Genomic DNA, 144,179 nt, shown 5'->3' with positions numbered 1-144,179 from the left:
TGCACCCACAAAGCTAACAGCATTGTGAAGAACCCCACGCATGCCTCATACAAACTCTTCTCCCTCCTGCCATCTGGCAAAAGCATTCGGGCTCTCACGACCAGACTGTGCAACAGTTTCTTCCCCAAGCCATCAGACTCCTCAATACTCAGAGTCTAGATTGACATCTACATCATTTATAATTATATTGAAATTTGTCCTCTACAATGCCTATTGTCTTGTTTATTAATTATTTTAACTGCCCTGCACTGTTTTGTGCACTTCATGTAGTCCTGTGTAGGTCTGTAGTCTAATGTAGTTTTTGTGTTGTTTTACGTAGTCTAGTGTAGCCTTGAGTTGTCTCACATAGTCTAGTGTAGTTTTGTGTTGTTTCGTGTAGCACCAGGGTCGTGCAGGAACGTTGTTTTGTTTTTACTGTGTACTGTACCAGCAGTTTATGGTCAAAATGACAATAAAAAGCAACTTGATAGATAAGATGTATAGAGAGGTTGTTACACCCAAGGTGCAGGGCACAGGAAACTGGGTAACTGTCAGAAATAGGAAAGGTTTTAAACAACCAGTGCAGATTACCCCTGTAGATATCCGCTTCAACAGCAGGTGTAGCACTTTGGATACTGTTGGGGGTGGGGGGATGACCTAGCAGAGGAAGGTCACAGTGGTCAGTTCTCTGGCACTGAGTCTGGTTCTGTGACACAGAAGGGAAGCGGGGAGAAAAGCTGAACTGTGATGATATGGGATTCATTGGGTAGGGGAATGGAAAGGAGGTTCTGTGGACGAGAACAAGATTCCCGGATGGTATGTTGTATCCTGGGTGCCAGTGTCCTGGACATCTCACATTGAGACCTCAGCATTCTCAAGCGGGAGGGTGAACAGCCAGAGGTTGTGGTCCATGTAGGTAGCAATAGCGTAGGTAGGAAGAGTGAAGAGGTTCTGTCAAAGTGAGTTCAGGGAGTTGGGTGCTAAGTTCAAGAGCAGGACCTCCACTGTTGTGATCTCAGGATTGCTACCTGTGCCACATGCTAGTGAGGCCAGAACTAGGAAGATTATCTAGACTAACACATGGCTAAGGAGTTGCTGTAGGAGGGAGGGTGTCAGATTTTTGGATCTCTTCCAGGAAAGGTGGGACCTATACAGAAGAGACAGTTTGAATATTCTGAACTGTAGGAAGGTTTGGTGGTGGGCAGGGGTGGGGGGGTGGTAACTTAAACTGAAGTTGCAGGGGGGTGGAACCAGAGTGCCAGAGCAGTTAGTGGAGAGAGTTGTTGGTAAGATCTCAGACAAAATCAGGAATCAAAAGGATGAACATTGGGTGACTAGTGTCCTCTATTGTCCTGAGCTGCATATATTTCAATGCAAGAAGTATCTTAGGATAGGCAGATGAACTTAGGGATGGATCGACACATGATATTCTAGCCATTAGTGAGATGTAGTTGCAGGCAAGGCAGGACTGGCAGCTCAATATTCCAGGGTTCCATTGTTTTAGACGTGACAGAACGAGAGGGATCAGAGGAGGAGGGGTGGCATTACTAGTCATGGAAAATGTCATGGCAGTGTTCAGTCAGGATAGACGACAGAACTCGTCCAGTGAGGTATTATGGGTGGAACTAAAGAATAAGAAAGGTATGACCATGTTATAGGGCTAGATTACAGACCACCCAATAGGCCACAGGTTTTAGAGGAACAAATTTGTAGTGAGATCACAGATTGTTGCAAGAAACATAAGGATGTTATAGTAGATGATTCTCACTTTCCGCATATTGACTGGAACTCCAATAATGTCAAATGACTAGAGTTTGTCACATATGTTCAGGAAAGTTTCCTTAATAAGTATGTAGAAGTCCCAATGAGAGAGAGTGTGATACTTGATCTGCTATTAGGGAATGAGGCAGGGCAGGTGACAGTAGTTCGTGTAGGGGAACACATTGCAATTAGTCATCATAATGCCATTGGTTTTAAAACAAATATGGAAAAAGATATATCTGGTCTGGGAGTTGAGATTCTAACTTGGAGAAAGACCAATTTTAATGGTATCAGAAATGTTCTCGCATGTGTGGATCGGGACACGCTGTTCTTTGAAAAGGTGTACTTGGTAAGTGGCAGACCTTCAAAATGAAATTCCATGAGTACAAAGCTTGTCTGTGGCTGTCAGAATAAAAGGTAAAGATAGCAGGTTTAGGGAACCTTGGTTTTAAAGAGATATTGAGGCCCTGCCGTGGTTAATAAAAAAAACGTAGGTGCATAGTAGATATAGACAGGTAGGAACAAATGATGTTCTTATGGAGGATAAGAAATGCAAGAGAACATATCAGAAAGAAGTCAGGAAGGCTAAAAGGAGGCATGATGTTGCCCTAGTAGACAAGGTGAAGGAGAATCCTAAGGGATCCTAAGAGCCTAACAAGGCAAGTGCAGATATTATAGGGGCCCTAGCAGAGATATTTATATCAGTCTTAGCGACAGGAGAGGTACCAGAGGATTAGAGGACAGCCAATATTGTTCCACTGTTTAAGAAAGGCTCAAAAAATAACCAGGAAATTATAGGCTGGTGAGCTTGACAACAGTAGCAGGTAAATTATTGGAAGATATTCTAAGGGATGAGACATATGAGAATTTGGATAAACATGGCCTCATTAGGAATAGTCAGCATGGCTTTGAGCATGGTAGATTGTGTCTAACCAATGTTAGAGGTTTTCAAGGAAGTTACCAGGAAAGTGGATAAAGGCAAGTCTGTGGATGTTGTCTGCATGGACTTCAGCAAGGCATTTGACAAAGTCACACATGGGAGGCTGGTCAAGAAGATTCAGTCACTCGCATTCAGGATGAGGTGGTAAATTGGAATAAACATTGGCTTTGTAGAAGAAGCCAGAAAGTGATAGTAGAGGGTTGTCTCTCTGACTGGGGTCCTGTCCTGTGACTAGTGTTGTGTTGTAGGGTTCGGTGCTGGCTTCTTTGTTGTTTGTCATCTATAGCAATGATCTGGCTGATAATGTGATTACCTAGATCAGTAAATTTATAAAGGACACCAAGATTGGGGGTGCAGTGGACAGCGCAGAAGACTATCAGATTTTGCAGCAGGATCTGGACCTACTGGGAAAATGTACTGAGAAAAGGCGAATGGAATTTAAAGCAGCCAAGTGTGAGGCTTTGCACTTGGTAAGACCAACCAGGGTAGGCCTTACACTGTGAATGGTAGGGCACTGAGGAGTTCTGTAGAACAAAGGAACCTGGGAATACAGGCAAATAATTCATTGAAAGTAGTGTCGCAAGTAGATAGGTTTGTAAACAAAACATTTGTCACAAAATCTGTTGTAGAATTCTATGTTCTATGTTCAAATATTATTGGCCTTTCAAACCTATTGCTATTCTTTGAATCTGGCAGAGTGAAAGCAAAAAAAAGACCTTTACCTTATTTGAAGAAAATCAATCTTAAAGCATATCTGGTTGCATAAGGAGCAACACCTTATATTCCATCTGGGTAGCCTCTAACTTGATGGCATGATTATCAGTTTTTCATTCCAGTAAAAAGAAAATTCCCTGCACCTCCCCTCGTCTTCTATTCCCACTCTGGCTTCTCACCTCTTATCACTTGCCTATCATCTCCTCCTTCCCTTTCTCCTATGGGCCACTCTCCTATCCAGCACTATACTTTCCTACCCATCTGGCTTCACTTATCACCTTCCATTCTCCTCCCCCCCCACTTATTAATTCTAGCATCTTCCCCCTTCCTTTTCAGTTGTGAAGAAGGGTCTAAGCCCAAAATGTCAACCGTTTATTCATGTCTGACTTGCTGAGTTCCTCCAGCATTCTGTGCGTGTTCCATTTGGTTTCGATTTATTTTGACAGAATGGATAGCAATAGATTCCTTTTTTGTGTATTGTACTGTAAATTGAATCATTTGAATGATTTTGTTTTTGTTTCTCAAAACAACAGCAACTTGGTGCATTTTATGTCCTATTAGACATGCAAGAACAATAGGTAGTTAGATGTAAAAAAAAGTGCATTTGAAGAAAAATTCAACAGCTGAAGAGGCACTACCAACATCATAAATAATAAGGACTGTAATCTGGAAAATTAGTTGCAGACAAAATAGCATTTTGCAGTATACTGTACATCTAAATTTCATGTTGAATAATCATCCTTAGATAAAACACTATCACATAATTACTGCCCTAATGACTAAACTAAAATTATTTGGAAAAAACTAACATCTTAAATTTATGAAACAAAGTTGTTTTAGCTCCTGTGTCATACTAACATTGCTCTTGGCTCCTTCTAGATTAGATTGTTCCCCATAATTTCAAACATAATTTTATTACATTTGTATTGAAAGTGATGAGATTAAACAAGATTCAATTTGTCAGATTGGGTAGCAGTGATGTAGTATGTGAACAAATCAAAGTTAGTGTAATTAATCACAGCGCTTTTCTTTGTACTTCCAATAGACTACTCTCATAAGCTTTTTCTTCAGTTGTAATTTGCTAGCAGCATACTAGAAATAGGCTTGCATGAAATCAATGAATTTAGATGTAATTTTCTAAATTACATGCAAGATTTCAAAACAAAGTGATAAAAGCACTCTAACTTCAATGTTGTTCATGCTATCTTAATGTCCCAATGTAAAATTCATTCAAATGAGTTAGTTTCAGAGGAAGCTTAGGACAAAGCTTCGATGTGTCTTAACTCAAAGTTTCAAAGCTTCAAGATTTTTTTGTTAAAAACAATATTAATAAAATTGAACGGGGACAAAAGGACAGTTTGTACATGAAAAGCTGGAACATTATGTGAATTGTTTTTAGTACTTAACCTTTAGTTTTCAGAAGACGAACTTGTATCTTAGATTTCACTTGTGTTGCCTTCAGGTCAAATTTGTAAACATTAATAGAATCAGTTTCTTTGGCGAAGTGGAAGAAGCTGTCTCCTGGTGCATAAACAGCAATGTTGCTTTAGAGACATTCATTCCAAATCTTGCAAACACAAGTGCTGACTACCTCCCCCTCCCTCAATAAATTGTTCTCACCATAAAATCTCTCATTCTTTGTTGCAGAAGATAGAGATGTATCCAGCCAATTTGTGAGGTGGGGTGGGGATAACGTCTGTGGCAGGAAGTTCCAAAAATCACAAGTAAATACTATGATTGCAAAAATTCACGAGATGGTTATGATTAAGTTTGACTTTTTCTAAGCAGTGGTTCCCAACCTGGGGTCCATAGACCCCTTGGTTAATTGTAGAGGTCCATGGCATGACCCCTGATGTAAAGAGAATTTGATGTCATTTTGGTAAAATGAATAAACATGCAAATCTGACAACTTGATACTAGACTATATTTACAATTCTCAAATGCTCTGTCGCAAGTCAGATGATTGGTATACTTACAGGTTTTGGAGCAGATTTGAAAATAAATAACTAAATTCTCACAATTGTCAATTTGAAGTTGATAAGACTTCATCGATCTAATGTATTTCCTCCCCCGCCTCCCATTTGCACCTATGACAACCGATATTTCTATTATTGGTCACCTAGTTGAACTTTTTTTTTGGTCAGGTTCTAACATAACCAAATTATAATGCATTTATAGCCAGCAATTTATCAATTGGTCTTTGCAAGTTATTGCAATGGAGTTCATGCTCATTGAGACAGTTTAAATTACCTTGAAATTACATGACAGTATCCAAAACAGCCTAAGTGATTTGGGCTGCATGCAACCCACATCTCACCTTACATTATCTCTTACATTATCTCATCTAATTGACATTCCCACCCATTCCTTTGTCACTTGTGTACTTACCAAGTTCCTGCTTGTTCTATGCTGTTCATTGCAACTGATCCATGTGGTAGCAATTTCAAAGTAGCTAATCTATTCCTTGAGCAATATATTGTAGAATTTCTGTACTGCATTTAAGTCATTCTAGATTTGTGTCCCAATTGTTTAGATTCCAAGTGGAAACTTGTTGAATTTCAACCACCTTAATATTTGTAAACTCTAATGACGCACTGCAAACCTTTCCTTTTCTAGAGATGTGATCTAACTTAATTTCTCATTGGTTCTAAGACATTTATTCCTTTTGGTTTTGGAACAAGAACAATACTTGGTATGCAAAAGTGGTCAAAATAAAATTGGAGAAACAGACAAATTTGAAGATAATTAATAGATAGACCATAGCATGCAACATTTATTACTAAATGACTGGGTACATTGTAGTACCAAAACTTATATGCAAGTATGACCATAAGAAAATGAAAAAGGAACACCCATCCACTGCCTCCAAACTCATCGTTCCCTTACAACACACTGCTTGCTTCTACCTCCTACCCAAGATCCACAAATCTGACCATCCGTGTAGGCCTAATGTCTCTGCCTGCTCCTGTCCCCTCTGAACTCTATCCTCAGCCCTCGACTCCTTTTTGTCCCCCTTAGTTCAGTCGCTTTCTACCTCCTCCTGTGATGCTTCTCATGGTCCCAATCTCTTCAATAACTTTCAATTCCCTGGCCTCATTTTCACCATGGTTGCTCAGTCCCTATACACCTCCATCTCCCATAAATAAGATGTCAAAGCTCTCTGCTTCTTTCTCAATAAAAGAACTGACCTGTCCCCCTCCACTGCCACCTTCCTCCATCAAACAGAACTGGTCCTCACCCCCAAAGTTTTCTTTGTCTCCTCTCACTTTCTCCAGACTCAAGGGATAGCCGTGGACAGCTGCATGGGCCCTAGCTATGCCGGACTCTTTGTTAGCTATGTGAAATGGCCTGCATTCAATGCCTTCTCCAACAATGCTCCCCAACTCTTCCTCTGTTATGTTGATAATTGCCTTGATGCTGCTTCAGGCACCTATGCTGAGTTTATCAATTTCATCAACTTTGCCTCCAACTTCCATTATGCCCTTAAATTCACTTGGTCCATTTCTGACACCTCCCTCCTACCTCTGGAGACAAACTGTCAACCAACATCTTCTATACACCTACTGTTATCTTGACAACTGCTCTTTCCACCCTATTCCGTTTTCTCAGTTTCTTCACCTTCACTGCATGCTTCCAGGATGTGGCTTCCTTTTAGAGGACATCAGAAGTGTTTCCCTTCCCCAACTATTGATACCTTCACCCACATCACCTCCATTTCATGAGCATCTGTACTCACCCCATCTTCCTGCCACCTCAACTGTGGTAGAGTTCCTCTTGTCCTTGCCTACCACCGCCCTCCATGATTCTCTTGTTCATTTGTCCCTCCACGCTAACCTCCCTCCCTGCACTTTCTCATTCACCTCCTCCCTCACTTACAGTTGGGGCCCCAGGCAGTCCTCCCAGCTGAGGCAAATCTGCAGGGGTCAACTATTGTGTCCAGTGCTCCTGATGCGGTATCCTCTATATTGGTATGACCTGTTGTCATTTGGGGGAACCACTTTGCCAAGCACCTCTACTCCACCCACCAAAAGCAGAACTTCCCGCTGGGCAAACATTTTACTTCAGATTCACTTTCCCATTCTGACGTGTTGGTCTACAGCCCCCTCTTACACCAAGATGAGGTCATCCTCAAGCTGGAGGAGCAATACCTTATATTCTATCTTGATAGCCTCCAACCTGATGGCATGAATATCGATGTCTCCTTCCAAAATATTTTTTAAAATCCCTTTTTCTTCCCTCTTCCATTCTCCACACTGGCCTCTTACCTCTTTCCACATGCCCATCACCTCCTCCTGGGTCCCCTCCACCTTCTTATGACCCACTCTCCTGTCAGATTCGTTCTCCAGCCCATTATCTTTCCAATGCACCTGGCTCCACCCATCACCTTCTAGCTAACCTCTTCCCCCCCCCCCCCCATCTTGTTTTCCACACATCCTGAAACGTAGTGCTGAAGATGTTTCAAGCCGAGACACATTTCCATAGATGCTGCCTGACCTTCTGAGTTCCTCTAGCATTGTGTGCATGTTGTTTTGGAGTTCCAGCATTTCAAACCAATTCTGATATAGTCCAAAAATTAATCTCAATTAAGGCTGTACAAGCAAGCAGCTTGGTTGAATTTGTTCAGTTGCTGTGGGAGTTACAGCATTTTGCAGATCCAGTTATAAAATATTTCTAATTTACTAACAATACAATTTAGTGACATTTCTACCCTGTGCTGATAAAGTTGTTTCCCATTATTAACTGAAATTACAAAATTTATCTATGTGTCACAAATTCTCAAACATTCTCTTATTGATACACTTGCTCTCCGCTGTGGAAGTGTCCAAACAGCAGGTTTAAATTTGGAAAATGTTATGCACTGCAATTTGGACATTTATCACAATATAATGAGAATGCAAATTGACAATATTTCCAATGTCTGTTGTTATCTGATTGCAGTCAAAATAGAGTAGATCAAATTCATTTTATTGAAACAATAAATTGCTTGAAGTTTCCCAAAACTTATGCCAAATCTAATTTTTCCATGAAAAATACAGCTATAAAAAAGACATTGAAAAACAAGCCACCTCTTAATAGATAGTAGGTAGAATTAATAAACCAAATTTGGAAGGGCATTTGAGACTTACAACTACATTTCACAATTTACATGCTTCAAGATTAAGTAAATGAGGCAATAAAGTACCTATTTGCTAACATTACCAATACAATTTAAGTATAGATAAAAAAAATTAGATCATCAAGTTAAAAGCATTATTTCAATACAAATGCAATTATTCAGCATGCTGCATTGAAGTGGCCTTTCACAACACTGTTCATTACTGAGGGGAGATTACCCCTGGATGTGTATGTAATACATTGGATCAACTTGTACAACAATGCAGTTTTTAAAAGTAAAAAAAACTATTTACCTCAGTTGATAAAAGTGAGCATTAAGAATTGCTATTTAAGTCTGTTTGTGAAGATTACAAATCCTTTTCCAGCCTTCATGGGAAATTTCCCATATCGACATGAGTGATGATTGCAGATGATGTTACACAAACGGATAGTACTAAAGGATCTTTCAGTTATCTGGGACTAGTACTTAGCTAACAAGTTACCATAAAACACCTTTAGTTTTTATCATATGTTCAAGTAGAGAGCTTACTTCTATTATAGCAAACCTCTGTGAAACAAGCATTTCCATGCAAAATTTCTGTTAAAAATTATACTTCTATTTGGATATTCATCCAAATTATTATGTTAGAGCAATACTGAATTAAGAAGGTATGGTTGCATACAGATGGTTAGGAAACCCTGCAATTACAGATGAAACATTCCAAGCAAGGCAAAAAACATATATCATTATCTACTAGTTTTCATTATAGTTATTGGTGATACAGAAGAGAACTTTTTAAAAACTACTTAGAAGCAATTTGACATTGAATAAGCTTCAAAAAATAGTTTTCTCTCCACATTGTCTTCTTATGGCTTTGAAACTTGTCCAATGAAGAGGACAGTACCTGTGTAAGCAATTCAGAACGGAAAAGCAGTTAGAGCTCCACCATACCAAGTTATTAGAGCAATCAGCAAATCTCAAATGTGTAGCTTTAGGAGCTACTCAAATTTGAACATTTTTCCCATATAGAGTTAAGATCCATTTTGTAGACATTAACCTCTGAAAGTTACTAAATGAATGGTTCTTGTGTTGCTCAGTCATGACCCTCGTGCATGACCTTTGGTACAAAGCCCCGTTGTTCTGTATTTAAATGTACTAAACCAAAATAACCCAAACTAATAAAAATAATTGACAACAAAACCAGAGTTGGGACAAGGCAGTTAAAGTTTAAATTATAACATCCAAATTCATCCTGTCAAAATTCCAACTGTACACATTTTGGCCAATACATTCAGGGTTTTTTAAAAAAAAACTGACTAAAAATTTTAAAAAATGATCTTGTCAACTTCTATACACAAACTGGCATTTCAAATTGCAAGGATTCACCATTGTTCCATACTATACAAGGCCATATGCACAATACAAATTGTAGACCATCACTATCTGACTGCAGTTTGAGTACTTCATGATAATTTGGAAAGATCTATACAGATACAGCATAGATTTAGATCGTTTTCAGACATAGGTTAGCTATTCACATAAATTTGAATGTTTATATACTCTTCACCTTTTAAATCAAAAATAGATAGTTAATTAAAATAGAAGTCCCCAGAAGGAGAAAAGATAACAGCTTATATAATTATTTACAATGGTTATTGAGACACGAGGGGACAAATTTAGGATGGTTATCGGACTGGAAGGAGGTTAGCAAAATTTCAGAAAGTTCAACACCACAAATATCTGCTAACGATAATTGAAACAAAGTATATAAAGAGAAAGTATTAAGCAATTTCTTAGGGGACCGGAATTGGTTGGGAAGCAGACGATGACACAGGGGGAAAGAAAAACAGATAGTCATCCCAGTCTTAGTGATGCAACATTTCATAATTTCAAACTACATTATGACTCGAGTTTTGCAATCCCGATGAATTGTGCTTGAATTCAATTCCAGCTCATTCATCCACTTTTAATGATGTTGACTAAATTTTGTTTTAAAGAACTGAAGATATTCTTTATTCCACGGAATTTATGCAATGTCTCATTCTTGTCACTGGATGTCCTAGCTGGCCAATGTACTGAAGCAGTTCAAGGAAATTTGTATGGCAGAATTACAAATGGCACAGGATTTGTATGCACAGTACTTAAAATCTAATATGATCTTCATTCCATATTTAATTTGGGATAGCAGGCTCTGTAAAGAATTCCAGACACCTCCATTTCTATATTTATTGATTAAATGGTATTGATTGTAGTTACAGGCCAATAAAATAAATTCCAGCTGAAAGCACATCTCTTTAAAAAGTTCAGAAAGAAACCAAGGCAAGTGCTACATTTTTCTGGCTTGCCAGCAGTTAAGCAGTGAACAGCCAAGTTATGCTCATGTAAAATGGCACCATAAGTTCAGGACTTCTGTGCATGCCAATTATAGAAGCACAAACATGCCAACAAGGTTGTTGGCAGGAATCTATATTCTGCTACTGGATTCCCATTTGCAGGCCTGCTGCCAGATCATATTCTGTAGAGTATCTATGAACCATTCACTTGAACAGAGTTTTGCGTGCATGCAAAGATAAACAAATTAAAAATCACATTTTTAAATGGTAATTTGGTTCTTCAAACATTGTACTTAAAGATTCTTTAATATCTTGTTGAATGTGTAGTCAATTGATTTTTCAATGCAGATTTCTTAAAAAGAATGACACACCTTTGGGGTATGGCCTGGTCAACTGCTGAAAGCTTTCTTAAACTGTGGGGTAGGACTTTGGATCACACGGCCTAGTGCATGACCTTCTCCAATTGTTTCCAAGAGGCTTTCAGTCAGCAACACTTATTATGTGAAAATGTGGCAGAATTTAGTTATCCAAGCAGCAAGCATGGATGGTTATATGCCTTGGCAAAGCATGTGCCACTATTTACAGAAGGAGATCTAGACGGAATTGATTTGAGGATAAAAGTTGGAATAGTTTACATGCAAGGTGATTCAAAGGATGCAGTATTTTCATATAAAAACTTGAGGACTATTTTTTAAAAATACAAAAATGCCACCCACCCAAAACATAGACAAATTGCAAGTATCGAGTCACTTCCTTGATTAAAATGTGATCATCAACTCCAATACTTCATAAATGTACTACATGAACACTTAAAATTAGAATGAATACTGACCAATGGAATTCCCCAAGTATTGATCTGTACCAGGTTTGAACTAATTTGGTAGGGGAATGGGAACAAGAGCAATGGTGCTGAGGATGAGTTCGGTTATAACCAGAGGCAGTATGTATTGAGAGTGCTAGACAAGGAGGGGTTGTTGATAGAGCAAAGTTGCAGTCAATAGAATGATTTGCCATGTTAAAGGCAGATAAAAATCAAAAATGGACTGAAAGTTTTATATTTCACAGCATGCTCTACAGGGAACAAGGTAGATGAACTTGCAGTACAGTTACAGATTCGCATGTATGATGTTGTGAGCATCACTGAATTGTGCCTGAAAAATTATAGCTGGGAGCTTAACATCCAAGAAAACACATGGCATTGAAAAGACAAGCAAGTAAGCAGAGCGGGTGGCATGCCTCGGTTGGTAAAAAAAAAGATCAAATCAAATGATTAGAAAGAGGCAACATAGGATCAGAAGGTGTCAAATCATTGAGGGTAGAGCTGAGGAACTGAAAGGGCAAAGATCCTGATTACAATGGGAGATAGTAAATCATGTTAAAAGGGCAACTTTACAATAGACATGGTGTGCAGGTAGATTGGGGAAAAAAAAACAGGTTGGTGCTGGATGCCAAGAGGGGGAATTTATAGAATGTCTACAATATGGTTTTAAGAGCAGCTCGTGGTTGAGCTCACTAAGGGATCAGCTATTCTGGATTGGGTGTTTGGTAATGAACCAGAATTGATTAGTAAATGAACCCTTAGGAATCAGTGATCATAATATAATTAATTCACCCTGCAGTTTGAGGGGGGAAAACTAAAGTCAGGTTTAGCAGTGTTACTGTGGAGTAAACAGAATTAGAGGCATGAGAGAGGAGCTGGCCAAAATTGCTTGGAAAAGAACACTGGCAAGGATCACGGCAGAACGGCAATGGCTGGAACTTCTGGGGGCAATTCGAAGACACAAGATAGATACAACCCAAAGAGGAAGTAGTATTCTAAGGGCAGAATGATACAACCATTGCTGACAGGAGAAGTCAAAGCCAATGTAAAAGTCAAAGAGAGGGCAAACTGCATCATAGAGCAAACATTTGTGGGAAGTTAGAGGATTGGGAAGATTTTAAAAACTGAAAAGAAGCCAATTAAAAAAAGTCAAAGAAAAAAGATGGAATACAAGGATAGCCAATAATATTAAATAGCTTCTTTAGTTTATATAAAGTGTAAAAGAGAGGCAAAAGTAGATGGTGTATCACTGGAAAATTATACTGGAGAGGTATTAATGGGGGAGAAGGAAATGGCAGATTAATCAAATAAGTATTTTGCATCAGTCTTCACTGTGAAAGACAGTAGCAGTATTTCAGAAGTTTGAGCGTGTTGGGGGCAGAAGTGTGAGAAGTTGCCATTACTAGAGAGAAGAATTTGGGAAACTGAAAGCTCTTAAGGCAGACAAGTCACCTGAACCAGATAGACTACATCCAAGGTTCTGCAAGAGGCGGCTGAAGAGATTGTAAAGGCATTATTTATGATCTTTCAGAAACACTAGATTCCAAAATTGTTCTGGAAGTTTGAAAAATTGCAGATGTCACTCCACTGTTCAAGAAGAGAGGTAGAAGAAAGGAAATTATAGGCCAGTTAGCCTGACCTCAGTGGTTGGGAAGAGGTTAGAGTCAATTGTTAAGGAAGTGGTTTCGGAGTACTTGGAGGCAGATGATAAAATAAGCCATTTGTTTCCTCAAGGGAAATTCTTGCCTGACAAATATTTTTAAATTATTTGAAGAAATAACAAACAGGATAGACAAAGGAGAACTGGTGGATATTGTGTACTTGGATTTTCAAAAGGCCTTCGACAAGGTGCCACACATGAGGCTGCTTAACAAGATAAGAACCAATGGTATACAGTAAAGATACAATCATGGACAGAGCATAGTCTGATTGACAGGAGGCAAGCTGAGTAGAGGTGTTTCACAGGGATCTATATGGAGACCAGTTCTTTTTACATTTTATGCAAATTGATGACTTGTGGAAAAGCTTATGGATGTTACGAAGATAGGTGGAGGGGTTGGTAGTTTTGAGGAAGTACAGAAGCTACAGGAGGACTTGGATTAGGAAAATGGGCAAAGTAGCAGATGGAATACAGTGTCAGGAAGTTATGGTCATGCAATCTGATAGAAAATAGACTGTTCCCATTTATTCGAATTGGAGAGAAAATTCAAACACGAGGTGCAAAGGTACTTGGGAGTCCTCATGTAGGATCTCCTAATGGTTAATTTGCAGATTGTATCTCTGGTGAGGAAGGCAAATGTTACGTTAGCATTCATTTTGAGGACTAGCATATAAAAGCAAAGATGTAATGTTGAGGGTTTATAAAGCACTCGCGAAGCCTTAGTTGGAGTGTTGTTAGCAGTTTTGGGTTCCTTATCCAAGACAACTGAGCTGATATTAGAGAAGGCTCACGAAAATTATTCCAGAATTTTAATAGCTTGTCACGTTTGATGTCTCTGGGCCTCTACTCACTGGAATTCAGAAGAATAAGGGTTGACCCATTTGAAACCTATGGAATGTTGAAAAGTCTTGATAGAGTGGATGTGGAGAGGATGTTTTCTCTAGTGGGAGAGTCTAAGATCAGAGGACACAGCCTCAGAATAGGGAGGCATCCTTTTGGAAATTGAGATGAGAGGGAATTTCTTCAGCGAGAGTTTGGTGAATCTGTGGAATTTGTCACCACAGGTGGCCATGGAGGCCAAGTCATTGGGTATATTTAAGGCAGAGTTTATAGGCACTTGAATAGTCAGGGCAGGAAGGGGTATGGATGAAGGCAGGAGATTGGGGCTGAGAGGGAAAATGGATCAGCCATCATGAAATGGCACAGCAGTCTCGATGGGCCAAAGTTCCTAATTCTGCTCCCATGTCTTATAGTACCAGTATAAGAAAGACAATATATCTCTTCCCATGGAAGGTGTGGGTTTCCCCTGGGTCTCCAGGTGAACCCCCCCCCCTCCCCCCCCACAATCCAAAGATGCACTTGGCAAGTTAATTGCTCATTGTAAAATTGTCCTGTGTTTAGATTAGGGTTAACTAGGTTTGTCAGAGGTTTCTGGGGCAGCCTGGCTCAAGAAGCCAGAAGGATCTACACTGGACTGTGTCGCTAATATAGAAATGTTTTGTTGTTTTTTTTATATAAAAACTGTCTCTTCAACTCCACCTCCCTTCCCCCACCACTTGTATTGAAACTAGGAACATGTGATCAAAACCAGAATCATTGCTCTTATCAGATGCCCCTCTACCTGCCGAGAACTTCCAGCATTGTTTTCATCGCAGATTTCCAACATTTGCAACATCTTTTTTATCCTCCAGTTCAATAAACTTAAGCCTGATTAAAGATGTTAACAGCAACTCTTTCACTGCTGGTATTGCTGCTTCATGACATTGTTTTTAATTTCAGATACCACTTCCTACAGAGTTTTACATTTGCTCCGCAAACAAAGAATAAAATGTTCTAGCACATTAATCAAAATTACCTGTGGGATTGTGCCAGACTACATAGAGGAATGGTCTATTTACTGTAAATGGAGGGGTGATCCTGAATGACCTAAACATCAGGACAGCAACTGCAATGGAAGCAACATGATTAGTCGAGTCAAGGCATTCAAATAAGTCATCTGCAATATATTGCAAAACAGATCGCAGCTACAGATTACATTGTTAATTCAAAATGTTTTATTACCGCCAAAAAATGTCATCTTAAGTCAATGTTTCTAAAGAAACCACTCAACTTGTATATAGCTTAACTTTAATTACAGAGTTACTGTATTTTTACAAATGCGGGTTCAAGGTCACATGGACAATTTATTATTAGACAATGCATACAATGTACAACCTGTAATTCTTACCCTCCACGGTCAACCACTAAACAAACCCCACAGAATGATAGGAACATCAGTACCCCGAAGCCCCCTCTCCCTCCCATCACACAAGCAGCAGCAATCTTTAGGAATTCACCAACTACTGCACATTACAGGCAAAAGCTGTTGCCTTGACCATGGATCAAAACAAAACAAAAAAGAAACAAGGCTGAAAAGCCCATTTTTCTCCATGAGGGGTGGGGGGAAAGAGAAGAAATGAGCATATAGATACCCCGATGACCAAGAAATTTACTTCTGCATCATGGTACAAAATCCTGTTCTTACAGGGACATTTCTATGGATTATCTGTATTATTACCAACTTAGTCTAACAACTTTTAATAGCCCTGTTTTTACAAAAAAAGTTAAAAAAAATCGCTTGGGTATAAATTTGAGTCGGTTCAGAGCCAAGGATTAAGCATACTTTAGAATTCCAAATTCTTGTTTGCATGAAAGCAGGCAGGATGGGAATCTGGTATAACATCCCAGGGAACTAATCAATGTGTGCACTATCATACTGATGGTTAACAATCACCCTTGAACTTTTGCTACTGTGCCCTTGTACCATATGATACAAAAAGTTGTTCAGTTTATACACTTTCCTGCTTCTTTGTTATTTTCCATCACCATACCTTCCTCGCACTGGGGGGGGGGGGGGGGGGGAGATAGAAAAATCAACCCATGTGCCAATCTGTTCCATGTTGCCACTGATCTTTATTTTCCTGGCTTCAAATTCTTTTGACAAACCTATTGTGATGTATATCCTATAAGTCCATATAAAATAAAACTATAATTTGATAGGGTTGTTGCCCAAAATTCTCCGTTAATCATTACTTCTATCAGCAAGTACTTTTATTTCTAGCTGTCTGCCCATTGTCATTGATAAACCAAATTTATCATAATATCCATTTTTGAAGAATGTAAACACTTGTAATTTTCCAGTCACTATGTGAAACATTTTCACCAGCCCCCTCAAATTTTTATCATAGCTTCTGCAAGATAGGCTGAATCTTAACCACACATTAGTCAAAACAACCATAATTCAACAACAACTATAATAAGTGTTTGAAAAGCACTTTCGGCCAAGTTTAAAATGCTGATAGACTTGCCTGTTGCTGCAGAGGCCTTTGTTCCATCTTCATTTACTTCAATTTTAGCCTTTTGTTGGAAATGTGAAACATATAATTGACTAGACCCTGCAAGAAATAGTTGCAATTTACATTGGAGCCGAAAAAGTTTTTGCAAAGTTATTCAGACAAAAGATGCTACTTACTACTGAGTTTTCTAAAATTTGCTTTAGTTTGATCAAACATGTCAGTAATTCCAAAAGATGAAAGCAGTTTCTCCAGTCTAGTTTCTGTCTCAGCAGTGAATCTACAAATATAAAAGTCTATTAGCATCAAATTAATTTAGCATTTAGAGCATGCTACTTCTATAGGATGCAGAAAAGACAATTAGAATTATTTTGTCTGTGACTAATTCATACACAGGCTTTCATAGCACTCAAACTGGTTTACCAAAAATTCAGGGGTGGCAAACCTATGGCACTTGTGCCACAGGAGGTGCAAGCAAAAAGTTACTTGCACATGGCATGCAACGTTTCTCTTTGATCCTTTAAACCCCACTCCTAAGTTACATAACGATTCCCTATACAGCCAAATGAAACAGTGAATGGATTTTTACAACCCAAGAGCATTTTCACAGGAAATGTAGTAATATTTCAAAAGTTTTCTAAAATGCTTATTTCCGTTACCACTAAAAAAAAATTGAATAAAATTGGAATACATTTAATAATGAACAGGAGTCATCCTTTTTCAAGTCTATAATTATTATTACTAATTTACATAGAAACATAGAAAATAGGTGCAGGAGTAGGCCATTCAGCCCTTCGAGCCTGCACCGCCATTCAGTATGATCATGGCTGATCATCCAACTCAAAACCCTGTACCTGCTTTCTCTCCATACCCCCGATCCCTTTAGCCACAAGGGCCATATCTAACTTCCTCTTAAATATAGCCAATGAACTGGCCTCAACTGTTTCCTATGGCAGAGAATTCCACAGATTCACCACTCTGTTTGAAGAAGTTTTTCGTCATCTCGGTCCTAAAAGGCTTCCCCTTTATCCTTAAACTCTGACCCCTTGTTCTGGACTCCCCCAACATCGAAATCAATCTTCCTGCATCTAGCCTGTCCAATCCCTTTAGAATTTTATACGTTTCAATAAGATCCCCCCTCAATCTTCTAAATTCCAGTGAGTACAAGCCTAGTCGATCCAGCCTTTCTTCATATGAAAGTCCTGCCATTCCAGGAATCAATCTGGTGAACCTTCTCTGTACTCTCTCTAATGCAAGAATGTCTTTCCTCAGATTAGGGGACCAAAACTGCAAACAATATTCTAGGTGCTGTCTCACCAAGGCCTTGTACAACTGCAGTAGAACCTCCCTGCTCCTGTACTCAAATCCTTTTGCTATGAATGCCAAAATACCATTTGCCTTTTTCACCGCCTGCTGTACCTGCATGCTCACCTTCAATAACTGGTGTACAATGACACCCAGGTCTTGTTGCATCTCCCCTTTTCCTAATCGGCCACCATTCAGATAATAATCTGTTTTCCTGTTCTTACAACCAAAGTGGATAAACTCACATCTATCCACATTAAATTGCATCTGCCATGAATTTGCCCAGTCACCTAACCTTTTTCTTTTCACGTATCTATGAAAGCTTTTACAGTCAGTTTTTATGTTCCCTGCCACATTTCTCTCATAATCTTTTTTCCCTTTCCTAATTAAGCCCTTTGTTCTACTCTGCTGGTCTCTGAATTTCTCCCAGTCCTCAGGTGTGCCGCTTTTTTTTTGCTACTTTATATGTTTCTTCTTTAGACTTGATACTATCCCTAATTTCCCTTGTCAGCCACGGGTGCACTACCTTCCCTGGTTTATTTTTTTGTCAAACTGGGATGAACAATTGTTGAAGTTCATCCATGCAATCTTTAAATGCTTGCCATTGCATATCCACCGTCAACCCTTGAAGTATCATTTGCCAGTCTATCTTAGCTAATTCACATCTCATACCTTCAAAGTTACCCTTCTTTAAGTTCTACACAAGTGCTACACCTGCCCTTACACTTCCTCCCTTACCACCATTCAGGGCCCCAGACAGTCCTTCCAGGTGAGGCAACACTTCACCTGTGAGTCTGCTGGTGTGGTATACTGTGTCTGGTGCTCCCGGTGTGGCCTTTTATATATTGGCGAGACCCGATGCAGACTGGGAGACCGTTTCGTGGAACACCTACGCTCGGTCCGCCAGAAAAAACAGGATCTCCCAGTGGCCACACATTTTAATTCCACGTCCCATTCCCATTCTGATATGTCTATCCATGGGCTCCTCTATTGTCAAAATTAATCCAAACTTAGGTTGGAGGAACATCACCTTATATACCAGCTGGGTAGCCTCCAACCTGATGGCATGAACATTGACTTCTTGAACTTCCATTAATGTCCCTCCTTCCCTTCTTACCCCATCCCTGACATATTTAGTTGTTTGCCTGTTCTCCATCTCCCCCTGGTGCTCCCCCCTTCCCCCCTCCTTTCTTTCTCCTGAGGCCTCCCATCTCATGATCCTTTCCCTTCTTCAGCTCTGTATCATTTTCGCCAATCACCTTTCCAGCTCTTCAGCTTCATCCCACCCCCTCCGGTCTGCTCCTATCATTTCGCATTTCTCCCTACCCCCACTACTTTCAAATCTCTTACCATCTTTCCTTTCGGTTAGTCCTGACGAAGGGTCTCGGCCTGAAACGTTGACAGCACTTCTCCCTATAGATGCTGCCTAGCCTGCTGTGTTCTACCAGCATTTTGTGTGTGTTGTTGTTTGAATTTCCAGCATCTGCAGATTTCCTCGTGTTTGCTTCTTTAAGTTCAGAATCTTTGTTTCTGAATTAACTATGTCACTCTCCATTGTAATGAAGAATTCCACCATATTATGGTCACTCTTACCCAAGGGGCCTCGCACGACAAGATTGCTAACTAACCCTTCCTCTTTGCTCAATACCCAATCTAGAATGGCCTGCTCTCATGTTGATTCAGAAAACCATCCCACATACATTCCAAGAAATCCTCTTCCTCAGCACCCTTACCAATTTGGTTCACCCAATCTATATATAGATTGAAGTCACCCATTATAACTACTGGTCCTTTATTGCACGCATTTCTAATTTCCTGTTTAATGCCATCCCCAAACTCACTACTACTGTTAGGTGGCCTATACACAACTCCCACCAGCGTTTTCTGCCCCTTAGTGTTATGCAGATCTACCCATATCGATTCCACATCCTCCAGGCTAATGTCCTTCCTTTCTATTGCGTTAATCTCCTCTCTAACCATCAATGCTACCCCACCTCCTTTTCTTTCCTGTCTATCCCTCCTGAATATTGAATATCCCTGGATGTTGAGCTCCCATCCTTGGTCACCCTGGAGGCATGTCTCTGTGATCCCAGCTATATCATATTCATTAATAACTATCTGCACATTCAATTCATCCACCTTGTTACGAATGCTCCTCACATTGACACACAAAGCCTTCAGGCTTGTTTTTACAACACTCTTCGCCCTTATACAATTATGTTGAAAGGTGGCTCTTTTTGCTTTTTGCCCTGGATTTGCCTGCCTGCCGCATTTACTTTTCACCTTACTACTTTTTGCTTCTACCCTCAATTTACACCCCTCTGACTCTCTGCACTTGTTCCCATCCCCCTGCCACATTAGTTTAAATCCTCCTGACCAGCAGTAGCAAACGCTCCCCCTAGGACATTGGTTCCACTCCAGCCCAGGTGCAGACCATCCTGTTTATACCGGTCCCACCTCCCCCGGAACTGGTTCCAATGCCCCAGAAATTTGAATCCCTCCCCCTTGCACCATTTTTCAAGCCACATATTCATCTGAAATATCCTCCTATTTCTACTCTGACTAGCACGTGGCACTGGTAGTAATCCAGAGATTACCACCTTTGTGGTGCTACTTTTTAGTTTATCTCCTAACTCCCTAAATTCACCTTGTAGGACCTCATCCTGTTTTTTACCTATATCGTTGGTACCTATGTGCACCACGACCACTGGCTGTTCACCCTCTCATTCCAGAATGTCTTGCAGCCACTCAGAGACATCCTTGACCCTTGCACCAGGGAGGCAACATACCATCCTGGAATCTCGTTTGCGGCCACAGAAACACCTATCTATTCCATTGGAGCTCAACATCCAGGGATATTCAATATTCAGGAGGGATAGACAGGAAAGGAGGTGGGGTAGCATTGCTGGTTAGAGGAGATCAACGCAATAGAAAGGAGGGACATTAGCCTGGAGGATGTGGAATCGAATAATTAATTTATTAATTAATGATAATCTCTGCTCAAAATACCCAGCACACAAAAGAATTTAAGATAATCACCAATTTGGCACACACTCTAGAAGGATTGCCTTCCCTACCTGAGTTCATACCTCAATATATGGGAAATTACAAATAGATTTGAATGCTTCATGCTTACCTGGGTATAGAAAGTTCAAGTTTCTTTCCTGTCATAATTTTCTTCCAGCTATTTATAGTTTGTGTATTAATGTGAGGAGATATTTCAGAGAGTGGGATACCAATATTCTCTGGAAGAACAATAAACATGCTAATGGTCTCGCCATGGTACGGCATCTCAAGGATATAATATTTCACATTTGCAGGTGTGTTGGCAATACCTATAAAATAAAATCAAATAATCAAAATTATCACAATATAAGCACAAGATATTCTGTAGATGCTTAAAATCCAGAGCAATACAAACAAAGTGCTGGAAGAACTCAGCAGGTCAGGCAGCATCAATGAAAATAAATATACAGTCATCATTTTGGGCTGAGACCCTTCAGCAGGACAGAAAATGAAGGGGGAAGGAATGCAGCATAAAGTGGAGGAGAGGTAGAGGAAGGAGCACAAGCTAGAAGTTGACAGTTGAAGCTAGGTGGATGAGGGTGGGGGAAGAGGAGATGAGGTAAGATACAGTAAAGTGATAGGTGGAAAAGGTAAAGGGTGAAGAAGGAGGGATCTGATAGGAGAGGAGAGTGGATCATGACAGAAAGGGAAGGAGAAAGACCAATAGTGGGTGGAGATAGGCAGGTGAGGAGAACAGGTAAGAGGAGAGCCAGAGTAAGGAATTGAATGAGAGGTAAGTGAAAAAGGAGGAGGGTACTGAGAAAGGAATTACTAGAAGTTAGAGAAATTGATGCTCTACCCTCCTCTTTAAAACTATCCAGATGGAATACAAGATGATGCTTCTCCCATCTGACAGTGCCACATTGTGTCAGTAGAGGAAGCCACGGACCAACACAATGGGAATGATGATTGGAATTAAAATGGTTGGCCGCTGGGAAATCATACTTTGTGCAAGTATTGTGAAGGTGCTCAACAAAGTGGTCCTGCAATCTACATTGGTCTCCCTGGTGTAGAGAAGCCACATTGGGAGCACCAGATACAGTATATGACCCGAGACAGTTTTACAGGTGATGCGTTGCCTCATCTGGAAGGACAGTGTGTCACTTGCCATCTTTCACATTACAGAAGCAGAAGTCAAATATCAGTGCCCAGTGACCTCAGTAAAATACATCCCATGGCCTTAAGTTTACCAAAGCAAAGCAAAACTCAAGACAAGCTGTTGAGTTCTTTAAGAACAATTGATACTGGAAATTTAGTACATTACAAATTACCCCTGAACCCAGATACCCATCATTGCCCTTCTTGTCAAAGTGTGTAGTCAATTAGACCAATCAGAGATGCAAATAAGATGCAGGGTCCATTTACTCGACTAGTTAAAGCACTTAATCACTAAAGGACACAGTTAAAGAAGAATCCCAGGTTTAATTGGTAACCTGTACCGATACAACAAATGTGTTCACAACAGCCAACAGCAACTTGGGCATTTGTTGACATGAAAAACTATATCAATGCTAATATCTATGATTTCACAGAATAAAATTATTGAAAAATTCAAGATGCAGAAGAAAACAATGCATGCAATTCAGAATTGGAAAAAATTCATGAGTATACATTTTAATTGGCCTGCTTTAACAAGCGTGCAGTCAGTCACGTCAATTGACAAATTGCATTTTAGTGATTATTTTTTGTTATACAATACATTTTAGATGAGGAATATAGCAGCATTTCAAGGATAAGTCTATGTCCTATTTGTGGTACTCCAAGATCTATTGGCTAGCACACTGCATAATCAGCTGGCTATACATCTCAAAAATATTAAACTTACCAAAATTGAATGCTGATCTTTGGAACATCAAAGGAACTTGATACACAGTCCCATCAGCTGCATAGAAATTCCCACTCTGAGTATTTTCTGGTAGAAATCTAGACTTCCACAAACCCTTAAAAAATATAGCATTGACTACTACAAGTTTTGTCGCAGGATTGAGAATTGTTGGAGAAATCATATCTGTGATCATACCTAAGGAAACAAAGCATATTGTGATATGTACTTCAACAGAACAGGGAGTTATATCTTTTTTCATCAATGAAATCACATCACAACACCAACTACAAATGTGTTTAAAATGTTTACAAAAGATACAAATCCAGCACAGATGAATGCATGCAAATTAGGAAAAAATGTTTCTTTTATTTTAAACCGTACAATTGTTAAAGCAAAATAGAAGGATACCCAACTTTAACTTGCCTACAAGGCCGAAGTTTTAAAAACATCATGCAACCTTTATGAGAAGTATCTATATTAAAAAAGCAAATCTCAGTTCACATATCTGTGGTATATAAAGCGGCCTTTGCTACAAAAAAAAAAACGGATTTAGGGAAGACGCACCTTTAGTTTGATTTGAGGTCCATTCATTGATTATGGATGCAGCTTTCAAAGGATCATTAAAATTTACATTTCTCAGTAAAGCTTGATAAACCTCATGAGTTTTCTGAATAAAGGATGGCTCCATTTCAAATTCACGTGGTACAAATAATCCATTAGCAATAGTAACTATATCCTGATTTCTGTTCTCAGTTAACAACTTCTCTACCCTTTTGAGCTTTCTGTAAGTACCTGAAAAGAAAATCAATATTGAAAGGCTATTACCTTGGAGAAACTTCAGTTTTATACCCTCTAAATCATGTACTATTCAAATCAGAGATACCTGGCTACAAAATAAAAGTGAACATTAAATATTTAGTCTAAACATCCATTAATTAATTAAAATTAATTAACCCATTAATCAATTAATTAAAGGATGAAGAGATCATTACTCCCCAACGCCATTCGGCTCTACAATGCAACCACCAGGGGCAAGACATGTTAAAGTGCCGGGGTTAGGACTGAGCTTAAGATGCATATCATATTTATATTGAGTTAAATACTTATGTAATTAGTTTTGCTACAATAAGTGTATGGAACACTGGAAAAATGTTGAATTTCCCCTTGGGGATGAATAAAGTATCTATCTATCTATCTAATTTTGTATTAGTTACATTCGATAAATGTCTCTATAATGCAGGGGTTCCAAATCTGGGTCTATGGCATATAAAACGGCTGAGAACTCCTACTACAGTGAATCAAATACTGTATCTGTTATACTTGACATTAATACAATGCAAGCAATAAATTGTGATAGCAGACAAAAGTTTCCAGACATGCAAATGACATCACTCAACACCAAATATGCAAAGCATTTGAATAAGTGTTTTGACAACAGTTAGTACTAATTAAAATTCAATATTATGCATGATCTAATTTATTATGTCTGATTAAGACTGAAGTTACATGAAAACAGCCATTATTTAAAAAAGCCAAATGCTAGAAACAAAGACATTGAAAGAATATGTCCATGAGCCTAAAAGAATAGCAGCAAAATGGTTTGGAAATGAAGCCAAGCGCCCCATTGCTTTCTTACTGAATAACCATTGCCATATTTATTACAATTGCATTGCAATATGTACACAAAATAAAACCATTTAATCATTTGGGATGCCATTTACTTTAGGAAGGATGAAAGAACCTTCTCCAGTTTCACTAAAAGTGCAGTACCAAATGAATATTGTGTTCCTTGCGGATGGTTTGTAAAAACAAGTATCTGTTACTTCAAATGGCTACGAGGGCAAAACATCAATGCCAAATTGAAAAGTTTGGGGAAACTCTGCCCCCCCCCCAAGTTACAATCCAAATTGTAAAGTCTAATTAATATATTCAGATAGGAAGAAAGAAGTTTACCGTTGGTATAAAGCACCGTTTAGTTAAACAAACCTTGTGAGTTGTACTTCAGAGCTTTGCTTAACTGCTGTTTTGTTCTTCCATCAGCTCCCATATGTAACGTCCAAAGTAATGATGCAATTCCATGTGGGGACAAGATAATGTTTTCTGTTGGATTAGCGCTAACAACCTGATTGAAAACCTCAATTCCTAAATCCGACCCAAGTTCCAATATTTTAGCACTTTTCTTTCGGCTGTGTACAGAGCTCATGGCCATATAGAGGAGGATAAGAATGTTTATTTTCCTCATTGCAAATCCAATTCTGAACCACAAAGGTACCTGCAAAAAGTTATCCACATAATTACACAGAAAATGGCAAAGCAATAATTTCAATTATTCAAAAATTCCTCCAATACTTCACCTAATAACAAACTTTTATCCTATACACATCTGCTATCTTATTTTTTTAAATGGAGTATATAAAAATATATCCAATTTTCTCTCAAATATTAACACTCAAGACCTTTATTTTCCCCAAAGTGTTGCTCCTTTATTCAAAATTTTATTCAGCACATCTACAATCAAGCTGGATTCATATTGGGATAGATGAGCTTAGACTGAAAGCACAACCACAATATTCTTGAGCACAATTACTTATTCCTTCGAATGCACTGATGGGATATTTTTAAAAGTCTAAAATGTTAAAGTACAGAACTACATTAGCAATGTAATTTGTAAGACAAAGGATCAGTAAAAAAAATCATTTTCAACATTATTTTTTGCAGTTTTTCAACAATATGATATCAAATGCACAATACGATTACTATCACCTTGGTTTACACCGACTTTTATCAATGCAGTCCCAAAGTGTGCCCTAGGCTTCAGATCACAATTTTGTACAAAAACAGCAGGAACACACATATGAGATTTTCCATATCCCATTTTTTTCTCCCAATTTCATACGGTTGTCTTTTGCTCAGCATCATTTGATATTACATATTGACTTTTATTAAGTGTTAATTTTCCAGTGAAAATGTCAAATAAACATAGTGAAACACCAAGGTAAAATAAAAGTAGTGACAGTCTAAAAAGCAGATGTCTTAGCAAACTGGCTAGTGGCTTAAATACAACTATGGCTCAGTGACTGTTTAGAATGAACATGTCAAACTTTAGTTGATTCAAGACTAAGTGAAAAATGTATGCCTTTAAGTGATCCAAAAATACAAAATGGGACATGCCAAGTGACCAAGGTGAAAAAGGAGATGGTCTTAAGCATCTGGAACATGAAACAAAAAGTGCTCCTCTTGAACGGTTATCAGGTCAAGCCAAGGTTGTGCTCAAGTACAAGACATCAGGTGAGGGAAATGCCTTCAGCAATGAAAAATTTACAGCTGGCAGAGGATGGCTCAATAATTTCAAGAACCCTTTTTAGTTGTAGATTGTGATCTTGTGCAGGGAGATAGCAGCAGCATTGTGCAAAGCTAGCAAATGCTAGCCAATGGATTATGTAAATTTATTCTGGGGGGGGTCAGGGTGATTGCTAAAGTGCATAGACACCTTTAGAATAAAATTTGGCATGGCACATAGTTGGACAGGTGGGATGGGGTGGGGGTGGGGGAAAGAGAGTTCTTCTTGCAATGCAACAGCTTATTTTGAATGCATCAGTGTGTTTTGCAAGATATGATGAAGTGTTTAGGTGCCAAGTTTCAGTTCAGGAGTAAATGTCAAGCAGAATTATAACTGGATGATCAGTGGGATAACAATATAATCCAGTTCAGCACCCAGTTCCCAAAGTGTCTGACATCCTTTAGACACATCTTGGCATAATCTATAGATTCACATGGATATTCTAAGCATAGGATTAACACATAACAGTTGTTGAAAATGTATTTTCTAATTAAAATTAGACTGGATGAAGGCTTGGAAATGCAGACAAGTGATGAACAACTAAGGTCCAGTTCCCAAGATCTAGGTATTTTTGTGGAGAAAAAAAAAACAAGACTTATTTTTCTAGTAGTTTCCTTCGGTCTTACTTCCTTCAGCTAAATAATTTTAAATGTCCTCCTTAATTTGCATACTTTTTCTCTCTTCATCTTCCTCCCCCCACCCCTCTCCATGAGAATAGACCCATGATCATTGTATAAGTTATGGCCTTCACTGGACAATTGCAATAGCTTCAGATTTTATCATTACAAAGGAAAAAGGCATTATGACTGGCACCACTTGAAAATTGCTGTTCTCAACCTCAAGCCCAAATGCTTCCCTACTACCACAGAGAGGGAAAACATTACTGCTTAGACTCTGTACAAGGCCAGAACTGGTGCCATTTGAGAGAGCTCATTGAGTTCAATGACATTTGTCTCGGCTAATTAGAAGCAATCATTCATCATTTTGCATCAGTTCCCCCCCCCCCCCCCCAAGTGTTTCTGAAATGTCAAAATGTCAGAAACTCAAATTCAACTACAGCTTTGCCAAAAGCAAATGTCTCCAAGTTTTGCCTTTTGAGGGCTGAGGCCTCCATACAGCCCACAGTCTGTACCCTTCATTGTCTAGAGGCTAATAGGGTAGGGATATGCATAAATGTGCAGAAAGTATGAATAGCATTGAGCCCTAATACATTTATTCTACACCTGTAAGGGTTTAAGAATATCAATTCCCTCAAATTTCAGTCATTGAGTTATGCTATTTTATTGAAGTCTGCAGCAGTCATTCTTGCTCTTGTCATATGAGATAAATTCTAACCAGTTAGCTGCTAAAGTCTTGCCGTTGCATGTACATTTGTACATGAAATCCTCGTGACCATGTGGGTTTCCGCCTGATACTCTGGTTTCCTCCCACAGTCCAAGGACATACCGATTGGTAGGTTATTTGGTCATTGTAACTTGTACCATGATTAGGTTAGGATTAGATCAGGAGGTTGCTGAACAGTGTGGTTTCAAGGAGCTGGAAAGACTGTTCTGCACTACATTTCAAAACAAAAATAAATTAGCAAAATGAAAACAAATGTGAAAGGTTTAAAAACATGGCCAGTATAAAAAGAAACTTACTCTATTAGTTATGCATAACATTCATACCAAGTAAATCTTTTAATAGTAGTTCCTACATCTGCCAATTAACCATCAAGTACATGATCACATTTACCTTTAAGAAACTGATATTCATATTATTCCATCTTTAAATTTAGTTTTCAATTTATATTTTTGCCCTTTAGATGGATAGTCTAAACTAGGATTTATGTTGGGAATTATCCATGCTTCAGCCTAGTTAATGCCAACATATTTTTCTGCAGTACTGCACATTAACAAAAATGATTACTCCCATTTTTCTACCTACTGTGAAAAGATGTGTCAAGTATCATGTTACCAAAAACACCAAAGTGAATGAAATTAACAAACTGTGGAGTAAGCCATATATCCTAACATCTGTAGTATTTGATTTTCATGGAACACTTCCTACCTAATTCTACATTTGTCAGTGACATCACAATGCAGTATTTTCCCCCGGCTTCACTATTCTACTCAATAGACAATAGACAATAGGTGCAGAAGTAGACCATTCGGCCCCTTGAGACTGCACCGCCATTCTGAGATCATGGCTGATCATTCACTATCAATACCCAGTCCCTGCCTTGACCCCATATCCCTTGATTCAGTCTTCACAAGACTCAATTCTCTTACAGTGAAAATATGATTAATGACTCCTTACCCATAACTAAACTAGCTTATTTGAGCAGCAAGGTAACAAATGGTTAGCACAATATTTTATGCTACCAGTGACCCAGGTTCAAATTCCACCACTGCCTGTAAGGAGTTTGTACATCTCCCTGTGACAGCATGCGGTTCCTCTGGGCGCTCCAGCTTCCTCCCTCAGTTCAAAGGTGTACCAGTGGTAGGTTAATCGGTCGCATGATTAGGCAGGTGTTTGTCAGGGGATGCTGCTGGTGGTGCTTGAAGGGCCCCGAGAAGCCTATTCCACATGGTATCTCAATAAAAAAAAATCCAAAAATGCAGCCCACCAATATTTCAAACAGCCTTCAGTTTTATGGAAAGTTACATTCTGCTGGATTAGAGGAAAATTCATATTTTGGTGCAGACAATCAATTAGAAAATTCTTTCATCGTCGTACTTGAGACACTTAAAATTGCATTTCTTTGCTTTGGAGTAAGTCTCAGCTTATTGTTAACAGTTTATTTCTCACACCTAGATTCTACTGCAAATTAAATACATAGGGGTATTGTTGAACTTTGAATTTGATGTGAAGATGAAGTGTAGGACAAAGTAATGGCTGCAAAGTGGGAGAGGGAAAAGACCCCCCAATAACTAAATACAACAGTAAGCAAATGTAGTTTCCTCATTAAGGAGTTATTCACTAAAATCTACAGTGATGGATTTCCCAAAGCTCAAGTTCATAATACTCTAACTTTATCTATTGCTTTTCTCCAGTTCAAGCAGATGCATTACCATTATAAAATAGCGAGGCTGGCAAATCAGGTCCAAGCTCAATTTGTTGGCTCATTTATTGTTTTGAACGTTTTCTTCACCCTGGAAAGGGAGTGTCCTCATCTAAAGTGAGGGCCAGCTTGTGTGACTCCTCGTCTTAAAAGGTGACATGTCACCATTCTCTAACATAATGGAATATTAGCCTGAATTTTCCAGACAGCAATAAGACGGGGTATTCAATGAAAAATCTCCATAAAGGTTTGGCAGATTCTTATTTTCCCCCCTTTCCAACACAATTCGTAAAAGCGTTTTGGAGATCTGCGGCTACTCATCACACGGTAATGCCAAGCAAACCGGAAAGTAAAAAGTTCCAAAGGTCATTTAAACATTTTACAGGTTTAAACCAAAAGACGTAATCAGGTACATGGGATCGCGGAAAAACATCTTGTACCGAGTGTCTCTATTTATTGCCGTCATTATTATTATTATTATTATACGCCGCGTAGTATGACGTAGGCGATCATGGTCCCATGATTGGAATTTTTCCTCTACAGAAGCGGTTTGCCATTCCTTTTCTGCTGGGCAGCGTCTTTACAAGATAGGTGACTCCAGCCATTATCAATACTCTTCAGAGACTGTATGCTTGGCGTCAGTGGTCGCATAACCAGGACTTGTGATTTGCACCAGCTGCTCATACGACCACCCACCCCTTGCGCCAATGGCTTCACATGACCCTAACTGGGGTACACCTTGACCAAGGGTGACCTGCAGGCCGGCGGAGGGAAGGAGAGCCTTACACCTCCTTTGGTGGAGACGTAACTCCACAAGTAGTTTTGTATACTGTATACTCTTTATTTTTAATGCATCAACTGCCTGATATCGGGCTTTCATATATTATAACAACCCCCCCCCCCCCAGCATTGTTTATGCAGACATAGATCCCGCTCCCGTGCGTGGAGTTCGTGATCTCTTATTCCTTGCTTCACTTGCTTGGATCTTCCCGCTGCTGCAAATGGATCCATGAGCTGTCTGAGGTTCAGCTTTAAGATGTTGTGATAAAAACAATGGGCCACGCCATTGCCCATCTTTTTATATATTGCAGCAGACTTACTTTCATATTTTCAAAGTTCGAAGCAAATTTACTACCAATGTACATATCGTATTTCATCACAGTTCCAGGCACTTGTAATTTCAACGCTCCAGTGCCTGCACTGTATTTCGGGTGCAATTTTTAAGGAAAATCTGCCCCCCTCTGATAGAAAAACACATAAAACAGCTCCTGTTCAGGTTAACAAACTGTTTACTGTTTTCAAAAAACTGCAGCCCTTCACTCTGATAGTGGCCGGGTGGACTTGATCCAGAGAACAAACAGCGAATAATAATGTCTGTCCATAGTCAAATGTTAAATTAGTCCAATGTTAAATTAGTCAAAAACAAACAACTTGTGTTTGCACATCAGATAAACGTCAACGCATTCCACACAAGTACAATGAAGTCGTGTATGTTACTGAATCAGTGAATTGCAACATTTGTAAATTGATACATTCGAGACCAAATGCCGTTTCATTATCTAGATGTTGTCTAACATACTCGCTACATCTCAATTTACTTCACATTGCAAAATTCCAATACACGTTAAAAAGACATTAATTCTTAAATTTAAACCTAGGTTACCACTGCTTTCAGGAGTTCCGCTTCGCTGAGTACACGGGCGAAGTAAAGGCTGTACTAGGGAGATTGTACCGATACGTTGAGTTAGGAAAAAAGCATACATTAACACTGAGAGAACAAGTAGATGGTAAATACTACGCATACCTTCTAGACTATTTAACGCCTGTGAATAGTTACACCCGCAAGCAGGAAGGGGCTAAGTTTCCCATGGATTTTGCTTGCACAGAGCAAACTATATTCTAATCAGTCAATTTCTTTCTAACCCTCCACAGATTAAGCAACCTCTAAATTGGAATTCGAAAGGAAAACTAATACAAGAAATAATCCAATCATTAACTACCCAGCAGTCCATCCTTGTACCCCATATTTATAAGAAAATACGTACTTATTATGTTATGCTAGTACTGTAACATAATTCATTAAAACATATTAACCTACTTAATAATTGGAACCCCTCGGTAATATTCAGTCGTCAGTAACGCTGAAAGCGAAGCACTCTTACTTAAGCACAGTTACCTTTCCAACTGGCTGAATGTCCCGCCTAAACTCACTTTAATAGGCTTGCTCCCTTCCTCCTCCCTGCTGCTGGTGATTGCCAGAGGAAGGTGGTTCCCTAAAACACGGAGCTATTTGGCACTCCAAAACCCAGCGGCAAAACTCTGACCGCAATCCGAATCCTTTGTTACTCCGCTCCGGATATTAATCTACCGCCAACTAAAAGCTTCGAAAAGCTGGTCAGCGTTGGTTGGACTGACATATCTAAGAAAATGTACAGTGCAGAGTAGAAAGTAGAGGGGGAAAGTCGCCGAGGAATATACACACAGCGGAGGCAATATGTTTTATACGCCCTTTGTTGTGTTGTGACACACGTAAGGAGTGTTTATGGAAAGTCACCAATACAAACAAGACTCATCTACCTCTTCCGTTAAAACATCCTACGCTTGGACCGCAAACTTAACCCGGCGTCACATCCGACCGCTGATTTCTCCAGCGCCTCTAATTCTAGCCATTCCAGTTACGACGTTGGTGGGGAAAGAATCGGGAAATTAAATAATTACGTCTTTTCAAGAACCATTCAGGGTCATTGAGTCAACGTGCTAACCAAAAAGTGGACTTCGCTGTGTTCAACATTGGACTGTCAATCTGTAATATTATTTTAGCTGCATGTACATTAAACATTCCATCAAATCGTATTCTACAGGTTAGATTACTAATATTACAGCTTCACAAAATACACTATGGCAGGTCACTTTGCTGATAAAACGCTGAATAAAATGGAACACGTAGACGACGGATACAGAATCAGAATCAGGTTTATTATCGTGAAATTTGTTAACTTAGCAGCAGCAGTTCAATGCAATACGTATTTTAGCAAAGAGAGAAAAATAATAATAAAAAAAGTAAAACATAATAATAAATAAACAAGTAAATCAATTACGTTTAATGAACAGTGCATAAAAAGAAGTACTGCATATTAAAAAAGTGAGGTACTGTCCAAGGGTTCAATTTTCATTTAGGGATCAGATGGCAGAGGGGAAGAAGCTGTTCAGTCACTAAGTGTGTGCCTTCAGGCTTCTGTACCTCCTACCTGATGGTAACAGTGAGAAAAGTGCATGTCCTGGATGCTGGGGGTCCTTAATAATGGACACTGCCTTTCTGAGACAGTGCTCCCTAAAGACGTCCTGGGTACTTTGTTGGCTAGTACCCAAGATGGAGCTGACTAGATTTACAACCGTCTGCAGCTTCTTTCCGTTCTGTGCCGTAGCCCCTCCTTATCAGACAGCGGTGCAGCCTGTCAGAATGCTCTCCACGGTTCAACTATAGAAGATGGTGTTTATGTACATGTTCTTGACACATTACTGATTACGGATCTTAATTTGATTTTTTTTTTCATTTTCTAGTTTCACAGGTTTTCCCATAGCCTTGCAATACAGAATATAAATTGTTGAGATGTGGAAGATAATCAATAAAAATAACGGATTGTAATTTTGTTAGATACTTCTTACTGGGTTCTTGGGTCCTGCGGAAAGAAAGCATGGTGAAATACAATTGCATTGCTTATTTAGTGGACTGCACTAAACTGGAAGGCTGCAGTTAGTGCCGATGGGATCATGAAGAAAATGAAAAGCAGAATAACATATAAGTGGTGAAAAACTGGAAAGATATGGAATATAAAACACATACATTATAAAGATTCAACTGTTTCTTTGGGCCCACAGACATCACGTAACATTTATATTATTCTGAGATTCTATGACTGTAAATAACTGTATGATCAGCATTATCCTTGCAGCACCCATAAGATAAAACATTCCAATGGTCCATCTGCCTAAAGCAGAATCTCCCAGTGGCCAGCCATTTCAATTCCTATCCGCATTCCCATTCCCATTCTGACATGTTGATCTATGGCCTCCTTCTTTGCCACGATGAGGACACACTCAGTCTGGAGAACAATACCTCATATTCCATCTGGATAGTCGTCAACCTGATAGAATGAACATCGATTTCTTCCGGTAAAAAAAATAACTTTCCTTTCCTCTTCTTTGACTCCCCACTCTAGCCTGTTACCTCTTCTCCTTACCTGTCTATCACATTCCCCTGATGCCCCTCCTTCTTCCCTTTTTCTCATGGTCTATTCTCCTTGACTATCATTTTCCTTCCTCTCCAGCTCTTTACCTTTTCCACCCACCAGGCTTCATCTATCATCTTCTAGCTAATCCTGTTTTAATTTGGTGTCTTCCCCCTCATTATCAGTCCTGAAGAAGGGTCTTGGCCCAAAGGATCAATTGTTTTTTCATTTCTATAGATGCTGCCTGACCTGCTGAATTCCTCCACCATTATGTGTGTGTTGCTTTAGACTTCAGTATCTGCATAATCTTTTGTGTTGTAAATTACATGTTCATTTTATTTTCTATATTTTATCAAAATCTACATCCATATCTTTATTCTCTTATCCACAGCCCTTATCTTATAACTTAATTTTGTGTATAGTATGTTATAAATTATTTTTTAGAATCCTGATATGCAACATTCATTGGAACCACCTTCTCCACTTCGAAAATTACTTCTTCAAAAAACTCTAATACACAAGATTAGGCCTCTTAGGCTGGAAGAGCAAGCACTTCATATTCTGTCTGGGTAGCCTGACAGCATGAACATTGATTTTTCTAACCAGTAATTTTGATACGCTTCCCTTTCTTTCTGCTTCCATTCATCATTCTGGCTCCCCGCTCTCTTTTCCTCCTGACCTACCTATCACCTCCCTCCAGTGTCCCTCCTCCTTACCTTTCTGCCCAGTCCACTCTCCTCTCTTATCAGATTAATTCTCCTCCAGCCCATTATATTTTCCCCTTCTCACCTCCCCAGCTTCTCACTTTATCCCCCTCACCCACCCACCTACTTTCCCCCTCACATGCTTCACCTATCATCTTTTTTTTGTAATTTATTTTTTATTGAAGTTCATCAACCATAAGATGTATTTCAGACATTGTACATATATATCATATATTCATATTTGTCACAAATCTCCACATAATATTTATCTGAGGTATACACTTAAAGAAAAGAGAGGAGAGAAAGAAAAAGCAAAAGGAGAAAACTATATACAAGTAGGGATTGAATCCTTCCCCTCCCCACCTTCTTATTCTGACTTCTTCTCCATTTCTTTACGGATAAGGGTCTCAATCCAATATGTTGACTGCTTTTCCTTTGCATAGATCCTGCCTGACCTTCTGTGTTCCTCTAGCATTTTGCATGTGTTACTCTAATCCACAAATTTCTTTTCATAAAACTATGAAACCATGTCTAACTACATTCTGACTTCTAATGACTCCAGTTACCCTATTCTTGGTTATTGATTAAAGCATGTTCTTGAAAACCAGCCAAGTTATGTACTAAGTAGTCTTTATTTCCCTATTTTTTTCTTTTGTGTCCTTCATGAAGTGGAGCTACATTGGTACTCTCCAGTTCATTAAATTAGTTCCAGATTCCTAGGATTTTGAAATACCCTATTAATATATCCACCATCTTTGCTGGGATCCTTCTTTTAGGATTTGACCTCTGGAGGTGATTTGTCACATTGTAATACCCGTAATCCTTCAGTTTTTTAAACTAATGTTATTCTTTTAAATTCCTTAAACAGTAATTTAGAAATGAGCAGGAACAGGTCATCATGCCCTTTGCATTATGCAACAATTTTATGGCTATTCATCTATTTCTGCACCATGTCATCATCTTCGCTGCCTATCCTTTGATTTGAAAACCAACAGAAGGCAGCTAAAAAATATGGAGAGAAAAGATGAAATATGGAGAAAAGATGAAATATGAAGGTAAGTTAGCCAATAATATTAAAGAGAATACTGAAGGTTTTTCTCAGATACATACAGAGGAAAAGGAGGCGAGTGTGGATCCAGGGCCACTAGAAAAAGATGATGGAGAGGTAATAATCAGGGACAAAGAAATGGCGGACAAGCTTAGTAGGTGTTTAGCGTCAGTCTTCTTTACGGAGGACATTAGCAGTATGCCAGAAATTTGAGAGTGTCAGGGGCCAGAAGTGACTATAGTTGCTGTCACTAAGGAGAAGGTTCTTGAAAGACTGAAGGTAGATAAGTCACTTGGACCAGATAGACTACATCCCAGGGTTCTGAAAGAGGTAGATGAAGAAATCATGGAGGCATTAGTAATGATCTGTCAAGAATCACTAGATACTGGAATGGTTCCAGAGCAATGGAAAATTACCAATGTCTCTCCAGTCTTTAAGAAACGAGGGAGGCAGAAGAAAGACATTTATAGGCCACACACACAAAATGCTGGTGGAACGCAGCAGGCCAGGCAGCATCTGTAGGAAGAGGTATAGTCGATGTTTCGTGATGAGACCCTGTACCTCTTCCTATAGATGCTGCCTGGCCTGCTGCATTCCATCAGCATTTTGTGTGTGTTGCTTGAATTTCCAACATCTGCAGATTCCCTCGTGTTTGCATTTATAGGCCAGTTAGTCTGCCTTCAGTATTTAGGAAGATGTTGGAGTCCATTATTAAGGATGATGTTTCAGGGTACTTGGAAGCACATGATAAGTATGTCAAATTCAGCATGGTTTGCTTAAGGGGAAATCTTGCCTGACAAATCTGATGGAATTCTTTGAGGAAATTACAGGCAGGATAGACAGTCAGTGGATGTTGCTTACTTGGATTTTCAGTAAGTCACAAGGTGCCATACATGAGATTGCTTAAGAAGATAAGAGCCCATGATACTACATGCACTACATGAAAGATACCAGCATGGATAGAAGTATGGTTAACTGGTAGGAAGCAAAATGTAGGATAAAGGGTTTCTACTCTGATTGGCTGCTGGCGACTAGTGGTGTTCTGTAGGGGCTATTGTTGGGACACCTCTTTTCATGTATCTACAATGTATCAACAATTTGGATGAAGGAATTGATGGTTTTATGGCCAAGTTTGCAGGTGATATGAAGATAGGCAGAAGGGCAGGTAGTGTAGAGGAACCAGGGAGTCTGCAGAAGTATTGAGACAGATTGGGAGAATGGGCAAAGAAGTGGCAGATGGAATATAGTGCAGGGAAGTGTATGACCATACACCTTAATGGAAGGAATAAAGGCATAGACGATTCTCTAAATGAGGGGAAATTTCAAAAATCAGATGTGCAAAAGGACTTGGGAGTCCTTGTGCAGGATTCCAAAAAGGTTAAGTTGCAGGATGAGTCAATGGTAAGGAAGGCAAATGCAATTCTAGCATTCATTTCAAGAGGACTAGAATAGAAGAGCAAGGATGTGATGGCTGAGGTTTTGTAAGGCATTGGTCAGACCACACTTGGAGTATTCTGAGCACTTTTGGGCTGGTTATCTAAAAAAAGTGCTAGCATTGGGGAAAATCATTTCAGGAATGCAAGGGTTAATGTATTAAGAGTATTTGATGGCTCTATGCCTGAACTTGCTGCAGTTCAAAAGTAAGGGGGAGGATCGTATTGAATATTGATAGGCCTAGATAGAGTGGATGTGGAGAGGATGTTTCCTACAGTAGGTGAGTCTGGGACCAAAGGGTATGGCCTCAGAATAAAGGAACATCCATTTAAAACAGAGATGATGGTGATGAATCTGTGGAATTCATTGACATCCTTAGTTGTGGAGTCCAAGTCACTGAGCATACTTAAAGCAGAAGCTGAAGGTTCTTGATTAGTCAGGGTGTCAAGGTTACAGGGTAAAGGTAAAAGTTATAAGAAAAAATTGTCAGAGTGTGTGTATATATATATATCACCACCTACAACCCTGAAAATCTTTTTCTGCAGGCATTCTTAGCAAATCTATAGAACAGTAACTGCAAGCAGAATCAATGCAAGTAAGATAACAAGATAAATAGTCCTTAAAGTGAGAACATCAGTTGTGGGAACATCAGAAATAGAATGAGTGTAGTTATCACCTTTTGTTCAAGAGCCTGGTGGTTGAGGGGTAGTAACTGTAGATGTGCTGAAATAGTTGGAAGGGTCTCACCCTTAATGTATTGGGTCGAATCCATTACCCTTTGTGGAATTTTCCATTCAAAGGCATTGGTGTTCCCATACCAGGCCATAATGCAGCCAGTCAGCACACCTTTCACCACACATCAATAGAAGTTTGCCAAGGTTTTTGATGACATGCCAGATCTCCGCAGGCTCCTGAGGAAGTAGAGGCTTTGTTGTGCTTTCAGCCATGTTGGAATGTCAGAGCAGACTCCATGCACTGAGTGGATTAAGTCTGCTGCTATGTCTTATGGTCTCATGGAGTTTTAATTTTCCATTAAATACACATCTACCACTTTCTTAAGTATACTTAATAACCTTGTCTTTGCTGTCTTCTTTGTAACAGAATTTTAGAGGCTCACCACCCTCTGAATGAAGAGACTTCTCTGTTTCACTATCTGTACTGTTATGATGTTAGTAAGATACTTGGAGGGTGAACTTTAAAATGTAAACATCACAAGCAGATCTTCAAGACAATCTGTTTTCCCTCATCTACAGTGATGCTTTGTACTTTTTTAAACAGAAAGATAATAAATGATTAACTACAGTTTAAGTGCTTATAAATATCTACTTAGCTTTAATACTTTGAGTGTAGACAGGCAACTTTGCAGAATTATACATTTATAATGGGAGTACACCACAAAAGCAGAACGTGTTGGAATATTCAGAAACTGGTCCAAGGGGTTCTGAGCACAGAACACCAGAGACCCAAAATGTATCTCCCTTATTACAGTGTTGAGAAATGGCTCCAGGTACAGTATGCACAGAAAGGTAGAATATTAATTGGCAAAACTGATGTGCATAGCAGGTACATATCTTTAGCAATGTGTTAATAAAAGGGACGGCCACTTAATTCCTTCTCTGATCTCATCATAGGTGTTTCCATAGAGTCATAGAGAAGTATAGCACAGAAACAGGCCTTTCAGCCCATCTAGTCCATGCTGAAACCATTTAAACTGCCTAGTCCCATTGACCTGCACTGAGACCAAAGCCCTCCATACCCCTACTATACATGTACCTATCCAAACCTCTCTTAAATATTGAAATCTAGCTCACATGCACACACACACACACTCTCACGACCCTCTGAGTCAAGAAGGTTCCCCTCAACTTCCCCTTAAACCTCTCACCTTTTATCCTTAAGCCATGACCTCTGGTTGTTGTTCTACCCAACCACAGTGGAAAAAGCCTACTTGCATTTACCCTGTCTATACTTCTCATAATTTTGTATACCTCTGTCAAATATCCAAACCTGCACACAATACTCCAAACTAGGCCTTACCAATGTCTTATACAACTTCAACATAATATCCCATCTCCTATACTCAATACATTGATGTACGAAGGACAATATATCAAAAGCTTTCTTTATGACCTTATCAATGACTCCACTTTCAATGGATTATGGACCTGTATTCCCAGATCCCTATGTTCTACTACCACACACCTCAGTTCACTGAGTAAGACATACCCTGGTTGGTCCTACTGAAGTGCAAAAAAATTGTATTTATCTGCATTAAATTCCATATGCCATTTTAGCCCATTTTTAGCCGATGTAGATCCATTACCAAGCCATGATAGCCTTCCTTGCAGTCCACTAAATTCCCAATCTTGGTGTCATCCACAAATTTGCTGATCCAGTCAACCACATTATCATCCAGATCATTGATATAGTTGACAAACAACAAAGGACCCAACACCGAACCCTGCAACACACCACTAGTCACAAGACTCCAGTCAGAGAGGCAACCCTCTACTACTACTCTCTGGCTTCCCTCACCAAGCCGATGTCTAATCTAATTTACTACCTCATCCTGAGTGCCAAGCTACTGAACCTTCTTGACCAGCCTTGCCTTCATCCACTTTCTTGGTAACTTCCTTGAAAAAGTCTATGAGATTGGTTAGACATGACCTACCATGCATGAGGCCATGCTTAATTAGTCCATGTCCATCCAGTACATTTACTCTATTTATTGTTTTCTCCTGTGATCGTGCACAATTAGACTGCCCCATATCCAAGGACTAGTTTCAGTGACTTTAATGTATCAGTGGATGTTACACTGTGACCTGATACTTTCTGTGGACTGGTTCTCATTTGAATTCATTAGCAGGTTCCCCTAATTCCATAACTTCTGAAAGACGTCCTATACTTAATAATCCCTGACATTTATTGCCATATATTCATTTGTTTTATCTTTCAAATTCTGTTCATGGTGGCACTTAACATGGAAATAAACCTGAGACTACCACTTTGAATTTGTATTTTTTATTCTCTCTCTAACTCCTTAAAACTTACTTTTAGGACTACATCCCTCTTTCTATCTATACCTTGTGTTTGGTACCAACTTCTGATTCGAATCTTTCCCTTTTGGGACCCTGCAGTCATTTAGTGCATTTAGTGACATCTCTGACCCTTGCAACAACAGTCATAGCTGATCTCAGATATCCTTTATATCATATTAACTTCTTTGACATCAGGTTTCTACTGAACTTTTTGCAAGTTATCTATATTATCAATTGTACTAGAAAACATGCAGACTGGGTGGTGAAGAAGCTGTATGGCTGTGTGTCATTGATCAGGGCATTGACTACTCAAGTTGGGACATTATATAATAATAGTACATGATCTAAGTGAGACCCATTGTTCGCTCTGAGCTGCATGGGTATGCAACTGCGCTGTAACTGAATTGCTCCCGCGTGCAAAGCTTCCGTTGCTCGTGCACGGCTGGAATTTTTCTTCTATATAAGGTGCCGTGCAGTTTTCAGATCATGTAAAAGTTTCTTTCTCAGAACAATGGTTGGTCTGCACAGCTGTAAAACAGATTGGAGTGCACGTTTGTGAGACCACACTTGGAGTATCGAATGCAGTTCTGGTCACTTGGATAAAAGAAGGATATCAATAAGTGGAAAGGGTGCAGCAAAGATTCACAGAAGTGATACTCGAGCCTTGACTTATAGAGGGAGAGTGGATGGGATGTTTTTTTTTCCTTGGTGTGTAGAAGATTGAGAGGAGACCTTGTATAAAATCATGATGGGAATAGGTGAGATGAATGGTCATATTCTTTTTCCAGGGGTAGGAGAGTCTGAAACAAGAAGGCATAGATTAAAGCAAACATGAGGAAATCTGCAGATACTGGAATTCAAGCAACACACACAAAATGCTGGTGGAATGCAGCTGGCCAGGCAGCATCTATAGGGAGAAGCACTGTCGACATTTTGGGCCGAGACCCTTTGTCAGGACTCTTTAAAATGGATAGGTCCATTGCAAATGGAGAAAAGGGTGTCCCGGAGGCGTGGAAGGGATTGTGACAGGGACGCCAGGTACCTTCTCATGGTGGAGAGTGTTGCCCTCAGAGCTCGACGGGAGAAACAACGTCAGTCCTGACGAAGGGTCTTGGCCCGAAACGTCAACAGTGCTTCTCCCTATAGGTGCTACCTGACCTGCTGTGTTTCACCAGCATTTTGTGCATCAGGCATCGATTAAAGTTGAGAGGGGAAAACTTTAATGAGGACATGAGGGACAACATTTTCACAGAGTGGTGGTGAGTATCCGGAATGATCAGCCAGAGAACATTGCGGAGGAAGGTTCTACTACAACATATAAAAACAAACACTTAGACAGGTCCATTGATTGAAACAATTTAGAGAGGCATGGACCAAACACATGCAAATAAGACTAGCTAGTTACACAATTTGGGAAAGATAGACCAAAAGGTTTGCTTTCATGCTATATTACTCCATGGCCCTCTTTCACAGCATTATAAGTAAAGCCCAAAGTGGGAATTGTACATAGACAGAATTTCCTATTTTGCATTTGCCCTTCATTGAAATACATCTGACTAATCTATTTATTTTGGAAATATTATTTTATAGCATTGCACTGATTTTCCTTTAACAGTTTAGGAACTATAATATTCACTGGCATCTCCTGTCAACAACCTGGAAGAATGCCCTTATTTATTTAAGCATTACTTATGAATGTTTTAAAGCGATCTTCCAGCTTAGATGTTTAGCATTGCTACAATTTGTCTCAATCCAAATTTCAGAAGCAATGTGACTGCTTCTAAATTTTCAATGTTGAAAGTCAATTTCCTGCATATTTCCACTTCACAATCCCAATTTAAGATGCCATTGATGGCTTCAACTTTTAATGCAAGTCATTTGTGTTTATTTAAATAACTCATATTGTGTCAGATGAAAGGTATTTTTTCTTATTCATCCATTCCAGATGATCTATTTTTGTTTCATTTTTTTTTCTCTCTTTCTCTGGAGTTAATCATTTGCTGCGTTAGCTGGTTCCGTTTTGTGAACTTTGTATTGAACTTTCTGCCATCAGCTTGTCATTTCACTGTTATTTTGATCTGCCTGAACCTCTAAAAGTGCAGCACAATAGCACTCTCAGCCTGGCAGCTTCAGTGACTGTGGTGAACTATGTGCCTGTCGGGACACGCCCCTGCTGACTGCTCCTGTGGCTCCTCCCACAGGCCCCTGTATAAAGGAGACCTGCGGCCTGAAGCTCGGCCTCAGTCTCCAAGACCTTGTATGATAGACACTCACTCCTGGTTCCTTCTTCCAGTCAATAAAAGCCGATATCTCGCCTACGTCTCAGTGTGAGTTATTGATGGTGCATCAGTGACCTAGATTCAATCCTAACCTTCAGTGTTGCCTGGTTGGAGTTTACTTCACCTGTGATCATGTGGACTTCCTCTGGGCACTATGATTTCCTCCCTTTCCCAAAAACATGTGGGTTGGTAAGTTAAGTTGTGCCAGTATTTACAGATGGGTATTAGAACCATGGGGAAGGTTGAAAAAGTTGATGCGTTGATGTGAATGTAGGAAAATCAAATGGGACTAGGGAAGGATTAGTGTAAACATTTTTGTTTGACAGCTGACACAAATTTACTGACTAAGGAATACTTGCTTCTTTCCTTCCACATTCTGCCTTACTGTTTGTGTATTTTTACTTATTACTTGTATTACCTTAACTTTATTTAATGCAAAATGATATTCAATAGAAATATGTATAGAAATAACAGAATATTCACTGTCTTTAATTTTTGGTAATGTTTGATATTTTAAGCTGTGATCAAAAAGTAAGCCTAATATAAACAGAATAATTTCCAGTCAATTCATTGATTATGTGATGGACATTCTTTAAATCTGATTCTAAGTTCCTCCTTGCTATTAAAAATATTTACAGTTATGTCAGCATACAGAACATTGCTGTGCATCAGCTTGGGCTAAGTACTGTATTGCAATCATGAACAATGTACTAATATATCCAAACAAAACACACTGAAAGACGTGATTAATTGTGGTCTTCCACCTCTGAGGAATTCATGCAGAAAGCTATGCATATGAATTGGGGTGAAGATAGTGCAGTCACTATGGAAACAATAAGTGCTCCTTTTGGGAGGTGCACATATAACAAAGGTTTAGAATGCAGCAAGTGAAAGCAGCAGGGGAACTAAAAGCAGTGGAGACAGCAGCTGATCAAGCACTACAGCTGTAGATTTAGCAGTGAGCTTCCAATAGTAGGGTGCAAACTAACAAAGGCAAAGCAAACCCTAAAATGGTTTGGAGCGCATTTTCAGACAGTTACTTCAAAAAAGAATAAGTAGCTGTCTGACTCAGACTTGGGACAACTACTAAAGGAGTATTTTCTCTTTCCTGCATCTGTATTGTTACATTACAATCTTTACTTGTTTGCTGAATATATTCAATTGTTTCCTTGCCCTGGTTTTAGTTTGTCTAATTATTTTTCCTTGACGATGATTAGACATTCTATATCTTTATACTTAGCTTCACAATACTACCTATACTCCGCAATTTAAGAAAAACACACAAAATGCTGGAGGAACTCAGCAGGTCAGGCAGCATCTATGGAAATGAATAAACAGCTGATGTATCAGGCAGAGACCGTACATCAGAACTGGGCTGGATAGGCATTTTGTGAATGTTGCTCTGGATTTCCAGCGTCTGCAGAATCTCCTGTGCTCACTTTAAGTGTGTCTTTATTTCTTTGTCTTTCAGTTACTGGGCTGTCAGATATAGTATGTACCAAGATCACTGCACTCTCTCATATTGTGCAGTCAAAACAATAACATTTCATGTAAAAAGAGTGAGACTTCCGCTCTGTAGAGCCACAAAAAAAAACTCCAGACAATGAATCACTGAAGGAAGAAATATGTGCCATCAATTATCTTGATGTTGACTTAGTGCCAAGATAATTGCTCATGCTTGGATAATTTCTGAATTATTTCACATATAAAAGCTTGTATTATAATGATTCACATGTACCCATTTACACCTTTGTTATCCACATTGAAAATCCTAAGAATTAGGTGGAATCATAATTTTTAAATATTCAAATTTAAACACCAATCAGATTATTTTAACAATATAGTGGATTCCAGTTAATTGGGCCATCAGTTAATCGGAGCATTCACTTATTTGGGACAATTCTTAAAGAACAAATACAAATTGAGAAAATTTCTGGGATTCCCTTCATTTATTTGGGACATAATTATGCATAATTGGGGCAAGAGACTGTTGCTGAACAGGTTCTAAATAGCGTTAGTTGCAAGTACATGTGTGGCTGTTAAATGCTCCACTGTGTTTAGAGCGATCTGTTTTGAAATAATTTCAGTTTGCGTGTTTGAATTCAAAAAGCAGTGATTTTTGTCACTGACAGTTGTTGAGGAATAAGTAGTAAGACAATTCAGGACTACTTTGCTCTCTGCGGTTTCAAGCATTCAAGCTTGGACATGCCAGAAACAGCTGTGTTATGTACATGGGTTATGACCAAAGAAAAAAATGACTGGAGTCACATAGCACTTTTGTGCAAGGGTGTTTATTCAGAGCATCAAAAATCAAACTTACAAAAATCAGTGAAAATAGCAAAAAGAAAACTGCTAATCTTTTCACAAAAGGATATCTACCAGAAAACACAATTATAAATTGTCAATCACTCTCTCTCCCACTGCGAGTGAACTGCCTTATTCTTTTTAGGCACCAGGTCATGCCATTTTTAATTACTCACAAGGTTATCTTAAGACTACACATGACTCAGGATATGATGCACCTCACAATGTAGGTATAATATTACAAAATACACAAGAGTATCTACCTTAAATACAATACACAAGCAATATATACAGAATATTTACACAACCCAATTTCTAAAGAGATGAGCAATTCCACCATGTATGCTGGGAGAGGCTCCATAAAGCCAAACACTTTAGGATCCATTATTAGAATATACTGGAGAAGAGTGTGTGTGTGTGTGTGTGTGTGTGTGTGTGTGTGTGTGTGGGGGCAGACTGTACTTACTGAGGGCCCGCTGTCCCATTCCCATCCTCCTCTCTCTTGTGCTGACGATGTTCAGCAGCTGAGACAGAGTCTGCAGTAGTACTTCCTTTCCTTGCTTTATGACGAACACAGAATTTGAAAGGTTGGAGCTGCGGGTACCACTGTGTCTCTCTGCCATTACTATCATTCATTATAAAGGTCAAACCCTCAGAGCAGTACCAGGGGACAACAAGGACCCATTTAATGGCCAGTCACTGCTTTTCGATGGTGGAATACAATACCCTTTGGGAAGGGTTTTTGGCTCAGGTGAAGGACAGGTTGCTCTTCTCGGGTTCTTCTTGTTCCAGCACTGTGCCAATGCCTACTCCTGAAGCATCCACAAGGACAAGGAACTATTTGTTAAAGTTTGGATTCTGAAGAACATGTGAGCTTCAAGGGTTTCAAATGCATTTTCACGTTAATTTGTCCACCTCACTGGGCTTATTTACAATTTTCTCATAAGATTAGTCAGAGGTACAGCCAGAATGGTGACTTGGGGAATGAACATGTGATACCACTCTACCAGACGCAGGAAGGACTTCACTTCATTCTGAGTGCCAGGTTGTGGATCACTCCACTTCGTCCACCTGTGCTCCATCCTCTCCATGTTCCAACTGGTAGCCAAGGAGTATGGTTTCCACTCCAATTTTTGTAGACTGACGGCGAGACGAGCAGTATGAATATTCCCCAGCACCCTGCACAGATGGTCCAGGTGCTCTGACCGTATTTGGCAGTGGACAATCATGTCATGTAGGTAGGCCATACTGCAGTCCCCATAACTTTGGAGCACCTCGTCCATCAGCCGCTGGACCATTGCCGGTGCCCCATGAAGACCAAAGAACATCACAGTGAAACGAAACAGACCCAGGGGTGTGCGGAAGGCAGTGAGGGTTTTTGATTGGCCATCTAGGGGAACCTGCCAGTTATAAGGTCCAGTGTAGTAATATAGTTTGCCCGTCCAATCCTTTCTAGTAGGTCATCAATATGGGGCATTGGATAAGCATCAAATAAAGAAAGGGCATTCAACTTACAGAAGTCAATGCATAATCTTAGCACTCAGATCTGCAGCTGGATCTTCAACTTCCTCACAGACAGGACCCAGGCTGTAAAAATAGGGGACAAGCTCTCCTCTACAATCACTCTGAGCACCGGTGCCCCACAAGGTTGTGTACTCAGCCCCCTGCTGTACTCACTGTACACTCATGATTGTGTAGCCAAGTTTCCATCGAACTCAATATATAAGTTTGCTGATGACACCACAATTGTAGGCTGCATCTTGGGTAATGATGAGTCTGAGTACAGAGAAGAAGTTAACCTGGTGGCATGGTGCGAAGACAATAACCTCTCCCTCAACGTCAGCAAGACGAAGGAATTGGTTGTTGACTTCAGAAGGAGCAGCGGACCGCATGACCTCATCTACATCAGTGATCCGCAGGTGGAACAAGTCAAAAGCTTTAAGTTCCTCAGGGTGAGTATCACAAATGACCTGACTTGGTCTAACCAAGCAGAGTCCACTGCTAAGAAGGCCCACCAGCCTAAGAAAGATGAAGAAATTTGGCCTGTTCCCTAAAACCCTCACTAATTTTATAGGTGCACTGTAGAAAGCATTCTTCTAGGGTGCATCACAAGCTGGTATGGAAGTTATCTTGTCCAAGACTGGAAGAAGCTGCAGAAGATCTTGAACCTAGCCCAACACATCACACAAACCAATCTTCCATCCTTGGACTCACTTTACACTGCACACTATTGGAGCAGTGCTGCCAGGATAATCAAGGATAAGTCCCACCCAGCCAACACACTTTTTGTCCCACTTCCCTCCGGGAGAAGGTTCAGGAGCTTGAAGATTCATACGGCCAGATTTGGGAACAGCTTCTTTCCAACTGTGATAAGACTGCTGAACAGATCCTGACCCGGATCTGGGCTGTACCTTCCAAATATCTGGACCTGACTTGCACTACCTTACTTTCCCTTTTCTATTTTCTAATTTATAATTTAAATTTTTATTATATTTACTTCGATTTGTACTTCAGGGAGCGCAAAGTGCAGAATCAAGTATCACTGTGATGATTGCATGCTCTAGTATCCATTGTTTGGTGACAATGAAGTACTTGTATTTGTATTGTACCCCCAGGGAGTCACCCTTCTTGGGTTGATAATGATGGGACTGCTCCACTCACTATTTGAAGGCTCAATGACTCCCAGCTCTAGCACGGTCTGAATCTTATCCTTCAGGGCTCCCACAAGTTACTGTGGCTCTCTGTAGCAGAGCTGGCATACTGAACTCGGGTCAGGTCTGATTCTGGATGAAATGCTTTAAACCCTTTGTCAGCCCTGATCTCTGCTGGAACAGCTGTGGGAAGTTAGCAAATGCCCTCTGCAATTCCACTGGTTGGCGGCCATCAAGATGTGAGGGGTCAGCCTCCAAGACCCCTTCTGAGTCATCATCAATGGATCCTTAATCTGTGCAAAGATCAACAGAGGCTGGAGAACGGAGGCATTTCCCACAGCGCCGTTGCTGGCATTACTTTCTAGGCCTTTTGGTTCCTCCCTCACACAGACTAGCATCCAAGTCAGAAAGAGATTGTAACCCGGCCATTGCTTTGGTGTTAGCAAAAGTCATACCAAAATATGAAACAGCACTATCTACTCCTGGAATGTGATGTGACTGATTATTTCACTTCCTCAGTAACTCATATAACATAGGCAAATCCCTCTCCAGAATTATGTCAGCTGGTAGTTTTTCCAGCACTCCCACTTTCATCAAGTACTTATGGTCATCCAGCTCAATAGTGTGTCCTGCTAATGACTCAGACTTCCAGTCACCACGGATGCTTTGGACAAGTGTTTAGTGACTGTGGTCAACACCGAAAGCAGGGCAAGACTTTTCTTAATAAAAGACACTGAGCTACAGAATATAAATCAACTTTAACAGGTTTTTCATTAACTTTGACTTTTATAAACATGGGTTATTTCTCCTCAGATTCTGCTTGTTTTTTGTTACTACACTTACAATCCTCACATTCTCTTGGTACATCACACCTGTCTGACACTTTGGGCTTCTTGAGAGGACACACAGAGGACTTTTGACCTGGTGGCTGGCAATGGTAGTAAATAAAAGACTTGGAAGAAAACACCAAAGGTTCTTTGCTCTTGATTTTTCCCACTCGCCAATTCCACAGAATTATCTGAGAGTCCCTTGGAGCATTAGAGTCTTTGTTGCTTCAGAATGATGGTGGTGATGACGCACCCTTCTGGTCACTGAGGTACAGCAGGGCACAATGGGCCACAGTGAGTCCATCTGCTGGTTTATAAGATGCTCTTGAACCCATGTTTTGGGGTCTGGAGGAAGAACCCACAGCAGCTACTCCAGAACAATGGCTTTACCAATCACCTCCTTGGACTTCTGCTCTGGTCAAATCCATCACAGTAGAGAACCTATGATCTCAGTGGGCCACTCCCCTGGCGGTACAGTGCCAAAGCTGAAGCGCTGACCACCGAAACATCGAATTTAGCCTGCAGCCCCTCCTTCAGGTCAGGATAGATGATGGATCTCTCTGCATTCATGGCAGTGTAGGCCTCGAGAGCTTTACCCATCAGCAGAGGCTCTAGCTGGCAAGCCCACTCCTCCTCTGAGCCATCCTCTCAAACCTGAGGAGATAGTTCACAATATTGTCACCTTGATGATAAGATGGCATCTCAGGACCCTTCTGCAGACTTTGGAGTTTCTCCCTAAAAGTATCATCTCTCCTCTGCCGAGCAAACACAAATTTTTGGAACAGTTTTTCTAGTGAGGGCTTGGAGAGTTGGCTCTGGGCTGAAATTCTTCCTCCTATCAGGTCTCCGCTGTTTCCCAGGTATCTGCTTCATTTTTCACCTTAGGGGATTTCCTGACTTGGGGGCACAGTCTTCTCCGATTTAAATATCCTTTGCGACTGGCCATTCCACCACTGCCACCATATGTTATGCATGTGGGTTATGACCAAAGGGGAAAATAGCTGGAGTTGCTTTGCACTTTCAAGCAAGGCTGGTTATTCGGTGTTTCAGAAATCAAACATACACAAATAGCAAAAAGAAAGCCACCAATATTTTCAAAAAGATATCTATCAGAAAACACCATAATAGCTACATACTATTTTCAGTGTAAACTCCTGGCACCTCAAACCCTCTCTCTCCTACCAAGAGCAGTGACATACCAAAGCTCCTCAAACTATAGCCACTCTTGAGCCTCCTTTGTAATTACATCAATATGTTGGGCTCACCATAGATCATCAGAGATGCCGACACCCAGCAATGTGAAACTACTCTTCTTTTCCATTGATGATCCCTCAATAAGGACTGGTGTGTGTTCCCTTGACGTCCCCTTCCTGAAGTTCACAATCAATTCCTTGGAATTACTGAGTGCAACACTGTTGTTGCAACACCACTCAAACTGCTGATCCATCTTAGTACAGAGGATATGATGACATTGGATGCTGAGCTGTAACCAACAAACAATCTGACGTAGGTATTGCTATTGGACAGCCAGTGAGGTTACATCTGTTGTAGATCTATGTGGTGATAGGCAACTTGCAGTGGGTCCAGGTCCCTGTTTAAGCAGGAGTTGATTTTGACCATGACCAACCTCTCTAAGCACTTCAATATAGTAGACGTGAGTTCAACTGGGTGACAGTCATTGAGGCATCTCACCCTGCTCTTCTTGGGCACTGGTATAATTGTCACCCTTTTGGTACCGGTGAGATGGTGGTGTAACAGTTGTCAAGTCTGTTTGGCTTCTCTGATCCCATAGGTAATACGTTGGTAATAGTTATTCAAAGATTCCTTTAGCTGATCCAGTTGAAATTCCCCACAATGATGGGGAAGATATCAGTGTGCACTGTTTTGTGACTACCAAGCACTGTGCTCAGTGCCTCCTCCATCCTCTGCCTAAATTTGCCTAGAAGTGGGAATTTTACTTCCACCAGGATGTTGGCAGAAAACTCCCTCAGCAGATAAAATGGACGCTAGATGATCCAGACTGGGCGAATAAGATTGAGGCAGAACTGCCATGTCTGCATACCGCAATGAGTTAATCATAAAGCATACTTCACCTCCTCTACCTATAAAAGACTCAGATGTTCTGTCTTTGCAGTGAATGTTGAAACCCTCAGGCTGCAGTGCTGTGTCCAAAATGACAGGGTTGAGCCAAGTTTCTATGAAGCAAAGTACACAGCAGTCCCTTATTTTCTATAGACTGTATATTCATCATCACTTGATGAAAATTCTGCTCCAAAAGGACAAGGACTATTGCCCAATGGTTATCTATTATCTGAGGAGATGCAAATGCAGCTGAATATTACGGTCATCAGCAAACATTTTCACTTCTGACTTTAAAATGGAAACAGGATCATTGATGAAATAACTGAAGGCTGTTTTGTCTAGTACAATGCTCTGGGATGATTAGCCTTCAACAAACACAACTACTTCTTTCAGCTCCAATCAGAGAAAGAGTTTCCCAGAGTAACAGTTTCTTAAAATTGTCCGTTACACCGCTGGTGTGTAGGGCAGCAATGTGGGTTTTCTATCTCTGGTGATGTTCAGGGCTTCTTCTATCATGTCAGTAGCTCCCTCTCGGTTTTCACAACTGTCAGTCATACAAGTCCCAGGTGGAGACACTGAAATACTGTCATGCTTGGATGCAGAAGGGTTCTTCATTGCTGTCTCTGTAGCAATTTTGTTTTACCTGTCAGGGCTATTAGCTATGAGCTGAACCCCCAAACCTGGAGGACTGGTGGATCACTCTTAGTTTGTCTTCTACCCTTTGACTTGTTTGCCATGGGTGATCCTACCAAGAGCGAAAGCATAAAGCCTTGACACCAGCCAACAAAGCTCTCCAAGGCACACTAGCCTACAAATCACAACAAGGTTGTGGACCTCTTGGAAGCATTGACTTCATACTTACTTGGTCTCTTTGATGCCACACCCAGAGGAAAAGTTCATTCATGTAATTTTTAAAATTATGAATATAGCTTATTTTGCTCAAAAAAAGTTCTAGTGTAACTCAAACTGGGCATTAACAACCAGGTTATTGGTGAGGAAGTGCTGCCTGAGGGCTGATAACACTTCCACTAACATTGTCGAATGATAAAAATGACTGATGAAGTGTGATCTTCAACCTCATGACTTCCAAACTTCATTCTCCCTCCTTTGACAACTTTTACAGAACCTACAAACCAAGATAGTCCAAGCAAACCCATATCTTCTGTTTTACTTGCCCAGCTTTTCTTGCTTAGTCTGATGTTTACCAGGCAGGAAGAGTTTTTCTGTTGCTTTCATCAAGTTGTTTTCGGCATGGCTATAGTAGGCATTGTGATTTTTTCCAGATTAACTATTACATGGACCTTATTATGAGTAGACATAGGTGTTCTAGTTGTGCAACTCTTGTCAAGTCAGCTTAACACCTCATAATTACGTAAGTTGCTGTTAAGTATCCCACCCATCCATGCAGTGTCCTCTTTGACTTTCTACCATCAGGCAGGAGGCCAGGATGCATAAAAACAAGAAGAGTCAGGATGAGTAACAGCTTCTTCCCCAGGCCTTTAGGCTTCTGAACTCCCTGACACATTGGATTCAAAGTTAAACTGCTGCATGCCTTCAATATTTAATATTAATATCCTTTAGTTTGTATTTATATGTGATTTATCAGCAGATTTTATCATTACCTTCATAAGATATTGTGTGTTATGTGTTCTGCTATGCTTTACACCCTGATTCAAAGAAATGTTGTCTTGTGCCTATATACATTATATACATGTATATAGCTAAATGTCAATAAACTTAACTTGAATTGACCTGAAAGTAAGAATTACAAAAAGGCCAGTTAGGAAGTTGACATTCCCCCTTTGTGTCACAGTTCCTTTATATTATTGTTACTATTTTACCCCCTTATAGTCACATTCCCATAGTTAGGATGGTTAAACACTTATTATACAGCTTTGTGTTCAGATTAAAGAACTACTTCTCAACTCTTCTTGGCATCGTATATCTGAATCATAACAGAAATTCCTTGTCATAATTGCACAAATGATATACAAGTGCAGTCTTGCAAATATTATTTCCCATTTATATCAATACGTGTACAAATTATGAAACCGGTTGGTTTGCTTTTAAAGTTTATTTCATAAAGTGTTTGCTGACAAGCAACCTCAAAAAAACATTCTAAAAACCAACAGTTTATTTGTCTTGTTGGATAGTATAAAGCAGTTGAACCCATAAGTTTGTTTCATCAAGTTATTAAGGAATTAGTATAGTAAACCAATATCTTCAAATATTTCTTTGTCTTTTACTTAACTTCACCCATTTCACCAGGCACACTATTTTTGATTAAATATTCAGCACTTTTACTCCTGGTGTCTGTAAGTACTGAAATATGCATACAGTTGACACTTCTTCCCTTCAAGGAGTAGTTCATGCATTCTCCAAGACCAAATATATAATTCTAACAACCCTGATAATTGTTGCTTTATTTCACTACCCTAACATAGAAAACAAACTCTTTGTTTGCTGCAAATCTATCTACCGAATGCCACATGCTTCCAAATTAATAAGTTGGGCATTTTTACGTTGGAACTTACACATATAATTTAAAATTCATTCTGCAGACTAAATCACAAACATGGTTAGAAGATATATTCTGAAAAAAAACACATTTCAATAATACAGTTTATACAGGAAGCCATTGCATTAACAAAGATTTGACGTGATTAACGGTTCTTAATGCTCTCTAAGACCAGATGAATGGAAAGAAAACAGATACAGCAAATTCCTCAATATTTCATTTTGGCATTGCTGAAAGTCTTTATTGTTTAACCCAGTTTTTCAGCCGCCGAAAAATCTCGTCTCTTGCCTTTCTGAGCGGTGGCAGGTCACTTTGTCGCAATGGATACATGTCTGCGCAATGTGCTGTACCTGTTTGGATGATTAATAAAAACACATGAAACAAATCTCTGTAAAATACTGGTTCCTATGTATTGCACTATCATCTGTGTGTATTGACTTAATATCGCAAATGAATCATGTATAAACGTCAAAGGTCTTTGTCACTTCAAGGAAGTTTGGTTTTGGCGTTTCCAGTAAAACACGTAATTTGCAGAGGAGTGGACTTTGGACTGACATTTCTCTTTATTTTCTTTGCATTTGTTCCACAGCTGACAAGGAGGCCCTAGACAAGGAATGACTACTAATACATCGAAACACTGTCTATCACTCTGTCACTGAACTACCCTGAAAATATAGGAAGCAAGAAGACAGGAGATATTTCATTTGCTGCTTCTAGTAAAAACTGAGCTCTTATTTAAATGTTCATGTAATATCTTTAGGTCACAGTTAGCTGTAAATATGTTTATACTATGTCTTCTGTAATTTTCCTGTAGAAGTTCTGCTTTCCAGTAATGGCATCAGCCTATGTCAGTGGTGACAATCCTCCACACTGTCAGGTCCGGTTTTGTTTGTTCCTGCACAACATCAGAGTTAAAAATTCAAAGTAAATTTATTATCAAAGTAAGTACGTGTCACCATATACTACCGTGGATTCACTTTCTTGCAGGCATTCACAGTAGAACCAAGAAATACAATGGAGTCGATGAAAAACTACACACAAAAATTTCAGGTTTAAGATGGCGCTACCAAAGATGTGTGACAGTTCACTGGTCATTTGAAAGAAAGGGAATTTGATTAAAACCACTTAAAACCATTAAGAGTGTGAAGGCAAAGCAAATTTGTGGGATGTGCCCTGCTGGTGTGCTGCAAAATCAACACACTTGGAGTAGGAGCCATGCTGGTTGGAGTGAATGATTTGGAGGGGAGAAGGCGGGACAGAGGAGTTCTGATGCCCATCCAACTAACCCGGGTACAAAGGTGGATCGCTCCAAGCACCGAGCCAAATTAGAGAGTCGTAAACGGCTTCTTTGACAGCAAAATCCAGGTCTGAAGTGAATCGCTGAGTGGCGTGTTCAAGGTTTGGTGCAACTTGCCGCAGCAAGGCTCAGGTCCAAATGTGAGGTACAACCCACTGTTCGGACAATCTAAATGCCGACACACATAGACTGGAAAGGCAGGATCTCGAGAGATGGGCGAGGTGGATCACTTTGGGCACCGAGCCAATTTGGAGAAATCAAGAACGGCTCCCTCAGCAGGGAAATCTAGGCCTGGAGCGATTCACCAGTGGTAGGGCCAGGTCCTCGAGTGAGGTTTAGACAATTTAAATGCTAGTCCAGATAGTCTAGGAATTCTCTCACTGCAATGCTAAGGCTGTGAGACTGCTCCTGGCTGCTGTACTTTGTGCCTGCGAACTTTGTGGCAATTTGCCCCACTATTATGAAGAACTAAATGCCAAGGCTTCGGGCCTACTCCGGGCTGTTCCGGGGATTTGGGTCTAAGGACTCAGTTTGGTTTGGAATGCTGTTGCTGCTGTTTATATGATTTGCTTTTTGTTTTGTTTTCATTTTCTCTGTGGGTACTTGATGCACCATCAATAACTCACACTGAGACGTAAGGCGAGATATCGGCTTTTATTGACTGGAAGAAGGAACCAGGAGTGAGTGTCCATCATACTATGTCCGGGAGACTGAGGCCGAGCGTCAGGCCTCAGATCGCCTTTATACAGGGGCCTGTGGGAGGAGCCACAGGAGCAGTCAGCAGGGGGCGTGTCCAGACAGGCCCATAGTTCACCACAGTACTGGGGGGATTGGTCTTTATTTTTTTAACTGGGCTCTTTCGGCTTTCATGCTTTGTGACTGCCTGTCAGCAAAATAATCTCAAGGTGGTATAAGTCATACATTCTTTGATAATAAATGTACTTAAAAACTTTGAAACAAAGACTGACTCAAACACAATGTGCAAAAGAAAACAAACTGTGCAAATACAAATAAAAGCAAACAATTAAATAATCAGACAAATAAATAAATAAATAAGTAGATACTAAGAAAATGAGTTGTAGAGTTCTTGGAAGTGAGTCCAAAGGTAATGGAATCAGTTTAGTGTTGAGGTGAATGAAGTTATGCACACTGTTTCAGGAGCCTGATGGTTGAAGGGTAATAACTGTTCCTGAACTTGATGATGTGGGACCTAAGGATCCCGTGTCTCCTTCCCGATGTCAGCAGCAGAAAGAGAGCACGGCCTGGATGGCGGCTGCCAGTGATGATGGATACTGCTTTCTTGTGGCAGTGCTCCTTGCTGATGTGCTCAATGGTGGGATAGTTTTTCCTGTGATGGACTGGGCAGTATCCTGGCAGTATACTTTTTGTGGGTTTTTCCATTCTTCGGCATGTCTAGTGATGCCTATCTAGACAGCACGAACCTCTGCAGACTTGACAGGTCTCAGAGTGCATAACTTGCCCACTGCTCACCTGTGTTAGCATAAACCTAGTATAGGCACAGGGAGAATCTAGCTGTTAGAAGAAAGGAAAATTGATATTTTATTATTTATTTAAGTTCATTTTGATATTTTAATAACTTAATTATATGTGATTTTAAAAAAGTCTTAATAGCTTTAGCACCTAAGTATAATGGATATTTTGTGAATACCAAATATTATCTACATAAGTTGAGGTGGGACTCATTCTTGTAGTAGGAAGGGGCCTAGTGAAGATGGTGCTAAACAGTGACTCCTTTGCTTGCATCTTCAGAAACAGTTCTATTTCCATCTTTAATATCTCTATTTTTCCCTTTCAGGGTTCTTTTGAAGGCCCTGACATGGAGTTACACGCTGACTTTGGTTCTTTGCGGGAATGGGAACCGCTCTTGGGATGTCACGACTGGCCATTATCCAACATGCCAAGGTCCGGCCTAAGAGTTCAGTTCACCTTTGGAGGCCTAAGGTTTCAGGGCTCTGGAGACAGGTGGATCAAAGGTCAGTGTCCTGGTCAGTGTGTCGTGGGAGCCGGAAGATCTGTGGCCTTGTGCACAGAGACATGTGATCTTTGGGCACAGAGCTCAGAAAAAGCAATGCAACAGACTTTTAACATCATAAACCAGTGAGTTGTTTCTTATGTCTCCCCTCTTGCTGTGAAACGGTGACATTTCTTTCTCTCTTATTAGGGAGAGAGAGAGCCTGTGGTATGTCGAATACCGGGCGAACGCGCAGTCTTTAGAGAACTGCAAGTCTGAGTCTTTGTTGTTCCTTTGCCGCATGCTTGAGTGCTTGGTGGTGGGTGTTGATACATTTTTTTTGTCGATGGGGGAGGGGGATCATTGCTTGATGCTGCTTACACGCAAGAGGGATGGGAGCTGAAGGGGGACTTTGAGGATCTAACATTTAACTGTCATTCATTCTTTGAGGCACACCTCTGTTTTTTGGATGGTTTTTTGGATGGTTGCGAAGAAAAAGCATTTCAGAATGTATTTTATATACATTTCTCTGACATTAAATGTACCTTTCAAACCTTTGAATGTGTTTTGGGCTGCTTCTAGAATGCAAGTATATCCTTTATTTAAATAAGAGGACCAAAACTGTGCACAGTACTCCGTATTCCAGCTCTGGCCTCACTAACACCCTGTGCAACTGTAACAAGACTTGGCTACTATTAAAGTCCAATCCCCGTGCTATTATAGGCCAATATACCATTTTCCTTTCTAAGTGCATGTTGCACCTGTCTGCTAACTTTTAACGATGGGTACACAAGTATACCTAGATCCCATGTATTTCACTCCCTTGAAATCTCTCCCCATTTAGATAATAATCTGCCTTTTGATTTCGCTTACCAAGGGGCCCAACCTCACACTTTACCACATTAAGCTCCATTTGCCAATTTTTCACCCACTCATTCTATCTATATCCTGTTGCCAAGTCCAAACATCCTCAACATGTCCGCCTACCTATTTTCATGTTGTTGGAAAACTTACACTGTGACACTCTGCCCCCTCCTTCAAGTTATTAATATAAATACTGTATGTATATGTATGATGTAGGTGTGTTTGATGTCTTAGGCCTTTAGTGAATGGTGTTTGCATCTATTTCCTGATCATATTTTTGCTCTTCAAGAAGAAGCCAAAAATGATGGAAATCTCTTGCACGCCAAGGGATGATTCCAGGCAGCAACACGATACGTAGGTTCCTGATGTTGAGGTACTCAGTGATTAAGCTTAGCAATCTGGATCTGCACTCTACATAATTTTGTTGTCATTTGAAGGAGATAACTGGCCAAAAGGATGCAATTTCAGTCTGTCTCTTAACCTTCTTGATTAGGATATTGATGAAGGTCCTGATTAAAGGTCTCAGGTTGAAAAGTCAATTCTTTATTCCCCCTCTTAGATGCTGCATGACTTATTGAGTTCCTCCAGTATTGTGTGTGTGTTGCTCAAGATTTCCAGCATCTGCAGAATTTCCTGTGTTCTTGTTCTTCTTTGCTGCCTATTCCTTTGTCTGTCACACTAGAATTTCTCCACATCACCAAAGGCCTGAAGTCAGACAAGGCAGAATGCTCAAAGTTCCATTTAATTCATGAAGGAAATTTATGTCACAGTCAATGGAGACTTTCTTTCAGGAAGTCCTGCAGGTACTTTGCACTCTATGCGGATCTACTCCAAATATTGCAAAATATACTAGTATCTACTCAGGGGAAGGGCTTTAGATTTGGACTCTCTCATTGATGGTATTAAAGTTTTGACAAAGGCAAAAATGATTATATTTATTGCTGAAGCTAACGAATTTCATTCATAGGCAGTCCTTGGGCGATCTGAATTCCTGATCTTAGCAGCTGATGGAAGCTCTGAACTGTTCAGGCCATGCCTCTTGCTCACTGGTGCTTTACATCTCTAACAACTATGTCTTACATGCTGAAGGAGGACCATCAGGCCATCCGGTCTACACTGGCTCTCAGTAGAATGATTCCATAAGTCCTATATTCCATCCTCTTATTTGCCTTTAGCTCTGCAATTTCCATCTCTCTCTATCTCTGTTTGTCTGTCTTTCTCTCTCTCACACACATCAACTGCCCTCTGATCCTTTCCTAGATTTCCTTTCCAATATAGGAGTAAAATCAACTATTCAATTAATCATCCAGCACTTCTAAGGGTGTGGGGTAAATGAGACTACTGGAAGAAAAGTCAAGCAGAAGAAAGTGCAGGCTCCAGGCAGGTAATACCCGAGGTCATGATTGAAGATAAATCTTTGGAACTGCAAAGGTGCAGCACTAGCAGTTGTGCTACTCCGCTGCCTGGATCCACTACTCACTAATGTAAAGATATACTCACCAAAAAAAAAAGATTTTCTTTATCCCTCCCCTGTTGACTTCAGAAGTACAAAATGGAATAGTTCATACGTCCTGGAAGCTTGTCAATATGAATAGTTCTCTTGTTGAAAAGTTAAAATCAGAGAGCTGACAAACTGTGAGGGCTATTTTCTTACCCTGAAGTTACTGAATAGGTCTAGGAGCAGCAAACCAGAAGCTGGTTCTTTATTAAACCAGGTAAAATGGATCTAATTCTAGAAGACTACATCACCCCAACCAAGATCAGCTTCCTGAGTACAAACCACAGACTGCAACTTTGGTCAGCATTACTCACTGCTCTGTCATTCTCAGATTTTGGCAGTTTACTTAATAAAAGTCTGATTTAAGAATTATTTTGAAATATGGAAGTAATAAAGCCTTGGTAGTAATCTATAACAGAACACTCAAGTAATTCAAACAATCAAAGAAAAACACAAAATATTCCAAAACAAAAATGATATGGTTCCTTTTTAGACATTCGCAGTATGACAATAAACTAGTTTTAGTAAAACAAAAGCAAGATCTTTGAAAATTCGGGGTTGCATTATATCCATGAAAATTATTTTGTCTGCTTGCTAGTTCTTACCAAAATACCTCAGGCGACTAGCATAAATGGTTGGCCATCCGATGAATGATGGCAATCCAATTCCTTGACTGAGTAGTTAAGAAAGAAACAAGTAAACTATACAAATGATCTTCCATGAACAGGTAATGCATTTTGGCAGGCACAAATGAAAATGAGAATGTACAATATAATAGAGTCACTGTTTGAAATAACGCCATCTAAATCATTGATGAATAATGCAAAAAGAATTGGTCCCAACACAGACGCCTGTGGAACACCACTAGTCACCAGCCGCCGACCAGAAAAGGCTCCCTTTATTCACACTCTTTGCCTCCTGCCAATCAGCCAATGTTCTATCCATGCTGGTATCTTTCCTGTAACACCACAGGCTCCTAACTTGCTAAGCAGCCTCATGTGTAGTACCTTCTGAAAATCCAAGGACCAAACACCCACTGATTGTCCGTTTTCTGTCCTACTTGTTATTTCTTCAAATAATTCCAACAGACTTGTCAGACAAGATTTTCCCTTACAAACACCACACTGACTTTGGCCTTTTTAACATGTCCCTCCAAGTAACCCTGAAACCACATCCTTAACAATCAACTCCAACATCTTCACAACCACTGCAGACAGACTAACTGGCCTATAATTTCCTTTCTTCTACCTCTCTCCCTTCTTGAAGAGTGAAGTGACTTTTGCAATTTTCAAATCTTCTAGAACCATCCTAGAAACCATCGATTCTTGAAAGATCATTACTAATGTCTCCACAATCTCTTCCGCCACCACTTTTAGAAGCCTGGGGTCTACACCATTTGGTCCAGTTGATTAATTTACCTTCAGACCTTTTAGTTTCCTAAGCACCTTCAACCTACTAATGGCAAATTCACTCACTTCTGTCCCCTGACACTCTCAAACTTCCAGCATGCTGCTAGTGTCTTTCACAGTCAATACTGATTCAAAATACTTATTCAGTTTGTCTGTCATTTCCTTGTCTCTGAATACTAGCTATCCAGCCTCACTTTCCAGCAGTCCGACATCTACTCTCACCTCTGTTTTACAGTTTATGTACCTGAAGAGACTTTTGGTATCGTCTTTAATATTATTGGCTATCTCTCCTTTGTCTTCCATCTTTTCTTTCTTGAAGGATGTGTCATCCTTCTGCTCCAAAACCTTGTTACGAATGTCCTCTACTAAATGACACCCCAGATTACATAAAATACTGAGTAGGACATAGTTTCAGTCTTGGGCACTTAGGCACACAATGCATCTGAACTTGCATTTTTTAGTTTCTGTGGACTTCATGCATACATGAAAAAAATATAATAAGCACAAGTATTTATTATTGTGTTAACATACAATATTGTAACAGAAGATAGTTTTAGTACATTAAAATATTATAGATGTAGTTCAGTCCTTAACTGTTGCAACTTTATTAGAATATATAAGATCTAACAGTACAGCACAGAGTAGGCCTTTCACCCTACAACGTTGTGCTGACATTTTAACCTATTCCATTATTTATTAATACAGAAAATACTCTTTTTCACAAATTATTGTTATTTTTTTTAGAGTATCTAATCTCCCACTTGTAGTTAAGCTGTTTATAAATAGCTGATAATAATTAACTTATAGTGAATCAGTCACCAGTTTTATGACCAGTTTTATTTCGTCTTTCCTTGCAATTTTTAAAATAATATCTGCAAAAACATTTATTAAGACAATGACTTCAGCTTAAGAACATACTGGCTTAATCTTTATTTTGATCTTGGTCAGGGCCAGTGTTTATTATATCCAAAGTCTGGTTTTAAAAACTATGGAAACTTAATTTTTACTGAACATGGTTTCAATTTATGTGATCCTCAGCACAGAATCAACAGATACTTTTTAACATGGCTTGGATTTCACAGATGATATAAGTATAAGCTAGCAGAAACTGGAACAATTATATTCTTAATATCATTACCTTGAATGTAAATAGCTCTATGACCTTTGGTAATACTCAGTACATGCCAGGGATCCTTTGAGCCATTTGGAAAAATTATTCGACTTCCTTTAATGTTAGTACCTCCATAGTTTTCATTGCTGTGCTGTACAGCATGAGCAAGTACAGTACGATTGAATGCAGGACCAAATAAATCCATGCATTGCTGCAGTTTGTAACTAAAACAGAAGAGAGACAGAAAACAAGAGTTCGTAAAGTAGTTCCTTTTACTTATATAATTAACAAAGACTTCAAGTTGATCCAGATGGGCAGGAAATAAGAGTACTGTGAACTCTTGAAAAAAAAAACATAAAATGAACCTTACCATGTTTGTATTTATTAAGTTTATTGTCTTGTAAAACCTTTATACAAAATTGATTTTGAATTTATAAAATAGATCTCCAATGAATTACCTTTGATGGAATCAAAACAAAGCATGAAATATTAACACGAGTTATTTTGTATGAAAAATGTTCTTTTATATTAATTTTTCCCAACATTGATAAGAAAAGCTAATATATGCATACAAACAGTAAAGAAAGGGGGACCAGATTTGATTAAAAGATACTAGTTGAAGGAAAAGAATTGAGCACATCAGGATTTCTCAGTTCTCATGAGATCACATATCCCCTGAAAAAAACATATAAAACTTCAGTTTAAATCTTCATCTAAATTGCAATTAATTCAATGTTTCTTTCACATTGCAGAGAAGAGGCAACTAAAAATTAGGTTATCAACTTATGAGTGAATTTGGATTCCATAGTAAACAGAGGTATTGATTTATAGCCAAAACACAAATGGCATGTTTTGTGAATTCCTCTTGCTTTTTGCTTATTTCTTCATCCCACAGTACCCTAATAAAGTTCTCAGAAAATCTCAGAATGAATTCTCACTGGTAAAGACAATATATAACAAGCATAACTCTCTGTATAACTTGGCTTATTAGTTTTCAACAAACTAATGTCTGAAGATGGTTAATGGGCAACTACTTCTGTATTCCAAATGTGCAGAGTCATCCTGAAAAGTGAATATTTAGTATTAAATACATAACGAATAATAAACTTAGCAAGGAAGAAACCGTCCCAACTAATACAACTAAAGCAAATGAATTGAACCGGAAAATTTCTGAATTGGCAGCATAACTGTTGGCAGATGTTTGGCAATGGGAGAAAGTAGGTGAAAATAGTTAGAAGAAAATCAGCCCAGGCTATAGATTCGGTACTGCAGTCATGAGAGAGGATTGAATGAAGAGACACAAATTTATCAAGCAGGGGCCAAATTAGTGTGCCAGCCATTCCTACAATACCTGCAAGGACAGTCAATGGTCTAGACTGCATTGTGTAAGATAGCAAATCTCACCACAATTCTCAGCAGTTATTAATATTATTACTAGTACAAAACAGGTTCTACAGTAAATTATTGCCAATAGTATTCTAGATTTTCCTTCGCTAGTAGGGTACTCCATTGCTGGAATAACGTATTGTGTTTTAAAGGATGAAAAAATATTGCTGGCGGAACACAATTTGAAAACAAATAAAACCAGATTCTGATTCAAGTAAAACACACAATTCTGTAGCAGTCATGCTGAAGGGTTTCAGCTCAAAACCTCGACTGTACTTTTTTCCTACATGCTAGCTGACCTGCTGAGATCCTCTAGTATTTTGTTTGTGTTGCTCAGATTTCAAGCATCTGCAAATTTTCTCGTTTGTTTCCAGTTTCTTATATTCTTATTTTTGTTCTACAGCTAAATGTGAAATTACTCAAGAATACTGTGATTTAATTTTCCTCACTAAAAGATAAGTGATGAATAAAGCATGCTACTAGTATCAAAGAGCCTAGAATCCAGTTTACCTGAGGGGAAATCCAGCAAAAGGCTGCTGCAGAGAATCAGTTGACTGATAATATCCAAATTCTGTACATGACTGATAAGCCCATTGTCTGCCTGAAATGAGTGAAAAATTCCATTGAAGAGTGAAAACATATAAAAAAATACACTGCGGCTAAGTGCATAAACATATAAAAATACTCTGTGCTCAAGCAGGTAAATGCTGAATACCAAGTTCTACTAAGTTTGCATATCACATTGTGGGCCAGCTGGAACAGCAATTCCCTTCCTCAGAAATTAACTCACAGCCTGTGAGGTAGTAAGAGGGGAAGAAATTGCTTTCTGCTTCTGACTAGAATCTACCCAGACCACTTTTAAAATACATGTTTTTAATCATTTTTCTGTGAATGGTGTCAACTTTGACGAGCGTTCCCAAAGGTTGAACAACTGGCCAAAACAAATTATGCATGAAGACTAATCATTTTGGCATTCAGTGGTCAGGGAACTAAAACCTGCCATTAGATGATGACCTCAGCACTGAAAAAGAAAGATTGGGGGGGAAAGCGTTAAAAGGCAGCAGCACGAGCTGGAATGTTTCTATTTCCACAATCTTTTCCGGAATATTTTTACTTAGTATCTTAGTATCAAGTTAACATGGGAATGTGATAAGAAGCGCTTGGGAGACAATTCAAGAACAAGGTTATTGACTGCGGCTCATGCACGCCCACACAATGCAGCATATTTGAAACACTGGTATCATTCACTGCAAATTCTTATGCTGGTTCTAGCTATGTGCTAGACAAAAGTTGAACTGTTACATTTTTCTTATAGTTTGTGCCCTGGCCTGGACATCAGTTCACAAAGGCCATGTGAAAACAGAACCATTTGAATTATAAGACGCTAATATAATGTATTACATCTTAAAAGAACTTTAACATTATGTTAAGGCTCTGCTAAATAATGAGAGCTGACCATATTATTTTAAAGTAGCTGCTTGAATCCAATGGGAAATAGATTATCACTGGAAACAATCATGAGTGCAGTTTTGAAAATGTACCTTCGTTAATATTCCTTTACTACCTATTCACTCAGAAAACCTAACTATCAGGGTTCTCACTCAATTCTAACTCTAACATTTATAACAAATATTAATATTAACCCCAGACCTCAATGAAATTCTGCGGCCCAATTGGAAGGAATGTTTTCTTCATAAATCCGTAAATATTTAGACTTTTGCAAAAAAAAGCACAATGTATGTATTTACTTTGGAAATCTGTTTCTAAAATAAACTTCTAGGTACACCAAGAACCCGGTCTAAAAACAAAACTCACGGACAAAGAGGGAGGGATTGGACTTGACAGAAGCTTATGTACTCTCAATGTGCTAATCGGTTCTTTTTGTATAGTAATAATTCAAATGATTTTATGTGATAATGAAAGAAATTGAAATAAAACATGCTTGGTATGGCAGTGCCAAGAGAACAACCTCTCCTCGAAGCTGTAAAAAACGAAGGAGTTGATCATGGGTTACAGGAGGAATGGAGACAGACTTGCCCCTGTTGACATCAATGGGACTGTAGTTGTGAGGGTGAGTAGCTTCAAGTTCCTCAGTATACACATCACCAAGGGTCTCATCTGGACTGTATATACTGGCTATGTGGTGATAAAAGCACAACAGCACTTCTTTCACCTCAGATGGCTGAAGAAGCTTGGTATGAGTCCTCAAATCCTCAGGACTTTCTATGGGGGCACCATCGAGAGCATTCTGACAGGCTGTGTCACCACCTGGTACGGGTACTGGACTACCCTCAATTGCAGGGCACTGCAGAGAGTGGTGCGGATAGCCCAGTGCATCTGTGGATGTGAACTTCCTTCTTTTCAGGACATTACATCAGCAAGTACATAAAAAGAGCCTGAAGGATCATCAGGGACTCCAGCCCCCCCCCAACCACAAATTGTTTCAGCTGCTTCCGTTTGGCAAATGATCCTGCAGTATTAAGGCCAGGACCAACAGGCTACAGAACAGCTTCTCTCACCAGGCCTTCAGTACACATTTATCAATACACATTGATCTGATCGCATATCTGACCATACATACATGTATACAATCCTAGTGTTTGGGCAATGTCTTCCCATATTTCTCTTCTTATTGCTTGTACATAGCGACGGAGACACAATATAAAATCTTTTACTCCCTCATGTTGTGAAATGGATGTAAGAAATAAAATACATCTTAAACCTTAATCTGTTAAGTTACAAACAAATTATTAATAATGAAAAATGAACTACAGAATGGTCAATAGCAAAAGCACAACCCATGAAGCAACATTATCTATATTGTACTAAACATTACTTGAACATCTAACTGAAGAAAGTATCTTTCACAACATACACATAATACATGGGCAATGTGCACCATACTCATTTTATGTGACTTCTGTAATAACAGAACCCAGCAAAACAACATCAATTTCACCATTTTTGTCACAACTTATCTGGCTATCAAAAGTCTGTTCTCCTGTCCAAGGAATTATCTAGCTTGTACTTGCATGATAATATTCAAATATGGGTAAATGATCAGCATTTACCAGTCAATGGTTTCAAAATGGGAACAACTCTCTGGGGGGAAGAAATCCTCCCACTCCCAGTAATCTTGAACAGCACAAGCTCTGGACTTGAATCTGTAGACTGGATTGTTAAATAGATGGTTTTAATCTTCCATACAGACTGATAATAATAAACTGGATTTCAGGAAGGAGATGAGTTCTATGCAATGGGTGTGGTGTGGTGAGCTTGGGAACATGGAGAATCAGAACTCTGAATGCCTTGCAGATTGTAATGAATGGTACAGGTTGGATGGATCCCAATTTCTAAAGCCGGATTCTTATTACATCAGTGTCATTGGAGCAGATATTGATAGAACCATAAGACATAGGATCAGAATTAGGCCACTCAGCCCGATGAGTATGCTTCACCATTGTATCACGGCTGATTTATTAGCCCTTTCAATCCCCATTCTCCTGCCTTCTCCCTGTAACCCTTAATTGCCCTGACTATTCAAGAACCTATCAACTTCCACTTTAAATAAATCCAAAGACTTGGCCGCCACAGCTGTCTGTGGCAATGAATTTTATAGATTCACTTCTCTCTAGCTAAAGAAATTCCTCCTCATCTCTGTTCTAAATGGACATCCATCTATTCTGAGGATGTGTCCTCTGGTTTTAGACTCCCCCACCATAGGAAACATCCTCTCTACATCCACTCTGTCTTGGTCTTCAATATTTGATAGGTTTCAATGAGATCCCCCCCCCTCCTCTTCAATCTAAACTCCAACGAGCACTGGCCCAGAGCAAACAAATGCTCCTTGTACATTGACCTATAAACTCCAGTAATCATTTTCCTGAACCTCATCTGGACCCTCTTCAAAGCCAGCATATCTTTTCTTAGATTAGGCCAAAAACTGCTCCCGGTATTCAGTGCAGTCTAACCAATGCCTTAATAAACCTCAGCATTATATCCTTGCTTTTATGCTCCAGTCCTCAATGCAGGCATTGCATTTCCAGGGGACTAGAATATAAAAGCAATGATCATGGACTCCAGTAATGGTGGCACAGGAAGCAAAAAGGTGCCCATGAATTCTGTTGTTAGCCATGGAGACAGACAGTTTGACAGACACTTCCAATGATGTGTGAAACTATTTCAATTATCCACTAGTTTTGTACTTCAGAATACAGTAAGGTAGCAGTTTTTAAATAGTGGTTGTTTTCCTACTTCCATCTGCTGCTGGAGAAGCCCAGGAAGTGTTCAACATATCAGATAAAAACTTGCTGTAACTTGCGTCCAGACACTTTTCTTCATACGTATCCAGTAGCAGCTGAGAAACCTTTGCATATCTCTTGTACGGTATACCCAAGGAAGAATTCTCCATTATCGTACAGAGCTTGTCAATTGTAATGTTGGCACCTTTTGGGTCCTGTTTAAAAAAAACATATAAACAAATTACTGGAGACATTTAAAGGGAAATCATGAACAATTACATTATAAGAAGATAGTTAAGTTCAAGTTTATTGTCATAACCAAATGAAACATATTTCTTTCAGACCACAGTGCATCTAGAAAGCATATGTCACATACAGCACTGAAAACAAAATATTATCACAAATTAGTTAATGAAATATAATTCAAAAGTCATTATGCTATAATAAGGAATGCCTACTGTTCCATGGCTAGACTATACTACAATAAGGAATGTCCACCATTCCATACCAAAACTATATCACAACAAGGAATGCCAACTGTTCTATGCCGAGAACACATTTCTGGAAATCTGATTACTTGGCTGCCTATCTCCCACCTGTATAAAGATCAAAGCCTCTGAGTTAAGGACAACAAAGAGGAGGCTGTGGGAGGCAGAAAGGCAGCTACAGGACTCCTTTAAGTCGGTGAACTTGGCCGTGTTCAAGGACTCACCAGAGGACACACTATTGTTTTCACAGACTTTATAAAAACATGACTTTATAAAAAAGATGAACGTGTCACCACAAAATCATTCAGAGTCTTCTCTAAACAGAAGCCCTGGATGAACCATGAGATCTGCAATCTGCTCAGGGCCAGAATAGTGGCATTCAGATCAGATGACCAAGGAAGATCTTTGGAAAGCCAGCTCATGTACAAAGTAGCAATTCCAGACCAAACTTGAATCACTGAAGGACGCTTACCACCTGTGGAAGGGCTTGAATAATATTGCCTCTTACAAAGTGAAACCAAGCGACATAGGTGACTACAAGGCTTCACCCCCAGATGAGCTCAATGCCTTCTACACTCTTTTGAACACCAAAACATGGAGAAGCCTTAACAAGCTCCCACAGCCACTGGTGACCATATGATTTCAGTCTCTGAGGCCGGCATAAGAACATCCTTCAGGAGGGTAAACTCACAGAAAGCATCCAGCCCAGATGTACTAAAGACCTGTACTGATCAAATGGCTGGAGTGATCACCAATATCTTTAACCTCTCACTACGACAGCTTGAGTCACCTACCTGCTTCAAGCTGGCTAAGGTTATACTAGTGTGCAAGAAGAATGTGGTATCTGCCTCTATGACTATTGTCCAGTAGCTCTTTGAGAGGTTGTTGGTAAAACATATCAACTGCTGCTGGAGAAGTGACTTGGATCTGCTCCAATTTTCCAACTTGCACAACACAACCCTGGAACAACTGGACAGCAAAGAAGCATACATCAGGATGCTCTTTATCAACTACAGCTTGTCATTCAATACCTCCCCTCAAAACTAATCAACAAGTTTCAAGGCCTCAATCCATTCTTGTGCAATTAGATCCCTGATTTCCTCACTTGCCAACTCCAATCAATTTGGATTGTCAACAACATCTCTTCCACAATCTCCATCAGCACAAATGCACCACAAGACTGTATGCTTAGCCCCCTGCTCTACTCACTTTACAGTTATTTATCGGTGAAAGTAAGCACAGTTCCAATATCACTTTAAGTTTGCTGATGACACCACTGACATTGGCTGAATCAAAGGCGGTGACGAGTAAGCATATCGGAAGAGATTGAAATTCTGGTTGAGTGGTGCCACAACAGCAACTCTCACTCAATGTCAACAAGACCAAAGAGCTGATTACACAGTTCAGGAGGAGGAAATTGGAGGTTTGTTACCCAGTCCTCATCGGAGGATCAGAGGTGCGGAAGGTCATTAATACCTTGATGCTATCATTTCAGAGGATCTCTCTTGGGCCCAGCACGCAAGTGCAATTATGAAGAAAGCACGGCTGTGCCTCTACTTCTTTAAAAGTTTGCAAAGACTTGGCATGGTATCTAACTTCTATAGATGTGTGGAGTAGAGCATTATGGCCTGATATGGAAACAGCAAAGCTCTTGAACAGAAAACCGTACAAAAAATAATGGACTTGGCCCAGTCTGCCGTGGGTAAAGTGCTGCCCTCATTGAGCACATCAAAATGGAGCGCTGTCACAGGAAAGCAAAGTCACTTCAAAGATCTCCACTACTCAGGCTATTCTCTCTTCTGGCTGCTCCCGTTAGGAAGACCGAACAGACCACCAAGTTCATGAACAGTAATTACCCTTCAACCATTAGCTCTTGAACTAATGGGGATAACTTCACTTGCCCCATAGCTGAACTGTTCCCACAACATATAGACTCACTTTAAAGGACTGTACATCTCATGATCCTGTGATTTATTGCTTATTTATTTATTATTATTATTATTCTTTCTTTTGTATCTATACAGTTTGTTGTCTTTTTCACATTGGATGTTTGTCCTGCTGCGTGCAGTTTTCATTGATTCTATTATGGTCCTGGGATTTACTGTGTATGCCTGCTAGAAAACAAATCTCAGGGTTGTGTATGTGTGGTGAACTACATATACCTGTCTGGACACGCCCCCCCCCACTGACTGCTCCTGTGGCCCCTCCCACAGACCGTGGCTCCTCCCACGGACCCCGGTATAAAGGCGATTGGAGCCTGAGCCCTGGTCTCAGTCTCCAGGATGTAGTGTGGTGGTCAATTGCTGCTTGTTCTTTCTTCCAGTCAATAAAAGCCTATATCTCGCCTCTTGTCTCCGAGAGTTATTGATGGTGCATCAATTTTATTGGCTGGAAGTTTTAAAACATGGAAAGCATTTTATGTCCGGAAAAATTAGATGTGAACTCCCAAGCTCCAGGAGCAGCTCTTGCCTTTGAACTCTGGCTTGCATGCTTCCAATCATACTTGGAAGCGATTCCAGTGACTGAGCCTGCCACAATGTACAAAATACTACTATCTAGAGTAAGTCCGAAAGTATTCATCCTTATCAGGGACCTGCCAACCTACCAAGGGGCACTGGACGCCCTCAAAAGACAGTACCTGCGGCCGGTGAACACCGTCTATGCAAGACATTGCGTAGCGACGCGGCGACAGCGACCCGACGAGTCGAGTGGGCAGTTTCTCCAAGCCCTACAGACACTCGTGCGAGCTTGCGACTGCAAAGGATTGACAGCGGAACAACATGCGGAGCTGCTAGTACGAGACGCCTTCGTTACGGGGATCAGGTCAGTGTACGTGCGCCAGCGGCTGCTGGAAAATGCCGATCTTACCTTACGCTCGGCGATCGAGACGGCCGACACGCTGGAGGCTGCTCTGCACAACGCTGACGCTGTCCAGCCGCGCGATCCCCCGCCGGTTCCGTGGTCGCTGCAGACCCCGCCACCTGGATCCACCACCACCGCTGCCAGTCGCGAGTCCACGAACTACCCGAAACCGACCACAGCTGCTGCCAGTCGCAAGTCTGCGCAGTGTTACTTCTACGGACTCGAAAAGCACCCCCGAAACCGCTGCCTGGCCCGAGAAGCGACCTGCTCCAGCTGCGGGAAGAAGGGCCATTTCGCCAAGGTCTTTAAGTCTAAACAACCAGCAGGGTCAGGCAGCACTGCGTGTGAGGCATGGGGGCCGCCATCTTTGTCGCTGCCTTCTTGCCTGCCCGCCTCGTGCGAGGCATGGGGGCCGCCATCTTGCCTGCCCACCTCGTGCGAGACATGGAGGTGGCCATCTTTGTTGATGCCACCTCGCCCCGCCCCTGACCCACCAGTGCTTACCGGGCACCAAGACAGCAGTTCAACTCTGGCCTCCGTAACCCTCGACCAAAGCGCCCCACACCAGCTTGCAAGGTCAATGATGGACATCCTGGTGGAGGGGCACAGGACTAGCTGCCTGTTTGACATGGACAGCACTGAGAGTTTTATTAACCCGGACACGGTGCAACGCTGTGGACTCGTGACACGGCCAGTAAGCCAGAGGGTCACCATGGCTTCTGGGTCATATTCCACAGACATCCGGGTGGGTTGTGTAGCGACATTGGTGGTGCAGGGCACAGAATATAGGAACTTTGTGCTACTGGTCATGCCTCAACTGTGCGTGCCTGTGCTATTGGGGCTGGACTTCCAGAGCCACCTCAAAAGTGTGACTATGGCATATGACGGGTCCCTCCCACCACTCACTGTCAGGAATCCTCAGTTTTGTGGGACTTCGTCATATACCCCACTACTGACCACACACACACATCCCACCCAGCACCATGCTGACAGCTGCGCCACTGACACCACTTGCAGCCTCTCCAACCTAAAGATCCCTCCCCCACCGCTGTTCGCCAACCTGACCCCCGACTGTGAACCTGTGGCAACTAAAAGCAAGAGGTACAGCACGAGGGACAGGGCCTTCATTCAGTTGGAAATGCAGCGGCTGCTCAGGGAGGGGATCATTGAGCCAAGCACAAGTCCTTGGAGGGCCCAGGTGGTTGTTGTTCGGACCGAGCAGAAAAATAGGATGGTCGTGCACTATAGCCAGACCATCAATAGGTTCACGCAGCTTGATGCGTACCCCCTACCCCGCATCGCGGATATGGTCAACCAGATAGCTCAGTACAAGGTGTACTCGACAATAGATCTGAAATTCGCTTATCACCAGCTCCCCATCCGCCCAGAGGACCGACCCTACACCGCCTTTGAGGTAGGCGGCAGGCTCTATCACTTCCTGCGTGTCCCCTTCGGTGTCACAAATGGTGTCTCTGTCTTCCAGAGGGAAATGGACCGGATGGTGGACCAGTGCCAACTGAAGGCCACATTTCCCTATCTGGATAATATCACCATCTGTGGTCACGACTGGCCGGATCACAACGCCAACCTCCAATGATTTTTCCATGTGGCCAAAGCCCTGAACCTTACTTAAAACAGGGACAAGTGTGTGTTCGGAACCACCCGGCTCGCTATCCTTGGGTATGTCGTGGAAAATAGGGTTATTGGCCCTGATCCCGATCGTATGTGCCCCCTATTAGAACTCCCTCTTCCCACCACCCTCAAAGCCCTCAGATGGTGCCTGGGCTTCTTTTCCTATTATGCCCAATGGGTCCCCCATTACGCAGACAAGGCCCGCCCCCTGGTCAAGTCTACCACATTTCCCCTCTCTGCTGAGGCCCGCGCAGCATTAAAGGGGACATTGCCAAAGGAACGATGCATGCAGTGCTGCCTCAATCAGGCAAGCAGGCCAGTAGCATTCTTTTCTCGTAGACTTCAAGGCCCTGAAATTCAGCACTCCGCGGTGGAGAAAGAAGCCCAGGCCATAGTGGAATCTATTAGGCACTGGAGGCACTATCTTGCTGGCAGAAGGTTCACCTTGCTGACCGACCAGCACTCAGTTGCGTTCATGTTCAGCAACCAACAGCAGGGCAAAATCAAAAATGATAAAATGTTGCGGTGGAGAATAGAACTCTCCACCTACAACTATGGTATCCTGTACTGGCCTGGAAGGCTCAATGAGCCCCCTGATGCCCTATCCTCGGGAAGCATGCACCAGCGCACAGCTCGACCAGCTATACGCCCTTCATGCAGATCTTTGCCACCTGGGGGTCACCCGATTTTACCATTTCGTGAAAGCCCGGAACCTGCTCTACTCCCTTGAGGACACCAGGACGATGACCAGGGACTGCCAAGTCTGCGCTGAGTGCAAACCGCACTTCCACCGTCCTGAAAAGGCGCAACTTATCAAGGCCACCCGCCCCTTTGAGCGACTGAGTGTTGACTTTAATGGCCCCCCTCCCTCCACCGACCGCAATGTCTACTTCTTCAACATTATCGACGAGTACTCGCAGTTCCCCTTTGCCATCCCCTGCCCCAACACCACTGCCACGTCCGTCATAAAAGCCCTGCGCCAGCTCTTCACTCTGTTCGGGTATCCCTGCTGTATCCACAATGATAGAGGGTCCTCCTTTATGAGTGACGAACTGCACCGGTACCTGCTGGCTAGGGGCATTGCTACTAGTAGGACCACGAGCTATAATCCCCGGGGAAATGGACAGGTGGAGAGGGAGAATGCCACAGTGTGGAGGGCCACACTTTTAGCCCTTAAGTCAAAAGGGTTGCCGGTCTCTCGATGGCAGGAGGTCCTCCCTGAGGCACTCCACTCTATCCGCTCCCTGTTATGTACGTCCACCAATGCCACCCCTAATGAGCGCCTATTCTCTTTTCCCAGGAAGTCTGCCACTGGGACCACCCTACCAGCTTGGCTGACATCCCCAGGGCCAGTGCTGCTCCGGAAACATGTGAGAAGCAATAAATACTCCCCGCTGGTCGAGAGGGTTCACCTTCTACATGCGAACCCCCAGTATGCCTACATGGTCTTACTTGATGGGTGGGAGGACACGGTCTCCGTCCGCGACCTGGCGCCCGCAGGAGCAGCAGACCACTACCCTGAACACTCCACGGTAACTATGAACCCTGTACCCGAGGTGACTCCGCGCACACCGAGCCCTACACAGATTCCTCACGATACTCCTATACCAGGCGCCTCGCACACGCATGAGGGATCACTGATGCCTAGTGGGCTGACACCTCTAGTTAGGCCGGAACCAGCACAACCACTGTCTCCGGTGCAATCACCACCGGCACCTGTGGAATCACATCCGGTGCTACGTAGATCACAGCGACTGATTTAACCACCTGATAGACTTAACCTGTAAATATACTTGTAAGAAACTTCGCCCCATGGGGACTCTCTTTTAAAACAAAGGGGGGGGGTGAATGTGGTGAACTACATATACCTGTCTGGACACGCACCCCGCCCCCCCCCCCCCCCACCGCTGACTGCTCCTGTGGCTCCTCCCACTGACCGTGGCTCCTCTCACAGACCCCGGTATAAAGGCAATTGAGGCCTGAGCCCAGCTCTCAGTCTCCAGGATGTAGTGTGGTGATCAATTTCTTCCAGCCAATAAAAGCCTATATCTCGTCTCTCATCTCCGAGACTTATTGATGGTGCATCAGTATGGTGACATATATGTACTTTGATAATAAAGTTACTTTGAACTTTGAAAATGCATGTGAAGAGCCATTGATGTGCAATGGAGAGTGGTCTGAAGTCTGAAGTCCACAATCATCTTGAAGCCTTCTCCATGTTGAGACTCAGGTTGTTGTTCTCACATCATTTGATAAGCCTCTCTGCCTCCTCTCTGTTTGCCAACTAGTCATTGGTGTCAATGAGGCCAACCACTGTTGTATCATCAGCAAGCTTGATGACATGACTTGAGCTGGATCTGGCTGCGCAATCGTGATCAGCAGCTGAATGAGTAATAGCTCTGGGGGCAACAGTCTTAGTGTGGTGGAGCTTGAGAAGTTGCCACCAACTTGGTGGGACAGAATGGAGCGGAGGGCCAGTGAACCAGTTTGAGCAGTAGGTGAGTTGGAAAGAGTCCAGTGTAGTCTGGTTTAGGCCAGTTACCATCACTCTCTTGGGCATTGCAATGATGCCTGTTGCCTTGAAGCCTGTAGGGATATTGGTCTGATGCAAAGATACTTTGCTCAGTTCTGGTCGCCTCACTACCAGAAGGATGTGGAAACCATAGAAAGGGTGCAGGGGAGATTTACAAGGATGTTGCCTGGATTGGGGAGCATGTCTTATGAGAATAGGTTGAGTGAACTCGGCCTTTTCTTCTTGGAGTGACAGAGGATGAGAGGTGACCTGATAGAGGTGTATAAGATAATAAGAGGCATTGATCCTGTGTCAGAGGCTTTTTCCCAGGGCTGAAATAGCTAGCGTGAGTGGGCACAGTTTTAGGGTGCTTGGAAGTAGGTACAGAGGGGATGTCAGGGGTAAGTTTTTTATGCAGAGAGTGGTGAGTGCATGGAATAGGCTGCTGGTGACGGTGGTGAAGGCGGATACGATAGGGTCTTTTAAGAGTCTCCTGGATAGGTACATGGTGCTCAGAAAATAGAGGGCTATGGGTAACCCTAGGTAATTTCTAAGGTAAGGACATGTTTGGAACAGTTTTGTGGGCTGAAGGGCCTGTATTGCGCTGTAGGGTTTCTATGTTCCTATATCTATTAAGACCTCTATTAGTTGGGCTGCAAAATCCCTCAGCACTTGACCAGGCATGTTGTCGGGCCCCACAGCTTTGCTTATTTATTAACCCTCCTGCTACCCATTATTTTCTGCCAGAGAGAGAACGCCAAGCAGTAAAATAATAATCATCCTACAAAGGACTGAAAAGGGTTTAAAACAGAAAAAAGGCCTTTATTTTGGCCTAAAATTTATGCATCTAAACAGATGTGATAAACTGGTATTGTAGTTATGTCATTTCCTCCATGGTCTCCTAGCTACAGATTTAAGATGGGACGTAGTAGGGGATTCAGGAGTTATGGAATTATGTGAATATACCAAGATGTTAACTCAAGCAAGAATGAGCCTTCAGTTTTTAATGTTAATTGCAAGCAGGAATCTGTTTAAAATTAAAAGGGCATCTTTGTAAACAAGAATTGTGCGGCATGCTAACAAAGTGACCAGTGTAATGTTACTACAGCATCAGTGACCTGGGCTCTTTCCCAGCATTGTCTGTGAAGTGTTTGTCTGTTAAACCCATGTCAGTGTGGGTTTCCGCTGGGCTCTCCACTGTCCTGTCACGTTTCAAAGACGTACGGGTTAATAGGTTAATTGGCCACATGGGTGCAACTGGCCAACACAGGCTCATTGAGCTGGAAGGGCCTGTTACAGTCCTGTGTCTCCAAACAAAAATAAAGAGTACTGTCTATAAGACTATAAGCTACTGACCAACAGCAGAGACTGGCAGATCAAGAGATTTCAGCAGCTTGTTTCACAAACTGATAAAGCCATGAGCCATTGTTCTCATATGTATCAGCCAAATATAAAACAATGTTAGTTGTCCTCCTTCAAACCAGGCAACTAAACACTGTGACAGCTAAGTTATTTAGTCATGTAGTATATCAAACATGCTCATGGGTCATAAGTATATTTGATTTGTCCAGGAATGATTGGGATATTTGTGTACCAGCGAGTCAGCCTTCAGAACACTAATCTGGGGAATCTGTGTTCTCTGTCCTCACAAATTTTTAGACCACTAATATGAAGCACCTTGTTCCAGCAAAGGCATTTGCAGAGTTATCTTTCAGTTACAGTGTGTTCCCATTGTAAATATTTAATTCAATAGAACCAGTTTTAGTCTCAAGATATTGAAGTAAACAATGTCAGTCTAGTTATTGAAATTGCATCAAACCACTTAAAGGAAAAAATTAGCTCTATTTATCACTTACTCATTAAAACATCAAAACATTCAGTGAAATGCTTCACTTTGCATCAACAACTGAAACAGTATGAGGATTGTGCTGGGGAGAGCCTACAAATACTGTCACACTTCCAGCCCCAACACAGCTCGTCCACAACTCACTAATCCTAACCCTAATCATATATCTTTAGAATATGGGATGGAAGTATAAAAGTTTCAAAGTTTCAAAGTTCTCCAAGAGAATGCACACCTGTTGTGATGAATAAAGACATTTTAGATCATAACTACAAGAGGTATAACTGTAGTTGCTGGAATTCCAGAGCAACATAGTCTGAAGTGCTGGAGGAACACAGCAGGTTGGGCTCCATCTATGGAACGGATGTTTCGAGCTGAAACTGCTCCTCAGTACTGAAAATAAAGGGGGAAGAAACCAGAATAAGAAGGTCAGGGAGGGGAATTAGTACAACAGAAGGTGATAGGTGAAGCCAGGTGAAGGAGAAGGTAGGTGGCTGGGACAGGGGTTGAAGTGAGAAGCTAGGAGGTGAAAAGTGGAGAAGATAAAGTGCTGAAGAAGGATTCTGACAGAAGGGGACAGTGGACCATGGGAGAAATGGAAGGAGGAGGACACCAGAGGGAGATGATGGGCAGATAAGGAGGAGGGAAAAGTCAGAATTGGGAATGGAAGAAAATAGGGCGGGGTGGGGGGAGAAACTACTGGAAGGAGAAATCAGTTGTCATACTGTTAGGTTAGGGACCACACAGACAGAATATCAGGTGTTACTCCTCTAACTTGAGAGTGGCCTCATCTTGGCAGTAGAGGAGGCCATGGATTAACATGTTGAAACAGGGAAAAGCCTGGGATTGGATATAAAACAGATGGCCACTGGGAGACATTGCTTGTTGCAGATGGAGCAAAAGTACTCGACAAAGCCGCCCATCACCCAGCTTCTGTGACTTGGTTCAGCATCACAACAGACTGACTCCTGGGGATTTGGCCACAATTAAACAGGCATTGCACATTTCCATGAGTTCAGTGGAATGCTGGAGAGCAACAACTAGTATCTGCAGTTACAATCAGAGAATCTGAGCATGTAATCTAATGAGATGTCAGTGGGTTTGTCAGGGCTAATCAGGGCTTTGGTGTAGAGGAGGAGAAATGCTGCCTAGCACCTCAGTTAGGTGGTTTATTTCTCTGGGATTAATTCTATCCACATTTGTTATTTCCCCACACCCATGCTTCTGTTCACATATCACTCAAACTTTACCATGAAATGCACATCTAAAATTATCTCTTCAGGAATATGATTATGGGCAAACACACTCACCGTGAAAGCTTTCACCGACAGGCCTACCATCTTTGAAATTCAGAGCACTTGGAGGCACATGATAAAATATGCCGCAGTCAGCATGGTTTCCTCAAAAGAAGAACTTGCCTGACAAATTTGAAGAAATAACAAGCAGGATGGACAAAGCAGAATCAGTTGATGTTGTGTACTTAGATTTTCAGAACGCCTTTAACAAGGTGTTGTATATGAAGCTGCTGAACAAACTACAAGCCCATGGTATTACAGGAAAGCGTGTGGATAAAGTAGAATGGATAATTGACAGTGGCTGATTGGCAGGAGGCACAGAGTGGGAATAAAGAGAGTCTTTTCTAGTTGGCTGCTGGTGTCTAGTGATATTCCACAGGGCTTTATGTCGGGATCGAGTCTTTTTATGTTATATGTCAATGATTTGGACGATAGGGGAATTTAAGGTGGAGTGTTATATGGGGGGCAGGGTTTAAGAGTCGGCACAACATTGTGGGCCGAATGGCCTGCACTGTGCTGTATTGTTCTTTGAATTGATGGCATTGTTGCAAAGTCTGCAAACAATATAAAGAGGAGGGGCAGGTAGTTTTGAGGAAGTAGAGAGGCTACAGAAGGACTTAGACGGATTAAGAAACAGGGCAAAGAATGGCAGATGGAATACAGTGCCAGGAAGTATATGGTCATTCATCTTGATAGAAGAAAAGAAAGGGTTGACTATTTTCTAAGTGGAGAGAACATACAAAAAACTGAGGTGCAAAGGGACTTGGGAGTCCTTGTACAGGATTCTCTAAAGGTTAATTTGCAGGTTGAGTCTGTGGTGAAGAAGGAAAATGCAATGCTAGCATTCCTTTCAAGGGGACTAGAATATAAAAGCAAGGATGTAATGTTGAGAATATATAAAGCAGTACTGAGGCCTCATTTTGAATGTTGTGAGCAGTCTTGGGCACTTTATCTTAGAGGGGATGTGTTTGAAACTGGAGAGGTTTCAAAGGACATTCATGAAAATGATTCCAGGATTGAATGGCTTGTCATATGAAAAGATTTTGATGGCTCTGGGCCTGTATTTACTAGAATTCAGAAGAATGAGGGGTGACTTAGTTGAAACCTATCGAACGGTGAAAGGCCTTGATAGAATAGATGCAGAGAGGATGTTTCCTCAGGTGGGTGAGTCTAAGACCAGAGGATACAGCCTCAGAATTGAGGGGCATCCTTTTAGAATGGAGATGTGGAGGAATTTCTTTAGCCAGAAAGTGATGATTCTGTGGAATTTGTTGCAGAGACACCTGTGGAGCCTATGCCTGTATGTATATTTAAGGCAGAGGTTGATAGATTCCTGATTGGTCAGGGCATGAAGGGGTATAAGGACAAGGCAGGAGATTGGGACTGAGAGGAAAATTGGAACAGCCATGATAAAATGGAAGAGCAGACTCGATGTGTCAAATGGCCTAATTCTGTTTCTATATCTTATGGGGAAATACATTGAAGGGATTCTGTGAGTCGAAAAGAGCTATTCCCTACTTTGTTGTTTTTTCAGTCCAGTCTGCGGTGTTGATTGTGCTACAAAATACAGCTTCTGGGAGCCTAGAAGAGACTGAGAAATTCTCTTTGATGAAATCCTGTTGTTTGCTTCACTCAGTGAGTGCTGTGCATGTTTCCTAGAATGGGGCTCTTGTCATGTCATCTACTTCCTCCACTGCATCATCTAATCATTGTGAGTTTTCAGTCCTTTCCCACTGCACAGCAAGATGAGGAACAGGCAGAGCATCAGGACGGCAGCTGACAGATATCACAAGGGCCAGATTTGTGCATAATATCAGGATGTGCCTTAAAACCTTAAGGCTCTTTTGATTAACCAGTCTACCAGCTCTGGTCACAAACCAGAAGACTATCCTTGCAAATTGCCATCTGTTAAAAAAGTAACCAAAACTAGGCACTTGTTTATGAGGGCTACCTTTGCATCTTGGAACTGTTAGTAAACCTGCTTCGTACTAAGTTCAGACATTATCTCAAAAACTTATGCAATTTATAGAAGTTCTCTTAAACTCTAAGTACTCTATCGACATCTTTTTAAAAATGATTGCATTCCCTGCTTTTTCATTAGTAAGCTTTCAGAAGGAGTAAAGGAGAAGGGTTAACAAAACGTCTATTGAAAGTGAGACCAGGGAAGTATAGCAGAGCATTTAGAAAAACTGAAGTTAATCAGGCCAAGTCAACATGGCTCTCTGAAATGGAAATCTTGTCTGATCAATTTATTAGTGTATTTTGATAGTGAACAACGGTACAAAGGTGACATGCTCATGACGGGTTATGAAGGAACTCCTTTGCTTCTTTTACATCTCCTTTTTATTTCAGATGTGTTCTGCTTCTTCCAGAGCCTGTTATCTACATTCTGTTGGCGTGTCTTCTGGTTGGCGATCTGCTGCTTTTTTGTCTCCAGGAGGGTTCCGCAAGGCTGCAAACGATACGAGCGGCATGGAGGCTAGGAAGCCCAGAGGCGGGTTGTGAGCCCTTTATCCACCCCATCTCCTGCCAGTTAAAGCAGGTTCAGAGTCGAGTGAGTGTTCAGCCCCATCTATCAGCCTCACACTCACTGCTACTGGAGGAGGGTGTCTGCATCCGGCCGTCTCTCTCGCTCCCTCTCACTCACTCCTCTTGAGTTCAAGTGATCTCTCTCTCTCTCTCTCTCTCTCTCGATGCCATTGCAGGATAGTGCTGGAGTGAGGTTTAATCGAGGCGGTTTGTAGATTGGACTCTAATTCAAGTGTAATGTGTTGTAGTCTCTGGTTTTTCCTGTTTTTTTGCTGCTACTTTCAGGTGATTTTGAATCAAGACGGCTTGCAGATAATGAACACTGAGCTGAACTGAAATATGCCTTTTGATTTTGTATTTTATATTCTGCACTTTTGCTCAGTTTTTGGTTGCTGTTTGCGTGTGGGGTGGGGGGGTAGGTGGGTGCGGTTAAATTTTTTCTTTGTACGGGTTCCATGGCTCTTCTTTGTTTCGTGGCTGTCTGTGGGAAAGTCGAATCTCAGGGTTGGATATTGCATACATATTTTGATGATATATCTTCTTTGAACCCTTTTAAGGAGTAACATGCTGTATATCAAAGGAATCCATTTGCAAAGGAGTTGCATCAAAGTCTGTGAAAAATAAAAGCTCAATGCTGCAGGAGATAACATATTAGTGTGGACAGAGTTGTTTCACTGCTTAGGAAGGTGTAACAAATGGCAAGTGCTCCAAGGGCACTATCATCTCCATCGTGGGCACTAGCCTCCCCACCTTCGAGGACATCTTTAATCGGCAATGCCTCAAGAAGCTGGTATCCATTAATAAGGACCTCCCATCATCCAGGACATGCCCTCTTCTCATTTCTACCATCAGGGAGGAGGTAAAGGAGCTTGAATTCACATGCTCAACATTTTAGGAACAGCATCTCCCCTCTACTATCAGATTTCTGAACGTACCATGAACACCGCCTTATTTTTTCTCTCTGTTTGCACAACCTCTTTGTACAGATTTCTTATTGTAACTTACATGATTTTTTTACACATTGCATTGTAATCCTGCCACAAAACAAAGAAGTTCAAGTGATATAATGTGATAATAAAGTTGATTCTGATTTGACAGGTTACATACAGTAAGTAAGTTGCATGGACTATGATTGCTAAATTTGCTGATGGCACCAAGAAAGGAAAGTAGGTTTTCAAATTGACATAAGGAAGATATGGATTACTTGACTGAGTGGGCAAAGGTCAGGCTAATGGTATGTATTTTGAGGAGATTTGAAATTGCCCATTCATTTGGAAAAGTGAAAATGTCCTTCATCTGAATTGCAGAGCTGTGGTATATAGGACTTGGATATCCTGGTGCTCAGTTTGTAAATGACTAGTACGCAGCAAGTAATTAGGGAAACTAATAGAAAGTGCCCTTTCTTTTAAATAGAATTAAATATAAAATTGTCAAGCTTAGGCTTCAGTTCTATAGGCTGTCTTTGAGATCACATCTTTGCTTATTGTATAGCCTCCTTAGTCCAGGCAAACTTATTTCAGTGCAAATAGTTCAGCAAAGTGTTACTAAACTAATTATTTGAATGGAATGTTTTGCCTAATTGTGAAGGGCTGCAAAGCTACACTTGCATCTATTGGAGATTGAAAGGAAGTAATATCCTCAGGAGTTTATACAGAATGCTAAAGAGGATGTTTCCTCTTCTGAGAGAACCTGAAGCCACGGTCATTGTTTAAATCTGAATGACTCTTCATTTAAGAAATTTCTCTTTCTCTCTCAGTGGGTCATGACTCTTTGGAACTTCCTTCCTCAAAGGATGCTGGAAATAGGGTAGATGAATATTTTAAGGCAAATGTCTATAGCCACTGGATAAGCAAGAGAATTAAAGGTTACCAGAGTTAATAGAAATGCAGAGTTGTGGTTACAGTCAGATCTGGCATGAGCTTATTGAAAGGCAAAGCAGGTTTGCGAGATTGGGCAGCTCTCTCTGTACTTAATTAGCATGTTCAAATATGTTAAACAGTTTGTTAATCGAAGCCTCTTAACTCATTCCATCACAAATTTGAGAACACTTGGAGGAGAAAATCAAAAAAACTGCAGTTAGAAAGAACATTACAAACTTGGCAAATCTCAATACTTAACCCTAAAAAACATTTTTATTTGTACTCTGAAATAACAATTAGGTTCTTGTGGAAGCTTTGGGTGAAAACATACGTTATTTGCCAACATTATTATGAAAAAGCAAAAATATGAAGGCTTAGATTTATTAGGGATCAAACATAAACATCCATATTTTGTGAAAATGCCATCTATTTCATTAATTTTTGATCATCCTTTACAGGTTTGGCAACGCTCAGGGGTAGTGCATAGGGATTAGCTGACTGAAAAGCTCTTTCAGTTCTTTTTGCGCAGATGGGGCATGGACATCAATTCCTCATTTGCATTGTTGGGCCATCCACTATTTAAAGTCTTGCTGTTAAGGGTCTGAATGCCTTATCAAGCAGGTTCCAGTTGCTAAATACTCATTGCTCCAGAGAGCACAGATGGGTGAAATTAGTTGGAAAAATCAAGGCCACAATGTACATGAAACTAGACATATCTCTGAAGCAAGACAAAACAGGATCTTCAATCAGATACAGAAACATCTGCTGGTATTTAAAAAAAAACATACAATTGGTTTGTTTCAGTGCTTACCTCAAAAAGTCTGTTGTCCTTATTATATTGAACCACATCCATGAAATTCCCAGCCAATGTCTCCAATAAATAAGCAGAATCCATTCCGGATTTTATTTCAAGTGGGTCACATAACCTGAAATGGTGATGGCCAATGGTTTGTGATTTTAAAAGAATAGTATGTTGAAAAGTGGAATAAGGTATACTTAAGTTTAAATTAATCTAGTGTCACATGTTGAAGTGTTACTATTTTGTATGCAAAAAGTCTTTTTGCCTTTCTATAAAGCACCTACCACTATTCGTTAAAATATTTTACTGCACTGTACCTACATGCACAGTTACAAGAACAGTAGCATAACGGTTAGCCCAACACTATTACAGCACAGGACGACAGAGATCAGGGTTCAAATCTGATTTCATCTGTAAGGAGTCTGTGGAATGTATGAGTTTTCTCCAGGCACTCCGGTATCCTCCCACTGTCCAAAGATGTATCGGTTGGTGGGTTAGTTGGTCATTGTATATTATTCTGTGATTAGTCTAGGGTTGAATAGGAGGGGTGGGGATTTGATAGGCCGGAAGGATCTACTCCCCACTTTATCTCCAAATATAAATAAGTAAATAAACTTTCAATCACCCACCAATAGAAGTCCTTTGGACTTAGATCCAAAGCAAACATCCCACCTATAAATCACAGAGGAGAATTCTCAGTACTCTTACTCCAATAGCTAGAAGAATAAGGTATGAGATTGGTGAAATCTGGATACTTATGCTTTAGAAAAATGCAACTGAGAAAATACACCATCAAACAACAAAGCAAATTGTAACTACTAATTCAACTTAAATTTGTATTTCAGGAAGAGATATACTTACAAAACCTGTATTTACAACAATTATCAGGAAATTTCCTTCAGAGCCAAATTTGGTGAGTATAATTGTCCTCACTAAACAGAACTGCTGAAGTGCATGTGGTAAGAACACTTCAGAATTGAAATGGAAGGAATAGCAGAACTTTGACCACAAGTTATGAAGGAAAATCAATACCATTCCAAAGCAATGTATACAAAATGCTGAAAGAGCTCAGCAGGTTATACAGTATCAGCAGAATGGAATAAACAGGTGAAGTTTTAGGCCAAGCCCCTTCATCAGGACTGGAAAGGAAGGGGGCAGAAGCCAGAATGATAGCAGAAACCAGTTGAAAGGGAAGATGGGTGGGGAAGGATTTGAAGTTAGAAGCTGGGAGGTGATAGATGGAAAAGGTAAAGAGCTGAAGAAGAAAGAATCTGATATGAGAGAACAGTGGGCCATGGGAGAAATGGAAGGAGATGGGGGACCAAAAGGAGTTGATGGGCAACTGAGGAGAAGAGGAGAGATAAGAGAGAAGACAGAATGGGGAATGGAAAAAGAGAGAAGGAAGGGGTAAGAAATTACCGAAGTTGGAGTAATTGATATTCATGCCCTCAGGTTGGATGTTACACAGATGGGAAATGAGGTGTTGCTCCTTCGACATCATCGTGGCAGTAGAGGAGGCCATAGACTGACATGTCAGAATGGAAATTAGAACCTTAGAATATTCGAATGTTTTTTGCAAGAACAGGCCATTCAGCCCAACAAAACTTGACAGATTCCTAAACACATAGTGTGTTGAAATAACTATTGAATTTAGACTTGTAAGTGTCAAAGGTAATACTCTCAACTATACAACTAAGTAGTTTGTTCCATGTGTCCACGACTTGCTGTGTAAAGAAATGCTTCCTACTGTTAGTCTGAAATGTCCCTTTAACCAGTCTCCACCCACTGCCCATGCCCTTGATGATGGATTAATTTTGAAGTCGCAGCTGGCACCCATCTTGCTTATACCCTTAGTAACCTTGAACATTTCTATCATGTCTCCTCTCATTCTACATTTACTTAGGCTAAAATGATATAATTCTTTCAATCTTTTTTTCATAGCTCATACCTTGCAGATCTGGAATGAGTCTAATTGCCCTTCTCTGAACACTTTCCAGTGCCTTCACACCCCTTACAATAACATAGACGCTAATATTGTACACAGTACTCAAGGTGTGCTCTCACAAGTGCATTATACAGCTTATATACAATCACAGACCTCTTTAAGTACCCTTTGATATATGTTGTCCGGCCCTGGAGATTTATTAACTTACAGCCTTTTCAGTTGAAGCAGGACCTCACTTTCTATGATCTCTAAGTCACTTAAAACAACCTTATTGTTCTCTACACTTACTGGCATATTATGTGTTAAGAGTATCTGCTGTGTCCTTCTCTGCATAATTGAGCACCCCACTATTATTCCTAACACACTTAACTTCCTTCTCAACTTTTCTTTTACCACTGAAGTATTGGAAAAATCTCTTGGAGTCAATTTTAGTATTATCAGCAATATCCTTCTCACCTGCCCCTTGGCAATCTGATTATCCTCTTGACTCTAGATTCATAATTCCGTATGCCCTATGGTTAACATCATTACTATTTTTTTGGTATTCCTTATTTAGCTGTCTTAACTTTTTATGTATATCTTTATTCATCTATGTAGTTGATCTATTGTTTGTATTGCTTCTCCTGGCCTTGGGTATGAACATTTCTTGCACAGTGTGTATTCCTCTTTAAATCAACCCTGTTATTCCTCAACTGACTCAATGTTAAGTAGTTCCTTCCAGTTTACCTTCTGAATTCCTTGCTGGATCTGCAAAAACTTTGCCTTTCTGAAATTCAATTTAGTGGCTTTGGTTTTTAATGATATACTCTGCCAAAAAACTTCAAGACTGACAATGTTATGATCGCTTGTTTTTAATGGGTCAACAACTTCCACACTTAAAATTCTATCCTGATTGTTACAGAATATCAAATCTAGACAGGCCTCCCCTCTTGTTGGTGCATTAACACACTGGGTCAAAAAACTATCATTCAATTACTCAGTGAGTTCACTTCCCTGTCACTGGGTTCTACCACTCAATATTTGGGAAATTAAAGATACCCATATCAAGAACATCACCCTCAGCTTTTTTTAATATTCTGCTAGAATAGTTTATTAAAATCACTATCATCATTAGGGGGTCTATAACACACACTCAATGTTATTCCTTTATCCTTATAGCTTTCAATTCTCAGCCAGGTATATTCACCAAATCTTGATTTATCTATCATAAGCAGCCTCACATTTAAATTCTCTTGTGTATATGGCTACTCCTCCAGCTTTAAGATTTTGCCTTTGTTTCCTAAGTAAAGGATATCCTTTAATACTATATTCAATACCATCCTTTGAGGTCTGCCAGGTTTCAGTTATTGCTATTATATCATACCTATAAGCACTTGGACATAATTCCAGCTCTATTATTTTATTTTTAATTCTTATTGCATTTATACAGGCTATTACTGATGATTTTCATATTTATTTTTATATTTTTGAAGCCTGTAATCTGTTTATGTCCTAATATGTTATTCTCCACTAAGATGTTTAAACAGTTGAGCCTGGCCTGTTCTAAAGTTCTCTTCTCTCATTCCCTAGTTCAGGGGTGTCAAACTCATTTTAGGTCACGGGCCAGATTGGGCAAAATGCAGCTTCATGCGGGCCGGATCAGTCGGGCGCGTGCGAATGCAGCTTTCATTGCCTCCGTTTTTTTCAGCCTGTTCTCATGTGTCTCAGTCTCTGCTATAACTACAAAGTGTTTCACTTCACAAATTCCGTTTCTTATGAAGAAGACTGCTGAGCAAGCATTATTTTTATGATTGGTATTAACTTACAATCATAGGCTTCATATCACCGGGCCATTAATAATTAAAATAATAGATCTATCTAAAATGATCTCGTGGGCCGGATGTAATTGTACGCCGGGCCGGATATGGCCCGCGGGCCTTGAGTTTGACACCTATGCCCTAGTTTAAACAGTCCTCAACTAACTGATGCATACACCTACCTCATACATTAGTGCCCCTCTGGTACAGGTTCCATATGCTCCAAAAGGCACCCATTGTTCCATAAACCTATGTCCCTCTAAGCTACACCATGATTTGAGCCACGCATTAAATCTTCTAATCTCCTCCATCTTACCTGGACTGGCATGTAGCACAGGCAGAAACTGCGAGAAGATCACCTTCACAAACAAGAAAAAATCTGCAGGCTGGAAATCCAAGCAACGCACACAAAACGATGAGTTTCTCCAGCATTTTGAGTGGTGTATTGAGAAGACCACTTGTCAGTTCTGTTCCTAAGCTTCCCACCTAACTCTTCCAAATTTTCTTGCAGAAATGACAGCCTGCCCTCTCCTATGTCATTGTTCCGATGTGAACAGTGACTACTGGATCCACCCCAGCTCTGGCCAGGAACTTATCTACTTGTCCAAGGACGTCTCCTACTTGTGCTCCTGGTAAGCAACACAATATGAGACTTATTGTTAGTCCACACCTGATTCTCAACACCCCACCCCCTCCCCAGATAATTGAGTCCCTTACTATCACTACCTCCTTTTTATGGGGTTTACGTTCAGGATTAGAGAGGGTCCTGTGGGCTCCCCTGCACTGCCTACCACCTCTTACATTTCATGGTCGTCATCGAGCATCACTAGATGTTCAAAATAGTTGGACATTTCCATCTCGGGGGTTGACGCCCCCAGACAGCGTGCACCTCTTATCCTGCACTTCCTTCCCACAGACACCCACCTGACTCGTTCCTCCTGGTCTGGACTCACAACCCATGGCTCTCGTGAGGTACCCACCATCTCCCTAAAGGACATCTGGAGCACAACTGCTAATACTCTACAACATTGCCAGTCAGTATTGGAGTATAAAAGTTGCATTGTTTGCCGTGTAACCAAAACTATGTAGTCAGTTTTGAGTTTGCTATTTGCTATGCATGTACCCAATTTAGTAGGAGAATGAAATCTTAGGAATGTAGAAGATAATGGTGTGTTAATGAGAGGCTAGCTAGGAGATGTAGATTAAGAACATGATTAAGTCAATGGGTAGAAACAATAGTGGCGGATGTACTTGTGATACGCAACTGTAGACCGATTGGATATGCTAATGCAACTAAACCAGGAGATTGCTATAAAAAATGCTATGTACAAGGATCAGTGGGCAATCTGCGACAAGCTCAATGACTGCTTCAGCTTTGATTTCCAAATTAAAGTTTAATACTTCTTGAAGTATCTTCTGCGTCTCCTGGTCGTTTGTGGGGCACGAAAAACCACGACAAAATTGGCGACCACGGCAGGACCAGAAAGAGACCCGCGGAAAGGAAACGACAGATTGGGAACGCTTCCCAGTCCTCTAGGGACCCCCACATGGCTAACAGAATTAAGGGTGCATCGAAACGAAAGTTAAGCGCTTTTTGCGACAATTTGGACTAAGAATTCTGTTGGCTTTGGGGAGGTCTTGGAGTCTCAGAAGTGTGGAACCACTGCCGAATGGTCTCTCCGGTCCAAAGAATCTGGCAGAATTGGGGGTTAACAGGAGGCTCAGAGGATTGATCAAGAACACTGCGGTGAGGGTACATACAAATAAACTAATAAGAAGTTAAGTGAAGAAAAATTCCACATGGTGTTGGTAATTCCCTGTGGATACTGCTTCGTATAAAACGAAGGTCTGAACGGGCAGGGAAAGGGAAAATAAAGAAAATCCTCGTGAATACCGCCTTAAGAGATAAGGGTCTAATTAGACGAAGTGCATAGAGAAAATCCCTGTGGATACCGCTTCGTATGAAATGAAGGTCTGAACGAGCAGGGAAAGGAAAATAGGGAAAATCCTCGTGGATACCGCCTTAAGAAATCAGGGTCTGAATAGACGAGGTGCAAAGAGAAAGGTCTGCGGATACCGCTCTGAGTAGAGGTCTGTACGATCAGAACAGAATAGGAAACAAGGACAGTTCAATATATAGTTTAAAGCGCTGGTAGATAGACAATAGACTAGGCATAGAATTAGTGTAAATAATATTATCCAGTAAACGAACTGTGAATCTCTGAAATACCTTACAAAGAGAGAACAGCATGACAGGTAAAGGAACGGCAGTAGAGATTCTGAGCAAAAAAATCCTGGTAAATAAATAGGAGATCACAAGAACTTCAGAAAAATGGGAAAAGAGAACCAAAAACCTGGTCATAAAATGGCCAAGAGAAGGAACGTTTGATGTAAGCTTGTGCAAAGAAATGGAGGCACTAATTAAAAATTACAAACCAAAAGATAAATCTAAGAAAAGAGGGCAAAAAAGAGAACCAGAAATGGAAGTGCTAAAACTCTTCAAAATGGAGGGAGAAAGGCTGAGGAGGACAGGTAGAATATTGATTACAAGCGAGGAAGACACTAAGGTGATGGAGAAACAGCCTGTTAGAGAGAGAGGAAGATACAGTGAGAAGCTGGCTTCAGCTCCGTACCCGGATGCGAAACAGAAAAACCCCCTCCCTATAATGAGGAAGGAACCCCTAAGCAGTGCCCCCTGCTGACGGGGACAGTAAACATGCAGAGAGAAGTACAAGTTTGGGATAATGAGGAGGAAAAAAGACAATAGGAGAAGGAAAAAGTGGCGATACGGAAGGAGATACAGGCAGAAAGGATAAAGGTGGAACAAGCAGAGAGAGAAATGAAAGAAGAGATTGAACGGATGAAATACTTGAGAGAGGAAAAGGCGTATGAGGAGTATCGGTTATACCATAGAAATGAACAGACTCAATTCAAACAGCCCAGACAGGACTGGAATTCCCAAGGAGGGGGACAGAGGAGCTATGAGCAGAGGGGACCAGTGAGGAAACAGGGGGAAAGAGAGGTAGAGAGATTGTGCTGGGGATGTAATCAGCCAGGTCACATGAGAAGAGATTGTCTGTTTACACCATGGCCTGTCACACACCAGCAGGAACCGATAAGAAGGGAACTAAAGTTTAGCCAAGGACCAGCCCCCACAGGCCCAAGCGGACCTGTGAACCCCTATGCGAGGTATTAGGGGTGCCCCGAGAACTCGAGTGGGAAGGGACATTACCCAATGATAACAAGGGAGGCAGACGAGGAACCCAATGTTCAGGTTATGTTAGAAGGGCAACTGACACCAATGATGATAGATACTGGAGCCACGTACACTTGTGTATAGCCACAGTATGCCCTTCACCTTCCCATGTCAGGAAAGTTTATTAAGACAGTAGAGTTCTCGGGGAAAACACAGTTGACACAGTGCACAGCTCCAGTGCAGTTGAGAATGGGAAATAAAGGAATTGTTTTGCTGGTGCTAGTATTTAAAGGAACCCCGATTAATTTGTTAGATGCCTTATTGAAACTGGAATTAAAATTAGAATGCACCAGAAATGGCCTGCGTGTGGAAAGAGCAGGGGCTCAATTGATAGTGCGAGAAGACAAGAAGGCTAATGTCTTTTGGATAGGAGACAAAGCAGATCAGATTCAGGAAACCTGGGAAAAATGGAAAAAGGGCGTGCAGGCTATATTACCCAGGGCTGTAATGCTCAAATCTGAGCTACATTGTACAGTAATTTTTGACGAGACTCAGAACGGGGAGTTAGAGGAGAGATGGCACCTGGAGGCATTTACCCAACAGCACCTGGAAGGGGAGGCTGTGATAATTGGAAAGCAAGGGGCAGCTTTACAAGTTAAGTGGAACACCTTTTTAGACAAATGGTACAGGATCCCAGAGGCTGCGCCCCACGTAACGTTGTTGGTAAACATGGGATATCAGTCTAAAGACTTAGGACCCTTAGTTAGGAGTGCTGAAACCGTAACAGTGTGGAGGAAAATCACGCCAGAGGTGTGGATATCAGAAGCAACAATTGCATTAAAATAATGGTAAGTGTAGATATGGTAGGGACAGTGAGAGAAGTCGAAATAACTCCCCAACCACACATGCCATTGCTGGGAAAGGAAAGAGGCCAGCAGAAAGATAAAAGGTTAGATGAGTTGCCATTTATTCTGTGGTCACAGCATGACACAGACGTAGGGAAAATAAAAACAGCTAGTCCGGTGGAAATAAGGCTGAAAAGGGGAGCAATTCCACCCAGGAGACCACAATACCCTCTAAGACAAGAAGCAGAAGAGGGAATAGCATCGACAGTGCAGGGGTTGCTTGAAATAGGAGTGCTTAGAAGAACAAACAGTCCATGCAATACCCCGTTGCTGCCGGTCTTAAAAGCAGATAAATCTAAGTGGAGATTGGTGCATGATTTGCAACCGGTAAATGATGTGGTAGAGGACTGGCCAGCGGTAGTCCCCAACCCACACACGCTTTGAACTAATGTTCCACCAGAAGCAAATTACTTTTCAGTGATTGATTTGTGTTCGACTTTCTTCAGCGTTCTTCTAGCTGACCAGTGTCAGTATCTGTTTGCATTTACTTACAGAGGTGCTCAGTATACCTATGCCAGAATGCCGCGAGGGTTTAAACATTCACCACATGTTTTTAATCAGGTGTTGAAGGCAGACCTAGAGGGCATACCTTTGGAAAGTACATTGTTACAGTATGTGGATGACCTGTTGATTTGCTCCCACAGTAAGGAACAGTGTGAGCAGGACACTATAACTCTGTTAGAGAAGCTGGCGCACGGAGGACATAAAGTATCCAAAAAGAAACTGCAATTTTGCACGCAGCAAGTGGAGTACTTAGGCAGGGTAATATCCAAGGGATTGAAGGCGATAGCACCAGATCAGATTGAGGCAATAACTAAGGCCCCAAAACCCCAGACTGTAGGGCAGATGATGACGTTTTTGGGAATGGCAGGGTACAGCTCAGATTGGATAGGAGAATATGCTGAGATTGTGGCACCTTTGAGAAAGATAATGAAAGAAGCAGGACATACAAATTTGAAGAGCGGCTTACAGTGGAATGGAGAGGCAGAGATAGCTTTCAATACTATTAAGCAGGAATTGCAGTCGCACCAGCATTAGCTTTGCCTGACTACGAGAAGGTTTTTCATTTCTATGTATCCAACCGACAGGAGGGTTATGTCACAGCAGTTCTCACACAAGAGACAGGCACAGGAAAAACAAAGCAGCCCATAGCATACTACATTACGAGACTCAGGGGTATCCACCCTGTTATCAGGGATTGGCGGCGCTGTACTATGCATATGAGAAGGCATCATCTGTAACCCTAGGCTATCCTGTGACTGTACACACACCACAAAGTAGCAGAATTGCTTGAAAGAGGGAAATTTGTGCTGACGCCAGCCAGGATAGCAGCGTATCAGAAGCTATTGACATTTCCAGATATAACTCTACAGAGATGCACTACCAGTAATTTAGCCGATTTTGTCCCTTTGGGCTATGAAGGAGAACCCCATGATTGTATAGGGAAGACAATGGTGTTTGCCAAATTGAGAGCAGATTTACGGTCAGAACCACTAGAGGATGCAGATAAAAAGGTTCTGTTTGTAGATGGCTCTTGTTATAGGGACTATGATGGAAATCATGCAGGGTTCTCAGTAGTGCAGCAGGATCAGTCGAGTTATAAGATTATTAGGATGGAGTCCTGTCCCCAACTGTGTTCCGCCCAGCTAGCGGAAATCAAAGCCCTGACAGCTGCATGTGAAATGATGGAAGGTGAGAAAGTAGACATTTATACTGATTTGGCGTATGCTCATGGAGTATGCCATTTGTTCGGGGCAGTGTGGAAACAGTGGTTTTAAAAAAAGCAGTGGAGATCCCATACATTGTCAGCAAATTCTAGACTTAATAAAAGCCATAATGAAACCTAAAGCATTGGCTATAGTAAAATGCCAGGCACATAAAAAAGGAAATAATGTAATAACAAAGGCAAATCAAGCTGTGGACGAGGCAGCTAGAAAAGCGTCTGGATGTACATCAGCTGTCATTGCCCCCCAGGTAAGCCTAGCTCCAGAACCTGTGGTAGAGGACCTAATTGAAATACAAGGTAAGGCAACTTTGGCAGAACAGACAATGTGGAGAGGACAGGGGGCCAAGCAGAACCCAGAAGGCTTGTGGAACATGGAAGACGGTTTGCTGGTACTGCCCACTCCTCTACTGAAGATTCTGATTTCAGAAGCGCATGGGATTGACCATTGTGCAAGAGGGAAGTGATAAAGAAAATAAAGAAGGATGGTTTTTGGTCACCTTATTTACAGGCTTCAGTGGACTTTGTCTTGTCACAGTGCGAGGTACGCGCACAGAATAATGTTCAGAAGGGAACTACAACCCCAATAGTTCACGTTCCTGTACCTGAAGGACCATTTAAACGTCTAGTGATCGATTATATAGACATGATAGAGACAGTGAAAGGGAAAAGATACATGCTGTTAGTAATTGATCGATTTAGCAGATGGGTGGAGGTGGTACCTTCAAGAGATCAAGGGGCAAGACAGTGGTAAAATTTCTGACAAATGAAGTGATCCCAAGGTTTGGAATACCTACAGAAGTTAGCTCAGACAATGGTTCAGTTTTTATCCAGAAAGCAAACAAATTGGTACTACAAGCACTGAGGATAAAGCAAAGATTTGGATGAGTATACCACCCTCAGTCGCAGGGCATGGTAGAGTGAATTAATGGAACCCTGAAAGCCAAACTGAACAAAATTTGTGCAGACACTAAACTTAATTGGGTCAATGCTTTACTGTTAGCATTGATGAGTTACCGTATGCAAACTAATTGAATGACATGCTTGACACCGCGTGAGATGCTTACTGGGAGGCCCATGCCAGTGCCCCAGTGGAGAGGGCCGTATAAAGGACCTAGTTTGGAACAATTGGAAATAGAATTGAAACAATACATGCAGCAGCTAACTATGATACATAGGTCTACTTATGCACAGGAAAAACAGAAAGAGCTGGAGACTGTACAAGGGGAAGGACCGATCAAACCAAGAGACCAGCTTTACGTGCGAGTTTTTCGGAGAAAGTGGAATGAGCCAAGAAGGGAAGCACCCTTTATGGTGACCAAGGCATCACCCACCACAGTTCAGGTAGAAGGACGCTCCACCTGGTACCATCTGAACCATTGCAAGTGGGCAGTCCCGCAAGGGCAATCAGGTGAGGTGTCCAAGGTAAGTGATGCGGAAGAGCAGTTAGCGGGAGACAGACAGGAGGAACAAGAAGCTGACACTGCACCGCAGGAGTTTGATCAATTAGTAAGGGAAATTTTTGATTCTGAGGACGGGCCGGAAGACCCTCAGGATGTGATGGTGGATAGTAGGGCAGATAATGGGGATGAGCTGGGGACGAGCAGTCGTGCCCCTGGGGACAAAGCACCCACATACTCCAGTGCAGACTTGGAAACCATTAGTGTGGCAGATATGGAATGGGACTAAGTCCCCACAGAACCTACAGAAAAGATATAAGAGGAGTACAACACTTAGCTCCTCGCCATGGTTACAGACACGTACTAATCAGTGATATCAATGAGTAACTTACACGGCAGGAATGATGAAGAGACAGAATTGTTACCTGTGCTCAAGGAAAAGTCCCACTCAACATGTAGTTCCCATGCCTTATAACTCCTCCACTTGCACGCGGTGGCAAAGAGAGAATAGGGAGCAATGTGAACGACAGTGTTCAGGTTCGATTAAGGCTTGCTTCCTGAAGCTTTGTGTTATAACAGATCCCTGCTATCAAAGCTGTATGAGAAACGCACCAATGTGACCATATTGATGAATGTTATATCAGGCTTCCTCGCAGTTTGTGTGATGTTTGGAGAGAAGTGCTGTACTTTTATACCAAATAACACTAGTCCAGAAGGATCGTTTACTAAGGCAACGTATAAGTTGAAAAGTCTAAGAAAGGAAGTTAAATAGAATGCAGGGTCCGGACATCAGTTATTTGACTGGTTAGAAAGTGGACTTGGAGGATGGGGAGCTCGGCTGACTAAACTGGCAATAACTGTCAGTATTGTATTGTTGAGCTGTGCGCTTGTGCTGTGCTGTTTTCTTCCTTGTCTCAAATCTCTTGTAGTGCGTGCTGCAACCAAACAATTTCTGATGCTCATGGCAATTACTGAAGCAAGCTTAGTGGAGAAAGAAACACCGAAAATGTATCGTTACAGCCTACAACACCTGCAGGATGAACAAGAGCAAAACGACAGTGTGGGAATAGATTGTAAGGGCTTCTGAGTCTTTTTCCCTGTCTCAGGTACAAAGGGACAGGTTTTTGGCTCAGCAGCCCAGGGTAACAGGGAGAGAATACTTTGAGGTCTTGGCGCAGAAAATTATAGTTTAACCCAAGATTTGGGAATAAGTGCTTGAGTTTATTGGGGCTTTTGTGCACTGTCTCTTATTCTTCTTTCTCTGTGTGAGACCCTATGGGTCTCAAAGGGGGAATATATTGGATCATAAAAGTTGCATTGTTTGCTGCTGTGTAACCAAAACTATGTAGTCAGCTTTGAGTTTGCTATTTGCTATGCATGTATCCAATTTAGTAGGAGAATGAAATCTTAAGAATGTAGAAGATAATGGTGTGTTAATGAGAGGTAGCTAAGAGATGTTGATTAAGAACATGATTAAGTCAATGGGTAGAAACAATAGTAGCCGCTATAGTAGCAACTATAGACTGATTGGATATGCTAATGCAACTAAACCAGGAGATTGCTATAAAACATGCTATGTACAAGGATTGGTGGGCAATCAGCGACTAGCTCAATGACTGTCTCAGCTTTGATTTGCAAATTAAAGTTTAACCCTTCTTAAAGAATCTTCTGCGTCTCCTGGTCGTTTGTGGAGCATGAGAAACCACGACATCAGCTACCTCCTCAAGTTCTGCCACCTTGTTCCCAGGGTGCTGGATTAACTGACATTTCTTGCATATGAACTGTCCAAGGGAGAAATTTTCCATGAATCTGAATATCAGGCAAGACTGACATTGCAGAGGCTGCATACTATATTTTTAGGGGGAAGAACCCTGAAGATTAAGTGATTGTATTTATTTAAATTCTTAAAAGTTAACTACTATTTATACTACTACTAATTTTTTCCCTATGCACCATTTAGCACCCAACATGCTTTGACCTTCTCCAGACTTTCTAGATTTGCGTTCCCTGATCGATTCTCTTTCTCCGCCGGTAAACTATACTGCAAAGTGACTCTTTGCCCCACCTTGTTAGGCCAACAACTTCACTACTAACTAATTATCATCTTGCTTTTTCATTGAAAACATGCCATGAACCTCGTACCACTAGCACGAGCCAACTGCTTATGCAAAAGTAACAAAAAACAGCTGACCAAAACGAGGGTTAGGCTGGAAAAAAAATCCTTTGTGGCTCCAAACACAGTGATATAAGCAGCCCAATGGGCGGGCACTAGGAAAATCCCTCCTTTTGTGGCGGACAGAGTGAAGATCATTGACAAAGCTGTCCCCCAACCTACATGAAGTTTCACCAAGCAGGTCATTCCAGGAGCTCTAGATACAGTAGATGACCCTGACAGACCCACAGGTGAAGTGTCATCTCACCTGGAAGGACTGTTTAGGGTCTTAAATGGTGGTGAGAAGGAAGGTTTAGTGGCCCATGTAGTACATAACCCACGCTGGGATAAGTGCCAGGAGGGACCAGTGGACAAAGAAGTCACAGCCAGCAATTCCTATGGAAAGCAGAGAGTGGGTGGAGGGGAGGGATAGATGTGTTTAGTGGTGAGATACTGTTGAAGATTATGGAAAAGTTATGGTGGAAGTTATGGAAAATGATGTGCTAGAGATGGAGGCTCGTTGGGTGGTAGGTAAGGAGAAAGGGACCTCCATCATTGTTATGTCAGTAGCAAGATACAGTTAAGACGAAATGTTTAGGAAATGGAGGAGATGTGGGTGAATACATCATTAGGGACAGAGGAAGGGAAATCCTACTCTCTAAAGGAGGAGGACACCTCAGACAGTCTGGAATGGAAAACCACATTGGGAGACTTTTCCCCATAACCTTTTGACGCCCTGAATTATCAAGAACCATTCAACCTCTGCTTTGAATATATCCAATGACTTGGCCTCCACAGCCATCTGTGCAATGAATTCTAGCGATTAACTACCATCTAGATAAGGCTACATCCACACTAGACTGGATAATTTTGAAAACATCATAAAGGACTCCTTCCATCCTGCGCATGGACTGTTTGAACTGCTTCTGTCTGGTAGGCGCTTCAGATCCCTCCAGACTAAGACTAATAGGCACTGGAGAAGTTTTTTCCCTACTGCGGTCACTTTGCTGAACAGTTAACTGCCAGTTAACTGTAGGCTAACTATCACTTGGATTGCACTACTTGTATGTATAATCTATATTTTCATTTATACTTATCATTATTATTGTTATGGGCAGAGAGACAACATCTGCCGGAAGTAAATTCCTTGTATGTGCACAGGTACTTGGCGATTAAAGTCTGATTCTGATTCTGAAAATGCCGGTTTCACGTAAAAACGACAGGCGTCCATACCATGCGTTTTTGAAAATATCTCTATCCACATTGAAACGGAGATTTCGGCGAATCTCCTCCTCCTGCGCATGTGCAGGACACATCTACCGAAAACAAGCGACATGTTCCGTGTCGAATCTCCCTGTGAAAGTGCGCGTTCGTGTAGTTACAGACTAAAAAAACTTAAATGACGGACAGCTGTTGGCTCCCGCGCAGGAGGACTTTAAAGTTAAAAAAAACAAATATGGAGTGTACGGAGGCAACCGACAGGGAGTTCACGGACAGATTGACCTGCTGACAACAAACATTGAAAAACTGACTAACTCTGTTGTATTAATAAAGCACCTTGTTAAATGTATTAAACATGTCTGCATCAGTGTTGTATTTCCATACAATGTTACATTAGGCTGTTACACATCTATTGTCAGAGAAGTATTTACATATATAGGTAAACCGAGCAAGGACAGAGAACAGGGCAAAGTGAATATTCTTATTTATTCGGTAGGTTATGGGTCAAAGTATTTGGTGAGTACATTTCTAACTCTTCTGGCTTCAGTCTCGTTGCTGTCTGCTCTGAAATTGTTAGGTTCTGTTCAAGAAAATGATGAAATAGCATGCTGCTGTCTGATAGTGTTTTCAAAAGTCTCTGGTTACCCCATTCACACTGATCTGCCCAAGCAGTGTTTTCAAAAATACACACCCTAGAAAGCGTTTCTAAAAAGCTCCTGTTTTGGGGGACGAAAACGCCATTTTAGTGTGGACGAAGAGTAAAAACAAAGAGAAAAGGCTTCGGTTACGGATTTATCCGGTGTAGTGTGGATGTAGCCTAAAGAAATCCCTCATTTCTATCCAAATGGGACATCCCTTTATTTAGAGGCTCTGCCCTCTGGCCCTAGATATCTGCACAATGGGAAACATCCTCTCCACATCCAGTCTTTCAGGTTTTTTCAATATTCAATAGGTTTCAATGAGATGCGCCCTCATTCTTCTAAACACCATTGAGTACAGGCTCAGAGCCATCAAATGCTCCTCAGACGTTAACCCTTTCATTCCCAGAATCAATCTAGACGCACTCCAATGCCAGCACATCTTTTCTTTTTTTTGTAATTTATTTTTTATTGAAGTTCATCATCAAACAAACATTTCCATAAGATGTATTTCAGACATTGTACGTATATATCATATAATCATATATGTCACAAATCTCCGCATAGTATTTATCTGAGGTATACACTTACAGAAAAGAGTGGAGGAGAAAAAAAAAGCAAAAGGAAAAGGAAAAAACTATGTAACGAGGAAAAACGAGGAAATCTGCAGATGCTGGAAATTCAAACAACACACACAAAATGCTGGTGGAACACAGCAGACCAGGCAGCATCTATAAGGAGAAGCACTGTCGACGTTTCGGGCCGAGACCCTTCATGTCTCGGGTTTCGGGTTTTGGCCCGAAACGCTGACAGTGCTTCTCCCTATAGATGTTGCCTGGCCTGCTGTGTTCCACCAGCATTATGTGTGTGTTTTTTTAGACTATTTACAAGTAGGAAGTGATTTTTTTTTACAACATATTCATTGATTTGTGAGAATAAAATCAGGCCTATGAGGCATTATGTAGTTAAACCATTTTTCCCAGTATGAATCAAATTGTTCCAGCTTATGATTAACAGATGCTATTATCTTCTCCATTTTGTAAATGTCCATTGTAATTTCCATCCATGTATTTAAAGTTGGGCTCTCCTGTGATAACCATTTCCTAGTAAGAGTCTTTTTACCAGCCACCAACAGTATATTCAATAAATATTTATCTCTTTTCAACCATTCTTGAGGTATATATCCAAAATATATGGTCTTACTCTCTAAGGGTATTTCACTTTTAAAGATGCCTTGTAGGGCATTGTTTATCCCCCTCCAATAGTCTTTGATAACAGGGCAGTCCCAAAAAATATGATAATGATTTACATTTTTATCTCCACATTTTCTCCAGCAAACAGGGAGGTTACTATCATAATGAGATTTCTGAGAGGGTGTAATAAAATATCTTATCAAGTTTTTCCATTCAAACTCCCTCCATTTCTGTGAACTGGTACACTTCCATTGATATCTCCATATTGTTGTCCATTCTTCCTCAGATATAATTATCCCTCCTTCCTTCTCCCATTTTGTTTTAATGTATGAAGTCGAATGTGTTTTAAGATTTGGCAACCCCTTATACATGCTTGAAATTAAGGTAAAAGTATCTTTAGGGGCAAGTGATCACAATATGACCGAATTTACCCTGTAATTTGAGAAGAAGAAGCTAAAGTCAAACGTATCAGTATTACAGTGGAGTAAAGGAAGTTACAGAGGCATGAGAGAGGAGTTGGCCAGAATTGACCAGAAAAGAACACTGGCAGGGATGACAGCAGAGCAGCAATGGCTGGAATTTCTGTAAGCAATTCGGAAGGCATAGGACATATACATTACAAAGAGGAAGAAGTCTTCTAAAGGCAAGATGACACAACCATGGCTAACAAGGGAAGTCAAGCCAACATAAAGGCCAATGAGGGGGCATGTAATAGAGCAAAACTTAGTGGGAAGTTTGAGAATTAGGTAACATTTTGATACCAACAGAAGGCAACTAAATAAGTAAGGAAGAAGATAAAGATGGAATATGAAAGTAAGCTAGCCAATAATACTAAAGAGGACACCAAAAGTTTCTTCAGATACATAAAGTATAAAAGAGGCAAAAGTGGACCACTGGACAACAATGCTGGAGAGGTAGTAATGAGGGGCATTGAAATGGCAGAAGAACTGAATAAGTATTTTGCATCAGTCTTCACTATGGAAGACACTAACAGTATGGTAGAAGTTCCAGATGTCAGGGTTCATGAAGAGTGTGAAGTTACCATTACTAGGGAGAAGGTTCTTGGGAAGCTGAAAGGTCTGAAGGTAGATAAGCCACCTGGACCAGATGGTCTACACCCCAGGGTTCTGAAAGAGCTGGCTGAAGAGATCATGGAGCATTCATAATGATCTTTCGAGAATCATTAGATTTTTGTGTGGTTTTGGAAGACTGAAAAACTGCAAATTTCACTCCACTCTTCAAGAAGGGAGAGAGACAGAATAAAGAAATTATAAGCCAGTTAGTCTGACCTCAGTGATTGGGAAGATGTGGGAGTCGACTGTTAAGGAAGTGATTACATGATACATAGAGGCAGATGATAAAATAGGCCATAGTCAGGATGGTCTCCTCAAGGGAAATTCTTGCCTAAAAAATATGTTGAATGTTTCAAAGAAATACCAAGCAAGATAGAAAAAGGAGATTCAGTTAATCTTGTGTACTTGGATTTTCAGAAGTCCTTTGACAATGTGCCACACATGAGGCTGCTTAACAAGCTACAAGTCCGCTGTATTACAGGCAAGCTTCTAGCATGGATAAAGCAGTGACAGGAGGCAAAGAGTGGGAATAAAGAAAGTCTGTTCTGGTTGGCTGCCAGTGACTAATAATGTCTACAGGGGTCTGTGTTGAAACCAATTCTTATTATGCTGTATGTCAATGATTGGAATGATGGAATTGATGACTTCGTTGCAAAGTTTGCAGATGATATGAAGATTAGTGGAGGAGCAGGCGGTTTTGAGAAAATAGAGAGGCTGCAGAAGGACTTAGACAGATTAGGAAAATGGGCAAAGAAGTAGCAGATGGAATACAGTGTCGGGAAGTGTATGGTCATACATTTTGGTAGAAGAAATGAAAGGGTTAACTATTTTCTAAATGAAGAGAAATAGAAAACTCTGAGATGCAAAAGGATTTGGGAGTCCTCGTGCAGGATTCCCTAAAGTAGTGGTCACCAACCCAGCGATCGCGATCGACTGGTTGATCTTTGAGACTTCCCCAGTAGATCCTGAAAAAAATGAAAAATAAATACACAAATACTGTTGAGAGATTGTTTCCGGGTTGCGGGGTTTTAGATTTGTTCTTTCTACCCAGTGTGCTTGTGTGTAGCTCCACCGCTATGCACTATACAGTGTACTTCTGTGGTCCCCAACCATGAGGAAACAATATGATTTGTCAGTATGAAATGACATGAGTCAGCTGCACCTTTCCTCATTCCCTGTCACGCCCAATGTTGAATACATATGAAGTCATTACCCACACGAGGTCGTCAGTCACCTAAATGCAGTGATACCCTCACACTAGGCATCACTGGTTGGCCTCGTGCAGCTGGCAGAAAGTGCCATTGCTACTGGCCCGGAGTGCGGACAGATGAGTACCACCTCTAAACTTGTTTACCGCACCGAATGTTCATGAGGAACCCGGTGCTAAAATACTTGCAGACAACCTAATTCGGGCTCAGGGTTTCGTAAGTAACAGAGCTGCTACCTCGCTGCGATCTTCTGAAAGTCATCCCTCGAGCCAATCTTTTGTCAGCCGATAGATCCTACAATGGGGGCAGGAGCGTGTCCTGTTGCACTCCTCGGTTGGTCGGTCGTTCTCTCCGGACTATGACTGCCACGGCCCCGGCACCGGGACCTCCGGCCCTGACCTTGTCCTCTCACCCCACCCACGACCAGCTGCACCTGGCCAAGGCGTCCGGCGGCAGGCGGGCGGAGGCTGGAGTTCGGGCCCAGAAGCTGTCTAATGAGGCAATGAAGCCCCCAAAACTGCTTCGGTACCTTGAGTCCAAGCACCCAGCACTTAAAGACATACCCACTGAGTTTTTTCAGCGAAAAAAATGTGAGCAAGCGGGACAGAAGCTAAGTGCTGAAAGCCACGTGAACTAAATTGCAGAATAGACTGTACATAAGGAAACTGCTTCGAGTATCGCTGTATTCCGGTCGTGTTTAACACCCCCCCCGCCCCACCCCCGTCAGCCGGTCTGCAAGAATATTGTCAATATTAAACTGGTCCACGGTGCAAAAAATGGTGGTGTACATACATTATTTCTTTTCTTTAAAAAATTTTTTTTTTTACCCCAAAAGAGAAAAAAACACTAACCAACATGGGCCATTGCATAATGTTAAATACATACAGTAGTGCCAATAACTCCGAACCGCCATCCAAAAAATTAAGGATAATAAAAGTAAGGTTTAGCAAAAGACAATTTAACTCATATGAAAATGTTGAATAAATAGTCTCCAAGTTTCTTCAAATTTAACTGAAGGATCAAAAACAACGCTTCTAATTTTTTCTAAGCTCAAACAAGAGATAGTTTGAGAAGACCACTGAAATATAGTTGGAGGATTAATTTCTTTCCAATTCAATAAAATAGATCTTCTAGCCCTTAATGTAACAAATGCAATCATTCGTCGAGATGAAGAGGATAAACGACTATTATCCACCATTGGTAAACCGAAAATTGCAGTAAAAGGATGCGGATGGAAATTGATATTCAGAACTCTTGAAATAATACTGAAAATATCTTTCCAGTAATTTTGTAAACAAGGGCAAGACCAAAACATATGGGTCAATGAGGCAACATCAGAATGACATCTGTCACAGGTTGGATTAACATGAGAATAAAATCGAGCAAGTTTATCCTTAGACGTATGAGCTCTATGTACAACCTTAAATTGCATTAGGGCATGTTTAGCACAAATAGAGGACGAATTGACTAATAGTAAAATTTTCTCCCATTGCTCAGTGGATATAAGACAATGAAGTTCTTCTTCCCATTCCTTCTTAATTTTTTCTTATATATCTGGCTGTATTTTCATGATCATATTATAAATGACAGCTACTAAACCCCTTTGACAAGGATTCAGAGCTAAAATTCTTTCCGCAATGTCCAATGGACATAGTTTCGGAAAAGACTGTAACTCATTATACAAAAAATTTCTAACTTGCAAATATCTAAAAAAAATGGGTTTTAGGTAAATTATATTTATTAGATAGCTGTTCAAAGGACATAATGCTATCATCCAAAAACAAATCACGAAAACATGTTATACCTTTTGTTTTCCATAAAAGAAAAGTTTGATCCATAAAAGAGGGCCGAAATAGGGCATGATAAAATAAACTTATTCAAACCACAAAATTTACGCAATTGAAACCAAATTCGCAATGTGTATTTGACTATAGGATTAGTTATTTGTTTATTCAATTTAGATAAAGAAAAAGGAAGTGAAAATCCTAAGATTAAAAACAATGAAAAGTCTTGTACAGATTTACATTCCAAATTTACCCATTGTGGGCAAGCAGCTGTAGTCAATTCTTGTGTCCAAAATATTAAATATTGTATATTAACTGCCCAATAGTAAACTCTCAAGTTTGGCAAAGCCAAACCGCCCTCCTTCTTAGGCTTCTGTAAATATTTTTTGCCTAGTCTAGGATTTTTATTCTGCCACAGATAAGAAGATATTTTGGAGTCAATAATATCAAAAGAAGATTTAGGAATAAAAATTGGTAATGCTTGAAATAAATATAAGAATTTGGGTAATACCATCATCTTAATAGCATTAATTCTACCAACCAATGACAAAGATAGTGGAGACCACCTGATAGCAAGTTGCTTAATTTGGTCAATTAAGGGTAAAAAGTTAGCTTTAAATAAATCTTTATGTTTTTTAGTAATTTTAATACTTAAATAAGTAAAATAATCTGTAACAATTTTAAATAGTAAATGTTTATAAATTGGAACTTGCATATTTAATGGAAATAATTCGCTCTTTTTAAAATTCAATTTATAACCAGAAAAGTTACTAAACTGAGCAAGCAAGGACGAAATGGCAGGAATAGATCTTTCAGGGTCAGATATGTATAGTAACAAATCATCAGCATATAATGATAACTTTAACGTCCCCTCCCCATGAGTAATACCCAAAATATTAGGTGATTCATGAATGGCTATAGCCAAAGGTTCTAAAGCGATGTCAAATAGTAAAGGACTTAAAGGACAACCTTGCCTTGTACCACGGAATAACTGAAAAAAAGGAGATCTTTGATTATTGGTAAAAACCGAAGCCAAGGGTTTATGGTATATTAATTTAATCCATGATATAAATTTTGAACTAAAATTAAAATGCTGCATCATATTAAATAAATATGGCCATTCAACTCTATCAAATGCTTTTTCAGCATCTAAAGAAATGACACATTCTGGTATTTTGGGTGAAGGAGTATAAATAATATTAATTAATTTTCTAATGTTAAAAGATGAATAACGATTTTTAATAAATCCAGTCTGATCTTCAGAAATGATTCGAGGTAATATATTTTCTAATCTAGTAGCCAAAATTTTACTAAAAATCTTAAAATCCGTATTCAGCAAGGATATAGACCGATAGGATGCACATTCAATAGGGTCTTTAACTTTTTTAAGAATTAAAGAAATAGAAGCTTCATAAAAAGATTGTGGCAATTTGCCTATAATTAATGCATCTTTAAAAAGTTTACAAAGCCAAGGAGAAAGTATAGAGGAAAAAGATTTTAAAAATTCTGTAGAATAACCATCTGGACCAGAAGCTTTACCGGAATTCATTGAAAAAATAGCCTTTTTTATTTCAGTTTCTGTGATAGGTGTATCTACGAATACACTATCCTCTACTGTTAATTTTGGAATATTCAATTTCCTTAAAAATTCATTTATTATAGAAGAATCCTCAGCAAATTCTGATTGATATAAAGAATTATAAAAATCTTGAAAGGCTTTATTTATCTCTTTATGGTCGATCGTCAGAGTGCCATCTTGTTTACGAATCCTAGTAATCTGTCGTTTAACCGAAACAGTTTTCAATTGATTAGCCAATAATTTACCAGACTTATCTCCATATACATAAAACTGGGTTCCAGATTTAATTAACTGATTTTCAATCGAAGAGGATAATAACAAACTATGCTCCATTTGAAGTTCCACTCTTTCTTTATAAAGTTCTTTGCTGGGGGTCACTGAATAAATCTTATCAATTGCTTTGATTTTATCAACCAATGTTAATATTTTCAAATTAGTTCGTTTCCTAACTCCAGCAGAGTATGAAATAATCTGTCCATGAATAAATGCTTTAAAGTGTCCCATAAAATTCCACTAGCGATCTCTGCTGTAGAATTTGTTGAGAAAAACAAATCAATTTGTTGTTTAATAAAATTAAGGAAGTCTAAGTCCTGCAATAAAATAGAGTTGAACCTCCAAGATTTAGCATTAATAGATGAATCCATTATCTTAATAGATAATTTCAAATGTGCATGATCAGAAATGGTAATAGAGTCATATTTACAATTGATAACATCTGTAAGTAAATGGTGATCAATGAAAAAGTAATCAATTCTTGAATAATTGTGATAAACATGAGAAAAGTATGAAAACTCTTTGTCGTTGGGGTGTAAAAAACGCCAAATTTCGAAAATTGCTGAATCAGTCATAAAGGAGTTGATAAGAGAGGCCAATTTATTTGGAAGAATTTGGGTGGGCTTGGATCTATCCATCGAAGGGTTTAAATCCCCACCCATTATCAGTCTGCATTGATTCAAATTGGGAAAGGATGTAAATAGACACTTAAAAAATGCAGGACAATCAGTGTTTGGAGCACAAACATTAACTAAAACAACTTTTTGATTAAAAAGTAGACCAGTAATAAGCAAAAATCTACCTTGTGGGTCTGAAATTGTTTCATGATGTATCAAGGAGATTGAAGAATCTATAAAAGTGGAAACGCCTCTTACTTTGGCTTGAGAATTTGAGTGATATTGTTGGTCTTTCCAAAACCTACAAAAGCGTTGACTATCCACCTTCCTTACATGAGTCTCTTGTACAAAGATAACATTAGCATTCATTCTATGGAATACTTTGAATATTTTTTTCTGTTTGATCAGATGATTTAAACCATTAGTGTTCCAAGAAACAAAATTAATAACCCTATCCATATTGACAATATTTATTACAATTAACACATAAGGTTAAAAAAAAAGATGAACTCATGAATCCTGAAGAGGGAAGTAAGTTCAAAGAGAAACCAGAAGTCATGGCACTGCAACCATTTTTGTAGTTTCATATGAGCCCATGAAGTAAAACTAGGCATAAAGCAAGCAAAAAGAAAAGAAAGAAAAAAAAATCCCCCTCCTTCCACCCTCAAAACCCCAGGAAAAAAGCCAAAAAGAGGCAAGCAAGCAATCTAACACTAAAATTACCCCCATGTCTCAAGACGGCAACTCAAACAAAAACAGTTGAATAAAAGATACAAACCACCCTTATTATAAGAAAGGGTTGGTATAACAAAAATTAAAATATAAAATTAGTATTATATATATATATGAAACAAAAGGATTTAAAAAAATTAAAATGATAAAACCTATAAATGAATTATACTGAATCAGTGTTTTAAAAGAGAGTTTAAAACTTATTCAAACACATCAAAACGGATGTGACGTTCCAAGCACCAAAGCCTTTCGGGAAGAAGAAATGACATTTTATTTAAAAGAAAATCTTAATATTTAAACATTAAAAATATAAAAAAGTGTATATGAACTTAAAAGAAAACCCTAATAAATTATTTTCAAAACTAACAGATTAATAACAAACTCAGAATAAACCAAAAACGAACATTTACCATGTATAAAAAATACATGTAAGCCATACATTAAAAAAACATCATTTTTTCAAAGATCCACATCTTATAAACTAATTATTACATTAGTCAACCCGATGAAATGTTATTCTTCCAGAAAACTTTGAGCATCCGCTGCAGATTTAAACAGCCGATAAGTTCAGTCTTCGAGAGAAACTCTCAAATGTGCTGGAAATAACAGCGCTTGCTTGTAGCCTTTCTGATGAATTTCCGACATAACCGATTTAAAAGCCATTCTTGCCCTTAAAACTTCGGGACTGTAGTCTTCCAGAATACAGAACTTAAAATCTTGAAAGCTGATCATACCCTTTTTCTGTGCAGCCCAAATCAAATGCTCTTTGGTATGAGGATAATGGATCCGGAGAATTACTTGTCGTGGTTTCAAACTTGAATCTGAATGAAAACGAGAAATGCGATGTGCACGGTCGATTATTAGAGGGCAATCCAGTACTTCTGAGCCAAAGACATCCATTAAAAATTTGGAGAAAAAAACAGTGAGATCGCCATTCTCAAATTTTTCTGGAATCCCAATTAACCGAAGATTTTGTCTTCGAGAGCATTTTCCAAGATCAGTAATTTTAGATTTATAACGATCCATCTGTTGAGAAGTCGAAGCTTGCTGTTGTTGCAAAGTTTCAATTATATGATCTCTCTTGCAAGCAGCTTCTTCAAGAACTAAAATACTTGCTTGTTTTTGTGACTCCAGTGTAAGTGCTTGAAGTTTTGCGTCAAATGTCTTTAAAATTTCATTGAACGTAGAAAGCTTTGCGGTTAATTTACTCTCCAGTTTTCCAAGTCTGTCGTCCATAAGATTTGCAATTGCTTCTAAAGTTACCGGTTCTTTCGTCTGTTTTGATTCCTTTGCTTTAGACATTTCAGCGAGTTGAAAATGATTCAAACAGTTGAAAAAAATTTCATATGTTTAAACCCCTTTAGAATAGGTATAAAAAGATCAATTAGGGGGTGTTTGTAGATTAAAAAAAAAGGTTTGGAGCAAAGCCTAAAACCGCTTCACTCCATAAGCGCCATCTTGAGACATCCCCATACATTATTTCTACCTCCGGGTTGTGAGGTTTTACTTCCAGTCCTTTCTGCCCAGTGCGCATGTGTGTGACTAACCAATTTAGTAGGCCGATCTTGCCTTTCACTAAGGCCGAGGTAGGGGATCTTGGGCTTAAAAAGGTTGGTGACCACTACCGGAAGGGTTAATTTGTAGGTTGTGTCTGTGGTGAGGAAGGCAAATGCACTGTTAGCATTCATTTCAAGAGGACTAGAATATAAAAGCCAGGATGTAACATTCAGAATTTATAAAGCACTGTTGAGGCCTCACTTGGAGTATTTTGAGCACTTCTGGGCACCTTACCTTATCTTAGAAAGGATGGGTTTGAAACTGGAGAGTTTTCAAAGGAGTTTCATGAAAACCATTCCAAGATTGAGTGTGTGTCATATGAAGAGTGTTTAATGGCTTTGGGCCTCTATTCAATAGAATTCAGAAGAATGAGGGGTGACATAATTGAAACCAATCAAATGCCTTAATAGTGTGTATGTGGAGAGGATATTTCCTATGGTGGGAGAGTTTAAGACCGGAGGATACAGCCTCAAAACAGAGGGGTGTCTTTTAGAACAGGAATGAGGAGGAATTACTTTAGTCAGAGAGTAATGAGTCTGTGGAAGCTGTTGCCACAGGCAGCTATGGAGGCCAAATCTTCATGTATATTTAAGGAAAAGGTTGGCAAATGCTTGATTGGTCAGGGCATGAATGGATATGGCTGGAATGCAGGAGACTGGGGTGGAGAGGGAAAATGGATACACTATGATGGAAGTATGGAGTGGACTTAATTGGCCAAGTGGTCTAATTCTACTCCAGTACCTTATGGTCTTATAAGTGGCCCAGAAGTGCTCACAGTACTTTGAGTGTGGTCTGACCAATGCTGTATAAAGCATCAGTATTACATTCTTGGTTTTATATCCCGTTCCTCTCAAAATGAATGCTAAAATTGCATTTGTCTTCCTCACCGCTGATTCAACCTGCAAGTTCTTCCAAGTCCCTTTGCATCGCTGATTTTTGATTTTTTTTCTCCCCAAATGTATAGTCACAAGAGCTGCAAGTACCAGTAGGTTTACAGACAATATCAAAAGATAGTTTGTCTCCAGAGATGGAAACAGAGATTGAGAAAGGGGAGAGCTGTGTCAAAGATGGACCAAGGAAATTTGAGGGCAGGGAGGAAGTTAGAGGCAAAGTTGATGAGCAATGTGGAAGTCAGGATGGACTATACACTTTCTTGAGCATTTCTGGAGCTGCATTCATCCAGGAAACTTTACAGTACTTTTCTCACTCCTGAAATGAAAAAAAAAGCGCTGGATAAGATGTTAATCCTCCTGCCAGTCAGTCATGATCTCTTGCTTGAGACTGCCTTGATGTTGGGAGTGGCACAGGGTTGATGTGCAGGGGTTTTCAAGCGGGCAACCTCCTTCCTAGATGTTTCATCAATTAGCCCACTGCATCTTTGGAGAGATCGGTGATGACCTCAGGCACCCCAGAGTAAGCCCGCGTTGTGCCTTCCCTCTCCTCTGATGCTATCTTGGAGACCAGTCTTTTCACTTGATCCAAAGCCAGTGACCGCTTCTCTCCGCTGCCTTTGATGTAGCTCTGATGGCTTGCCCTAGAGTCTGACAATGGATTCCTAGCTCCAGCAGCAAATTGATGGTGGATGTGGCTGTAAATCTCCTACAACCCACAGGACAAACTTCAGTTTCCAGCCCCCTTGCTGAGCTTCAGCTGCTAGATCTGCATACCGTAGCCTCTTGCGCTCATAAGCTTCAGCCACTGAATCCGCCCATGGGACTCTGACAATCTACAACTTAGACAATCTATAATGAATTGGAGCACAGAACCAAGTCTGGCCTAAGTTTGGTGGCAACAATTTCTGGTGGAAAAGTGAGTTGTTTATTGACATCCATTAGTATTTTCCAGTTACAGGCCATGTTCATCTATCCGGTTTCTGGCTTAGGAGGGAGATTAGTTGGTCTTTTCCCTCCTTCTTGAATGAAAGCTGCTGATGTCAGAACTTTAGTCATAGTGTAGACTTTACAGATGGTTGAAAGGCTCTGGAAAGACAGAAAATGAATCACCACACAGAACAACCAGCCACTTGTTAGCCAATGCCTGCAAGGTGACCTGGGATTTTTGCTGCTTTGTTTTCATGGGTGGTGGGTGAGACAATATGCAATTGATTTGACTATATTATATATGAAGAAACAAACACACCGAAGAAGATGGGTGAAGATACTTGGCCTCAGATTCTTACCTGAGAACTTTCAGTAGTAGTAACCTGGGGCTGAGAAAATTTGACAACCAACAATGACAATAATCTTCCTTTGTACAAAGTATAATGTATGCATTCTCCTTGACTCTTTCATAGAAGCATATTCCTCAGTCAATTGTTTAATTTCTCTCAAGTGTTTGTCTAATTCAAGTCTTTTATCATTCAACACTATTCACAGCAAGTCTGCCAGACTTATGGTGAAGTGTCTTTGCCATTTGTACATTTGTAGTTAGTTTGACAGATTCAGTATTCACTGAGTTTAGTCATCTTTTCCTTTTAGCATTTCATAGACTGGATTGCATCAGGGTTCATTTCTGGTAACACATACAAAGTGTACATACTCATGGTATTTTAACCAAACAACCCAGATTATGAAGCAAAAGTATGAACTGATTTAGAACTATTTTGGATAAAGAGAGGATAATTTACACTCATTCAAAGTGTGTTACAAAAAGATCAATATGTCTGCAGTGAGATGTTATCCAAACAAATGTTCTGTAGGTTATCAATTACCATTAAAATAATAGAATCAGGACCAGAATCAGATTTATAATCACAGGCATGTGTCATGAAATTTGTTAACTTTGCAGCAGCAGTACAATGCAATACATGATAATATAGAAAGAAAAAAATAAACCAATGACAGTAAGTATGTATGTATATTAAATAGATTAAAAATGTTTCAAAAACAGAAGTAGCATGTATTTAAAAAAGTGGTTCAATGTCCATTTAGTAATCATATGGCAGAGGAGAAGAAGCTGTCCCTGAATCACTGAGTTTGAGCCTTTAAGCTTCTGTACCTTCATCCTGATGATAACAATGAGAAGAGGGCACATCCTGGGTGATGGGGATCCTTAATAATGGACACCAACTTTTTGAGGCACTGCTCTTTGAAGATGTTTTGGATACTATGGAAGCTAGTACCCAAGACAGACCTAATTTTACAACTTTTTGTAGCTTCTTTCGGTCCTGTGCAGTAGCCTCCTCCCACCCAACCCCACCCCACTTACCAGACAGTGATGCAGCCTGTCAGAATGTTCTCTACAGTACATCTATAGAAGTTTTCAAGTGTTTTAGGTGACAAACCTAACCTCCTCAAGCTCCTGATGAAATATAGCCACTATTTTGCCTTCTTTATTGCTGCTTCGATATACTGGGACCAGGTTAGATCCTCGGTGATCTTGACACCCAAGAACTAGAAATTGTTCACTCTCTCTACTTCTGATCCACAAGGAGGAAATTTTTATCACCAATCCACACAGATTGTGGGATTCTGGTTAGGAAATCGAGTATCCATTTGCAGAGGGAGGTACAGAGGCCGAAGTTCTGTAGCTTCTCAATCAGGACTGTGGGAATGATGGTGTTAAACACTGAGCAACATTCTGACATAGGTGCTTGTATTGTTCAGATGATCTAAGGCCATGTGAAGAGCCATTGAGATTGCATCTGCCGTAGACCTATTGTGGCGACAGGCAAGTTGCAGTGGGTCCAGGTCCTTGCTGAGGCAGGAGTTGGTTCTGGCCCTGACCAACCTCTCAAAGCATTTCTTCACTGTAGATGTGAGTACTACTAGGTGATAGTCATTGAGGCAGCTCACACTACTCTTCTTAGGCACTGGTATCATTGATGGCTATTTAAAGCAGGTGGGAACTTCCAACCGTAGGAGTGAGAGGTTGAAAATGTCTTTGAATACTCCCACCATTGATTGGCACAAGTTTTCAGAGCTTTCCCAGGTACTCCATCGGGGCCTGTCTCCTTGCGAGGGTTCACCCTTCTTAAAGGCAGCCTAACATCGACCTCCAAAACAGAGATCACAGGGGTCACCGGGTGCAGCAGGGACATTCACAACTGTAATTATGTTCTCCCTTTCAAAGTGGTCACAGAAGGTGTGGAGCTCATCTGGTAGTGAAGCATCACTGCCATTCAAAATATTGGATTTCACTTTGTAGGAAGTAAAGTCTTGCAAAGATTGCCAGAGTTGACATACATCCGATGTCACCTCCAACTTTGTTTGGAATTGTTTCTTCACTCTTGAAAAAGCCCTCCGTAAGTCATACCTGGTTTCTTCTGATCTGGCAGGCCCAAAAAAGAATGAAGAGAATCTGGTGTGTGCTTGGCTATCAAGAACAGCCTCGCAGCAAAGCTACCAACCTCTCAAAGCATTTCTTCACTGTAGATGTGAGTACTACTAGGTGATAGTCATTGAGGCAGCTCACACTACTCTTCTTAGGCACTGGTATCATTGATGGCTATTTAAAGCAGGTGGGAACTTCCAACCGTAGGAGTGAGAGGTTGAAAATGTCTTTGAATACTCCCACCATTGATTGGCACAAGTTTTCAAAGCTTTCCCAGGTACTCCATCGGGAGTCTGTTGCTGTAAATGACCAAATCCAGACCTTGTGTGTACCTCTGCAAGGAAAGCGCCACCTCACCATAGTCAATGTTTACGCCCCAACTCTGATAATCCCAGCGAAGTCAAGGAGGCAATCTACAGTGAGCTGAAAACCACCATCAGTAGCGTGGCAACTTCCGATAAGCTGCTGTTGCTGGGAGACTTCAATACTCGGGTTGGCATGGAGTCCACTGTGTGTCCTGGTGTGATTGGATGCCAAGGGGTTGGCAACAGTAATGGTAATATTCTTCTGCTCCTCTCGATGTGCACAGAATTCAAACTGTGCATTACTAACACACCCATTCAGATTGCCAGACAAGCTCAAATGCACATGGATGCATCCACGATCTAAAAGCTGGCATCGCATTGACTATGTCACCACCAGACAATGAGACATCTCTGACGTTCGTATCACCAGAGTTAAGCGTGGAGCTGAGTGCTCAACTGATCATCAAATAGTGTGGTGGGATCTATGCCTATCGATCAAACCTCCACGCAGACTGAATGCTGCCAAACCACCCAAACAGCTGAACACCACCAAAATGAAACACCGTGAGTGTGCTGTTGCCCTGAATTCCTCTATGGAAACTGCTCTAAGTAGACTGGTTGAGAATCCACCAGACGATATTACTGAGCACTAGAATGCCTTCAAAGAAACGGACTACAGCGCTGCCAAGGACTCCTTGGGGAAAGTCAAGCGCAAGCATCAGGACTGGTTTGATGAGAGCATCCAATCTGTGCAAGACCTTCTAAGGGCAAAGGCAGCTGCACACCAGGGTCTTCTTCAACACTCAAACTCAAGTTTCAATAACCGTGCCCTTTTGAGTGCAAAATCAACTTTGCAGAGGCAGCTCAGAGCTATGAAAGACGAATAAACTCCTTGGCAAACAAGGCCAAGAAGTTATAAGCCTCTGCTGACTGTAATGACTCAAGAATCTTCTATGAAGCAATCAAGGTTGTGTATGGTCCATCAAAACAAGGCACCTCACAACTCCTGAACAAGGACAATACACCCATCATCACGAAAAGTCAGATCATATGAAAAGATGGCAAGAATACTTCCACGAGCTGCTGAACAGACCAGGAACCATCACCGATGAAGCACTGGGCAGAGTACACCCTCGACCCGTACTGTTCGAGCTAGATGCTCCCACTGCTCTTCACGAGGTCATCAAAGCCATCAAAACAGCTAAAACCCAACAAAGCACCAGGGTCTGACAGTATTGTAGCCGAGATCTAACACACTGACATCATGCCTGCACCAGCTGTTCACAAAGATGTGGGGAGCTGCAGAACTACCACAAGACTTCAAAGACATCAATCATGACAATCTACAAGAACAAGGGAGACAAGAGAGACTGCAACAATTACCGTGGCATCTCTCTTCTGTCAGTTACGGGAAAGTGCCTCGCGAGGATCATCCTCCAACATCAGTGACAACATCCTTCCAGAAAGCCAGTGTGGTTTTAGAACAGGCCATAGTACAGTGGACATGATCTTCTCACTGGGGCAACTCCAAGGGAAATGTGTTGAACAGCAGAGAAATCTCTATGTCACATTTGTTGATCTAACCAAAGCGTTTGACACTGTTGGTAGAGATGGCCTGTGGAAGCTCCTATGAAAATTCAGTTTCCCCCCAAGCCTAACCAACATCATCCGTCAGTTCCACGAAAGCATGGAAGGCAACATCAACATGTGTGGTGGGTTGTCAGACCCATTTCCCATCAGCAACAGTGTAAAACAGGGTTGTGTTTTGGCTCCTCTTCGCTGCTGTTCTTCAGGATGCCACATCAGACCTGAAGTCAGGGTCTTCCTACAAACAAGGGTTGATGGCGGGCTCCTCAACCTCACAAGACTGACAGCAAAAACTAAAGTCGGGGACATTGAGGAGCATGAGCTACAGTTTGTTGATGACTGTGCACTGGTTGCCCACTCTCTCGAAGACTTACAGGAGATCACCAGTCGCTTTGCCAGTGCAGCCAAAAGCTTCGGAATGACAATCAGCTTGAAAAAGACGGAAGTTTTGTACTGTTATGAATGTACCACAGCTCTGAGGGGCCGAAGGGGCGGGAGCAGCCTCCTCCTTCCAGAGAATCGCAAGATCACTATTAATTCGGGTCTCGGACACAGGAAATGAGAGATAATGCAACGGTTTTGACCATTGTCCTTAGAGACACCTGTGTGAATTGCCTGTCCCTGCTACATGACAGCTACCATGGATATGGACACCCACGGGCAATGTGGGGGTGGGGATTGCATCACCCTACTTTGATGGACATCTACAACTCTGCAAGTCAAGATAAAAGGGGTCTGCAGGAAGCGGTACCCCAGTGACGCACCAGAAGGACACCATCGCTCAGCGCTCCCGTGCTAGCGGGAAGCCATACAAAGCCATGTGCGTTCCGCCTCTCCTTTGCCTGGGGAGCGGGTGGCTGATAACACCGAAAAGGACTTCGAACTAACAACGGGGAACTAATGCTCCCCTGATTCAACGGAGTTGCTTCATAAAGACCCGGGCAAGTTTTTTCCTTTTCTCACCAATCTCTCTAAAACACGTGAAACCCAGCAATTCCCCAAAAGGCTGAAGCCTGCAGACTTCTGAGTGACTTTTATATTTCCAACGGACAATATATTATCCCCTAGACAACAGTCGAGATTATTTCTTAAGGATGCTTATTACTATACCTGCGCTTTAGATTGAGTATTGACGACGTGCATTATTTGAATGTTTGTATTAACCTTACTTTTGTGCCCCTTTATAAATAAAAACATTTGAAAATTGTGCCATCAGACTTCAACGGACCTCTCTATCTTTGCTGGTAAGTTATCCAGTTACGGGATATGTAACAGTACCAACTGGCTCCTGCCTCAAGCTACGAAGAGCCAACTGTCCTCATTGATGACACTCATCTCAATGCTGTCAACAAGTTTTTCTACCTGGGCAGCATAATAACATCCTCAGCTTCTCTGGATGGAGAGATTGAGTCAAGAACCAGAAAAGCCTGCTTTGCCTTTGGTCAGCTGAAAGATCGAGTTTGGTCACAGAACATCAGGCTGGCCACCAAGTGCAAGGTATACAGGGCAGTTGTCTTGTCAGCCTTACCATACGGACGTGAGATGTGGTGCCCATATCAGAGTCACTTACGCCAGCTTGACCAACTGCAGCAGTGTCATCTACATTCTCTGATGAAGATCACCTGGCGAGACAAGGTCTCTAATACCAAGGTCCTCTCTCGAGCTGGAATGCCAGGAGTTTCAACCTTGGTGATGTCAGCCCAACTGCGCTGGGCAGGACATGTTGTCAGAATGCCTGACGGAAGACTGCCCAAGGACATCTTGTATGGCCAACTGTCCAATGGTACCCGAAAACGAGGAGGCCAGCGACAGGATGTTCAGCCCAGGAGCCTCAAGAAAGCTGACATTGTCCCATCAACATGGAAGGATCTGGCTCAAGATCGCTCACAGTGGAGGGACACTGTCAGAAAAGGTGTGAATGCTGCTGAGAACAAGCTCATAGAGGCAACAGAGGAAAGGCACAGGAAGCGCCACAACAGAGCTTTTGCCCCTGCTGCCCCTCCAGGCCTCACCTGCCAAGTATGTGGCAAGCACGCTTGTCAAGGATCGGCCTGTACAGCCACTCCAGGATGCAGATATCAAACCCCACTAACTGACTGAAAGGAACCATCATCATCCTATGGGATGGATAGCCAGAGAGAGAGAGCCCTCCGTAAGTCATACTTGGTTTTCTTGTATAGACCTGGGTCACCAAACTTAAATGCCACGGATCTAACCCTTAGCAGACAATGAACCTCCTGGTTCATCCATGGCTGTTGGTCTGGGAACGTACAGCATGTTTTCATAGGCACACACTCATCCACATAGGTTTTAATGAAGTCAGTTACAACTATGGCATAAGCATCCAGATTTGAAGATGAATCCCTGAATATGGTCCTGTGCACCGATTTAAAGCACTCCTGTGTTTCCTTTATCCATCCCTTCTTGGTCCTCACTACTGCTGCTGTTGTCTTCAGTCTCAGCCTATACTCAGGGAGCAGGAGTACAGCCAGGTGATCAGACTTTCCAAAGTGTGGGTGTGGAATAGCATAGTAAGCACGATTGATCTTAGTGTAACAATGGTCCAGTGTGTTGCTCCCTCCAGTACTACAAGTGATTTGTCGATGGTAGTTATTTAGTGTCTTTCTCAAGCTGGCCTTGTTAAGTTTCCCAAAATGATGGTGAAGGGGTCAGGGTGCACTGTTTCATGCATGTTGATCCCATTGCTCAGATCATCCAGAGCCTGAGGTGGAATGTACACTGCTACCAAATTAATCAATGAAATCTCCCACAGCAGGTAAAATGGATGGCAGTTAACTGCGGGATATTCCAGGTTTGGTGAGCAGAATTGGGACAATGCTGATACACTGTGCACCAAGAGGAGTTGATCATGAGGCATACACCTCCATCTCTGCTTTTGAGAGACTCGACAGTTCTATCCCGATGGTGTATAGTGAACCCGTCAATCTGAATCGCTGCATCCGATAGGGAAGGGGTTAACAAGGATTCCATGAAATAAAGGGTGAAAGCAGTCCTAATGCCCCTCTGATACAACACCCTAGCTCTAAGATCTTCAGTTTAGTTTACAAGAGACTGTACATTTGCCATCTTCTTAAGTGCACTTGTATCCTTAACCAGCAGGCACTTTTCCTACAAGGAATCAGAAAGCGGTATGGCCAGAATCAGCGTTGTTTACATTGGTTTTAATCAGCGATAGATTATTCAATCGCATTAAGACATCTTTATTAACTGCATAGACTTGGCAAGCAGCAGTGATTCTTAGCTGTATCAGGCTGAAACGGGAATGTTTAATCATATCCATTGAGCTGTACTGCATGAGATCACTGTCTTCAAGGAAGACATGAGTTAGACTAACATATTCAGCTTGAGGGGAATCTGTAAAGACGCCTGGCTAAACTTGTCACGATTGGGAGATTAACTTAGGTCAAAAGTCAAAGCAGAGGCCAAAGTGCTTCACCTGCCCATTCACCTCCTCCCTTATCGTAGATGCTAGCCAGCCTGCTGAGCTTCTCCAGCAACTTGTGTGTGTTGTTTTGGATATCCAGCATCTGCAGATATTCACATGTTTCAGTCAGAAGGAAGTTGGTGAAATAGGACAGTGGAAAAGTAATGATGATAAATGACAATAGGAGGAGGAATGGATCACATAGGGTTAAATAGAAAAGGTTGTAAGATTCCAAGAATATTGGGGGTACTTGTGACTCCAGCTGCAAGCATCCTGTGATGAATAATACTGCCTGATCCGTGGGTTTATAACAGGGATGCCTCTCTGTGCTTCCAGTTCACTGTACCTCTGTTGGTATCTTCTACAAAAGATGAGGAAGTCCATTGTTAACGGTACGCATTATGTTTGGACGACTTTGCTGTGTTGGGTGTTGCAGTGTGAATTGTGTGGGTGTTCAGTGAATTATGCAACTTTAGACCAGATTTTTATTAGTTAAAAATTAATCATGGGATTATAGTGCACTGAGTAATGATTATGGGTGATACACATTTGGTCAAATATGATATTTGAACACCCTTCCCTCTTCCAATTTACCGAAATTCTTGTAGATTTGCATCCAAGTTCTTGAGACACGATTGTTTACTGGCACACACAAGTGTCTGACCCCTCAGCCTTCTGTAAGTTTATCTGGAGGACTTCTGATCCATTGCTATATTAGCACATTGCTTCACTTCTCCATGTCCAGGCGCTGCTAAGCAGTGGAATAGCTTAAGCCCTACTCTTGTTTTGTGTTACCCTGTTTGCAACGCACCTCGGATCAGAATGAGTTTGGGAATACCTGCCACAAGTTCCTTTATAAGGCACAGGATGGGCTTACTTAATGTGGTTCACTTTAAGCAGCGTTAGAAATTCAGGCTATCTCTGCTGCAGCTCAGAACTACAGACATCACTGGCTCCAAAAAGTAATCATATACTGTACATTGCCTGGCAGCATGAAGTTGGTGCACTGCTTGTAACAAAAGCAGACTGAAATGGGAGATTTAGACTCCCATAAACTTAATTAGAATGGACATAGTAAAGAGCAATATATTCAAATCAGTTATCAATTTGATGGCAATAAAATCTTCTGCAAGTCATCCCCATGATGTGATTGAATTTTATAATAAGCATGAGAATGAGAGAAGAGTTGATAGTGGTTGCAGAACTCAGACCACTTTCATCAAAGTCTAACACACAACCCAGTCGATGGGCATCCTGGACAGCTGATACCAAAGAATATTACCACCACTTAATTAAGAATTTGTATATAATATTACATTAGTTAGATTCAATTTATCAGGCGTAGACAAAGTGTTCCATGCCTCCATACCAGCCTCTCTAAATACCTATTACTCATGGTGTCTAAATTAATTTCTTTACACACATTTTATTTTTAGACAGTCAGTGCAGTTGGCCATACAGTAACCCCAAAGCATTATTCCACCCAATATCAGTTATAGTGAAGATGCTTTTAATTATGTTTAAAAAAAAATAAGAATACATCCTAAAATCCTATATATAGGATTTTATATATATATATAGTTCTATATATAGAACTGCAGCTAAGAGCCTGAACCATTATAAGTTCCAAATAAAGCCTCTCTTGCTAAGACAGGTCTTAAGTTTTCCTTTCCTATTGATAACGACAAACTTGTTTTTCTAAATTTCACTCAAAGTTTCACACACACATTAACTGGAGAAAATGGGGATTCCTTCTGTAAAATGCATTATATAAACAAATGAAATAATGCTTCTTTTCTGTGAAGAATATCCTGGATTAATGCTTCCATTAATATTGATGGATTGAATAGAGTTAAAAAAACATAGGTTTATGAATCAAAGTTGTGAAATAGTAATGGCTGGCAGGATATCTATAAACGTAGGGCATTTCAGGGAGAATGGACCAATGTGGAGTAGCTATTAGAGAAAATGGGAGCCACCAATGCAACTGCATAGCTGGGGAAGGCAATAAAATAGAAAAAAATCAGTTTTCAACAACTGTGCAAGAATTTGAAAGCAAAACCATTCACGGTTAACAAAGGATAATTTAAATGAAAAAGCATCAAGGATTCATGGTAGACCAGAGGACTATGACATTTTCAGGAGCAGCAGACTACAGAATTCATATGACAGGAACAAAACTAATATTGAGAGAAAATTCACAAGTAATGTCAAAACAAACATTAGCTATTTCTACGGATATATGAAAAGGAAAAGCATCTGGAAACTCCAGGGATTGAGGCTGGGTAACTAATATAAGAAAACTGGAAACTGGCAGATTAAGTTCAACTATTTTTTCTTGGAATCACAAAATGTTTGCAGGCAGATGCATTAAGTATTTAGGAGGGCAAATGGCATGATGGCCATTTGATGTTAAGATGGAGAGAGATTCTCAAGCAAGAGGATATAATTACACATTAAGGGATGATCATATAAAACCAAAGTACACAGAAATGTCTTTTTGTAGATGTTAGTGAATTTATTGAATTCTTTTCTCCAGAAAGTTGTGGAAACTACATCATTACGAGTGTGTAAATTGGAGGTAATAATATTTTTTTTGAAATATTGGATAATAGAGGGTTATAGTGGTAACAAAGGAACACAGAAAAGTACAGTCCAGGAACAGGCCATTCGGCCCACAATGTCGTGCTGAACGCGCTAAGATCAAATCAAAAACACCCAGACACTGATCCCTCCAACCTACGCAGTGTCTGTATCTCTCCATTTTTATTGCATCCATGTGCCTAGCTAAATGCCTCTTAAAAGCCTGTAATGTATTTACATTTACTACAAAACCAGGCAGCACATTCCAGCCATCCACAACTCTCTGAGCAAAAAGCTTATCGCTCACATCTGTCTTGAACCAACCCCCTCTCACCTTCAATGGCCTCTGGCATGAGACATTTCAATTTTCAGAAACAGATTTCCCTGTCTACTTTATCTATGCCACTAATAATCTTACAAAGCTCTATCAGATCTCCCCTCAGCCTCCTACGCTCCAGAGAAAACAACCCAAGGTTATCTAGCCTCTCATGATGGCACATTCCCTCTAAACCAGGCAGCATCCTGGTAAACCTTTCTGCACTCTCTCCAAAGCCTCAACATCTTTCCTATGGTGGGGCAACCAGAAATGTATGCATACTCCAATTGCGGCTGAACCAGAGTTTTATAAAGTTACAACATAACTCCTAATTTTTGAACTCAGTGCATTGACTAATAAAAACAAACCTTCCATTAGCCTTCTTAACCACTTTATCAACCTGTGAGCCACTTCCAATGAGCTGTGAACTTGGATCACAAGATCTCTCTGCTCAGCAACACTGTCAAGGACCTTGCCTTTTGCATTTGCCCTACTGAGATGCAAAACCTCACACTTATCTGGGTTAATCTCAATCTACTATTTCTCTGGCCATATCTGCAACTGATCTACATTGTGCTGTATTCTTTGCCAGTCTTCCACACTATCCACAACACCACCAATCCTGGTATCATCTACAAATTTACTCATCCACCCATTTACATTTTCATCCAGGTCATTAATATATATCGCAAACAACAGTCCCAGCACAGATCCATGCAGATCTCCACTGATTACAGACCTCAACCCTCTGTCTTCCATTGCAACCCAGCTCAGAAACCAAACAGCCAATTCTCCACAGACTATGTGCCGCTTAATCTTCTGGATTAGCCTCCCATGAGGGACTTTGTCAAATGCCTTACTAAAATCCATTTAGACATCCACTGCACTACCTTCATTAATCTCTCTTGTCACCTTGTCAAAAAACTCGATCAAGTTGTAAGGCATGACTTGCCACGCACAAAGCCACACTGGCTCCCCCTAATTAGGCAATAGGTTTCCAAATGCTCATATAGCCTATCTTTAAGAATTTACATATAAGTGACATGAGACTCACTGGTCTACAGTTCCAGGATTTTCCCTTGTTTCCATTTTAAATAGAGGTACAACGTTAGCCACTCATCAATCCTCTTGAACCCCCCCCCTGTGGCTAAAGAGGACACTGGTCAAGGGCCTAGCAATATCGCCTCTTGCCTTTGATGCACCATCAATAACTCTCGGAGACGTGAGGCGAGATATAGGCTTTTATTGGCTGGAAGAAAGAACAAACAGCAAGTAACCACCACACAACATCCTGGAGACTGAGGCCGGAGCTGTGCCTCCAATTGCCTTTATACCGGGGTCTGTGGGAGGAGCCACAGGAGCAGTCAGCGGGGGGGGGGGGGGGGGGGGCGTGTCCAGACAGGTATATGTAGTTCACCACAGCCTCTTTCAATAACCTGGTGTAAATGCCATCAGACTCTGGAGTCTTATCCACCTTAATACTCATTAGGAGGTCCAACACTTCCTCCCCCTTCTGATCTAAACACCCTAAAGTATTTATACACCCAGCACTGATCTCCTGGTCCTCCTTGGTAAATACTGAAGCAAAGTACTCATTAAGTACCTCACTCATATTCTCTGCATCCAAGTAAATGTGACCTCCTTTATCCTTGAGTGGTCTCACTCTCTCAATAGTTATCCTCTTGCTCTTGATGTATGTATGGAATGGTTTGGGATTCACCTTAATCCTACTTGCCAAGGACTGTTCATGGCCCCTCCTGGCTTTCCTAATTCCTAGTTCTAGTCTGGCTTCTTTATACTCCTTATTTGCTCTGTTTGATTCAAACTTTCAAAGATGTAGGCATGTTTCCTTTTTGACTAAATTCATCACCTCTCTGGACATCCAAGGTTCCCTTATCATTCCATCCCGGTCCTTCCTTCTAACCTTTCCTGGTCATTCTGCAATTGATCTTTAAACAACCGCCACATGTCCAATGTGGACTTGCCAGAAAAAAGGTGTTTCTAAATAACTCTTCTTTGTTCTTGCTAATGCTCTATTTGCCCTAATTTAAAACTCCCCTAGAAGGCCAATACCTATCCTTATTTATAGCTATCCTGAGAGTTAAGGAGTTGTGGTTGCTGTTCACTAATTCTTTACCACTGAAAGGTCAGTCACCTGGCCAGACTCATTACCCAACACAAGGTCCAGTATAGCTCTTCCTCTTGTTGGACTGTCCACATACTGATTTAAGAAACCTTCCTGGATATAGAACATAGAAAACCTACAGCATAATACAGGCCCTTCAGCCTACAATGTTATGCCAAGTATGTAGTTACTTTAGAAATTACCCAGGGTTACCCATAGCCCTCTATTTTTCTAAGCTCCATGCATCTATCCAAGAGTCTCTTAAAAGTCCCTGTTGTATCTGCCTCCATGCACTCACCGCTCTCTGCGTAAAAGACTTACCCCTGACATCTCTTCTGTACCTACTTCCAAGCACCTTAAAACTGTGCCCTCTTGTGTTAGCCATTTCAGCCCTGGGAAAAAACCTCTGACTATCCACACAATCAATGCCTCTCATCATCTTATACATCTCTATCAGGTCACCTCTCATCCTCCATCAGTCCAAGGAGAAAAGGCCAAGTTCACTCAACCTAAAAAAAGGCCAAGTTCAGTCAACCTTGGAGTTGAGGCCTGAGGCAAATCAGGTTCGAGAGGCCAGGTGGCCTCCCTCTTCTCCTATTTTTTTATGTGTTTTGTGCTATTTTATAGCCTACCACTGAAACAGGTCCATGATGGAAGCAATCTCCCTGGCCCTACCCTCATCTCAGGTCATCTGTACAGTAAAGACAGCTGTTTTAGACTTTTGGATTATTGTTTATTGACTATAGCTCCACCTTCAATAATACAATTCCAGACAAACACATCTCAATCTCTTGCACCTGGAACACAACACTTCCCTTTGTAAGTGGATCGTTGACTACCCAACCAACAGATCACAATTAGTAAAAATAGATTTCAACACCTCTGCCACGATTATCCTCAACATATGCCCCAGACATTGCACCCTCTGCTCCCTTCTTTACTCCCTGTATACTCATGACTGTATCACCACATTCTGTTCTGATTCCATCCACAAATTTGCAAATGAAACCACCAAATCATAGGTAATGGTAAGTTGGCGTCTAGGAAGGAGTCAGAATGCCTAGGGTCATGACAACCTTTTCCTCAATGTCAGCAAAACAAAAGAGCTGGTCGTTGAATTCAGAAGGGGTAACGGTGCACATGCTCCTGTTTAGACAAACAGCTCTCAGGTCAAGAGGGTGGAAGTTTCAAGCCCCGATCCAATCATGTAGACGCCACAGTCAAGAAAGCCAACAGAACTTCTACTTCTTAAGGAGACCAAAGAAATTTGGCAAGTCTCCTTTGACCATCATCAATTTTGATAGATGCACCACAGAAAGCATCCTATCCAGATGTATCACAGCTTGGTGCAGCAACAAATCAGCCTGAAACCGCAAGAAACTGCAGAGTTGTGACACAGCTCAGCACATCACAGAAACCAGTCTCCCCTCATGCTTACTGTTATTGCTGCCTCAGTAAAGCAGGCAACATAATCAAAAATCTGACCCAGCCTGACTTTCTCTCTTCTCCCCCCACCACTCTCCCATTTGGCAGCGGATACTAAAGCCTAAATGCACATATCGCCCAGCTCAAGGACAGCTGTTATAAGAGTATTGAACAGTCTCCTTGTACAATAAGAACAGACTCTTGACCTCACAATTCTTTTCTTTATGTCCTTGCACTGTACTCTCTGTAATTATAATACAGAGAAATATTCTTTTGTTTTGCTGACATTGAGGAAAAGGTTGTCATGACCCTAGGCATTCTGACTCCTTCCTAGACGCCAACTTACCATTACCTATGATTTGGTGGTTTCATTTGCAAAATACTCTGTATTTTGTTTTTGTTTTACCATGTACTACCCCAATGCACCAGTGTAATGAAATAAACTGTACGGATGACACGCCAAACACAGTTTTTCACTGAACCTCAGTACATGTGATAATAATGAAACAATTTACCATTTACAGTCCCTTCCTGGCTAATAATCTCCCTGTACATTTTCCAAGTCTCACTTCCTCCAATATCCCTGCAGATTTTCCATACTTCTTCTAGCTGAAAAAAATTATGCTTTTAATGTGGTGGACTCATCCTGGATCTCTGAAATTTGTTCTGTTGAACATTTTTCATAGAAAGACCACAGATTTTTCTGTTTGGTGTAGAAGATAGCGTTGCTACAAAATAAAACAGAGAGTTCAGAATGTGAACTATACTGGAAGAAAAAGAGGAATAAAACAGAAATCAGCAGAAAAAGTAAAGGTTAAACTGGAGGAAAAGGCGAGAAGATGGGGAAAGGACAAGTGAAGTAGGAAATACAAAAGAAACAAGTAATTGATGACTGAGAAAAAATAAAGAAGAATTCAGATGTAGAGGGAGCAAGAGTAGACCAATTAATAATCCTCTGGCATCTTTTGTAACATAGAAAATTGGGGAAGACAGAGACGAAAACACACATACACAAGTGATGAAAGAGGAGAATAGAATGTTCCTACTGAGGATCAGTGGATGTCTGGGAGAGAGAGAGAAAGAGAGAGACAGAGAGAGAGAGAGAGACAGAGAGAGAGAGAGAGAGTGATAGAGAAGACAGAGAGTATGTGAGAGTGAGAGAAAGAGCGAGGGAGTGATAGAGTGAGAGAGAGTGTGAGAGGGAAACACTTTTTGATATAGTATTAGGATAGCAGAATGAAAAGAGAAAGGCTTACTAATTGGGGAGGTGGATATAGTAAGAAAACAAGGACTGACAGAGCTACTGCTTGGAAAAGCAATCCAATGACAATAAATAGAAGGAAGTCTGGCTTATGAACAGGCGGAAGAACTGGCTGTGCTGGAAACAGAAGTGATAGTATTTATCAGATTGTTGTTAGAAAATATCGCTCCTTCATTATGTTTCAGGCAACCCAAGCATCCACCATTTTTTTGAAAAAATCAGATTTAGGGAAACATTGTTCAATAATCTAATTATAAATTCAGTCTAGCTTGTGATTGGTAATATTAGGCAAATTCTTCATCCTGTTGAATACTCAGTGTGGCTCAAGGTAGGCAAATGAATGTTTAGAATGCAAAAAACAGTCCATGGAAAACAAAAGAAAATCCACAGATATCTGAAACTTTTGAATCAGTATAGCTAAAGGAAGGCTAATATGACAACTAAAAGCTTCGCAAATAATCATGGTCAAATATCCCCATTTGAAAATAGACAGGGAAAGATGAAAATTTTTTGATTTAATTGAGATCATATTACATACTTTAATAAAGAAAATGCTGCCCTCAAATGGATTAACAAAAGAATTTACTAAGCAGGATTGTGTGTATATATCTGGTGCATTTGATTATAGATTTTTGCAGTAATTGGTGTTAATTGTTTTCTGATATTTAACGAAGTGGAACTTATTTACTTTTGCAATCCAAGAGCATTGCAGCAAATGCAGACGTTCCAATTAACAAAATAAATGCAAGAGATTCTGCAGATTTAGGAAATCCAGAGTAACACGTGAAAAGGACAGGAAGAACTCAACAGGTCAGGCAGCATCTATGGAGAGGAATAAACAGTCAAATACTTCAGGCTGAAACCCTTCATCAGGACTCCAATTAACAAGTTGGTTGAGTGATGTAACTATCATGAGTGTAAGTATTAGAAAATAGGTTTTCCTGAGATCAAGACCATTGACAATGACCTTGCATGTAGCTGGCAGGCATCAAGAAACTCTCAGGAGTGCAACAGTTTTATGGAATGGCTGGAAAGGTTTGGAACATTTCACTCAGTATCAAACAGCACTTAAAATTGACTTCTTTCACTACATATTTTTCCACTGTCCAAATATTTTACTTCTTTGGCTCAATCTCAGTTTTGTTCTAACTACATGTGAGGAAATGGGTTGTTTTGCAATACTAAAACTAGTGAATCCTGCTTGCTTATTTATTCTCCCAAACATTAGATCCAGGATAATAAAATAACTGTAATCCGTCAGTTATGCACAAACAGCAGAAACTGACCACATTGGTAAATCCTGTTTTAAATGTTTCAGATGAGATGTTTTTTTGGCAGAATTCACCTCAAATAAATAGAAGCCTCAAAACAGTTTGAAGCATTTCAAACTCAATTTAGATTTAGCTCAGTGCGTTGCAGGACCCCTACATGTGAGCTAAGCAAAATTAAATGAGAAGCCAAATTTGGCCAGAGTAGTGGAAACAGCCTTTGGATCATTTAAGAAACAATTAAATGCTATACAAGGAAGGAACTTCAATATTAAATGGGTGAATGAAGTAAATTAAATTGTAATTATTTTATAATCTTGATGATATGCTGTAATTCAGAATATAACTCACTGCTGGCTTTTCGAAGTTCTGACTAACAGGAAAGTGATATTCAATAATCATTTAGTATGAGTGGACAAACAGAGTTAACGTTCCAGGTCTAAAATTGCGAGACCTGCTGAATATTTCCAAATTTTTCAGTTATAATACAGATTTCCCTCATCTACAATATTTTGCTTCTGGCTTAGAGATTACTATCAGTACATGGAGGACTCTAATGTAACCTATCCAAGAGTTTCTCCATTAATACCATGACCGGTTTAGATAAATTGATGTAATTTCATAAACTATGTTTTATTTTTATTTAAAACTGAACATACTTACTGGAAATCTTGTGAAATCTTATGATACTTGGCAGTGTTTGGCAACAATTCTATGAGTGTGTCAGATGCATCCTTCACAAGCAGAGGACATGGGGTACTGTAACTTTCCAAAGCATAATTAACCACTTCCAAATACTCTGAAAAATATAGAAAATATGGTCCCAAAATTACTTCAATCTTATTTTCCATGAGAGGCCAAGTTATATGCTCAGTAATAAGTTTTAATCATGTAAACCAATGCATCAGGAAATTAAGTTGAAAATGTCATTTTAGAATCCTCGTGTCCAGGAAGAATAGGAAATTTAATATTGGCAAGATACGAGAAGTAATCCAAGAAAGAGTGTAACATGCTATATATCAATATATACTGGGATATCTACAAGGAGCAGGAAAACTAACATTGCCCCATTCAAAACAACAGGTAAATAGTGGCAAAAATGATAATGGAACACCTTTCTCCATCACAGTAGCAATGCAGCCTATTAATGCAGTCAGGTTTGCAAGTACAGGTACATAAATTCTTAAAGTAAAATGTAAATTACAACTGAAACAGTGCAATCATAAATGTGCCCTACAGAGTACGCTCTGCATCAGCTCAGAAGGTTAAACCTTCAGGTTAATTTGTAGAAGCTTCAACACGTACAATAGGCTAACTTACCAGTGCAGTCTTGAGGTAGGGGTGTTAAAGCAAGACCTTACCATCCTTGGCCTTAACAGTCACATAGTCACAGTCAACAGTAAACCTGACCGTCTTCCTCGTGGTTGAGGAAGATTATTGAGTTTACCGTTAAAACGTAGCAAGCAGTATCTGTGAGTATGTGATTGTTAACGCCAAAGGATAATATGGATAGATTTGATAACCAGCCACAAAGCTTCCATAGTCAGTTAAACCAAAACCTTATCAATTGTCGCTGTTGTTAGACTATCCCACGAAAGTATTTAAAGAGAAGCGGAGGGGAGAGAAGGGAAGGGTTTACCTGCTCTCCAGACTCAAATCATTCTGTACAGCACAACCATGAGAACAAATTCTTTGCACATTTGTCACTTTTGTTTGGTTAGAATCAGAAGGAGCTTAGATTGAACCTTGAATTAGAACCAGAATCAGAATGATGTTTATTGTCACAGGCTTAAGTCATGAAATTTGTTGCTTTGTGGCAGCAGTATAGGGTGGACATAGCAAATTACTGTAAGTTACATAAAAAAGTTCTGAAGAGGAATAGCTTGATGGTGTTCATGAACCATTCAGAAATCTGATGATGGAGGAGAAGAAGCTGTTCCTAAAACATTGAGTGTGGGTCTTCAGGCTCCTGTACCACCTCCTTAATTGTAGTAATGAGGTGGGCATTAAAGATGAACTTTATTTGTCATGTGTACATCAAAACATACAGTAAAATGTACTGCTTACATCAAGTACCAATATTATCCTGGAATTGTGCTCCGCCTGCAAATGGTGCCACACTTCTGGTGCCAACTTAGCATGCCTAAAACTCACTAGCCCTGACCCATAAGTCTTTGGAATGTGGCCGGAACACCCAAAAGAAACCCACATAGTCACAGGGAGAAAGTACAAACTCCTTATAGACAGAGGAGGGAAATGAACTCTGGTCATTGATCAATGGTGCTGTAAAGCACTGTGCGAACTGCAATGCTGTCATTTTGATTGGGCATATCTTGGACAGTGAGAAGCCTTAACGGTGGATGTCGTCCACAATCCGACTGGGCCTGTCCCAGGTGGTGAGGGTCCTCAATGATGGTGGAGAGGCTGATGGAAATAGCTGATAAGATGGAATCCTCCAAAGCCTCTTCTGATCCCGTGCATTGGTGCCTTCGTGCCAGATAGTGATGCAACTAGTATGAATGCTCTCCATGGTAGATCTGTAGAAACTTGCTGGAGGTTTTGGTGACGTACAGGATTGCCTCAAACTCCTGATGAAGTACAGCTACCGGCCTGCCTTCTGCATGATTGCATCCATGTGTTGGGCTCAGGATAGAGTCTCTGAGATGTTGACATCCACGAACTTTTAAGTTTTAGGTACAGCTTCTTTTCCGTTGCCATTAGATTTTTGAATGGTCTATGAACCCATGGACACAGCTTGGTTATATCAAAAGGTTACAATAGGTAAATTTAATATAACCATATAACAATTACAGCACGGAAACAGGCCATCTTGGCCCTTCTAGTCTGTACTGAATGCTTACTCTCACCTAGTCCCACCAACCTGCACTCAGCCCATAACCCTCCATTCCTTTCCTGTCCATATACCTATCCAATTTTTTTTAAAATGACAATATTGAACCAGCCTCTACCACTTCTACTGGAAGCTCATTCCACACAGCTACCACTCTCTGAGTAAAGAAATTCCCCCTCGTGTTACCCTTAAACTTTTGCCCCCTAACTCTCAACTTATGTCCTCTTGTTTGAATCTCCCCTACTCTTAATGGAAAAAGCCTATCCACGTCAACTCTATCTATCCCCCTCATAATTTTAAATACCTCTATCAAGTCCCCCCTCAACCTTCTACACTCCAAAGAATAAAGACCTAACTTGTTCAACCATTCTCTGTAACTTAGGTGCTGAAACCCAGGTAACGTTCTAGTAAGTCTCCTCTCTACTGTCTCTATTTTGTTGACATCTTTCCTATAATTTGGTGACCAGAACTGTACACAATACTCCAAATTTGGCCTCACCAATGCCTTGTACAATTTTAACATTAGATCCCAACTCCTATACTCAATGCTCTGATTTATAAAGGCTAGCATACCAAAAGCTTTCTTCACCACCCTATCCACATGAGATTCTACCTTCAGGGAACTATGCACCATTATTCCTAGATCACTCTGTTCTACAGCATTCCTCAATGCCCTACCATTTACCATGTATGTCCTAGTTTGATTAGTCCTACCAAAATGTAGCACCTCACACTTATCAGCATTAAACTCCATCTGCCATCGTTCAGTCAACTCTTCTAATTGGCCTAAATCTCTCTGCAAACTTTGAAAACCTACTTCATTGTCCACAACGCCACCCATCTTAGTATCATCTGCATACTTACTAATCCAATTTACCACCCCATCAGAGAATGTCAGAGAAGTGTATATAATATACATCCTGAAATTCTTTTTCTATACAAACATCCACAAAAAGAGAGGGGTGCCCCAAAGAATGAATGACAGTTAAATGTTAGAACCCCAAAGCCCCCCCAGCTCCCCCTCCCCCACACAAGTGGCAGCAAAGGAACAACCCCCCACCCCAACCCCACCAGCAACAAAGCATCGGCACCCTCCATCGAGCACTTAAGCATGCAGCAAAGCATCAATAAAGACAAAGACTTGCAGTACCCCAAAGAATACTCATTCACCCGGTAATTCGACTTACTACAGGCTCTCCCTCTTTCTCCCTAATAAGAAAGAAAGAGATGTACCTGTTTCACAGCGAGAGGGGAGACATAACAAACAACTCGCTGACTTGCAGTATATCGCTGCTACGAGACAACGAATTTCACATCTCATAAGTCAGTGATAATAACCCCGATTCTGAATTAAATCCTGCCATGGTGCAAAAGTTCACCAAAGTTTTCATGCAACTCACATTAAAGAATGTCTCACTTCATTTTCTCTCCTCATGCTTGTGTTTGTGCTTTATAAACATAGACAAGCAAGGCTGAATTTGACTGAATGGCTATGTCCACACAAAGTAAACGATGTAGATAAAATTCTTTGCATGACAATTTTGCAGTAGGCAAGAGTAGATTTAGCGGAGAATTCCACTGATAAAAAGTTCCTTTGTGAGCTCAGGATATACAAAGTGATTTTCTCCCTATTATCTCAGTCTGAACAGAAGCTATTGTGTATTGGACACAATACAATACAACAAATCTACATTTATTTTTTTTCTTTGATGGTTGGCAATTATACAAAACTGAAGAGCAGGAGGAGAAAAGAAACTGCCTGATCCTTTAAGTCTACTCTTTGGATTCATGACTGATGTTGGTCAGAACATGTTGGCCCCACCTCCCATGACATGCTCTCTTCTCACTGCTGCCATCAGGAAGAAGGCTAAGAACCACCAGGTTCAGCAATAATTATAACCCTTCAACCATCAGACTCTTGAAGCAAAGGTGATTACTTCACTCACCCCATCACTGAAATGTTTCCACATCCTATGGTCTCACCTTCAGGGGCTTGTTATCTCATGTACTTGATATTTATTGCTTATTTAATCATTATTATTATTTCTTTCTTTTTGTATTTGCACAGTTTGTTATCTCTTGCACACTGGTTGAACGCCTAAGTTGGAGAAGTCTTTCAATGATTTTATTATGGTTATCACTCTAGTATGGATTTATTGAGTATGCCTGCAAGAAAATGAAACTCAGGGTTGTATATGGTGACATATATGTACTTTCACAATAAATTAAATTTTAAACTTTGAACACCGGTGGAAAGAATTCTTTAAAATGGGATCAAGTGCGAAAGGGAAAAAGGATTGATTTTAGTTGAATTAGTAGCATATGTACACTGCAAAACACCCATTTATATAGGCCAGAAGGTTTCAGGTTCAAACTCTACCTTGCAACAAAGAAGAAGAAAAAAAGAGAAAACAATTAGTTTCGGGGTCCTTACTTTTGCTTCCATTAAATTCTAGGACCTTATCAGGTGCAGTGCCCCACACACATAGCATGGGCACCAGGCTAAATGTACTCACCTGAAAAGTTGATAACAGCTTGAACTGGTGCACTGGATGCAATGGCAGCGTAGACTAGATGTGGGTACTTCAATCTAAACCAAGCAGCAAGGGATCCTGGGTAGGAGCCTCCGAAAGCAATCCATTTGTTGAGGGTAAGGTTCATTTTTATGCCTATCACTGCTCGAAAGTGGGCAAGGTCTGCAAGGGCCTGTTTACTGTGGAGGTATTGAAGACTTGACAAACTCAAGTCCCTTGAAGAGAGTACCAACAAACACTGCATAAGAAAGTTGTTTTATAATGTTAGGCACACAGGTTTAACAAACTATAGGAAACATCCTTCTTCATTAATGTCATAATTTATTTTAAAATGCAGTAAAAAAAATTCAGTGAAGATAAAAGAAACTGGAAATAAGAACACTTATCATTGTCTTAAAACTTGAGTTTAACCTTTGTATTTGGTAAAATTTGATCAAGTATGGTGCTTGGTATACTAATAAAGTGGACCCGTGGATGGAGCTGTGATTATCACAAAGAAAGATAGGTCTATTGGCTAATCATTTCAAGGCTGACAGTATATAGGCAGAACAATCTGTAGATGCTTTGAGAATGTCTTTCCATCACAGGATCTCTGCTAATTGTACAGCATTATAAGATTAGGTCAATTTACATACCAGACAACCCTTCTGGGACAATGCATTTACACAAGTTATTTCTACAATCTTATTGTATCATCTCCATTCTGGCTACTGCACATATTCTACCAACCAATTAAAAAAATTACTTTCCTCATAAACATCAGAAAATAACATACATTACTCTTTTACAAAACAGAATAAAAATGCCAGGTAAATTAAACAGTGTGATTTTGTTGGTGATAGTGCATTAAAGCATCACAGATTGTTATCAATTGTTTGTTTATCTTTAACTATTGTCTGGAGCAGAATAATGCAGAAAGACATAGAGCAGGGACAGACAGCAATGTCCATCAGCTGAATAAAGAGGGGAAGGGAATATCTGAGCAATGAGCCATACCACATGGTCTCTGATGCCCTCTAGGCAGTAAATGGTTCTGGAGGATAATGCAGAGGATTAACTTGTTCCAGAAGATATGCAGACTGTACTGTTCCCATCTGGCCAAATTCAGGAGATGAAAAAAACTAGGATTCTACTCAAACATCATAGGAAAGAGCAAAGAGAAAAACAAAGACTAACTTACACTGTTGGTTGGCTTTTTCCATAAAATCGATGCTCTATAAGAAGACACAGAGCACCCAACTTTTCAGCAAATTTTATCCAGGCACCATGGTCCATCCAGGCTGGGTTTGCAGTACCCTCACCACCAATCATCAAAAAAACAGGTCCACCAGACTGATAAAATGAATCATTGATATAGTATCTCTGGGAAAATAAAAACAAAGATGCAAACAGAACTGTTTTGTCAAATTGACTGCAATTCTTTTTGCAATATCCATTACACCATCCATTAGTCTATCAAATATTAAATCTAAAAGAAATATGTCTAAATAGATTATTGCCTAGCAATGCTTATTCAGTCTAAACAACATTAGCCTTTGCCCTATGAATGATCAAATATCATGATTATATTTCAGAAATTAAGAATGCTTTCCTATACATAAAAAAGAAAATTTATGCTGCTGACTAACTGTAGTGCAAGCTTCAATGTTTTATCACCATTGTTTAAATGCTTGTATTATATTAAAACTTCAAAGATTATACCTTTAAATATTCAATATATTTCTCAAAAATTACCAGAACATAATACTTTGGAAGAACAGAATTTGCAACAATTATTTTATTTGAATCCCATAGTATTTCTTTAAATTCTTGCACTTTGGAATCTTGTCATAAGACCTTTGCATATTTTTCTTTTAGCAGAGAATGTCCAATTAGTAATATTGGACAATATTCTCTCCCATCATTTGTATTTATCTGAAAAGAGAAAACTTTTTCATTTATTTGTATTACATTTTACCTGGTTCCATACCCTCAGATCAGTGGCATTGAAATGATCCAGCCTCTGGACGAACCATTGTTCAGTTCTATGAAAATGGGATTCCTTCCGTAAAATTCTGAGGTACTTTGAATTATGAAAAGTTAGAACACACCGTTCACAGGAAATGAAGAGAAGAATTGATAGCACAAGGGATGTCATTTTCATCATCATCATAGAGTCACACCCTACACTTGAAGATCATTGACATTATATGAAGACATTTATCAGTGATGAAATTAGTGAAAAGCAAAGATGTCTTAGAGCTGTTGATATGTATGTCACTAGGAAAATGGCATTTAGCAGATTCATTGCACAGCATTCATTACAACTTCCTCCTTGTATTTCATAACAAACCCCCCTAAAGAAAAATACTATCAAAGTAATTATCACAATTCGCCTACTCATGTGTCACAATTAACAAAGTGACATCACAGTTCCCATTATCATCACTTCAAGCTCTTGTTGCTTTTTCTAAAGTTTGATCTTGATGCTTTTCCAAACTAGTTGAGGGATAGCCTTAGCATGTTACGTTCCTCTCAAATAATACTGAAATAAAATAATTTTCAAGTATATAGATGTTGTGTTCCAGTGACCTTACCTCAGAAAAATGATGAGCTCACAAATGAATGACTAAAGAGCTGTGAAATTCGTGTCAAGATGGAACACTCACTCAGTGATCAAATGCTAAGTCGTGGTAAGTAGATATTGATAGGTAATTGATTTAACTCAAAACTGCATCTGAGCACAACCTAACCATTTTAAAAATCAAAAAATCTTACACAGTTAGTTTTGAGTTTCTACAATCTAAATAGAAACTGCATGGGAAAGATTTGAATGATTATTTTTCTTGCTTGGAATAATTAAACACTCATAGAATATTTTATAAACGCTTGTTCTATTTTAAATCAAACTTTGATTTGTTACATATAAGATGACATGAAGAACACGGGTAGAATAATTGATGAAAATATTCTCAGAATCAGAATCAGGTTTATTATCACCATTGTTATGAATGTACCACAGCTCTGAGGCGCCAAAGGGTGCGGGGTAGCCTTTGTGAGAATCGCAAGATCACTATTGATTTGGGTCAGGAGACCCAGGAAATGAGAGAGAGACGTGCGGAATGTCTTGTTTCCCGCCCCCGCCCCCCCCCCGGCGATATAAAGCTACGGGAAACGGCCATTGTCTCTTGGAGACGAACTTGTGTATTGCAATACTGTGCTACGTGGAAGCCCTCAGGCAAAGTGGGCTGGTTGAGGGAGGGATTGCCTCACCCCAACCTGATTGACATCGGAGACCCTGTGAGTCAGGATAAAAGAGGGTCTGTGGGATCAGCCCCTTCAGATACACCAGAAGAAACGCTAGCGATCCCGTAATAGCGGAAGCCAATGGGAAGAGGCCACGTGCGTTCGGTTCCATTTTGCCCCGGAACCGGTGGCTTTTACCACGGAAGAACGGCTTTCAGCTAACCATGGGGAAACCAACTCCCAAAGACTCTCCAAGGATTGGCATCATAAAAGGGCTGGGCAAGTTTAACCCGTCTTTCTCTCAAAACAAAATGCTGCAGCTTGAATGAACTAACAGTGACTTTTATATTTCCATCGGACAATACATTATCCCCTAGACAACGATAGTGCTATTTCTTATTGATTATTATTATACCCGCGCTTTTAGATTTAGTATTGACGACGTATATTATCTGTATGTTTGCATTGATATTATTTTTGTGTATCTTTATCAATAAATACTGTTAAAAATAGTACCATCAGACTTCAATGGACCTCTCTATCTTTGCTGGCAAGTGACCCAGTTACGGGGTTCGTAACATCATCATGTGACATGTAATTTGTTAACTTAGCAGCAGCAGTTCAATGCAATACATAATCTAGCAGAGAAAAAACTAATTAAAAAATAAAAAAGTAATAATAAATATACAAGCAAATACTTATATTGAATAGGTTAAAAAATTTGCAAAAAAAGAAATACTGCATATTTTAAAAAAGTGAGGTAGTGAATTGAAGGTAGCTTCAATGTCCATTTAGGGATCAGATGGCAAAGGGGAAGAAGCTGTTCAGTCACTGAGTGTGTGCCTTCAGGCTTCTGTACCTCCTACCTGATGGTAACACTGAGAAAAGGGCATGTCCTGGGTGCTGAAGGTCCTTAATAATGGATGCTGCCTTTCTGAGACACCACTCTCTAAAGATGTCCTGGATACTGTTATGATATGGCAACAATGAATATATAATTGAGACAGGTTTTTTTTATAACAAATAAAACATTTATTAAACACTGCTAAAAAAACTCAAAAGTAAACAAACAACTAACTTAACTGGAAGTTGGTTACTATACAGCAACCCAAACAGTTCTTAAAGCTAGAAATGTGAACTCAGTTCTTTAAACTAGTATTGCAAAAAGTCCAAAATGATTTACAGTCAGTTAGGAGAGACTTTCCTTGAAGTAATAAATTCTCTTTCATGACATTACTGCTGATCCCGGCCTAAGTATGCCTTGCCCAAAGGATTTACAATGAAGGAAATAAAACTGCTTAAAGGCACTGACCTTTCCTTTTTACCGAATAACTCACTGCCCCAGTCCTTTCTGCTCTTAAAGCAGTGACTAACGTGGGTGCAGATTACTAATTCCTTCAGAAGGAGGATCAAATAAGGTCGAACCTGTTTACTGCCGACAACACCAACTTTCCTTGATCTTTTGGGTTTTCTGAACTTCAATAATTCTTCACTCTTAGACTGGACTCTAACTGGCAGCGACTTCCAGAACTGCCGGCACAACAATTCTTACAGTGGAAATTAAAACTCCATTTTAAAATGAAACTGCGTCATAAAAATCAAATACACAGCAGAACGAAGTCACTGACATCTTCCCCACGATCTGACCTATGTCACAGGGAGGGGTTCTCCTTTTATACCCTGTTGAAAAAAACCATCACATGACCTCTCACTGGCAGGAAAATTACATCGCTCCACCATCACAAGACCATTACATCATGCCCAGCAGAGCCTCAAAAACATATTGGTCATGTGACAGTCACAAGATACTGTTATGATCCCAGCCCTCTCCTTTGTGAGAATCGCAAGAGCACCCATTGGGGGTGGGGGGGGGTCAGTAGACCCAGGAAGTGAGAGAGAGAGAAACGTGAAAAATTGCACGTCCCACCAGGGATACAGAATAAGATGCCAGAGGGCTCCGGGTTTGACCTGTTTTAATTGTGGAAGGGAGGGGCACATTGCATCTCGATGCTTTGCTCCGAGGAAGGAGATAGGAAGAGGGAAAACCACAGTCCCTATCGGGTGTGTCGTGGTAATCAGCAAATCGACCAGAGAGCCGAGGGTAGACAGAGTATGAGAGGGCTCTGGGAGTTGTCTGTCACACGGAACCGTGTCTGTGATGGAGGGAGACATCCCAGTTTCCGTACGAATCTGGAGGGATACGGGCTCTGAATTATCCCTGGTTAGCCATAAGGTACTAGAATTTGGTCAGGAAACGGGCATGGTAAAGGTGGAAGGAATAAATAAACGGATAGAAATGGTGCCCTTATATAAGGTCATTTTGGGTTGTGAGCTGGTGTATGGATTAGTTGAAATAGGGGTGCCCTCAGAATTCCCGAGAGATGACGTGGACATCCTGCTGGGAAATGACTTAGCAGGGGGTAAGGTTTGGTCAGCCATGCTGCCGACCTGCCGACCGGAGAGTGTGGTGGCCCTGTCCCTAGCGCCCAAGGACCATCTCGCCAGCGCGGTCACTCGCAGCCTGTCGAGAGAGAGAGCTGTGAATGAGAGCAGTTTAAATCTGGCCAGTTTTGATTTGGCCGAGACGTCTTTGCTGACCCTGTGCCATGAGGGTTTCGAGGGTGGTAAGACGAAGAGTAGTAAAGTGAAAAGGGGTAAGGGAGAGGAGATAGATCTGCCTTTAGCGAAGAGAAAGGTCCTAAAGGTAGGAAATAACGAGGAGAAACAGATAAAGCTGTTAAAGGGTCCAGAGTGGGACATGGATGATCTGTCTGGTTTGGCAGAGTTGTTTGAAGAACTTGAGAGTTCTAAAGGTGTTCCCGATAATGAGAGGAGGGCAGTCCGAGATGAAAAGGATACCCTTGCCTCGAAGGAGTCTGCTGAAAAGGCCGAGGAGGTTGTTTCAGCTCGCAGGGTTGCGCCTTCCCCGGGTGGGAGCTGCCCAGAGAGTAACTGGGAGGATCGGGGGAAGTTAGAATGTGGAAAAGGTACGGGTGTTGAAAGCCTGGAAGAGGCCAATATCCCGTTTGAGTGTGTCTGAGATGGGGATGCACGAGGTACTGAACCTGGTAACGGAGCTCAGAAGAAGTCTGAGGTATCTGATTCAGTGGAATGGGGCAGCCGTCCTTGTGGGTCAGATGGACTCGGTTCAGTGGGAAAAGGGTTAACCTTCGTAACAGAGGAAAGTGTGAGTTCCCCGGCGTCTGTACTCGAAGGAGTGTTCAAAGTTAATGCAGAATTTAAGAATGGGGGGGGTGAGGATTGTTGGCGAAGGAAACGAAAAGTCTGTAGTTTCCAAATCGAAGGAAGAAATCTTAAACCTAGCAGATCGCTCACAGAGTGAGCCGGGGAATAGCTGGGCCCCCCACTCTATTGTTATGCCAGGATGGGGTGTGAAAAGGCTGCCTTCGACATGCTACTTGAGCGAAGAGTTCGAATCAAACACCAATAGCTTGAAGGGGACTGATAAAAGGGCCAGCAGCCACCTGGGTAAAATCAAAGAGTTGGGTGGAAATGGTCTAAGTCTGGGGCATGGTGTTGCTAAAATAACCCCGATGAGCGGGGCGGGCGGGAGTTCACCACGTGAAACTACTCAAGTTCCCCATGGGGGGGCTCGCCGGAAAGGAGGCGATGGTTAATGGAGATGCCATTGTTAGACAGCCAGGCAGGTTGAACGGGTTTGCGCCAAAGCCTGTGAATAATAAAGACAGCCCTTTGGAGACCTGCAGGTTAAGTTAAATGACTGAAACGATTAGTATTCGCGTAAACTTTTGTAAATGCACCTAAGCTAAGGTCACACCTCCTTAGTTTTGTTGCTTAGAAAAAAAAATTAAATAGGTGGTTATTGAATTGAAGTCTGATGTACGGTTCGCAATGTTAAGATATGAAAGAAAGGGACACTGTAATCATTAACTATTTAGATACTGACTTGAATGTATAACTGTAGTATTTTGTGAAAAGAAAAACTTGTGTATTGTGTTAGATCCAAAACTCCTGTAAGACTGTGGACCACTCCGCTTTAACCGCTGGTAAAACGTCTTTTTAAGAGGGGAGGTGTTATGACCCCAGCCCCCTCCTTTGAGGGGGGGGTCAGTAGACCCAGGAAGTGAGAGAGAGAGAAACGTGAAAAATTGCACGTCCCACCAGGGATACAGAATAAGATGCCAGCAACTATTGTCTCATGGAGACCACGTGAAAAGCCCTCGGGCAAGGTGGGCTGGTTGAGAGAGAGATTGCATCATCCCAACCTGATTGACACCTGCGACCCCGTGAGGAAGTATAAAGGAGAGTCTCAGGGGGACAGCCCCTCAGACGCACCCGAAGACACGAGAGAGTGATTCCGCAGCAGCGGGATGCCATTCTGAAGGAAGCCACGTGCGTTAGATTCCGGGATTGGAATTTGTAGCTGGAATCACAGAAAACTGCTTTTAACTATCATCGGGGAGAGGAAACCAACGCTCCCCCGACTTCACGGAAGATTCATCAAGACTCGGCAAGTTCTTTCTCTGCTTCACCAATCTCTCTCTCTCGGTCGCCCCACACGCAAAACCCAGCGATTTTCAAAGGGCTGAGGCCTGTAGACTTGCAGAGTGACTTTTATATTTCCAACGGACAATCTATTAACCCCTAGACACCAGCAGAGCTCACTTCTTAATGATGATTATTACTATACCTGCGCTTTAGATTGAATGTTGACAATGTGCACTATCTGAATGTATGTATTAACCCTACTTTTGTGTCCCTTTACGAATAAAACGTTTGAAAATAGCGACATCAGACTTCAACGGACCTCTCTATCTTTGCTGGTAAGTTCTCCAGTTATGGGATTCATAACAATACCCACAGGTACTTTGTACTTTGTAGGCTAGTGCCCAAGATGAAACTGACTAGATTTACAACCTTCTGTAGCTTCTTTCCGTCCTGTGCGGTAGTCCCTTCATACCAGACAGTGATGCAGCCTGTCAGAATGCTCTCCATGGTACAACGGTAGAAGTTTTTGAGTGCATTTGTTCAAATGCCAAATCTCCTCAAACTCCTAATAAAGTATAGCTGCTGTCTTGCCTTCTTTATAACTACATCAATATGTTGGGATCAGGTTAATACCTCAGAGATCTTGACACCCAGGAACTTGAAGCTGCTCACTCTCTCCACTTCAGATCCCTCTGTGAAGATTGGTACATGTTCCTTCATCTTACCCTTCCTGAAGTCCACAAACAGCTCTTTCATCTTACTGACATTGAGTGCCAGGTTGTTACTGTGGCACCATTCCAATAGTTGGCATATCTCACTCCTGTATGCCCTCTCGTCACCATCTGAGATTCTACCAATTATGGTTATATCTTCAGCAAATTTATAGATGGTATTTGAGTTATGCCTAGCCACACAGTCGTGTGTATATAGGGAATAGAGCAGCAGACTAAGCATGCACCCGAGGTGCACCAGTGTTGATTGTCAGTGAGGAGGAGATATTATCACCAATCTGCACAGACTGTGGTCTTCTGATTAGGAAGTCGAGGATCCAATTACAAAGGGAGGTACAGAGGCCCAGGTTCTGCAACTTCTTGATCAGGATTGTGCGAATGATGATATTAAATGCTGAGCTATAGTTGATGAACAGCATCCTGACGTAGGTGTTTGTATTGTCTAGGTGGTCTAAAGCTGTGTGGAGAGCCATTGTGATTGTGTCTGCTGCTGACCTATTGTGGCATTAGGCAAATTGCAATGGGTCCAGGTCCTTGCTGAGGCAGTAGTCAGTCTAGTCATGACCAACCTCTCAAAACATTGCCGATGTGAGTGTTACTGAGCAATAGTCATTAAGGGAGCCTGCATTATTCTAGCAAGTGGGAACTTTCACCCGTAGCAGTGAGACATTGAAAATTTCCTTGAATACTCTGGCTAGTTGGTTGGCACAGGTCTTCAGAGCCTTACCAGGTAATCCATTGGGACCTTCTGCCTTGTGAGGGTTCACTCTCTAAAGACAGTCTAACATCGGCTTCTGAGACTGGGTCATCAGGTGTAGTAGGGATCTTCACAGCTGTAGTTGTGTTCTCCCTTTCAAAGCGTGCATAGAAGGCATTGAGTTCATCTAGTAGTGAAGCATCACTGTCATTCATGCTATTGGGTTTTGCTCTATAGGAAGTAATTTCTTGCAGATCCTGCTAGAGTTGCCATGCATCCAATGTCACTTCCAACCTTCCTCGAAATTGTCTCTTTGCCCTTGAAATAGCCCTCTGCAAATCATACCTGGTTTTCTGGTACAGGTCTGGGTTGCCAGACTTGAATGCCACAGATCTAGCCTTCAGTAGATGCCATACCTCCTGGTTCGTCCATGGCTTTTGGTTTGGGAATGTACATTAAGTCATTGTGGGCACACACTCATCCACAAAGGTTTTAATGAAGTTGGTAACAACTGCAGCATACTCATTCAGGTTCAAAGATGAATCCCTGAATACAGTCCAGTCCACTGATTCAGAGCAGTCCTGTAGACACTCCTGTGCTTCCCTTGCCTATACCTTCTTGCAGTCTTCAGTCTCTGCCTATACTCAGGGAGTAGAAGTACAGCCAGGTGATCAGACATCCTGAAGTAAGGGCATGGAATAGCATGGTAGTCATTCTTGATGGTGGTGTAGCAATGGTCCAGTGTGTTGTTTCCTCTGGTTTTGCAAGCGATCTGTTGATGGTAGTTGCTTAGTGATTTTTTCACTAGTGATTGGCCTGGTTAAAATCTCCCAAAACAATGGTGAAGGTGTTATGGTGTGCTGTTTCATGCATGTTGCTCCCATTGCTCAGATCATCTGAAGCCTGCTTGACATTGGCCTGAGGTGGAATGTGTATTCTTGCTGCTTTATTCTGCAAAAATATCTTCTATAAATGCATCTTCCATTAACTCTAGGAAAATGTTACATCCATTTCTATTTTATGTTTCCGGATTAGTCTTCTTTTAAAAAGAATTTTGGTACAATTAGAACTAGCAGTATGTTTTAATGGATGTTTTAGCATGATTATATATATTGAATGCTGATTGCGTACAATTTTTATTTTCTTTACTGTGCAATGGTATTTGATTAGATGTCATTTTATTCTGTGAAGTTTGTGTTGTTGCAGATACATGTTACTTTGTACTGATGACATTTCAAATTAACCTTAGTATCAAATGATGATGGCTCCCATATTATTTCCATGATTGGCATAACAAACCCTTCCTCTTTGCGTCATCCAGTGCTGCTGGTTGAGCCTGCAACATCAGCTTCTTAACAACGCTGGACATGCCTACAGATAAAACCCAAAAACCTACAAAAGCTAGAAAGAAGCACCTATAATTTGAAATTAAAGCAGGGAATCACCAAATTGAAATCATTTAACAGAATGTGAACCAGTTAAGATATTGAGAAACTTTTCCACTGAAAACTTGGTGGATGACACCAAGACTGGGAGTGTAGTGCACAGTGAGACAGTCTATCAAAGCTTGCAGTAGGATCTGGATCAGCTGGAAAATGTTAGAAAGATTTGAAGGTGTTGCACTGTGGGAGGACAAACAAAAGTTCAATTTGCACAGTGAAAGGTAGGGGACTGAGGAGTGTGGTCAAACAGAGGGATCTGGGAATACAGATCCTTAATTCCTTGAAGTGACAGGTAGATTGATTTTCATTAATCTATGCATTGAGTACCGGAGTTGGGATGTTGTGATGAAGTTATATGAGACATTGGCAAGGCTGAACTTAGGGTATTGTGTGTAGTTCTGGTCATTTACCTACAGGAAAGATATCAATAAGATTGAAAGAGTACAGAGAAAATTTGCAAGGGAGCTGCTGAGGCCTGAGGACATGAGAGCTATAGGGAAAGGTTGAATAAATAGGTTAGGATTTTATTCCCTGGGGAGTCAGAGAATGAGGAGGTAATTGATAGAGGTGTACAAAATTATGAGGGGTGTAGGTAGGGTCTAGCAGTCTCTATCTAAAGAGGTTGGGTGAGACGAACTAGAAGTCAAAGGTTAAGGGTGAAAGGTGAAATATTTAAAGGGAACTTCTTCACTCAGAGGGTGGTGGGAGTGTGAAACAAGCTGGCAGCGAAAGTGGTGGATTTGATTGCAATATTTAAGAGATAATATTAGTTTCTCTAACCCTTGAAGGAATTATAAATTCTGGGTCACAACATAGCAATTTATATTTCCAAGCAGAGTATGACAGTTTTAAGTCTGAGTGACCTCACTTAGACTCATGTGCCCTCATTTCACTCAGAGAGTGGTGCGGACAGCTCAGTGAACCTGTGGATCTGAACTTTGCTCTGTTCATGACAGTTGAAGCAGCAGGTGCATATGAAGGGCCCAGAGGATCATCAGGGACTCCAGCCACCCCAACCACAAACTGTTTCAGCTGCTTCTGTCTGGCAAATGATATCATAGCATTAAGGGCAGGACCAACAGGCTCCAGGACAGCTTCCTTCACCAGGCCATCAGACTGATCAATACACATTGATCTGATTGCATATTTGGCTGTACATACATGTACACAAAACAATGATGTATACAATCTTAGTGCTGGGGCAATATCCTCCCACATTCCCCTTCCTTATTTCTTGAACATAGCGACAGAGAAGCAACATAAAGATTTTTAGTCCCTCATGTTGTGAGATGGATGTAAGAAATAAAATTCTAATTCCAGTTTTAATTGTAATTCAGATAGGCTGCTGGACTGCAAAAAGGAAAAAATCTTTCATTTTAACGAAGAGAAAAAAAATGTAATTCTATCCCACCTTTGCTGGAAGTACAGTACATTGTGTGAATTCTGACACACTATTTTATCACATACTGTATAATGTGGATACTTCTGCTCCGGGCAGTGGGGATTAACATTTGTACTAGAATTAATATCAAGAAGTGTCAGGAGCTGGCTATGCAGGTGATTATGATTTCTTTCACCTGTGATTTTCCCTTATACCAACATTGAAGTACCACAGCTTATTGTTGATGGATGTCACAAAGTACCTAATGTGCAGAGTATGCATACAGGGAATGCCACGTTGCCATAAGAAATCTGATAAGGACAGACCACTGGCATGCTGAAACAACACTTCCACTAGAGGATCTCTCTGGAAGAATAGTTCTCAAGTTACAAGCACATCTATTGCATGTTGCACATTTTTGTCATTATGAAGAGACAGAACACGAGCCAGGAATCATGAGATGGCAGCGCGACACAGCTTGCAGCGGGAACTCAGGAGCTGATTATCTGTTATATGTGAAGCAGGGTGTCATGTGCAATCATAATCGGATGAAAAACGGACGTGGGAGCATGGAGGAACATCTGGAAATCTCCAGGAAGACCTTCTTCGTTGTTACTGCTGCTGTGAGGTCCGGGTCTCTGCTGGGAAGAACAGGCCCCCAAGTCCTTGGGGTCGCATTGCTGATGACCGTTGGCGAGGGCGTCTTAATACGCTCGGCAGAGGATGGTGATCGGAGAAGCTGTGCCGGAGGGGATGGTCGGAGGCTCGGAGGTTTGACGGACTTGGAGTCCACTGTGGTTGGAGCGCTTTCACTGTGTGCTGTGTCTGTGAGGCTGGGTTCGACAGAGCTTTCATTGTGTGCTGCGTCTGCGAGGCTGAGTCGGGCGGCGCCATGGAAATCCATAGCAGGGGTATTCCCTTTTGCCGCATGTGTGGGATGACAAGTCTATCGGGGACCCTGAGGACTTGTGGAAACTGTGTGGTGGTTTCTTTTGAACTTATAGCCTTTTAACATCTTTGGACTATTTTTACTGTGCCCATGGCCTGTTTTTTTTTTTATCAATTATGCTATTGTTTGCACTGTTGTAACTATAAGTTGTAACTATGTGGTTTTGTGCAGGTCTTGTAGCTTTAGTTTTTGGTCTTGTTTTGTCTGGTGGGATTGGAGCTCCTTTCCGGGAAACGTGCTAAGATGGTAGTGCAATATTAATACGCAGCAGCCTCTCCGGACTCTGGATTGGGGATTGCCAAAAGTTACGTGGATTTTCTGGTGTAGCCTGTTTTGTCATGTGCTTTTGTGATATCATTCTGGAGGAATGTTGTCTAATTTTTTAACTGCATTGCA

At 40.9% G+C, this 144,179-nt stretch overlaps 2 protein-coding genes across 4 annotated transcripts; both read right to left on the bottom strand.

Moving 5' to 3' along the window:
* Positions 1 to 8,342: 8,342 nt before the first annotated feature.
* On the bottom strand, positions 8,343 to 34,631 carry serpine2 (serpin peptidase inhibitor, clade E (nexin, plasminogen activator inhibitor type 1), member 2). 3 transcript variants are annotated; one of them, XM_059947559.1, is made up of 9 exons: positions 34,510 to 34,631; positions 24,817 to 25,102; positions 23,395 to 23,622; positions 22,831 to 23,025; positions 21,076 to 21,274; positions 16,814 to 16,914; positions 16,650 to 16,736; positions 15,158 to 15,247; positions 8,343 to 9,393 (listed from the first exon to the last, which is right to left on the bottom strand). In XM_059947559.1, exons 1-9 carry the CDS (start codon positions 34,585 to 34,587, stop codon positions 9,356 to 9,358), a joined length of 1,302 nt encoding a protein of 433 aa, XP_059803542.1. In that variant the 5' UTR covers positions 34,588 to 34,631; the 3' UTR covers positions 8,343 to 9,355. The 3 variants fall into 3 exon arrangements, with proteins under 3 accessions (XP_059803542.1, XP_059803560.1, XP_059803552.1); XM_059947577.1 differs by lacking the exon at positions 34,510 to 34,631 and adding an exon at positions 31,390 to 31,611; XM_059947569.1 differs by lacking the exon at positions 34,510 to 34,631 and adding an exon at positions 31,312 to 31,464.
* Positions 34,632 to 51,722: 17,091 nt separating this feature from the next.
* Positions 51,723 to 139,303, bottom strand: prss16 (serine protease 16). The gene is made up of 9 exons (XM_059986985.1): positions 139,256 to 139,303; positions 132,069 to 132,340; positions 130,871 to 131,103; positions 126,167 to 126,302; positions 81,937 to 82,051; positions 66,119 to 66,320; positions 62,375 to 62,465; positions 60,506 to 60,702; positions 51,723 to 52,677 (listed from the first exon to the last, which is right to left on the bottom strand). Exons 1-9 carry the CDS (start codon positions 139,301 to 139,303, stop codon positions 52,568 to 52,570), a joined length of 1,404 nt encoding a protein of 467 aa, XP_059842968.1. The 3' UTR covers positions 51,723 to 52,567.
* Positions 139,304 to 144,179: the final 4,876 nt, after the last annotated feature.

The sequence above is a fragment of the Hypanus sabinus genome, chromosome 2 (genome assembly GCF_030144855.1).
Source record: "Hypanus sabinus isolate sHypSab1 chromosome 2, sHypSab1.hap1, whole genome shotgun sequence".
Lineage (NCBI taxonomy): Eukaryota > Metazoa > Chordata > Chondrichthyes > Myliobatiformes > Dasyatidae > Hypanus > Hypanus sabinus.
This window is presented reverse-complemented; position numbering and strand designations above follow the sequence as displayed.

What these genes read in the sequence shown, in the direction of transcription:
- prss16 (XM_059986985.1), bottom strand. Translation starts at nt 139,303, where the DNA reads ATGAAGGAACATGTACCAATCTTCACAGAGGGATCTGAAGTGGAGAGA. An exon ending in AGCTGTTATCAACTTTTCAG is followed by an intron (nt 126,303 to 130,870) that starts GTGAGTACATTT and finishes TATATTTTTCAG; the next exon opens with AGTATTTGGAAGTGGTTAAT. An exon ending in AGGACAACAGACTTTTTGAG is followed by an intron (nt 66,321 to 81,936) that starts GTAAGCACTGAA and finishes TTTTTTAAACAG; the next exon opens with GACCCAAAAGGTGCCAACAT.
- serpine2 (XM_059947559.1), bottom strand. Translation starts at nt 34,587, where the DNA reads ATGCAAAGGAAAAGCAGTCAACATATTGGATTGAGACCCTTATCCGTA. An exon ending in GACCTCAAATCAAACTAAAG is followed by an intron (nt 23,026 to 23,394) that starts GTGCGTCTTCCC and finishes TTGTTTCCTTAG; the next exon opens with GTATGATCACAGATATGATT. An exon ending in CTTGAACTTTCTATACCCAG is followed by an intron (nt 16,915 to 21,075) that starts GTAAGCATGAAG and finishes TTATATTTGTAG; the next exon opens with ATTCACTGCTGAGACAGAAA.